Below are 144,179 nucleotides of genomic sequence, written 5' to 3'. Positions count from 1 at the left end.
TTGGATGCAGCTGCCATCAGACCCAACAATCTCTGAAATTGTTTGACAGTGAGTGGCTGGCCTTCTTTGACTCTCTTGACTGACATGAAAATTGACTCTATACGAGCAGGGGACAAACGTGCCTGCATCGTGGTTGAATCCCACACTACGCCTAGAAAGGTGGTTCTCTGGACTGGAGAAAGTACACTATTCTTGGCATTCAGTCTCAAACCCAGCTCCCCCATATGTGCGAGAATGAAATCTCGATGTCGAACCGCCACGTGCTCTGATTGAGCTAAAATCGACCAATCATCGATGCGGAAGCCCTGTGTGCGCAGAGGAACCAGAGCTGCATCTACACATTTCGTGAACGTGGGAGGGAAGTACTCGATATTGGTAAGCTTCGCCCCCGAAAGCGAACCTCAGAAACTTCCTGTGTTGTGGAAGGATGGATATGTGGAAGTATGCATCTTTGAGATCTATTGTGACAAACCAGTCCTCAAATCTGATTTGAGCTACAACATGCATGATCGTGCATTTTGAACTTTAAGACCCGCAGATCTATGATCGGTTGCAACCCCCCATCCTTCTTTGGAACTATGAAATACCGGCTGTAGAACCCGGACTCCCTGTCTTGAGGAGGAACCACATCGATGGCCTCCTCCCTAAATAGGGTTTTCACTTCTTGTTCCATATCCAGAGCCTGCTCGGGGCTGACTAACATCGGAGTAACCCCGTTGAATCTCGGTGGTGGAGAGCCGAACTGAATACGGTAGACTTTTTCTACTTTGCGCAGGACCCATTGAGATACATTTGGCAGGGAATCAGTCTCTCGAGACTGACCTCTGGTGTAAAAGGCCCCCGAAGGGGCGGCGAGCATGCATCTCAGCTCCGCTACGCATGCAGGCAGAAAATACTGAGGACATTACTTGCTGGAGGCTGCTGCGCCCTGGAACTCTGGCGGGGTTGGCAGACCAGCCCCCAGAGGGCGCTGAGGCGAGACGGGCACCGTGTAATGCAGTGTACGCCGCTCTGCCCCAGTAGGGGCCACCCTCTGCAGTCGTGACCAAAATGAGTCAAGACTTATTAGCCGAAGACCTCCCAGCCTGAAGTACGGCCCTCAGATCCGCCTTAGGCTGGGAAAACTCTGGTTCAGAGTGCTGCTTCAGCCTCCGGTCCCGACGCGGGGGAGCGCGGCCGGCAACGCTCTGACGATAGACTGAGAGGGCTGCTCCCGCCCAGCAGCCCCTCCAGTATATATAATTTCTCAGAGTGAGATAAATGTCATTATATTCCTCAGAATTTAATGCAATCAAACAATCAGCCTTGTAGATATATTTCATATCTAACTTCTCATAGTCATAGTCAGATATATACTGAATTTAATTACTCAGAATTAATGCAGTTAACCAATAAGATGAGTAAAGACGGTCTGGTTTGGTAAGATAAACATCAAAACTGAAAATGATGTAATACACGTGTTGCCTCTGCAGCGCGTGAGCTGCTTAGTCACACAAACAGTATTAAAAAGATAAGTAGCTGTAGCTGCGAGTTCACAGATGGGGAAGGAACTGCTTTGCGTGCTTCCGAACCTCGAGAACGAACTCTAGATCTAGGGAACACGGGTGGAGAAAGGCAGAGCCGTCTTCAACCCGTCCCCAGATATGTGAGAAGCACAGTCATCCCCCTTATTTTTTCCGAGAGCTGAATGCGCGAGCTGCACCCCTCATTAATGCTGCAGTTTATAAAGTTAGGCATAATATGCTTGTGAAACCGATGCTTGTGCAACTGATGTTTGTGCAACTGCGAGCTCATCGATGTCCTCCGTTTCAATCTCATCGGAGAAAGAAAGGCGGTGCGTCACGGCTATCACTCGGGGGGAAGGACCGCAACACTCTGGCTTCCGAACCCGGAGATCGGGCAGATCTGGCGGGTGAGGTAGGAGATAGGGACGCGCCCGTCTCCATACCCTCCAGCAGATCTATCTGCGAACCCAGCGAATCCAGGCGCCGCTCCGCCTCAGCAAAACGGGCTAAGACTCCCACTCAAGAAGAGTCCTCCGGGATCGAAGCGTCCACACTGGCTTGTACCAGTGCAGACAGTCGGCTCCTTCAAGAGCAGAAACAGCGTGCCTCGATCCCAGGCAGACCGCGCACAGACTGTGTGTATCTCCACTCGTGATGTAGCAAGGAACACACAATCTGAAATGCGATCTGGATTCGCCTTTCAGATGTCTCGTCTTAGCTTTACTCTTTGACTATCACTTACTCTTTGAGGAGCTAATACTGACAAACAACAATAAATAAGACTGACAAGACAGAATGACATGCACACACAGAGTGCTTGCTGAAAGACGCGAAGCTGACGCCAGCTGTGCGACGCATGCTTTTATAGCTTCCTGGTCGCTTACGTCACCCCGCCCGTGACGTCGCGCTCTTCCATTGGACTCATTACACACGATATTCAGAGTCGCTCACTCTAGACACGTTCCCCGTAGCGCTTTGACGCAGCTCGAGTTCCTGAAGAAGAACCAGTAATATTGTGAAACATTATTGCAATTTCTAATAATGGTTTCCTATTTGAATATACTTTAAAATAGAATTGAATTTTAAGGCATCATTACTCCAGTCTTCAGTTTCATTATGATCCTTCAGAAAGTTGTGCTGCTTAATATTGATTTATTTTTTGAATCTGTGATACTTTTTTCTTTGATTCTTTGGTTAATAAAAAGTAAAAAAAAAAAAAAAAAAAAAAAAAAAAACAGTCACAGGTTAAACTAAATACAAATAGCACATTAAAGTTAAAAGTTACAACATTTTTGTGTGCACGCTCTACAGGTCTGGTATAAAGAATGTTTCTGCTCAGGTGGCCAAAATGTCCATCCAATAGAGAAAAGTTTTGCTCAGCAAGAAAACAAAAATATTAGAGAGAACATTGGTCATAGAATCAATGGAACATGCAGTTACACTACTTGCAGCCATTGCATTGTTGACTGTATGCAGGACACTTATCTATTTTGGCTGGGTGCTCACTACCACAATTGTTACAGTTTTTTATGGTTAGCAGTTCTTTACTGTCTGGTTTGTGAATTGATTTTGAATGTGTATGCTTTCCTGCCAATGCCTGGTGCACAGCATTGACTGTACCAGGTGTTGTTTGGAGTGTTGTCTTTAGAGTGCTGCACAGTTTTTCATAGATCTGGCATGTTGATATGGCTTTAGTTAAAGTGAGTTCTGGATGACGCAGCAGTGATTTTCTCAGAATGTCACTGTGTACTCCACAAACTAGTCAATTACAAATAAGCTTGTCGTGTAATGAACCAAATATGCAGGTTTTTGCTTTTAGTTTTAAATATAAGATTCAAAAGTATCAAAGGCTTCTGTAATCTCATGTTGAACTTGTCGTTTCATTGTGATGTTAACATGGGGAGCACAAATCTTGCAAAACTTTCTCTTTATTCAGCAAGGGTCTTAGGAAATATAGCTGCTTGCAGCAATTATGGGGTCAAGGCCAATATTTACTTAACACAAGGCAAAGAGTGAAGGGTCAAACAATTAATTATAAACCAATCTCGAATCTCCCTTTTCTGTCCAAGATACTAGAAAAGGTGGTATCCTCACAATTATATTCCTTCTTAGAGAAAAATGGTATATGTGAAGATTTCCAGTCAGGATTTAGACCGTATCATAGTACTGAGACTGCTCTCCTTAGAGTTACAAATGACCTGCTCTTATCATCTGATCATGGTTGTATCTCTCTATTAGTTCTATTGGATCTTAGTGCTGTGTTTGACACAATTGACCACAACATTCTTTTGCATAGACTTGAACACTTTGTTGGCATTAATGGAAGTGCATTAGCATGGATTAAATCATAATTATATGACCGCCATCAATTCGTAGCAGTGAATGAAGAGGTATCATATCGATCACAAGTGCAGTATGGAGTACCTCAAGGCTCAGTACTAGGGCCGCTACACTTCACGCTCTATATGTTACCCTTGGGAGATATAATCAGGAAACATGGTGTTAGCTTTCACTGTTATGCTGATGATATTCAGCTCTATATTTCTTTGCGGCCCGGTGAAACACACCAATTTGAAAAACTAATGGAATGCATAGTCTATATAAAAAACTAGATGACGAGTAATTTCTTACTGCTAAATTCTGAAAAGACAGAGGTGTTAATTATAGGACCTAAAAACTCTGCATGTAATAACCTAGAACACTGTCTAAGACTTGGTGGCTGCTCTGTCAATTCTTCGTCATTAGTAAGGAACCTAGGTGTGCTATTTGATCGCAATCTTTCCTTAGAAAGCCATGTTTCTAGCATTTGTAAAACTGCATTTTTCTCAAGAATATATCTAAATTACGGCCTATGCTATCAATGTCAAATGCAGAAATGTTAATCCATGCATTTATGACCTCAAGGTTAGATTATTGTAATGCTTTATTGGGTGGTTGTTCTGCACGCTTAGTAAACAAACTACAGCTAGTCCAAAATGCAGCAGCATTTAGTTCTTACTAAATTTAGTTCTTACTAAAACCAGGAAGTATGACCATATTAGCCCGGTCCTGTCAACACTGCACTGGCTCCCTATCAAACATCGTGTAGATTTTAAAATATTGTTTATTACCTATAAAGCCCTGAATGGTTTAGCACCTCAGTATTTAAGTGAGCTCCTTTTACATTGTAATCCTCTACGTCCGCTATGTTCTCAAAACTCAGGCAATTTGATATTACCTAGAATATCAAAATCAACTGCGGGCGGCAGATCCTTTTCCTATTTGGCACCTAAATTCTGGAATAACCTACCTAAAAATTGTTCGGGAGGCAGACACACTCTTGCAGTTTAAATCTAGATTACAGACCCATCTCTTTAACCTGGCTTACACATAACATGCTAATATGCTTTTAATATCCAAATCCTTTAAAGGATTTTTAGGCTGCATTAATTAGGTAAACCGGAACCGGGAACACTTCCCATAACACCCGATGTACTCACTACATCATTAGAAGAATGGCATCTACGCTAATATTAGTCTGTTTCTCTCTTATTCCGAGGTCACCGTAGCCACCAGATCCAGTCTGTATCCAGATCAGAGGGTCACTGCAGTCAACCGGATCCAGTACGTATCCAGACCAGATGATGGATCGGCACCTAGAAAGGACCTCTACAGCCCTGAAAGACAGCGGAGACCAGGACAACTAGAGCCCCAGACACAGATCCCCTGTAAAGACCTTGTTTCAGATGACCACCAGGACAAGACCACAGGAAACAGATGATTCTTCTGCACAATCTGACTTTGCTGCAGCCTGGAATTGAACTGCTGGTTTCGTCTGGTCAGAGGAGAACTGGCCCCCCAACTGAGCCTGGTTTCTCCCAAGGTTTTTTCTCCATTCTGTCACTGATGGAGTTTCGGTTCCTTGCCGCTGTTGCCTCTGGCTTGCTTAGTAGGGGTCACTTCATCTACAGAGATATCGTTGAATTGATTGCAAATAAATGAACAGAGAATATTTAAATTGAACAGAGATGACATCAATGAATTCAATGATGAACTGCCTTTACTGTCATTTTGCATTATTGACACACTGTTTTCCTAATGAATGTTGTTCAGTTGCTTTGATGCAATGTATTTTGTTTAAAGCGCTATATAAATAAAGGTGACTTGACTTGACTTGTGGATAAGCATTTAAAACTGCTCCCCTAGCTAAAATTGACAAATAACTTATTAAAAATATGTTAACATTTGTTTGTGTATATAAAGGGATGATAAAACTCACCTGATACTAGGGCTTGCATAGACTAGTCGAGTCGTCGATTGATCGACTACTTCAACCACTAGTCAGCCCGGAAACAATTGACTACTCCAACATGCATTAACCATAATGCATGCACAGAGTTTGCAAGTACGACGGAATTTTAGGGTTACAATATTGAATGTAGCTGTTACTTTCTATGACCTTATCTATGTTGCATGTAAAATTTAAATATGTAATGTAATAATTAGGGGTGTGTCCGAAGCATACATTATTCAGAATGGCATGGATAATGGCTTCAAAAACGAATAATGGAACAGGAATAATTCTGCCTGAATATTCAGCTGAGGCTTGCACAGTCTGGTGTTTGCTAGATAATAGCTGAGCAATTGGATCAGAGCAATATTATACACAGACCTCTAAAATCAAGCAATAGAGTGTGAAGTGAATGAATGTAATCTTTATGAGTGAACAGAGCACAAATAAAATGCCACATTGCTGTTGGCTCTCCGTGCATCTTTCAGAAATCAGAGCTTGGCAAGAGTAATATCACCAATAATAATACATCACACGTGTTCTATTATTTGTATATATTTAAAAGGCAATGATTTAAACCTTATATAGGCTATGATATGATACGAATGAATGGAATAAACACAGCATGCTCACCAATCAAACTGCTGCGTTCCGCGTCTCAGTTTCTCAAAAACCAAACCAGTTCTCTCTCAAGAGTAGGCAAATAATCAACTTAGATACAGATACATTTTCTATTTGGCCTACATGTTTGCATCTTTATCTTTTACTGGTTTGTGTGGCACATGCACATTTGTTTAGTTAAGTTCACAAAAAGACTCGCTTATTTGTGCATTCATTTGATTCTGTGTCCAAATGATCACTAAACGTTTGTCATGACATCTTTCTTCTTGCATGATAAATATTATTTTAGAAATTAATAATTATTTTAGTTTAACATGGAATACTTGTTCAGTGATAACTATGAAAAAAGGTTAGTCATAACGGTCTTAGCATGTAATTGTACGATGTTGTGATTGTTACAGATACAAATACAGATACAAATACTGGCTGTTACATAAAAATATAAATATTTAATGTCATAATTATAAAGTTTTGACAATTTACATATGTAATTGTTGAATACGGCTATGAATTAATACGCGTTTATTAATAAGAACTATTTCATGTCTTTTCATTTACAGTAGCATGAACCACAAGTAGTTGAGTAACTCAAGTATTTTTTTAATAAGAAATCGACTAGTAGAAATCAGTAGTCATGCAACCCCTACCTGATACTGTCAGTGTAACTGCATCACATTTGTTTGATGTTCGTGATCCTCTTCTCTCTGCTCCATAACAGGAGTATTTACCTGCGTCAGACTCAGTAACAGAACTGAATGTGTGTTCCTGTACTTCACTGAAAACACTGTCTGAACCGTCTTTATACCAGCTGTACTTCCAGCTAGAGACTCCTTCACTATCAATGTCACATCTGAGAGTGACTGTCTCTCCTCTTAAAACATGTTGATCAGGTGTAATGCTCACTTTGGCTTTTGGTCTTTCTGTACAATGACAACAATTTTCACTGAAAATAATTTGTTAAATAATAAAATAAAATAATAAAAATTTAAATAATAAAGTGTCCCATTTTTACAAGTATTTATCTTATTTTATTTTATTTATTTCTATGATAAATACTGTACGTGTGACCTTCTAACCTTTAAAACTGTGTATTTGTGCAAACTGTTTGAACTTTAAATGCTAAAGTTGTATTGCTTCATCTACAGCGATATCGTTGACTTGATTGCAAATAAAACTATTTAAAGGAACACTCCGACTTTTTGGGACTTTAGCTTATTCACAGTATCCCCCAGAGTTAGATAAGTCCATACATACCTTTTTCATTTCGGTGCGTTCTGTAAGTGTTATTTGACGCACCCACCGCTAGCCTAGCTTAGCACAAAGACTGTATGTTAATGGATACTGGTAGCATAGTAATCCCAATAAGTGACAAAATAATGCAAACATTTTCCTATTTACATGTTGTGATCTGTATAGTCACAGCGTGTACAAATAACAAGGCTATATGAGACAGAGACCATTTTTAATCGTATAAATACTGGGAACTATATTCTCACTAGGCGTAGGAGCACAGCTAACGTTACTTGGGCGGAGTGGCTACTTGGGCGGAGTGATTAGCGCAGCACACGAGACTGTAAACAAAACAAACGTGACTAACTAGCTAGACGTGACTCGTGATCATGGCTGACTTTGAGGAATTGTCAGACTCAGAGGAATTTTACTGTGTATCAAACCAAGATCTAGAACCATATAGTTTTGAGCCAGAATACACAGACGAGGAGTTACAAACTTTGGAAGCTGTAAGACGAAGGGAGAATCAGAACGAACACGGACTGGTGGTGTAAATGTGGAACATGCCAACCTATGCCGACAGAAACCGAATGGATGGGACCGGGTATTGCCATCAATGTCAAGGCTTGATGACAATCAAAATATATGCGTCACTACTACGGAAGATTTCTCTGCCCTAATAACGTACACCCGGCAGTTGTCTTTTTTTCCCCATTGTGACAAGATCAACTGGAAGAAACGCCCCATGCCGAGTGAACCTAATGGTCAGCTGTCCACCAAGTAAGTGATTTTGTTATAAGGATCATTCAAAGTTCAATGAAATTGTAGTATAGCCATTGCATACAGTGTGTCACAATAAAGGGGATACACTGATACACGGACCCCCTATTTACGTAATAGTGTCACTACTAAGGTTATATTACATTAGCATGGCAATGTTACAGTATGGCTAATGTTAGTCATCTCAAAACATAACTAAACACTTACCACAGCAACAGGTGATCCAATTTGTCCTGTCTTTATTATCGATGGGATGGCTGTATCCTTTAGCACACGTTTCATGGTCCGAACGAAATACTTCGTGATGGCGTTTACAGGTGTGTTTGGATACTGTTTGGATCTATTTCCAGAGCAAGTAGCCATCGATTCATCAGGTCAGCGTTTGTGGTTGGAATTCTATGAAACATCATAGTAATACCTGGTCTCCCCTGTTTATTGTCGCAGTTCTTTACAATACAGCGAACACCCATGATTGTACACTATAAATTTACTATCTAGTAATTGCTGACTCTATTACTCCAACTCTGAGCGAACTCTCTTCTCCTCACCACAGCGCGTCTCGTGTGTTGCGCTAATCACTCCGCCCAAGTAGCCACTCCGCCGAAGTAACGTTAGCTGTGCTCCTACGCCTAGTGAGAATATAGTTCCGAGTATTTATACGATTAAAAATGGTCTCTGTCTCATATAGCCTTGTTATTTGTACACGCTGTGACTATACAGATCACAACATGTAAATAGGAAAATTTTGCATTATTTTGTCACTTATTGGGATTACTATGCTACCAGTATCCATTAACATCCAGTCTTTGTGCTAAGCTAGGTGGGTGCGTCAAATAACACTTACAGAACGCACCGAAATAAAAAAGGTATGTATGGACTTATCTAACTCTGGGGGATACTGTGAATAAGCTAAAGTCCCAAAAAGTCGGAGTGTTCCTTTAACTGAACAGAGATGACATCACTGAATTAAATGATGAACTGCCTTTAACTATTATTTTGCATTATTGACACACTGTTTTCCTAATGAATGCTGTTCAGTTGCTTTGACGCAATGTATTTTGTTTCAAGCGCTATATAAATAAAGGCTTGAAATGACTTGACTTGACAACAATTCATATTTTAAAAGTTGATAATTTAATAAATGTAAGCTCAAAAAGGGTACACTGCCTTTTAATATAAATAACTGCTTTCCTATGCAGTCTTATTTTAAACTACAAAAAAAAAAAAACATTTTATGCAGGCTAATTTTAGACTACAAAAATGATTTTATGCAGGCTTATATTAGACTACAAAAATCATTTTAATCATATATTTGTACAAATTATAATAAAGTAATATTCCAATGCAATAATACTATTCAGAACAAACCATTTGCAAACATTACTCAATAAAACATTTTTAAAAAGTAAATACATTTGAGATGTTGAAGTATTTGAAGTACTGTTTTGGTTTTAGGACAACTTTGATGAAAGGTTTTGGTCCACTTCAAATGTTGACTACTGTAAACAAAACAAAAAATAAATAAATAATTGGCTGTATGCTTGCAGCTTAATGTACATATATATCACTTAAAATGTATTATTTTTTTGTTTCTATCACACACAACTGACCATATGCACAGAGCGTTCTTTTGAACTTCCACATGAAAGTGAAGTGACATGACATTCAGCCAAGTATGGTGACCCATACTCAGAATTCATGCTTTGCATTTAACCAATCTAAGGTGTACACACACACCAGTGAACACACACACACAGAGTAGTGGGCAGCCATTTATGCTGCAGCACCCGGGGAGCAGTTGGGGGTTCAGTGCCTTCGGTCAAAGGCAGCCCAGTCCAGGTATTAAGGGTGGAGAGAGCACTGTACATTTACTACCCCCATCTACAATTCCTGCCAGCCCAAAACTCAAACTCACAACCTTTGGATTACAAGTCCAAATCTCTAAACATTAGGCCATGACTTCCCTGCAAAAACCTGTGACCTTTAAGAATAGAGAACAATTTAAATCTGAACTCGCCTGCATGCTAAGACCGAAGTTTCTCCGCTGATTGTTATTTTGATTGGTTAATACTCTCAGACGTTATAAAAAATATGGAAGTCATATATATGATGTAATTTTTTTTTAAATGTGTTAAAATTCCCTGTTCAATCGTGTGTAATGGTAAAAACTAATGTGCATACCATTGTTTCTATGATGGCCAAATTGATCATGCCTATGCTGCACCCTATCTGGAATGAAAGGATACATTTTCAGATATTACTCATTACTATTATTCTATTATTACATATTCGTTAATATTTATCGTATTGAAAATCTAAATTAGAATATTAAAGATTACAGTAAAATTACAATAAGTTTATAAATGTATTCTGAAAACATAAATATCCTAAGACAACAAGCTACAACTGAATTCCCTAACTTTCTAATTTAATGAACTTCCATGGCTATTTTTCCCCAATGGTTTTTGATTTCTGAATAAGGATTTTTTTTAATCAATAGACTGCACATGTAAAGAGCTATTTGTAGCCAATTAAACATTTAACAGCTGACAATAGAATATATATATATATATATATATATATATATATATATATATATATATATATATATATTATATACTATAATATATAAATGCCTCTGGGCATTTATTAACCTGAGCATACGTCACATCACTAGATCCAGCACCTGAGAATATAGAAATGAATTTAAAATTATGCTTGTAGATGCAGTTTTCAGTGGCTCCATGAGAATTGTGACTGATGTTTTTACTTTAACACTCACCTTGATGGGTCACCAGGTTCAGTTTAGAGTAAACAGTGTCAGAAGGTTTTCCCTAAAAGATGAAACAGTTACATTAATATCACTAGTGCTTACTGTGTGTTCAACAGTGACATGAAATACATCAATATGTTTATAAAACCTCTACAGCTTCTACAGAGAAAATAAAATAATTAATTGTTTACCAATTTACCTTGAAATCAACATATTGCAATGACTTTTGTGGATCAAGTGGATTTCACAGTGAACAGACACAAACAGGTGTTTAGAAATACTGTGGTGTTTCTTGTTGGTTTACTGATGTGAGAGAAATTAAAATCAAAGGGGCTTTTTACCCCAGAGGTCTTTAGCTACACTACTGTCATGATCATTAAACCATTGTTTCAGTTTACCTTTGTTTTCTTTATTTTTCTTCTGTTTCTCTGTAGATTTGAGTTCAATCTCAGCGTAGGTGACGTCAGTAGGTTCACTTACACTATCTACAGTGAACCACAAAGAAAGGAATAAGACATTTGTTTTTAATAAATCTGCTCTGCAAATATCACAGTGAAATGAAAAACAAAGATAGATCTAAGTATTAAGAAAAAAACTACTGCCTTAGTAATTATGATAAACATGACATAATTATCTTCTGTAACATTGTTACCTGTGCTGAAGTCTTTATTAATTGTTGCATCAACAGAGTCATAAATATGAGCAGTTCCTGTAATAAATTGGTTCATGGATTAATTACCAATAATAAACATAAATGTCAGTAAAATAAAAGTTATTTCTAAGTGTCTATAATCACAGCTTGTGAAGGTTTGTGGGGGTTTATTTATTGGTAAACAGGTAAAGACTGACCAGACAGCAGTGTGTTGTTTCCCGCTTGACTCTGGTTCTGTTCTGATGTCTGACTGCTGTTTTGCTGTTGACTAACACTAGAGGAAGACTGAGATCTTACACCTGAACACAGAAGGATTATGTAAATGTTCTGAGGAAATTAGATTTACTTTATGCATACATGTTTGAGAGTGACAGAGTGTTTAGTGGCATGTTTTTATCACATTATGGATTTGTTAAAAACAGTAATTTGCTTCACTGTCTGCTGTCTTCATAGGCTGCATTCTACTGTAACTCAAATGGAATCAAATAATTGTCTAATTTTGAGCACTTTACATACACAGTAAATATGTGCATCATACACCTAAGTCCCCAGCCTGTCCAGAGGAAAACTGCCCAGAAAGCTTTTAAACCAGACAACATACCACCTTTACCAGGTTTTGTGACCAGACAACCAGCTTAATGATGTTGTAGGATGGCAGCTTAACAAGGTTTAGAAACAAAATTTGTGTCTGCAAATGTGTAATTGAATTTTAATATATGTCAGATGATGAACCTTTGTTGTTTCTGTATTGCCACAACAGGACCAAGAATATGATGATCAGAAATGTCCCAGTCAGTCCTGCGGTCACTCCAATTATCATGGGATTGGGACCATCAGATTCTGATGTTGTGGAGGAAGCTGAGATACATAGATTTTACATTTAGATGAGAGCTTTAAATAATACAGAAATATTTCAGTAGTGTTTATTGATGTACAGTCTCACCTGTGACTGAGATCCAGCTCTTGGGTGACTCTCCTCTCTCTGGGTGTTTGCAGTAGTAGAAACCCTCATGTGACTTTGAGACAGTAGAGATGATCATCTCTGTAGTTTGACTCTGGATGAGTGATCCATCTTTATAGAAATCAGCTCTGAGGATTGGTGGAGTTGAATGTTTATATAAACAGCGCAGAGTCAGAGAATGTCCTTCAGTCACAGGATGAACAGGACTCTCCAGAATCACACCAACTACACAAACAAAGGAAATGTGTGCTGGTTGTAAATAGTATATGTCAACTACATAATAAAAATATTTAACTAAATTAAATGTTAATTAAACATTTTCTCAAATTTCAAATTTTCTACAAAACCACATTTTTGGTATCTCTTACCCATTGAGTGTTTTTTGTTTGTTTGTAGTGCAGACTGATGCTCTCTGTTTTATTTATTTATTATATTAATTATATATATTATTATAAAAAATGTTTATCAACTGCTTTGTGTACTGCATTGTAAATGAAAATAATAAAAAAAATCATAATATATATATATATATATATATATATATATATATATATATATATATATATATATATATATACAGAACCTCAGACTCACGTTGTACAGTGATATTAACAGGATGACTGATCTCAGATTCAGACTGACACCAGTACACTCCAGTGTGTGATATGCTGGTGGAGCTGATTCTACATGTAGATCCTGTTTGTGATCCCCACAGTGATGATGAACAATCTTCCAGTCCCCAAATGTCAGAGTATCTTCTCACTCTCCATCTTTCAGAGTTACTCTGGTCCTCACAGCTCAGAGAGAGAGAGACAGATGTGAAGTGTTGAGTTCTGCTGGGACTGATGATCAGAGAGACTGGAGGAGAAACACCTGAGAAGACAATTACAGTCTGGAAATCAAGTCTAAACTTTTTTATTGATTTAATACTTTACACAATGTACAGTTTCAAAACAAAATAACATTTGTAACTGTTGTAATTATGCCATCAGCAAGCAAGCCAAAAACAACTGAGACAACTTCACGAAGTGTTAGTTCTGGAGGAAAAAAACTTTGGAGAAACCATTATTATTTAATTATTTGATTTAATCCACCATTATCTCAATTCTAATTAAGTAAAAAATAAATGTTATTCAGTTGTGTTGGGTAATAAAACAGTCCAGTACATTATTGTCAACTCATTTTTATACTGAAATTATAAAAATATCTGTGCCACCCCCAGTTGCTGCTGACCCCTGACTCCACCATTGTTTTAAAACCCCTTACAGTCACCCCCTTTTTTTGGAGACAGAATGGAGATAGAAATGACATACCCAAAATAAAAAGGTTTTTGCTCATTATTTTTTTCTGACTAGATACATAATCAACATTTGTTCACAAAGCTGACACTTCAAAGTTTACTGTTCAGGAATCAGAATTACTCAGACGGTTATGATAATAGAGATATACAAGCTCAAACATAAAAACAAAAATAAAAATATTAAAAACATATTTTTTACATGTATAAAATATGGTTGATGTAGGATATTAGTTTAAAAACACAGTGTAGCTAAAGCCACAAGTCTACCAAAGCTTCATTTGAAATTTGTAATCTGTAAAACTGTGAGTTTTATGAAATATTTACATGTGTGTTTTTAGAGAAGACTAATCTGAATGATTTATGGCACTTGTCATCTCTGTAAAATCACACATATAAACACTCCTGTGTGCTCTGTCTGTGTTTTTGTCAATGAATACTCCCCCATTCATGATTCTATTGTTCTCACCAATTGAGTCTTTCACACCTTTGTTGTGGTATTTCAAGCTTTACAATCCACCAAGCTGCAATCTCACTTCAGTCTCAGTATGCATTTACCCCTTATTTATCAAAAGTCTTTTTTAAAAGACTATAAAAATACAACAAAACATTTTCTTATGACCTTACGTGAATTATTGTGACAGAAATGCATTATGAAGAAGAAATGCACCTACTATTAGTAGCATTACAGCTCGGGCTGTCACTTTTGAGAAAAATCAAATTCGAACAGATATCAAACATCTACATGCCTGCCACATTTTAAAAACCGGATATTTTATTTATAGTTCGAGTACGGATATTTTACGTCATGTTTGAATGCATATTCGAATATCGAATAAAAAGTGACAGCCCTAATTAGAGCTAACGTTAGCATCAAGCTACATCAGACAATTTATGAAATTAGTAGTACACTTTTACCCAAAACTCACTTTAAACTCCAATCGAGTGTTCGTAATAACATCCTTTTGCGATCAAGGGTGGAAATTGGTCGTTTACTGTTGTAAAAATATGCTATTTATAGCCTTTTACATCTCCGCACAAGTTAGCATTTCAGATGTACATTTTTTTTATTTTTTATAAAAATGCCCCAGATCTCAAGAAAATCTCATACCAAGCTTAACTATCGTAATCGCGGGTTTATTATTCAGATATTTCGTGTGTTAAGTGGTGTATCAGTGTTGTTATGGGCAGATAACAACCAGGAAGTGTACAGGAAGCATTTGACATGATGTGAGGCTGTCTGGTTATGAGATTGTAAGATTGACAAGGCGAAGGACCAATCAGAATCTGTCTGACACACAGCGTGAGGACACAGAAGTGCACACACACACACACAGATTGCTGGGAGAGGCTATTTATCAACAGATCACATAAATCAGTGGAAAAGACTGGAGGAGAAACACCTGAGAAGACAATTACAGTTTAGAAATCAAGTCAAAAGAGTTTTATTGATTTAACACTTTACACAATGTACACTTCTTTTGTTTCAAAACAAAATAATGTTTCCAACATATTTGTAATATGCCATCAGCAAGCAAGCCAAAGACAACTGAGACAACACTGCCTCCAGCATTGTTTTAATATCTGCTAGAAAATAAAAAAGCATCATTCTCCATTGACACAATTCAGCAGTAGCCTTGTATTATGAAGGAATCAAATTTCATAACAACTCAAGCACGTAAAAGATCAAGTAAAATTTCAGGAGAGTCACATTTCATTCAGGGATTCAGTCTGAACTCACCAGTGACCCATAGTGGTTGTTTGTTGCTGTACCATGTGCTATAGGCTGGTTTTCCTCTCTCTGCTCTGCACACATAAACTCCTGTGTGATTAGGAGCAGCAGAACTGACCGTGTAGTTTCCTCCAGCTCCTCTGCTGCTGTCTGAGAGCAGCTTATGACGATTCCTGTAGTCTGTAAAAAGTGAAAGTGTAGAGTTACCTCAAGAAATGATGAGTTATATTTACATGAGACTTTTAAAATACCTTTCTTGGTATAATCAGTATTCAGACTAGTTTATTTATATATAAATAAATGTATATATATATATATATATATATATATATATATATATATATATATATATATATATATATATATATATATAAAAAAAAATTGTTTATTTTTATATATATATGAAATTAAAATTAAATATAAAATGTATGCCTTTAGCAGACGCTTTTATCCAAATCGACTTACAGTGCATTCAGGCTATCAATTTTTACCTATCATATGTTTGATTCCCGGGGAATCAAACCCCGAACCTTGCGATTGATAGCACAATGCTCTACCAATTGAGCTACAGCACCACATATATATATAGCGATTACAAAACAAACAAATAAACTAGTTTGACTACTGATTATACCAAAAAAGGTCATTTAGAAGTCTCATGTAAATATAACTTTTATAACTTATATTTAACTTATATATATATATATGTATATATATATATATATATTTTTTTTTTTTTTGTCTTTTTGTTTTTTGGATGAAACTAGTTCTTTCAGATATTATCACATGAATCACACTATGTCTTACCTGATGAAGCAGTAACATTAAACCAGCTGAATGTCCAGCCTGTAGAGGAGCCGTTAACCTCACAGATCAGAGTCACTGGATCTCCTTCAGTCAACCACTTCTGTGGAGCAACACTTAAAACTAGTCTGGGTTTATCTGAAATACAGAAATCACTCATTAATAACATGTAAAACTTGTGTGTGTTTATGAAGAGATGATCAAACTCACCTGATACTGTAAGTGTAACTTCATCACTGATGTGTGATGTTCGTGATCCTCCTCTCTCGGCTCCATAACAGGAGTATTTACCTGCGTCAGACTCAGTAACAGAACTGAATGTGTGTTCCTGTAGTTCACTGAAAACACTGTCTGAACCGTCTTTATACCAGCTGTACTTCCAGCAAGAGACTCCTTCACCATCAATGTCACATCTGAGAGTGACTGTCTCTCCTCTGAATACATGTTGATCAGGTTTAATGCTCACTTTGACTTTTGGTCTTTCTGTACAATGACAACAATTCACAATGAAAATAATGTGCTATTTAATATATGATCAGTAACTTGATTTTAAAACACACCTGCTTAATCAGGTTAGACTGAAATTTTGTTCTCTAAAGCTGTTATAATAATTGATTCAGTGTCTTTTGAATTATTTTCATTGTGTTCTCTGAGCAGATCATTATTTGATGAAAATACTTGCCGTTTATTGTCACTGTTACTGGTTCACTGTAATTTGTGTAAAGTCCTCCTCTTTGTGCTCTGCACCTGTACTCTCCTCCATCAGAGACTGTCACTGAATTGATTGTTTTATTTGCAGCTTCAGTAGATTCAGTGTTTGAGTCTCTACTCCAGATAAACTCCCACCCATCCCATGACTGATCCACCTCACATCTCAGAGTAACTGAGTCTCCAGTGAACAGTGAACTCTGTGGCTCAACAATCAGAGTTGGTTTGAGGAAATCTGGAAATATGAAATCATGTGAGATGTGAAACCTTTACTATAGAATTCAATTCAAGTTTATTTATATAGCGCTTTTCACAATACAAATTGTTGCAAAACAGCTTTACTGAAAATTAAGTTTCTACAATATATTTTGAAGTAGTTTCTCAGTGGTGACTGTCAAATTGATGTACTGTACGTATGGAAGAAATGTATGGTAAAATTCAGTTAATGACATAATCAAACAGATGATGAACACTATTAACAGCAATAATTATTTTGCAACTTGTAGCAAAATGTGGAAGATGTTGTCTTCTTACTGATAGTGCTTCTTGATTTCACAGAAATACAGCTGTAATCTAAAAAATATTTGTTTACATTTTATGTTTTATAATCTGCACGATTTAAAGAACAACAAAGAGGTTTTTGTTTAATGAATAATTAGCCTCAGGAAACAAACTATAATTTTAAGTTGTTTTCCCTTTTCTGGGGCATGAAATGGAGGAATTTAGGTCAATGCTGCTAATTAAACTATATTTTGATGAATGATTTTTTGTTCAGGCACCTTGGCTGGTTTAGGACTGTCATGGATAACTAAAAATGACAATAAAACCATGGCAGCAAATTCCTGTTTCAATAATTGATTTATTGAATCACTCAAATCAAACGATTCGTTCAAAACGGCTGATTCAATTAGAAACTAAACAAGTGAATGGACCATTGAATCACTGGCTTACATGATTCGTTCAAAAACAGATTAATTCAAGGAATCAAACTCTGCGTTGCTCTATAGTGTTGAATAAAATTATTATTAACATATTTATGTGATTATATTCAGAAAAGTACACTGCTTGTGCATGTTAAATGGCATATGACAAAACCCTAGACTGTCTGCTGTTTATTTGCTGCATACTATCTGTTATTTACCTTATTTAAAGTGTCCTTGGGTGTTTGAAAGAAGCTATATCACTAAAACACATTTGATTATTATTATTAGCTATTGGTTAATAATACATATTATATAGTAGAAATGTTTAAGCTATTATTGAGACATTTGACTTGGTGCACACTTTGTAATGTTGTTGAGATCACTTCTGAAATTTCACAAATGTGAGAGCTCTCATATCTTTAGTTTAACAGAAATGTCTGAGCACAGAGTGTGATGATAATGATATCTTATTAAAACTTTTAGGGGGCAAAAGTCTCTGTTTTATGATAAACTCATATCTATATAGTAGAAATATTTGAGATGTTTTAAAGGCCTTATTTTTTATTTCCTCTACTTTTCTTTCCTCTGTGAAGTGCTGCATTCTGTTCATTGAAGATAAATTTAAACTAGTAAACCTTGATATTCTGATGTGCAAAGCTATCATTTAAAGGTGCAAAACCCCCAATGTAACTAAAGAAAGAAATAGCAACCCTTGAGCAATAAAACATTTTTCAAATAGTGTCTTGAAAGAGATTACAGGAAGACAATAAAGAAATCTCCTGTTTCTCAGAGCCCACTCTCATTTTCTCCTTTGTCTCAGGCCCTGTTTACACTAGTGTGTTTACATTTTATAAAGGCATTTTAAAATGAAAATGATGCTTGTCTAAACTGGTGTTTTCACTGCATTTCAGTCTACACAAGCGAAAATGCATGTCACATGACCATTCACACAGGTACAACCACATTATATTTACTATTATTTAAATTGCATGGAGTGATCAAATGGGGAATCTACCTATACATCTCTATGGGTACAACAATGAGCTTGATGTTTTTGTTTACACGGATGTTAAGGAAATGCAGAGAGAATGTGAACAGCCATGCCATCGTTTTCAAAAGTCTCTGTTTTGGTCCATTTACACTGAAATGCAAGCCCAGAGTGTTTAAACTAAAACGCAGCATTTTCAAAAGTCTCTGTTTTCAACCTTGAAAACACCGGAGTAGTGTAAATGACCGGTGTAACCGTAGCAAAAGTTATGTATTTTAAAACGAAAACGCACTAGTGTAAACGGGACCTTAGAATTTCCTCATGTCTCAATTCTTATAGGGAGTCTTAGGAGAAACATCTGAGACACTGTTGGTGCTAAAATGAGAAATATATGAGAACCACAACTAAGTCTCCTGAGCTTAGAAAGAGCAAATTCTTGGCAATAAAATATTCCTATAACGGAGTCTTGAAAGAGATTGCAGCAAGACAGTAAAGACATACTGTATATTTTATGTTTTTTCATCACATTCTCAGTTTTGACTTTTTTTTCTCAGACATTTCTCATGTCTCATCTGTGTCTTCTTTTATTTATTAAGGAGAAACACAAAAAATGCTGTTGATATAAAATGATAGATAAATAAGGATCACAAATAAGTCTCCTGAGCTTAGGAAGAGCAAACTCTTGGCAATACATTTTTCCTTTAAGGTGCCCCCTCTTAAGTGCTGTGCTGGTACCGGTGTTCTGTCGATTTCTCCCATAGAATATACACTGTCAGATTTTCTTCCCATTAAAACAGTGTGTTGTACAATTCGACAACCAAAAATGCAAATGAATATCAAATATGTTTTATATTTGTGTTTGTACCTAGAAGGGATACATCTACAGCTGAAACAGTGAGTAGTACAATTTGACAACAAAAAAATGCTACCTGTAAAGTTATGGTTTATTAACGTCTACACCTACCACAACACTAAACTTACAGTAATGCAGATATAGTAATTATGTGTTATATTCGCGGTTGTAGCTAGAAGGGATACAGCTACAGGAAACCAACAAAAATATTTATATAATCATTTAAATAAATATAATATAAATATAATTATTTTTTCTATTGTAGTTTATTAAAGTCTACACCTATCCCAACCCTAAACCTACCCTAACAGCAATGCAGATAATATTGTTAAATAAATTGTTGCTAAATATTGTTGTTCAGCATGAGAAAAGAACGCAATATTGATGTGCGCATGTGCAGTAAACCAAGGTAGGAAAATCTGACGGGTAGGATAAAATGTCAGGACACTGGCTCTGTTATAACATGTTAAACCTGTGTATTTTCATGAAGAAATTATAAAAACTCACTTGATACTGTCAGTGTAACTTCATCACTGATGTTTGATGTTCGTGATCCTCCTCTCTCGGCTCCATAACAGGAGTATTTACCTGCGTCAGACTCAGTAACAGAATTGAATGTGTGTTCCTGTAGTTCTCTGAAAACACTGACTGAACCGTCTTTATACCAGCTGTACTTCCAGCTAGAGACTCCTTCACCATCAATGTCACATCTGAGAGTGACTGTCTCTCCTCTGAATACATGTTGATCAGGTTTAATGCTCACTTTGGCTTTTGGTCTTTCTGTACAACAACAATTCACAATGAATATAATGTGCTGTTTTTACAGTATTAACACAGTTACTTGATTTTAAAACACATGCCAAATTATGTTAGACTGAAGTTATTTTCTCTAGTTGTTATAATTAATGATTCAGTGTCTTGATGACTGATCAATCACTTTCATTGTGTTCTCAGAGCAGTCCATTATTCTTAATTACTTGCCGTTTATTGTCACTGTTACTGGTTCACTGTAATTTGTGTAAAGTCCTCCTCTTTGTGCTCTGCACCTGTACTCTCCTCCATTAGAGACTTTCAGTGAATTGATTGTTTTATTTGCAGCTTCAGTAGATTCAGTGTTTGAGCCTTTTCTCCAGATAAACTCCCATCCATCCCAAGACTGATCCACCTCACATCTCAGAGTAACTGAGTCTCCAGTGAACAGTGAACTCTGTGGCTCAACAATCAGAGTTGGTTTGGGAATATCTGTCAGTATAAAGAGAATTTAGAAATATCACACTTGAGTGTTGAATGATTTTCAGCAGAAAATCCTGTCCTCTTATTGTTTAATAATTACTGTATTTTGATTTTATTTTGACTTGTTGTCACACCTCAGTCTTAAAATGATGCATTTATAATCATAATAAAATGTATCACTCATTTCTCAACTTCCAGTTGGTTTGTGAGTTACTGCAGAATCAGTATTTCGTAATCAGAGTTGAACTTGTAACCCAAAGGTCGTGGGTTTGAGTCTCAGGTTGGTGGGGGGAGTGAATAACTTTCTCCACCTTCAATACCAAATGATCCACGGGCGCCACAGTATTGGATGCCCACTGCTCCCTGCTCACTTAATTGAAATACATTAATCAAATTCACTCACCTTCAGTTTGTCGAGAGTGGATGTTTGAAATCAGCACTAAAACCTAAAAATTTATTACATAACATGGACAATAACTGCAAGACAAACAAACCATTACAAAGCACAAAACTGAATGACTGAACAAACAAACTGATCTACAACACAACAGAGTGCATTCTCTCTCACAAACAGCACTAACTGCACACTTCCTCTCTCAAAATCATCCTTCACTCATATATCATGAACTAGACCTGGATTTTAAACTCTTAAGAGCAGCAATAAATATATAAAAAATATCCATCAAAACTATATAATATTTTTTATATATATATATACTGTATATACATATATATATATATATATATATATATATATATATATATATATATATATATATATATATATATATATATATATATATATATATATAGGAACACTGACAAATATAATTATTTAAATAATATAATAGCAATAAACACCTACTAAAATACACAGAGAAAATAGTACTCACAGAGCACAAGAGGAAGTTGACTGAGCTCCATGCTGACTGAATGATGACAGTTAAAGAAACAGAGTGTGTTAAAGCCTCAAGACTTCCTCAAACCTGCGGTCAGATCTTTAAAAAAAAACAAAAAACATCAGGACAGATTAAAGACATACATACAAGTATATCTCATGTCTTAAAAACTAATCGGTTGATAATCTATCTATCACGCTCTGACACTGATGGTGTTAAGTTTGACTGATATATTTGTACCTGTGAACACAGTTTAATATTCATACACAAAGACAAGGGATGGGCATTAAAACAAATATAATGATTTTGATTTCAGTTAATGAATCCATGTGCCTTTCTAGGTTAAGTATTTCATGCCTGTTGAAGAAAATAATAAAATTTCCATGTGTTTACAAACATTTCACATTTCAATAAAATGTGTATCTTAAACTATGGCTTGTCTTGAACAACAGCTCAGTGTCTGTAGTATCATGAACCTTTAATACAAGATAACAGTAACAACAGAACAACAGAAAGTAAAAATTCAGTCCAGTATGTTTCCAATATTTCATTAGTCACTTGTGTTTGTCTCATTAAAAACAACCTTCTCATAAGAGTCATTTGTTCAGTAATTGTATTACAGTATTGTCACATTGTATAATTATATATATATATATATATATATATATATATATATATATATATATATATATATATATATATATATATATATATATATAATCTTTATTATAAAGAACCGACTCAAGTTGTTGGAGAATCAGACTAAACTGGTCACTGTATGTTTCACACTTTTGACTGAGTAGTGACAGTCAGTAAAAACTGTTATTCAGTTTTTTTTCTTATAAACATTTTTAGAAAGATGTGCCTATATCGGACATTCATCAATACTTAACTGTGAGACTAAGGTGAAAGAGGAAGTGTATTTAGAAAGAAAACTAAGAAATTTGCTTAACTAAGAAATTAAGTAAGTTGATCATGCCATGATGCAATATAAACCACATGCAGTGTGCAGAGAAGCTCACAGAGTGGCTTTCAGATGTTGTTTTATTAGTGCTTCATTCAGAATGATAAATGTTAGTAAAACTACACACATAAGAATTTTTATTGGTGCTTTTTTAAATGGTGCTTGAGAAACATCAACATTACTGTTGCTCATATACATTCTGTTAAAGTCTCACTCCAGCCAGAATCACAGGATGCTTAAAAATGCATGTAAATTTATTGGCTTTAGATACAAAACATGCAAATTCAAGAATGGCTGCATACTAACCTTAATAATCTATATAGATTACAATAGCATTACAAGTCAACAATCTGATCTCATAGTGATCTCACCATGTCACATATTTCTCTAATATTCGTCATATTATTTTGAAAGTAAATCAAAAGTTCAGTTTCCTTGTTTATTTTGTACCTCGTCATGTACCAGCAACTGATACAGCACAACTTCACCATCCAGCTATAATCATCAATTATAATTTCAATCAGATCAGCCAGTAGTCTTTGATGACCATCTGACATTCATGCAAAGACACATTGTCATACAGGTTTGCACTAAACAACATCAGGAAGATCAGAGTCTTCCTAACTGAACATTTAGCACAACTCCTAATTAGCCGCTTTTCCACTGTGGGGCCAGTGCAAGCCAGGGCTTAAAACGGGCCGGGCGGGGCTAATAGCCTCGGGGCCAGTAGCACGAGGACAAAATAGCACTGCGTTTCCACAGTCAAGCCCGAAGCTCCCCTGTGCTTCACTAAAACCCGCCCTTTACACACCTCTCAGGAACAACGTCATGCAACCCCATAATTTCACCAACAAAGAGAAGTTATCAGAAAACTAATAAGAAATAATAAACTCCAGTTCCCTAGTTTAGCCCAGTGATGGCTCCTGTCCCCATGTTTAGCATAAGGGGGGCTCCAGTCCTTGAATCCCCTCCAGTGCGCCCCCAAGAATTCCTAATTTCTCCTAATCATTTTTTTTTGTGGGGGGGTGTTGGCATATGCCCGTGGCCATGGTGGTCAAGCTAGTTATGGTCACAGATGAGTCCCCTGATCCGCCATGGCTACCTGAACTGAAAATGTTATGTTATGTATTTGAGTGAGATTTCTATAAAAATTTCTATAACACACATAATATCCCACATAGCAAACAGACCCAAATGTGGCCTCAAGCTGACACTGCTGGCCTCCTGTCGGCAATGGCATGTACCCTTTCAGCCAGAGCTGGGCCATGTGTGGCAATTACGGCACGGCGGAGATCCGGCAAACAATATGAGGGCCAATTGTTGGTGGGAGGAATGTGGCCCAGATCAGGCCAGTGATATGTGGCCCAAATCAGGCTAAGATCTGGCAGCATATTATGTGACCCATGATAAACAAGATAAATACAATATTGCATGATAATGGATAAATGATCAAATACATTTTAATGAAGTGTAGTATTGTTAAAATTTAGTCTTTGAAATGGCAAGTCAAAACAGAATGAAACATTATCATTTCAAAATTAAGCAAATCAGTCAAGTGTATTAAACTGCACTTAATTATAATTTTATTACATTTTATATTATTATTCTTGGTACAAATAATCTTAGAATCCTTACATGAAAAGAGAGAGAGAGAGAGAGAGAGAGAGAGATCATTTAACCATTATCATGTAATATTTATTTGGCTTACCATGGGGCACATAATTTTTATTAGTATGCAGTCATGCACAAGCATTAAATAAAATTATCATGAAAGTGTCTTATTTTTATTGTTCTTTGTAAAAATAAATAGAAAAACCAATGCAATACATTTATTTATTTATTTATTTATTTATCTTTTTTATTGCACAGCTACATGATGTGTGGGTTTTAAGTCTGATTTTCTATTCAGTTTAATGTATTTTATTGGCATAGTTTATGTGTACATTCCCAGACAGCAATATAGTGTTGGCCCAGATCCGACCCACATCTGGCCTGCATGAAATCCATGCAGAGAAACTGACTGTTACGTTCATGGATTTCTGTTCCCTTATTTGGTCACCTTCCTTTTCTTGTTTTGGTTAATTGATTATTCCCCACCTGTTTCCAGTTCCCTCATTACCTCCTGTGTGTTTAAATACCCGGTCTGTTCAGTTCTTCCTCGTCCGTGATTGTATATGTCTATGTTAATGCTATATTGGTATATGTATATTTGTGAGTGTTAACCTAAGATTGTATTGTAAATGTAGTATATTGTCTGTAATCCCCTTCGTCATCCAGTAAACTTCTCATTTGTTCCAGATCCTCCTCTAGCACTTTTTCCTTATGTTAGCACACACACCAGTTGTAACACTGTCTGGGTTGGGTCTGGGCTATATAAGGCTCAAGTGTGGCTCAGATTTGGGGATTCTGGTTTACTTAAGGCTGAGAATTGGTACCAATAATAAAACCTGTGTTGGCCCGGTTTAGGGCCAGCTAAGGGTGATTAACTGGCTGAGATTTGGGCCAGTTATGGCCCATGTGTCGCCTAATCTTTAATCCAGTTCTGGGCCACTTCAGGGCCACCATTCTTTGCTGAACCTGGGCCGAGGGAAAAGTGATTGTGTGGCCCGGATCTGGGCCAGAAGACATTTGATATGTGGGATATTATTATATTTATGATTAACAATCAAATGATTAATTAGTTAGAAACTAGTTGCTATGAATACAGGTGCCATCAGTTGTCTTCTTATGATTTACTAGTTTGTCAATGAGTTGTCACAGTATAGTTGCCAAATACCATGAAACTAAATTAGAATACAGTTATGAGTCATTCACAAATTAAAATGTTAAACATTAAACTTTTGGTTACTTTAAAGGTCCCGTTCTTCGTGATCCCATGTTTTAAACTTTAGTTAGTGTGTAATGTTGTTGTTAGAGTATAAATAATATATGTAAAATTCTAAAGCTCAAAGTTTAATGTCAAGCGAGATATTTTATTTAACAGAATTCGCTTACAAAAAACGAACCGTTTGGACTACATCCCTCTAGTTCCTGCAGTAATGACATCACTAAAACAGTTTTTTGACTAACCTCCGCCCACATGAATACACAAAAAAGGGGGCGTGGCATTGTTGCACTCCGACAGAGAAGAGGAATAGCTGCGTTTGTGTTTGTCGCCATGTCGTCGAAACGCTGTTATTTTCATCTCGGAGTCCAATCACCTTTTTTAGGCCTTCCCAGGGATGCTGTACTTGGAGATTAATGGTTACAATTTATGTTTAACTCGGTTCCCGAAAATTATAATCCACATGTAAAACTATGTGCAGCACATTTTGCTGAGGACAGCGAATCTCAATAGGTTTAATGCCGGATTCGCACAAAGATTATTCTTGAAAGATGGAGCAGTTCCCTCTTTGTCTGGAGAAGGCGTTGTTTATGGACCACAACTGGTAAGTGTATTTTATTATTTAAGTTGGTGCGTTTAACAGTTTCTGTATCTTATTACACAAAGGGCAACGCTGTTTAGCTTTGTTAACTACATGTTAACTCGCATCTCGTCAGTAAAAACGCTCCTGTGATTATAAGTACATCTCCAGCATGTGTGTTCTTTTACTGTCTATGGTTCAGATCAGGATTGCCAGGTTTTTAAAACAAATCCTGCCCACTTGCTTTTCAAAACTACTCCAAAACGAGCCCAGTTGCATTTCCAGGAGGGCCGCTTTCGCTAAGCTGCTGTCGAGTCACAACACAGGAACCGCTGGCACAATCAGACAGAGGTGGAAAGAGTACAAAAATATTCTACTCAAGTAAAAGTACCATTACATTAATGAAATTTTACTTACAGGCCAAGGGTGTCAAACTCAGTTCCTGGAGGGCCACAGTCCTGCACAGTTTAGATATAACCCTAATTAAACACACCTGATCCAGCTAATCTAATCATTTAGGTTTATTTAAAAACTACATGATATGTGTGCTGGAGCAGGGTTAGAACTAAACTCTGCAGGGCTACGGCCCTCCAGGAACTGAGTTTGACACCCCTGGTATAGGTCTATTAATCTCAAACTAGTTGTTTTTAATTAAAGGAATCAGTTATTTAGAATAATAAAACATTTGGGCTGTTACCAGGCAAATCAGTATCAACAAACTCATCTTTTAATGCAGAGGAAATGCAGAAGATTCATTGGAAGTGGCATTTAGATGTATTACACTAGTGCAGGACAAGAATGCATTTAACCTGCAGTTACAAATGCATGAATAATGTTTTGATATACAAAACATAAAATGTTGAATACTCATTTGAAATTATAAGAAATTAATTATTTAAAAAAATCAAAAGATACTTTAAATGTGATATTAAAATGGCCAGTATGTGTCAGCAAGTCACTGTTAATAAGTGAGTCATTGCGATTGAACCGAATCATTTAAACGGTTGATTCATTCAGGAACGAAACACTGTCACGTTGCTCAGAGACGCAAAACTGTGCTTTGGTGGCTGTGTTTGGAATTATTTTCTGTTTTAGAAATAGAGCTAAAAAAGGCAATATGGTGTCTAAAACGCAAGTCTCTTAATTAACTTGTTTACTGAACTGTTATATATATATATGTATGTATGTATATATTCATGATGATTTTTGGAGGAAAAGACGGCATTCTTTGTGTGATTTTGATTTAATGTATGAAATTATATAAATATGTGAATTTTCTGCCCCTATATCTTCAATTTTGTGATCATTCTAAACATAGGCGCCGATTTATGTTTTTCTCCGTGGGTACTCAAGGGCGCAAGCCATTTAAAAAATAAAAAAATAGACTAGGCTATTAAAAAAATATTGCATTTCAGAACCTTAGGCTAATGGACAGCGGCCGATACAAACACACACAACAGCGTCACTTCTCAAAAATACAAACAGGATTGGAGATGAAAAGTTTAACTGACAAGTAACCGCTAATGCGTTCAGCTTCTTGGGAAATTAATGTTTTGTAAATATTGATTAAAAAACTATTGCGAAAGGACAGCGTTTCCATTAACCGATTGTTGCGACTAAAATAATGAGTTTCTGGGAATGTCTACCTCATTTATGTTTCGAGGTTTCTTTTGATAGTGGCATGGCTTTTCTTTGAGGTTTCGAATCCATTATTCATATAGGCTAAAAAAATATTTTTTTATTTTATGTATTTAACAAAGAACTTGTATTCTGTCCAAAAGTAGGCTACTTTTGTGTCCATTAGTTTTTCCTCTTTTAAACCGTATATAGGCCTATACTTGAGCAGAAAAATGTTCCCATTTAAACCCTGTTACGAACTTTAAGGAGTCTAGGGAATGTACCGTAACATTTACATATTAACGTACTGCTGGGTATGAAATGAGGTGGAAGAACATGACAGACAAAACTTTGAAAGAGAAAAAATACTGGACGTTTATTCACAAAAAGCCAAAGCCACTAGATCCAGTAAAATAATGTCGATATATCAATATTAATAGGTTTGGCTTTTTTTTATAACAAATCTGTCCATTTTAGTCTGATTAATGATTAGTGATTACGGAAAGCATTAAATGATTACATACTCGCACGGCACTGTATAGTGGGGGATGGGACGTTTTCAGAAACGCTGTGATTGGTGGATAGGATATGGAACATGCATGCGACTGGTTATGTCACTGTCACTGACAACAACATAACCAATCACAGTGTGGCAGACGCTTCATAGCGCCAACTGCAATGTTTAATTTTAAATAAATGTAGCCTACTGGCAGTCTGGCACTGGCACACGTGGGTGCTCATTTTCCGTGGGTGCTCGGTATTTTCCGTGGGTGCTCCACGGTATCGGCGCCTATGATTCTAAATGCATTTTAGGAGACTGAATCACACAGTGAAAGAACGCACTATAAGCGCGCACATCATTAAAACAAAAAATATGATATTATCGCAGATGATATATATAGCACACTCCTCACCACTGTCTTTTTGGCTAATTTGTGCAAAACCTCTTGCTAAAATGTCAAAGCTTCATTTTAACCACCAATGCAACGATGCAATTATTTAGCTTACCTCTACATTCTTGCGAAGGGTTGATGTCTTGTCGAGATTTTATAAGCTGCTAGTTTGGTCTTCCTAAGCAAGTACAGCTTACACTGCATAATAGAGCATACATATGGCCAGGGGTTCACTTCATTTCCTTCGAGTTCAACTTCAGAATATGAGCTGAAATTTCGTTTTCAGCGGTGTCTGCACCACTAACGCCTGTTTTGACCGTCTGCATCTTTCTTGTGATTTTAGCCCGAGTTTGCCCTCCTGCCCATTATTTACTGACGTAGTTTCCAGGGAGCGATTTTTTTTTTTTTTTTTTTTTTTTACTCAGTAATTAATGTGTTTTAAAATGTAGCGAAGTACAATACTTTAAACAATATATTCCTAATTAAAAGTAAAATTACAGATTAAAAAAAATACTTTAAAAAGTATTAGTACACAAAAAAGCTACTCAATTACAGTAACGCGAGTAAATGTAATTCGTTACTTTCCACCTCTGCAATCAGAACTCGTTACATATTTCTGAAGGAGAGACTTTATAGAACAAGGAAGTCATCAGCCCGTTTTTATGACAGTGAAAACAGCGGTATACAGATAGGTGAATTGTGTGAAAAATACTGTGTTTTTTTACACGCGAAACATGAAGTTAGTTATCTGTTAACTGGTTCCATATGTCAGATTTATTGCATGGCTCTGGCAGAAAAAAGCTGTTGCTATCAAACATTGTTAACTTAATCAACTGAGTCAGTGTAATGGTGAAGGGATATATTAAATAGGCCAAATGATGGAAGGTTTGTGAAGGAATTTTTAATGCTCCCTTATAAAAGTATTTATTTATGTTTAAAATACAAAAATACTGTAGTTTATTTTGAAACGGTGTGGCTGATGTATTTTGTAGTTTATTTTGATACAAATAAAATTAAGGTATTTAGTATTTCATTTTAAAATACATTTGATGTATCTTTGTCCATTCCTGGCTACATTAATAATTGTAAATGTATCATAATATTGGGTAATACTTTATAATAACTTTCATTAATAAATCATTAACAAACATTGTGTATTGCTTAATGGAAGATATCTATAAATGTGAAATAATGTGCTTATTAATGTTTACTGATAAATGTATTAAACATTATCTAATGATTAACATTTAATGTAAATGTAAATGCTTACAGATATCATTAATTCATATTATCATATGTCACAGGTCGGGTGGGTCAAGCTAGTCTGCGCCCACTCCTGAACCAGGACCACCTCGAGGAGCGTATCAGAGGGAAGAGTCGGAGACAGAGAATAAGTTTAACAAGTTTTATTTTAAAGTAAAAGCAAATTGGAAATCCTAATCTAAAATCTTCTTCTTTGTTGCCCTCAGGGATCGAAGGTGAACGGTACAGCGACCGGGGACTCTCCCGCCCTCTTCCTCAGTGCGGACCCCGCAATAGATGGATGGAGAACAGGTGGGTGGTCAAGTAGGTCTTTCACAGGTGGGGATGCGGTTGGCAAGTAAGCGGTCTGGTAAGTCTCCTCTGGTAAGTAGGTACTTCCAACCTTCCTTCCTTCTTTCACAGGTGCAGAATATGGGACGGATGGATATCAGTCAGGTACGTATACGGCAGGTGCACAGCCTTAAGGTGGAGATGTGTTTGGCAAGTGAGCGGTCCGGTAAGTCTCCTCTGGTAAGTAGGTAATTCCAACCTTCCTTCCCGCTTTCACAGGTGCGGAATTTGAGGCGAATGGATATCAGTCAGGTACGTATCAGCAGGTGCACGGTCTTAAGGTAGAGTGGCTAGGGGAATCTTCCTTGGGAGAGGTGTGGTCAGGCTCTTCTACTTTCTTTGTAACACCAGAGCAGGGCCTTAGGCAGGTACACGGCAAGCCGGTGAGTAATTAGGTAGGGGACACATTGAATGGCGACTCCAACACGGCACACAGTTCCCACGCTCGCCTGCAGCGGGGGCGGGCACTTCTCCAATACCAGGGGGTTACAAGTGGTAACAGACTCAAAGCCGACAAGGTGAACGGGGCTTCTCCTGACACCGACAGAGTGGATATTCCAGACGGAGCGTGCCAGCCTCAGGTTCGTGACATAGGGACAGTCACTTCTTTCAGCACAGGTGGGCTACAAGGATGCAGCAGACTCGAAGTCGACAGGCTGCACAGGGCTTCTACTGAGACAGGCAGAATGGATGCTTCAGGCAGAGTATACAGTTCACATGCGTTGGAAGGAACGAACACTTCTCACCATACAAATGAGTTGCAAGGATACAGCAGACTCGAAGTCGACAGGCAGCACTGGGCTTTTACTGAGACAGATAGTGAACATTTCAATAGGGCATCTCTTCTCCTATTAGCGCAACAGAAGGGTTAATTCAAATCCCAGATGATAATTCCTCAACATCCAAACAGTTGGAACAGATCAACGTCACAGAACTCTCACTATTGACAGTCAACCAGCATTACACATGGAGAGTGCATGGCAAAAAGGAATGCATCTTCCACACACACGACAATTCCACTTCAAGCATATAATGTGGGGGAAAACATCAATTTTAGGCACTGCAAACTCACTTCACGAAGTGCAATTTAAGGCCAGCACTCACATTCGGGTCTCTGTCCAAGGAAGAGGGGAGGCCGCGATCATCGATGCTGTGGAGGATGTTCTGGGATGTTTTTCTTCACAGACACAGGCAGAGTTCACATCACCATTTAAAATGGAGGGAGAGATAAGAGATCGCTAATGAATCAATATATCACTCAGTGATATTTATGATCGTGATCCAAACACTCCAAACCACATCCAATTCAGTGTCAAACGCATGCAATTACGAGATTCAGTTCTCGGTTACTTAGCTCCTCTCCAATGCAAACGGGGTATTTCACTCTCCTTCTGTTGTCCTCGAGTCCTTCATCAAGGCAACACTCTCCTCTTCATTCACCAGTTCTCCAATAACTGCTACCACCCAATAAAACGACTTTCTACGAGGGAGAAAAAACCACCCCAACCGCCTCTCTCTCTTGCTTTTTATCCTCTCCAATGTTGACGAGGCCTCACCCAAACTCTCAGAGTAAATTCCCCACACCTGTTGCCAATCTGTCATTTGGGGTAGTCATGGCAACAGATGCACACACAGGCCTGGGGACGGGGTTACACTCAAAAAGTGTTCCACCGGGAACACTGCTTCAGCGGGAATAAGTTCCATATGCTATTTGTCACACCGTGACACATGCATATCCTGAAAATCAACAAATGAATTCAACAGATGCTATACAATGATTAAAGGCGTTTGTTAATGCACAAAACATTTGCTGCTGTGTGATACTGGTAAGCTACGGACAGATTTGGTGTATGGGTTGGTTTAAAGGTTGGGTAAGGGGTCCCAAGAGCAGATTAGCGGTTTGCTAAATTTATTGACCAAGAGCCAAGGCAACAGTCCAAAACAAATGAAGAAAATCAGAAACCAGGTAAGGGATCCAAAACAGAACTGTGTACAGGAACTGGGTAAATCAAAGAAGAAAAAACAAGATTAAGAAAACAAACAGGGCATGTAAACTAGGCACGACTAGAGCAAGAAAGTCTTAAGGTGTTAAGATCCCCTTTCCCAGTCTAGGGTTGGGTGTGGGAGTAACAGATTAACTAAAATTTATAAAGGAATAAATTAAAGAAAAACGTGGAGGAATTACCTCAGTCCTCTGCTCCAGAAAATACAAACACCACTCAGTAAGTAAATAAGGAATTTATTTATAAAGGTAAGCAATAAATGTCTTCAGGAGAGGGCCTGGCCAAAACAACAAATGACACATGACAAGACTTACAGAATCTGGACACGGCTGACTTAAGAGCAGGCCAGAAAAAGTACCTGGTAATTCGCTGGTAGGTTTTTGTTATACCCATATGACCAGACAATGTATTTTCGTGGGCAAGTTTCAAAACTTGTCGCCGATAACCAGCAGGTAAAACAATCTGCCGCACTTCCTGCCAACCTAATGTCACACACCTGGACTCATTTTGTGTGTTTTTGCCCCTGTGACCCAGTTTCTGTCTTCCGTGTCTGGTTTGATTAGTTTCCAGGTGTGTCTATTCTATTTCCCCATGTGTTCCATGTCCCGGTTAATTTAGTCATGCCATCCACCTGTGTTTCCCCAATTATCCCTTCTACTTAAGCCTTGTCCTTTCAGTTCTGTTTTGTCGGGTCAACTCGTCTACTCGTTACGTGTCAACTTGTCTACTTGTCCGCTTGTTACCTGCCACTTGCCACTTGCCACTTGCCACCTGTTATTTACTACTTACCTTGCCCATGTTTGATTTAATAAATCCTTGTTTCGTTTATCCCTCGGCTCCGTGTTCCTTCCAGCAGCGTAAGCCGTGACAGAAGACCCGACCAAAAAAGTTTAAAAAACTGCGTGTTTTCCCTCCGTTTTGTTTTCCGTTTTTTTCACAGTCTTTTTCTTTCCGTAGTGTGTCATGGATCCCCTCTATCGCCCCGAATACCTCCTCCTCCTGCTGGAGCAGGAGGGACTGTCTCTCGAGGACCATACCAGGCGGTTTCTCTGGATAGCTAATGCCACCAGCTACCCGGACCACGCGTTGTCGCCCGAAGATGGTCCTCGGGAGGATTTCTCCGCCTTCATAGAGTGGAATCTGGTGAGAAATGGGTCACCTCTCACGGTCGGCCCAATGGAGGATCTCGCCAGGTCCACTCTGGACCCAGAGCCCAGCCTGCAATCTCCCCACGGTACGAGGCATAAGCCCGAGCCCACCGATGACGGAGAGCCAGAGAGCAACCCGTCAGACCAGGTGCGAGAGCCGGCGACACTGCCCACCATGAGGGAGCATAATGTGGAGCGCCAAATGGGTCAAAATGAGGGGGTTTCCAATGCACCTATGCCAGATCCTCTGTTAAGCCCAGGAAGGGCTCCTGATCTTCCGTTAAGCCCAGGACGGGCTCCTGATCCTCCTGTAAGCCCAGGATGGGCTCCTGATCCTCCTTTAAGCCCAGGACGGGCTCCTGATTCCCCGTTAAGCCCAGGACGGGCTCCTGATTCCCCGTTAAGCCCAGGACGGGCTCCTGATTCCCCGTTAAGCCCAGGACGGGCTCCTGATTCCCCGTTAAGCCCAGGACGGGCTCCTGTTCCCCCGTTAAGCCCAGGACGGGCTCCTGATCTTCCGTTAAGCCCAGGACGGGCTCCTGATCCTCCTGTAAGCCCAGGACGGGCTCCTGATCCTCTGTTAAGCCCAGGAAGGGCTCCTGATTCCCTGTTAAGCCCAGGACGGGCTCCTGTTCCCCCGTTAAGCCCAGGACGGGCTCCTGATCCTCCTGTAAGCCCAGGACGGGCTCCTGATCCTCTGTTAAGCCCAGGAAGGGCTCCTGATTCCCCGTTAAGCCCAGGACGGGCTCCTGTTCCCCCGTTAAGCCCAGGACGAGCTCCTGATCCTCCTCCAAGTCCAGGACGGGCTCCTGATCCTCCGTTAAGCCCAGGAAGGGCTCCTGATCCCCCGTTAAGCCCAGGACGGGTTCCTGATCCCCCGTTAAGCCCAGGAAGGGCTCCTGATCTTCCGTTAAGCCCAGGACGGGCTCCTGATCCTCCGTTAAGCCCAGGACGGGCTCCTGATCCTCCGTTAAGCCCAGGACGGGCTCCTGATTCCCCGTTAAGCCCAGGACGGGCTCCTGTTCCCCCGTTAAGCCCAGGACGGGCTCCTGATCCTCCTGTAAGCCCAGGACGGGCTCCTGATCCTCTGTTAAGCCCAGGAAGGGCTCCTGATTCCCCGTTAAGCCCAGGACGGGCTCCTGTTCCCCCGTTAAGCCCAGGACGGGCTCCTGATCCTCCTTTAAGCCCAGGACGGGCTCCTGATCCTCCGTTAAGCCCAGGAAGGGCTCCAGCCCCAGAGCTTACTCCAATGCCTGCTCCTCCAAAATTCCCACCCTCCCACCCACTCCTGCCTCCTCCTCCGCTGTCGTCTGGCTGCCCCTCTGCTCGCCCTCAGCCTACCATCATTGTGGTGCGAGCTCAGCGGGACCGCCATCCTCCAGCGACGCCTTGGTCGGCGTCTCCCTCACCTCCGCCTCCAGCCTCTGAGGCCTGGACTCCGCCTCGGCCCGTTGACCCGTCGGCTCCACCATGGCTCCTAGCTCCTTCCTCTCCGCCGTGGCCCGGCAGTCCGCAGGCTCTGCCTGGCTCCCTCGTCCCTCCGGCTCCGCCTTGGTCTGGCGTCGTCCATCCTATGCCTCGGGACTCCACTCCTCCGGCTTCGCATCATCCCTCCGTCCCTCCGGCTCCGTCAGGCTCCTTTATCCCCTCGGCTACACCTCAGTCCTCGGTCACTCTGGCCTCACCGCGGCCTTCCGGATCCACATCGCCGCGTCAGTCACCAGAGCCATCAGTTCCGCCTAGGACCTCCGGCTCCTCCCCGTCACCCTGGCTCTTCGGCTCTCCGTCTCCACCTCGGGCTCCTCCTCCACTTGCTCCGTTGCCGTGGGTCGAGTCCCTGGAGTCGGTGACCATTCCTCCTCCATGGCTCCTTCCTCCGTCGGCCCCACCTTGGGCCGTTATGGCTGTGGCCTGGGTCCTGCTGGGTGCCTCCTGCTTCAGATCCTTCCTGTCTCCTCCCTGGCTCCTCCCTCCGTCATCTCCTCCCTGGCTCCTCCCTCCGTCATCTCCTCCCTGGCTCCTTCCTCTGTGGTCCCTGTCTGCTGGCCTCCCTTTGTTGTTTCTACGGTGCGAGGACGCACCTACCGGGAGGGGGGAGTACTGTCACACACCTGGACTCATTTTGTGTGTTTTTGCCCCTGTGACCCAGTTTCTGTCTTCCGTGTCTGGTTTGATTAGTTTCCAGGTGTGTCTATTCTATTTCCCCATGTGTTCCATGTCCCGGTTAATTTAGTCATGCCATCCACCTGTGTTTCCCCAATTATCCCTTCTACTTAAGCCTTGTCCTTTCAGTTCTGTTTTGTCGGGTTAACTCGTCTACTCGTTACGTGTCAACTTGTCTACTTGTCCGCTTGTTACCTGCCACTTGCCACTTGCCATCTGTTATTTACTACTTACCTTGCCCATGTTTGATTTAATAAATCCTTGTTTCGTTTATCCCTCGGCTCCGTATTCCTTCCAGCAGCGTAAGCCGTGACACCTAAATCCTCTTGCTGGGGCTTCCACCTACGCATCAACAATCCACCTTCCCAGAAGTAAACCACCCCTGAATCAAATGTATGGGTAGCGCTGCTAGCGATTGATATACACTTGGCTAGGGAAGGGTCTGCTTTCTGTGCTGCAGATAAGTGTTCTCTATCTACCTTCAGTGGGGTCACAAACTCATCTGCCAACACTGCAGCACTAGCTAGCATCGACACTTTTTGTTCATTTAAGTGAACAACAATCTTTGTAGGAATACAATTTTTGAAGTCCTCTAACAAGATCAGTTCCTGCAAGTCCTCCAAGGAATTAACCTTGCTAGCCAGGCACCACTTTTCAAAAAGAACCCTTTTCTCTCTCACAAATTCAACATAAGTTTGGTTGACTGTTTTCGAATGAGTGTGGAATTTCTGTCTATAGGCCTCAGGGACAAGTTCATATGCTCTTAAAACTGCAGACTTAACAATGTCATAGTCAAGAGAGCTTTCGATGGGAAGGGCAGAGCAAACTTCCTGTGCTATCCCTGTTAGGCTACACTGGAGTAACAGAGCCCAAATATCTTTTGGCCATCTCAACTTACCAGCGACACGTTCAAATGCAACAAAGTAGGAATCAACCTCCGTCTCTCTAAACGGAGGCACAAGTCTTATGTACCTACTAACATCAAAAGTATCACTGGAGGGCGAATGAGAAAACTCCTGCGTATCTGTACTGCCAGAAGATTTTAAAGGTGATGAGAGGGATGGAGGCCTAGTACGCGGGGGTGGAACTGGCTTTTGAGCTAATTGCTTTGCTTCAAGATCCAGTTTACGTATTTGGATGTCTCGGTCAGCCTGAGTCTCTACTACACGACGCCTAATCATCTCTGCCTCACATTCCTGTTTTTTAATCAAAAGCTCCATTTCCTTTAACTTTAAGGCAATCCTAGGATCATGAGACACCACAGAGCTGAGATTCACATTTTCAGCTGCAGTTTCCACTACCTCTTCAGTCTGAACTGCAACACCACCCTCAGACTCCTCTGGCAAAATACCAGCATCTACCAATTTCCCAAACAGGTCATCCTTAAGCACTTGTTTTGTAACATCTTTTCGAATATCAATATGGAAGAACTCCGCCACCAAAATAAGATCTTTTTTAGTACAACGATTAAAGGCCTCTGTTGTAGGACAAAGAGTAAACTCAGTAAAGTCAAACTCCATTATGCCTATGCCTGCAACACTTTCCTCCCCACCTACAGTCGAAAACAGTCAAACAATTTGAGAGAAAGAGTACTTACCACTAGACAATTAAAAGACGAGCGGACAAGCCCCCACTTGTTACGATCCCGTTTCCCAGTCTAGGGTTGGGTGTGGGAGTAACAGATTAACTAAAATTTATAAAGGAATAAATTAAAGAAAAACGTGGAGGAATCACCTCAGTCCTCTGCTCCAGAAAATACAAACACCACTTAGTAAGTAAATAAGGAATTTATTTATAAAGGTAAGCAATAAATGTCTTCAGGAGAGGGCCTGGCCAAAACAACAAACAAAACAGCAGCTGACTAGCAGGAGGAGTACTAAATAATCTATCCAAGTAAAATAAAAGAAATCAACAACAAAAGCTTTCCTCAACTCCCTCACTAACCAAAAACAGGGATAAACATGAGTACAAAATAAAATGGCACCCTCTCCCTACAGCTTCCAATACTAATGATAAATCAAATAAAGTGAGTTACAATACCTCTTAATACCTTAACAGAAATAAGAATAGAAAATAGATGTTCTACACTCTGTGGCTTCAACACACCACTTGTGCACAGGAATACAATTCAGTTTCGGTTCAAATCACTTAACAACGATTTTAACATTACACCATCAACGGAGGAACACAATGCAGGTCTGGAGCAGGGGAGAAGTGAGCCTCTCTCAAGCAGTGTTCCCTCTGCTCTTTTGAAGCAGCCCCGATTGCAGCACACACTCAGTTGATTAACAACTGTGGGCAATTTGAACTGCCTATCAATCAGAGAGAAAACACAGGATACATAACCACACCCCAAAGGGTGGGAAATACATACCTTAACAATTAAATTAAAAAAAACATACATCCTAGGGATGTAACATAAGGGCAGTAGTGAAATGGACGGAAACCAAGACACACTGACAGAGAAGCCAAGTAAGAGAGAAGCATGAGTAGTGGAGAAAATCAATGCAAAAATAAGATACAGGTGTGTGTGTGAAGAGAGCTGGAGCACTAATTAGAATAAGGTGCAGCTGTGATGGCAGAGTTAGTGGAAATGACAACCTAAGTCATAAACACAACAGAAAGGCTGATAATCAAACCAGAGTCCTGACAGGCTTCCTAGGGTGAGGGGCAGATCGATGGTAATCCTCAATAAGAGAGCGGTCCAGAATGTCCAGAGTGGGGACCCAACATCTTTCCTCCGGACCATACCCCTCCCAATCAACCAGATACTGGTATCCCCTGCCCCACCGCCTGGAAACAAGAATCATCCTAATGGTAAAAGCGGGAGCACCCTCAACCATCAGGGGGGAGGGGGAGGGGGAGGGGATTAGAGGTAACAGGGGAAGAAGATGAAGAGAGAGAATGAATAATAGGCTTGACACAAGACACATGAAACACTGGGTGCACTCGACGAAGAGGATGCTGAAGCCAAAGCCAAACTGCCACTGGACTGATTCCTTAAAAATGGGATATGGCCCAATGAACCGCAGTGCCAACTTTTTGGAGGGCATCAAATGTATTTGGATGCCTCAGCCCGGCAATCTCTTTGTGCATTCCCTAGTTCTCAGAAGTGCTTCCCTGGCCCTCCTCCAGGTCCACCGTCATCGATTGATAAATGCCTGAACTGAGGGAACCGCAGCTTCGGAACCCTGTGAAGGAAACAGAGGGGGTTGATATCCCAGACAGCAAAAAAGGAGATAATCCAGTAGACGACACTAGCAATGTATTGTGCACATACTCAAACCATGAAAGCTGCAGGAACCAAGATGTGGGATTGTGAGAAGCCAAACAACGAAGGGTCTTTCCGAGGTCTTGGTTCACACGCTCGGTCTGTCTCTCGGTCTATGGGTGGAATCCTGAAGACAGGCTAGCAGTAGCACCAATCTGTCGACAGAACTCCCTGCAGAAGTGGGAGATGAACTGGGGTCCCCTGTCAGAAACCATGTCCTCCAGAAGATCATGGATCTGACAAACGTGGTCCACGACCACCTGAGCAGTCTCCCTGGCTGGGGGAAGTTTAGGGAGAGGGATAAAGTGAACCGCCTCGGAATAGCGATCCACTACAGTGAGGACAACTGTATTGCCACTGGACTCTGTTTTGGTTACAGACTGAGCAGACGACCACAAAACCACGAACCCCGTTCAGGACCGGACAAGGAGAACAATTGTCCCTTTGGTGGAGAAGTGCCAGGGAGAAGATTGATGGCACAATCATAGGGATGGTGTGGGGGGAGATGCGACCCGGGAGTGACTGAAAACCATGCGCAAATCACGGTAGACCTCAGGAACCCTGGAGAGATCAATCGGCTCCTCCTGCAACACAGGAAAAGAAGAGACAGAAGACAAGGCAGACACAAGGCAATGAGCATGACAATAAGGACTCCATGATAAGATGGTGCTTTCAGACCAATTAATGTGTGGATTGTGAGTGGTTAACCAGGAATAACTTAAGACCGTCGGAGTGAGAGGTGAGTGAGTGACAAAGAATACTATTTCTTCTCCATGATTACTAGACATAATTAACCTTTTGAGCAGTGCGGTCCCATATATGGGATTCTTATTTCCATGCCCGTGGGAGTATGGTCCCACATATGGGATTTAGAACGTTCAGTGACGTCACATAACTGCCAAATTCAAACTGCATTTTTGCGCGTTGTCTGGCGCTGAGCCAGAGAGAGACGTGCACTGCTCTTGTCATATTATCACAACTATGCAGTGTTATTAACCACATAATGCATATTATAGGTTTCAGACATTTAAATGCACATAAAAACTAGTAAAACAATATATTTAGAGTTTGAAAAATACACGCATATGTCTATGGAAGCAACAATAACAATCCATTCAAATTTAATTTGCAGATGTGCTTTATTCATATCAGATACACATAGTGTAAGTAACTGTAAAGTTCACTCTGTTCTTCACCCAGTTCATCCGCCACTTATTACTTTTATTTCGGGAGAGATTGCTGAATTCACGTGCTGTAAATCCGACTGACAGGACTCTCTGAACTGTGGCGCGAACAAACATGGCGGCGCCCATCTCACATTACAGATTACGATCAACATCATTTAGGAAGGTTTTTAAAAAACAAAACACACTCATTTACACATATTTATGAATCGAAATATCAGATTGTTCGTGAAATGGTATGCAAGTTTGTGAATATTTTAAATAAAAAAGGAAAAATGAAATAAAAGCAATCCATCTGTCATTCAGTGTTGTAGACGCGTTGTGTCACGTGACAAGCCTGACGCGTCGCCATGGAAACAGAAAGGGGAATGTTCTAAAATAACAATCGTCTTAAAAACTCACTCTGGGGGGACCGCTGGAATATTTTAAACTCACCACTGAAAAGGTTAATTGAAATGGAACTGTGGCCTGAGAAATGGTGGTAAGTTTGCGGCCATCTAAAGCGTGAGCAGTAAGGACAGGAGAGAGAGATTGAGAAGAAATGCCTTTCTTCAAAGCCCAAGAAAAATCTATAAAATTCCCTTCTTCTCCATAATCAATGAGAGCAGAGAGTTGATGAACAGCACCTTCATAAGTGACTGAGACTGGAATCATAGAGCGAGAACCAGTAGACATGGTGGTGGAAGTAGCGCTCACCAATACCCCCTTGCTTACTAGCGAGCGTTGGCTTTTGCCGGACAGCAAGAAACAAAATGTCCAGGTCGACCACAGTAGAGGCATAATCCTTTGGACAGATGTTTCTGTTTCTCCTCTGCAGATAACCGATACCTTCCCAACTGCATAGGTTCCGAAGCAGATGAGGGAACGGGTGTATCGGAACCCAAGAAGGCAGACACAGGATCGACAAAAGACAAGAGTGTAGAAGCCCGAGCTCTCCGACAAAGATCCCATCGATTATCCAAAACGAATAGCCAGATCAACAAGTTCATCTAGAGGTTCAGGAAGAACGTGAGCATACATCTCATCCCTTATCTCATCCTCCAGGATTGTTGATGTGGGGTTCAGGGGTGACTGAAGAACGTCCGGTGGCCGGTGACACTAGGTTACGTTCAATCTCCATCCGGCGAACAGCTTCAGTAAGCTCAGAGACATGGCTGGCTAATGTATCCATGGCATGATGAGCAGCTGCCAGCTTCCCCTGATGCTGTCCGAGCAGCACACCCTACGCTTCCAAAGCCGAGTGTAACTGCGATTGATCTGCTGGATCCATCCTGGTCAGTGTGTACTGTTAGGGTTGCTGGGATGAAAAAGGGACCCAAGAGCAGATTAGTAGTTTGCTAAATTTATTGACCAAGAGCAAAGGCAATAGTCCAAAACAAAAGCAGAAAATCAGAAACCAGGTAAGGGATAAAAAACAGAACTGCGTACAGGAAATGGGTAAATCAAAGAAAAAAAAACTAGATTAAATAAACAAACAGGGCATGTAAACTAGGCACGACTAGAGCAAAAAAGTCTTAAGAGCAGTAGTTAAATGGACGGAAACCAAGACACACTGACAGAGAAGCCAAGAAAAGAGTACTGACATAAATGATATGTAAAGATGTAAAAATAGGGTAAATTCCGGTCATTTGGGACACTTTTTGCCATCAATATGACTGCTCATAAAGGTACTGTACTAATTATTAGTAAATGTTTATAAACGTGTACAATTGATGAATAGTTTCCACTTTAGATTGAGTACTGAAAAAAACATTAACAAATAATTCATAATTGATTTAAATGTTCAAATGCTAGAAGTACACAACAAACGAACAAATATATGACCTTTAACGACTGTGATTATGGGTTAGTGATTATATTAACATGAATAGTTTGTGAACTGCTTAAAATGAACAATTAAGCTATATTTTCACAACATCTGTAAATTTAAAAATGAGCATTAGCCAATATGTGAACTGAAGTTTAATTCCACTCATAAGCATTCAACAGTACATTAAAAAATAAACTTGTAATCTTTGTGTAATTTATGTCATAATCATTTGCATATTTTTAAAACACATTGAAAGTTTAATGACATTTGTAAACATTAACTGATGATCAGTTACGCATTATATAATGATTGTTAAAAGGGTGGTTTACTTATAGGCTTAATTGTGTTTATAGGGTGCAGTCTAACATGTTGTCACAATACTGTGCCGGAAAGAACACGGAGTTGAGAATAATTGAGAGAGTCTTTATTAATCCAATACAGGGGTAAATCCAACATGGAACACAGGAGGAAGAAACTAGACATGCCTGGAATCAAAATTAACAAACCAGGGGAGACAGAAACTGGGTCACAGGAGAAAAAACACACAAAATGAGTTCAGGGGTGTGACATCACTCCCCCATCCGAAGGAGATAAAACCTCACACAGTAGAAACAACAGAGTGAGGTGTGGGTAGGAAATTGGGAGAAAGTTCTGGTGGAGAGCAGATCCCTGGGAGGGCGACAGTAGACAGAGGAAGGAGCCAGGAAGAAGATGATGGAGGGATGAGCCAGGAGGGACCTGGAGCAGGAGGAGCCTAGCAGGACCCAGGCCACAGCCATAATGGCCCAAGGTGGAGCCGATGGTGGGTGGAGCCATGGAGGAGGAATGGCCGCCCACTCCAGGGGGTCGACCAATGATGGAAGATCCAGAGGTCCTAGGCAGAACCGATGGAGCCGGCGACTGACGCAGATATGTGGATCCGGGAGGAGCGAGCTCTGGGACTGGAGCCAACACTGGAGCGAGTTTTGGGGCTGGAGCCAACACTGGAGCAGGCTCTGGGGCTGGAGCCAAGACTGGACTTAACTGGGGATCAGGAGCCCATCCTGGGCTTAACTGGGGATCAAGAGCCCATCCTGGGCATAACTGGGATCAGGAGCCCTTCCGGGTCTTTACTTGAGAACAGGCACTGGAGAATTGGAAGCCCCCTCAGGTCTAGACGAGGAAACCAAAGATGAAGAAGGGCTGGACGGGACGAGCAGAGACGACAGAGAAAGGACAGGGAGCAGTTCAACCTCCAGTTCAGATTCCCAGTCTAGAAGATACTCATTTTGGCACTCCATAGTCCGCTCACCCTCAGCTGCGATGCAGGGGGTGGAGTTCCTCTCCACACTCACCCTGTCTGTGTCCTTCTCCTCCGTGGCAGGTGTTGTTGCCGGCTCATGCACCTGGTCTGACGTAACAGGCTCTCTGTCAGTGGCAGGCTCGGGCATGCACTCCACACATCGGGGAGATGGTGGGCTGGGTTCTGGGCCCGGAATGGACCTGCGAGATCCTCCAGGGGGGAAAGGGCAAGTGGTGACCTGTTTCTCGCCAGAGTCCACTCCACGAAAGTGGCAAATTCCTCCCTAAGGGACCATCTTTGGACAACAACAGCACTCTGAGTTCAGGCTGGCGTTATAGATCGCACAGAGTGCATCGTCCGGGTAGAGGGTGAGGTTAGCTAGCAGTAAAAAACAGTCTTATATGGTCCTAGAGAGAAAGTCCTTCTTGCTCCAGCAGGAGGAGGAAGAATTCTGAGCGATCCATAAATCACAATAGAAAGAAAAAAGGTCTGAGGAAAACCGGAAAACAAATGGAGGGGAGACACACAATTTAAACTGTTGTAGGTCAGGTCTTCTGTCAAAATACTGTGCTGGAAGGAACACGGAGTCGAGAATAATCGAGAGAGTCTTTATTAATCCAACACTTGGGTAAATCCAACATGGAACACAGGAGGATGATACACATACTGACTTGTAGACCCAACAAATACAGACTGAACTGACTAGGAACTTTATACACAAGATAATTGGGGAAACAAAGTTGAGATGAATGACTAAATTAACGGGGACATGTAACACATGGGGAAGAATCTAGACACACCTGGAATAAAAATTAACAAACCACGGGACACAGAAACTGGGTCATAGGGGCAAAAACACACAAAATGAGTTCAGTGGTGTGACACATGTGATCATGCTTCGTTTTTTTAATAAACACAATATTTTTGACATAATTGACCTTTATTCCACACCAATGTGTCTCTGACAAACACCTTGATTTATTTCCTGGTATATGAAGCCCCTCCCTCAGTAATACGAGCCACTTCAACACAATTCTCTTAGCACACCAGAGATTGTGCAGAAATTGGATGCTTGTAACACACTGACAACAGAAATATGTGACCTTGTGAGTAAACGGCTTGATGTAAGTCTAGTTCAAGAGACCTTTAAAAAGGAAGGTGAAAAAGAAAGAGTGAAAATGATTTTAAGTCGTGAAAAATATGAATCTGTCTTTGGTGGGACAAGCACTGAAAGTGTTATTTCAGAAGAATCCATAAAATTAGATAACCCCATCAATTACAAGCTCTAAAGCTTCCAGCAAGCGAGCAGATGCTGAAGCAGATCTCGCAGCCAAATTAGAACAGGCAAAGTCTATTAAAGAGATACAAGTTCAGCAGGCCAAACTTATTAAGCTGGAAAGTGAATGGAAACTCCATGAGTCACAAATAAGAGTAGAAATGAAGCAGAAACAAGCAGAAGTGTAGTTAAAGTTAGAAGAAGAGAAAACAAAGCTAAAAATGTGGCAAGCGAGTGTGGATGTGAAAGTGGCTGCAGTCCGAGTTAAAACATACAATAAACTGGAAGGTGATGTGGAGAACATGGTGGGAGAACCTAATACAGCTTCTGTTGTCAGAACCACTCCTGCTATATATTCAAACAGACAAGTAGATACTGGAGTCTCACTGTTCCAATCGCAACCATCATCTCAGAGTGTAACAGCCAACCTAGCTGAAGTAATTTCAAGCTCATTAAGTCTAAATCGTCTGCCTGTTCCTGAACCAACCATGTGTACTGATGATCCTTTGAAATTAGTTGACTTTCAGATGTCGTTCACAACTCTAATTGACAGGAAACCTATTTCTGCTGGTGAAAAACATACTCTACCTGAAAAGCTACCTCTCAGGAGAAGCACAGAAGGCTGTGGAAGGATTCTTTTACCGGAGTTCTGAGGATGCATATGAAGGTGCTTGGGCAGTTTTAAAGGACAGGTACGGAAATCCATTAATTGTGCAGAAAGCGTTTCGAGATAAGCTGAAGAAATGGCCTAAAATTAGTCCTAATGATTCTCTGGCAGACTTTTTAAAAAGGATTGTCAAAGGATTGTCTATTCTAAATGACTGTGAAGAAAATCATAAGCTTTTGAAAAAATTACCAGACTGGATTGTCTGCAAATGGAGCCAAATTGTAGTGGAGCAGCTTGATGCATCTGGAGAATATCCAATCTTTGAACACTTTACTAAATTTGTGCTAAAGGAAGCCCGTATAGCCTGTAATCTCATCACTTCTTCCTTCTTGAGCTCCAGCTCAGTAGATGAAAAGTTCCCCAAGAGGGCAAAGGCCCTCAGTACAAGTGCCCAAACAAGATATCATGCATTTAAGTCCGAAAGTTTGTTTCCCTTCAAGCCAAAGCTGCCATGTCCTGTCTGTAATGATGAGCTGCACGGCATTGCTAAATGCCCGGTCTTTGCTGCCAAGTCTATGGGAGATGAAAAGGTGTTCATACATCAAAATTATTTATGTTTGGGATGTTTGAATAAGGGACATATAACTAAAGATTGTAAAACACAACATGTCTATGGAGTGTGCAGCTGGCGCCATCCAACCTGTTTACATGAAGAGAGAGAGAAGAGATCCTGTGAAACAAAGAGAAGTTCCACTTCTGATTTCAGAGAAGGACAAAAAAGTCTGCAAAGTTTTGTCCCATGTAGTAACTCAGAATACTTCTGCTACCTCAAGTATTGTTCCGGTTTTCTTGTCGTCTATGAAAGAACCTTAGAAGGAAATTCTTACCTATGCTCTTCTTGACACACAGAGTGATTCATCTTTTTTCTTGGAAGACCATGTCAGAGAGCTGGATGTGGTTTCTCAACCATTACAGTTGAAGCTTAGCACAATGACTGCTGTAGACACTGTTATAGCCAGTCAAAGTGTGTGTGGTTTGCTAGTTCGAAGCTTTCATTCTGAAAATCACATACAGTTACGGCAAGCATACACACGTGACTTTATTCCTGTTGATAAGTCTTGTATAACAATCAGAACCACAGCGTTGCAGTGGCCTCACCTCAAACATCTTGCAAATAACTTGCCATCTCATCAATACTGTGCAGTGGGACTGTTGATTGGCTATTATTGTCCTTCAGCTTTCGCCTCCCTTGAAGTCATCCTTGGTGGTGAGAATGAACCATTTGTACAGAAGACCGAGCTGGGATGGAGTATCATAGGAACAGCTAATCCCCACTAATCCCCACTTGGATAGACAGGGATGTCAAAGATTCGTACATAGGGTTGCAGTGAGAGAGATTCCAGTTCCATCAGCAGCAGACATCTTGAAGGTTCTGGAGTCTGACTTCAACGAGAGGAATTCTGAGGGTAAATGTGTCTCTCAAGACAATGTGCGCTTTATACAAATACTTAGCGAAAACATTCAGCAGAAAGAGGATGGTCATTTGGAGATGCCTCTCCCGTTTAAAGGCCAAAATCCCCCATCATTACCTAACAATAAGAAGCTGGCTATAATTCGCTTGCAGCACTTAAAGAAGAAGTTCAAAGCCAATCAACAGTTTTATGGTGATTACAAGGCGTTCATGGAGGATGTGATCATCAAAGGTGATGCAGAGTCAGCCCCAGAGGCATCTGTCGGAGATGTTGTTTGGTACATACCCCACCACGGTGTGTACCACCCGAAGAAGCCTGGCAAATTGAGAGTTGTCTTTGATTGTTCATCTAAATTTCGTAGCGTATCATTGAACGATACTTTGCTGACAGGCCCCGATATGATTAATTCCTTGGTGGTAGTTCTCTGTCATTTCAGAAAGGACAAAGTGGCCATTATCTGCAATATTGAAAGGATGTTCCATCAGTTTTTCGTTTCACCTGACAATCGCAGTCACCTGAGGTTTTTATGGTGGGAGCATGGAGACCTTGATCGTGAGCCTAAAGAATATCAGATGGCAGTCCATCTCTTTGACGCTGTTTCCTCTCCCGGGTGCACTAACTTTGGCCTGAAATATCTTGCACAGCAATACAAAGCACACTATCCCTCTGCAGCGGCATTTGTTGAAAATAGTTTCTACGTTGATGATGGGCTTGTGAGTGTTCCCACAGTTAAGGAGGCCTGTGAACTGATAGTTGAAGCACAAGAGTTGTGTAAAAGAGGAGGCCTACGACTCCATAAATTCAGTTCGAATGAAAATGAGGCCCTTTATTGCATTGAGGCATCCGAAAGGGGCAATCGTTTCGACCTTAATCCTGATTCAGCCTCAATAGAATATGCACTGGGGATTCAGTGGTTAATTGAAAGTGACAGTTTCAGTTTTGACATAAATATGAAAGACAGGCCAGACACACGCAGTAGCATTCTATCAGTCATAGCTTCCTTGTATGATCCGCTGGGCTTTGTGGCTCCATTTGTCCTAAGTGGAAAGTGCATTCTGCAGGAACTATGTCATCGGAGCATTGGATGGGATGATCTGCTTCCTGAAGACTACAGAGGGTTCCGCTCTGTGGATGGCACGATGGCTGCCTCCGTGACGTGCTCTGCAGTTGTTTTTGTGTTTTTGTTAGTTTGTCCTGTCTTTAGTTATATTCCTGCAATCAGTTTCACCAGGGACGAATTGCTGGATATTCGGCAACACACATCTCCCGATATTTCACCGGTTTTCGACTATTCTGATGTTTTGCTGGACATTCTTGTCGGCGGAGCGGCTGCGCTGATCACACGCTTCAAGAGGACGCGCAGACGGGGAAAAAGAGCTGGCGCGCTCGTGAGACTCAGAAAACGCAGATTTCGAACGCCGTTGCCTAGCATCCATCTGGCAAATCTCCGCTCTCTACCCAACAAAACGGACGAACTGCTTCTGCTCTCTCGGACAAATAAAGATTTCTCCCACTCTGCTGCTCTGTGTTTCACAGAAACTTGGCTGAATGACACCATACCGGACAGAGCGCTCCATCTGCCGGACTTTCAGCTGTTTAGAGCGGATCGCGACGCAGAATCAACGGGGAAATCGCGCGGCGGCGGGACATGCTTTTACATCAATGAACGGTGGTGTACAGATGTAACTGTGTTAAAGAAGACGTGCTGCTCAAATCTCGAAACGCTCTTCATTAACTGCAAGCCGTTCTATTCGCCGCGGGAGATTCATTCGTTCATTCTGGTTAGTGTTTACATCCCTCCTCAAGCGCACGTGAGCTCAGCTTTACAGAAACTCGCTGAGCAGATCACAGAGACAGAACAACAACACCCAGACTCTGTTTTAATCATTCTTGGGGACTTTAATAAAGCCAATCTCTCCCGTGAACTGCCAAAATACAGACAGCATGTTACTTGTCCCACAAGAGACAGTAATATATTGGATCACTGTTACACAACAATAAAGGATGCATTTCACTCTGTTCCACGAGCAGCTTTGGGACTTTCTGATCACCTTCTGGTTCATCTTATACCGACCTACAGGCAGAAACTAAAATCAGCTAAACCTGTATTAAGGACTGTAAAAAGATGGACTAATGAAGCAGAGCAGGATTTACAATCTTGTTTTGACCTCACTGATTGGAGTGTTTTTGAAGCTGCTGCCACCGATCTGGATGAACTCACAGAGACCGTAACATCATATATCAGTTTCTGTGAGGATATGTGTATTCCTACCAAGACTCAACTAAATTACAACAATGACAAACCGTGGTTCACTGCAAAACTCAGACAGCTCTGTCAGGCCAAAGAAGATGCTTACAGGAAGGGGGACAATGTCTTGTATAAACAGGCTAAATACACACTGGAAAAGGAGATCAAAGTGGCAAAGAGGAATTATTCTGAAAAAATAAGGACTCAGTTCACTTTGAACGACTCCGCATCAGTGTGGAAAAGCCTAAAGAAGATCACCAATTACAAGACACCACCCCCCAGCACTGTGGAGAATCAACGACTGGCAGACGATCTGAACGAGTTTTACTGCAGGTTTGAAAGAACACCCATCACCTGCCCTGAACACCTCCCCACACAACCATTCACACCATTCACAACTCCTGCAACCAACCCTGCATGCCTCTCCAAACAACCGTTCACACCATTCACAGCTCCTGCAACCCATCCTGATCACCTCTCCAATCAACCGCTCTCACCATTCACAACTCCTGCAACCAACCCTGAATGCCTCTCCAAACAACTGTTCACACCACTCACAACTCCTGCAACCCACCCTGAACACCTCTCCAATCAAGCGCTCTCACCATTAACACCTCATGCATCCCCCCTCTCCCCCACACCTGCAATACAGATCAGCGAGGATGCGGTGCGCCAGGTCTTCGGGAAGCAGAAAAGGAAAAAAGCACCAGGCCCAGATTGCGTTACACCAGCCTGTCTGAAATCCTGTGCTGACCAGCTGGCCCCCATCTTCACACAGATCTTCAACAGATCGCTGGAACTGTGCGAAGTCCCTTCATGCTTCAAACGCTCCACCATCATCCCTATCCCAAAGAAATCCAAAATTACAGGACTAAATGACTACAGGCCTGTGGCTCTAACGTCTGTAGTCATGAAGTCATTTGAAAAACTGGTGCTGGCCCACCTGAAAGACATCACTGGACCCTTGCTAGATCCTCTTCAGTTTGCCTACAGAGCAAACAGGTCTGTGGATGATGCAGTAAACATCGGACTGCATTATGTTCTGCAACACCTAGACAGACCGGGGACCTATGTGAGGATCCTGTTGTGGACTTCAGCTCTGCCTTCAACACGATCATCCCAAACCTCCTCTTGCCCAAACTAACTCAGCTCTCCGTGCCCACCTCCGTCTGTCAGTGGATCAACAGCTTCCTGACAGACAGGCAGCAGCTAGTGAGACTAGGAAAATACACATCCAGCACCCGTACAATCAGCACCGGAGCTCCCCAGGGCTGTGTTCTCTCCCCACTGCTCTTCTCCCTGTACACTAACGATTGCACATCTAAGGACCCCTCTGTCAAACTCCTGAAGTTTGCAGATGACACCACACTCATCGGCCTCATTCAGGACGGTGACGAGTCTGCTTACAGACAGGAGGTTAAAGAGCTGGCTGTCTGGTGCACTCTCAACAACCTGGAGCTTAACACGCTCAAAACAGTGGAGATGATCGTGGACTTCAGGAGAAACCCCCCTGCACTCCCCCCACTCACCATCATGAACAGCACTGTGACTGCAGTGGAGTCATTCAGGTTCCTGGGCACCACTATCTCTCAGGACCTGAAGTGGGACATTCACATTGACTCCATTGTGAAAAAGGCCCAGCAGAGGTTGTACTTCCTTCGCCAGCTGAGGAAATTTATCCTGCCACAGGATCTGCTGAAACAGTTCTACTCCACCATCATCGAATCCATCTTCTGCACTTCAGTAACTGTCTGGTTCAGCTCAGCTTCTAAATCTGACCTCAGAAGACTACAGAGGGTAGTCCGGACTGCTGAGCGAATTATCGGTACAACCCTCCCATCTATTCAAGAACTGTACTTATCCAGAGTGAGCAAAAGGGCTGTTAAAATCCTTCTGGACCCCTCAAATCCAGCACACTCCCTCTTTGAACTGTTGCCATCTGGTCGACGCTACAGAGCACTGAGCACCAGAACGACCAGACACAGGAACAGTTTCTTCCCTCAGGCAATCCATCTTATGAACAGCTGATAATAACTGTGGGACACACTACACTATTTATATTTATATACACTACACTTTTTATCCAACACACATACTTAGCGTACACTTAAATCTTTTGCACATAATATACATGTACATACATGGAACACAATACACTACCCATATTTATATTTATATACACATACACTTATTTATCCAACACACATACTTAGCGTACAGTTAAAACTTTTCCACATAATATACATGTACATACATAAATGCTCATTTTAATATACCTGCCATACATTGTCAATTTGTATATTGTCAATCCTTACCCACCTATTTGTATTTTTTTGTATTTTTTATTCCTTATTGTGTTTTTTGTTCTGTCGCTGTTATGTTGCACTGCGGAGCTCTGTCACGAAAACAAATTCCTCGTATGTGTGAACATACCTGGCAATAAATTTCATTCTGATTCTGATTCTGATTCTGAAGATTTGCTCTTACAGTGGGAGGAATGGAAGGTTGGTCTTCGAGGCCTTAAAGTAGTCTGGATCCCAAGATGTTATCACCCACAAGACTTCGGCAAGATTGTGAGTGTAGAATTGCAGACGCTAGCAGTATAGGCTATGGTGCATGTTCTTACCTTAGATATAAGGATGTCAAGAACAAAGTTCCCTGCAGTTTCGTCATGGCGAAGGCTAGAGTTGCACCATCAAAGATCACAAGCATTCCTCGTTTAGAACTTTTAGCTGCTGTGGTCGTAGCCAGATTGAGCGTTTTGCTGAAATCAGAGCTAAATATGGAGATTGATGAGGAATTCTTCAGGACAGATTCTCAAGTCACTCTAGCATGTATCAACAATGAAGCACGGAGTTCAGCTTATTCGAGAGTACACCAATCCGAGCAAGTGGCATTATGTTGATACAACAGAAAACCCAGCGGAACACGCCTCTAGGGGGTTATCTAGGGGGTTACCTGGCTATCAGGTCCTGAATTTTTGTGGAAGGAAGAGGTCCATCTGGAACCTACTTCATCATCCGACCTGTTGGTTGGTTACCCAGAGGTTAAAATCATTCAGGCATTTGCAATAAGAGTGACCGATTGCATGAATATGCTTGATCGCCTGTCTCGTTTATCCTCTTGGACAACGCTCCTTAAAGGTGCCTTGTGCAAAAATTGAGGTAAAAGTATCCAAAAAATTATCTACACGCATCAAAAGAATGAGAAGAAATAAGGGCGATGATGTCATTAAAAAAATGTCAAGTTATAGTGCTGCAGAGATATCGACCTTAATTAGCATTAGCATTACTAGCCCCGGCCCGACAGGTGTCGTAATACCAGTTTCGGCCATGGGAGGCGGTATGCGGGCAACATAACCACCAGCCAACCTGCAATACACGAATAACTCGCACGGCTTGTGGGCGTTATCTAACCTGATGTCAATCGTGTGGAAAGTACAGCCCACTACTTCATTTCAGTTCAGGGAAGAGAGCGGAAGGATGACTGAAGCCCTTGGCAAGAGACCACCACCCGCTACAGGGAAACAACCGCGCTCAGAATCACAAATCAAATCTGATAAGAAAAGGAGCCGAACCAGAGTAAACATCGGCACTGCTTTCAATCGCTGGAGACAACTGATGGACCTGAAAGAAATGAGGTTCGACACCGAACTTGCAACATTTCTTTTGGATTGGTAAGTTAGATGCTGTAAGTATTTCGCTAGAAGTTTGTTTTATATGTTTGTGTATTTTTTTTCGGGAAGTTATAACATAGAAATGTATCGAAGGCTGTTCGATAAACGTGTTAATGTCAGCGATGGCTAACCGTAGCTGTGTTTGATAATTAGCTAGCTATAACTTACCCATTTTTTTATATCATAACTAACCTGCTCTGTCTAGTCTGTTGGTCTCCGTGTCCTCTTTGCTTCGTGGTTTTTCTGTACGTGAGAAAATTGATGTGTGGCGTGAAAGCGTGTGAAAAGAGTCAATTGTGTGTGTCTCACGGTGAATGCTTGAGAGTTGGCAGCTCTGGTTACGTTGGTTGGCGCTAGCTTGGTCAACATCAGCTGTCTGATGTTGACCAATGATGTTGACAGAATGCTGTCTGTCAAATTAATTTAATTCAAATAATGTGTATATACAACTCAAAATGTAATATGAACAAAACAAATAGGAATATATTCACTGGTAAAGGTGAAGGGGAGTAGCTTGAAGATGTCATGTTTCAAAATCACTTGACATCACCCAACATTCCTCTGGAGGCAAAACGTCCTCTTATAGCAGCGGTTCTCAATTCCAGTCCTCGCGCCCCACTGCTCTGCATATTTTGCACGTTTCTCTTTGTTAACACACCTGATTCAGATAATCAGCTCGTTAGAAATGAACTCCGTGCATGAACTGTGTTCCAATTGTTCATTGCTCCCTAGTCCCTGAGCAGGGGAAATCTGTTGAAGTTTACCTCACATCGAAACATTCATTCACTGATTTGTGCTGTGCAGCGTCTTTAAACATGGACAACTGTGACATCATATACCTCTGTAAATCGATACAATTTAAATTCACTTCTTGCACACTTCAATGCACTTTGATTGGAACATATAGCTACGTTCGCTTCGAACTGGAATCATGGCTGAATATCCTGTGATGTCCACTTTGCAGGGCACTTATGTTCGAATAGAACAAATGTCTGAAACGCTAAGAGAAACGTTCAAAATGTGCAGAGCAGTGGGGCGCGAGGACTGCAATTGAGAACCGCTGTCTTATAGGCTTCGGCTATGCTCTAGGGTTGTTGTGAAGGTAGGGAATGAGCATAGAGACTATGCCGTTTCTCGTTTGTTACTCTAGAGTAGACCAATTCACTTTATTGAGGCATACTGCCCCCATCTGGTATGGAATGTGGAGTATGACTTGATTTTTTTGCCAGACATGACAGATGGCACCTTTAAGTAAGGTGGCTCCTTGAAGTGTATTCATGTGAGGTCAAATAAATCATTCATATCCCCACCCTCCTAAACCCAATAGTAGAAGCCCTTTATTGTCACTAGTCACAAGTACCAGCGAAATTATCCATCAACCTGTCCATACATACATACATACATGTATGTAAGAGTTTGTGTATTTGTAGGCCTGGAGAGTTGCGATTCAATCCAGATGCCTCTGTCCGCAGATTGTGAAAGCATCACAGCAAGTTGCCATGGAGACAGCCTTGGTCAGGTCCTAAAACAAAGTCAACAATCAACAGGTCTCTGTGGGGGGGCGGTGCAAGAGCATCTCGCTGCAGTGCTCTGCCGGATATAGGTAGCCGAAAGAAGATAAGATTCCAATTGTTTGGTCTTGGGGCGAGTAGCCGCATTCCAATTTCACAGTCACTCTCTTGTCCATTCTGGTCTACAAATCATGAAGGGGAGCCTTGTGAGGCTTTGGACAGCTGTTCCAGTTTTCTGAATTTTCTGATAACCCAGGACAAAGCCTAGTCCAATCAGCTTAAGACCTGTTATCATGGTTCCGAATAGGTAGATGTCTTCAATGTCCTCCACGGAAAGAGCCACCAGACTCACGACCCGCCATCTCTCCCACGCGTCCATCATGTAGCCAGCAGCGAATGTTCCGGCAGGGCAGTCAGGTTCCCCCGAACTCAAGATTCTTGACGAGAAGATGGTGTAAATTGCATTGAGAGACCAGTCAATCAAATTAAATCCATGTTTTCCAGTTTTGGAGAGCAGTGCAGAGAGAGTCTCTCAGAATGGATGAGACAAGAGAGCAAGCAGGGAAGGCAAAGGGGAGGAGAGGGAGAGAAATGTGTCCGCCTCCGTTGAGAGCCAAAGAAGAAGTGGGTGTGCTTTAGACTGCCAGCTGTTACTCGAGTACTTGCCAAAGTTCTCTGCAATACTTCCAGAAAACCATAGTTGAAGGATGCATTGAAGAGAAACTAGAAAATGCTGCAGCTTTCACAACACAAACTCATTAGTGAGGTTGTTTTCCCCTGGAACATCAAATACAAGATGCTCTCCAGGTTTCTTGAGCAGCAGCATGCTATCTGCACTATCCTCTTATATATTATGTTTTACGTATAAAGTCAAAATTGACCCACAGTATGTGATGTTGGCAAAACAAATATCACAAAATATGCAAACTGTTTATCAAATAACAATTCTCTTGATATAAAGAATATAACAATAAAATAGAAAGATATTACAAAATATTTGCTGATAAAGTATTAAAAATCAGATTTCCTTCTAGATCAGGGGTTTTCAAACTGTGGGTCGCGACCCACTCGTGGGTCACGGAATGGAACAAGGTGGGTCGCACAAAGTCACTTGGCTGCAGCTAATTTTGCGTTTCAATGACACACAGACACTAACACAGTTCAGTCTAGGGCTGCACGAATGTGACGAGTGGGGCGGGGCCTAGTGCCATGGGAACAGAGCTAGGCCGGTGGAGTGATTGGGAAATGAGCAACACTCACCGGTCTCAAGAACCACGGAGGAGATCGGAAAGATACAAAAGAGGAGCGATGACAGTGAAGGACGAGAGAGGACCAGGCCTGGGTTTTATTTTGTGTTTGTTTTTTATTTGTGCACGGCAGTCATCCGAGAGGGGCTGTCGCGCTGTTTTGTGTTTATTTGGTTATTAAAACTTTGTTTGATTGTCCGCCGGTTCCCACCTCTTTCCACGAAGGAGTCATCGAGGCGGTGGGCTGGAGTGAGTTCGCCCCCCCCCCCCCCGGCAACTCACTCCAGCCCACCACATCGAGCACCCTCGGCGGCAGACTCCTTCGCCCTGCTCGATGGCACTGCGGATTCACCCCAGCGGCGAAGGATCTTCGGCAGCGCGCCCCTCCTTCCTCCCTGGCTTCGGCACCAGTGTAAAACATTAAAATCTTCACAATCACAGGAAGAAGGAGGCGGGAACTGGGAACCCACTCATCACAACGATATAGCCCACCAACATTAATAATGAACTGCAATATCCTTAGTGTGATTTTCAAATTGCAATTAAGTCCGTGTGCGTTGCGTGTTTTGAAGGTCTCAGAGCAATGTCATTAAAAGGTTCAATCGGTCTTTTTTTACCTATTTCACAATTATTTTAATCTCCAAACTGTTTTAGATAGTTCTGCTTTGCTTCTTATGCTTTTCTAAAAAAGTGTTGGATTGTGCTCCGTTCTCGCCGACACACACGGAAGGATCATGAATGCAACAAAACACAGCAGCGCAGATCACACTTCACTGGAGTGAGCCTGCTTCACGTTTTTATGGACACTACATATTTTAACGCCAGTAAACAAAAATTAAAACTTGTAAATTTGTAGTGAAATTTTCAGTTGTACTCTAAAATAAAATGGTTATTTTTCTTAAATACTTAATTTCTGTCATAAAAATTTTAAGTAAGATTAGGTTTAAAGTAATTTCACTCGTTGTTTTTTTTTTTTTTTTAATATTTTGGTGGGTCGTGAAATATATTACACTTGTCTAGGTGGGTCGTGGAATGGAAAAGTTTGGGAACCACTGTTCTAGATAACATATTTTATTTAATGAAGAAGTTTTGAATGAAGCCTTAATATAAAGTTACAATTTCTAAATAAAGCTTAGGCGTGTTTAATTTCAATAAATTGACTTGTGTATAAAAATGTAAATTGGTCATTAAATTGGAAGTGCTTTAATGCAAGAATAGCAGTATGACACCCAGATAAAAATAACAAACAAAATAAAATCACAGATTCATATATACACTGTTCATAAAATCTTCATAATCTTCATAAAAAAATTTGTTAAATGAAATATACTCTGACATTCATAAAATCTAAATTTGTGGTTTTAATGAAAGTTGCATTCAGTCCTGTTTTGTCATTAAAGGCAAGGAAGAATATTGAAGTGAGAACTGCTGATAATGATGAAGGAAATATTGAGCAGAGAGCTGCTGAATTGCCTAACACTAGTAAGAAGGGGAACCATGTTCACATACCCAGGAAGAGGAAATCCATTCTTGTTGATCTTCCTGAGTTTAGTTCCAACCCTGCTCCAACACACATACTGTATCATGTAGTTTTCAAATATGCAATATGACTTGATAAGCTGGATCAGTTTTGTTTAATTAGAGTGAAAAATCTAAACTCTGAGGGGTTTGGACCTCTGGGAACTGAGTTTTGACACCACTGGTTAGATGTTGTGGCACAATGCAGCATGACACAACAACTGCTATTTTAATGCTATGAATAAGCCCATTGGAATCCTTGAAGGATTTTTTAATTTTTTGTATTGTCATGCACTTTTATGACAGTCCCTTAATTTGCCCAGCGACTCAGTGTAGCCAATTTAACAATTTAGTTGCTCGCAATTTAGCAATTTGCTAAATTAAGCAACATTTTATTTGCTATTTTTAATATCTTTTGATAAGTGACTCAAACCATAAAAAGGCACACAATTTCCATCTAAATTACACAAAATGAGGAAACCAAAGCTGCCTAGCACACACCTTTTTTTACAGCGATATCGTTGACTTGATTGCAAATAAATGCACAGACACTATTTAACTGAACGGAGATGACATAACTGAATCCAATGATGAACTGCCTTTAACTACGGTGCCCGTAAAGTGACTTGTTCGGTTTACTTAGTTTTGTCGTGGCCACGACATAATAACTCGTGGGAATGTGATAATATGTCGTGGCCACGAGAAAATAATTTGTGGGAACGTCATATTAACTCGTGGGAACGTCATATCATGTCGTGGCCACAAGATCATTTTGTCGAGGTAACGACATCCTTATGTCGTGGCCTCGAGATGCTATGTTGAGGGAACAACATCCATTTCTTGTGGCCACGACTTCTTATGTTGAAGGAACGACTCGTGGCCACGAGTTTAATGCGTAAACAAACCTGCGTTCCCATAGCAACCCGGGATTATCAGAGATGGATTCATTCATATTTTATTTTGAATTACTTAATTATTTTATTATTTATACATATAAAATTTAAGCATTTACATTATGACATTTTATGTTAATGTCGAGCATTTACAGTAAGCTATTATTTACAAAAGTGTTCAGAATGTTAAGTAAAGAGATCGAAGTTGAAGCAAAAAAAAACAATAATAATAGGCTAATAATAATAATAATGTACACATATTACGGGGGAAAGACTATAAGTTAATGGACTTACAAGACTGTAGGATGGATAAAAAAAGTTTTTATATTTTAGTATGCACTTCATGTAATATTTATTTATGATAAACTTAATTTGAATGCTGACAATCGCATGTAATACAGCCTGGTAGCCAAAGCATACGGTTAATATAATAATTACTTAATTCAAGATAAAATATGAATGAATCCATCTCTGATGGGATAATCCCGGGTTGCTATGGGCACGCAGGTTTGTTTACGCATTAAACTCGTGGCCACGAGAAAAACATGTCGTTCCTTCAACATAAGAAGTCGTGGCCACGAGAAATGGATGTTGTTCCCTCAACATAGCATCTCGAGGCGACAAAATGATCTCGTGGCCACGACATAATATGACGTTCCCACGAGTTAATATGACGTTCCCACATATTAATATCTTGTGGCCTCAACATATTATCACGTTCCCACGAGTTATTATTTCGTGACCACGACAAAACTAAGTAAACCGAACAAGTCACCTTACAGGCACCGTATTTAACTATCATTTTTGCATTATTGACACTGTTTTCCTAATGAATGTTTTTCAGTTGCTTTGACGCAATGTATTTTGTTTAAAGCGCTATATAAATAAAGGTGACTTTGACTTTGACTTTGACACCTCATGTGAATTAAGTTAGCTGCTATTTACAATTGTTCAATTTAATAATTAATTGAATAACTGTTAATTTACGATACACCAGCTTGTACCTGCTATGGGCTAGTTGCATATCTCCGCCATCTTGGATTTCCGGTCATGCGAGTGTGTGCGTAGATATTTCCGGTTGTGCTAAACGTCAGTGCAGAGAAACGGAGAAGTCCAAATATTACTTTCTATGTGTTTACAGGATTTATAATATCACTTCAAATGCAAATAAGATATACACTGCTATTATTACTATACTATAAATGTTAACTGAGCCAGTGGATTTGAAACTTGTGCATGTTTGGGTCTGGTGAATGAATTAAATACACTAATGTTCACTACTGTTCACGAGATGAAAGTTGAACTCATGGTGTGTATACACAGCTACAAAATGTATTTTTATCTTACCAAATATGTAAATGTACAAATTACTTATTTCTCGAAAATGTCTGCATTATTTTTTTTTTTATGAAATATTTACCTCGTGAGACGTGGGCTGCAATGTATCTTCAGAAGTATCCATTTCTCAGTTGTACATACATCAGTCTGTTTCATCGTTATTTTCACAACATATTTTATTTACACAGTAAAAAATACATGACTAATTGTGTTGTGTTTAATCTGATAATTAATGCAAAAGAATAACAATATTCATGGCTGCTCATAGACAGATAATGATTTATGCTGCAGATCTTTCACAAAACAAATAAATGTAGATAAAAATACACATGAATGCAAACAGCGATCTTTTATTTAATGCAAACCTACCATAATTATATTACGTTTAATTGTACAGTTAGTTATAAATTGTTAACAAATAAAGTTAATAAAACATGCTTTATCAGAAATCTCTGTGCGTCTTGTTTGACAGTCAGAAACATTGATCTTACATAACAGTCAGAACAAAACCAGCTCTTCGAAAATGAAAAGTATTGCATATTTGATTGGTTTGTGTTTGAAAGAAGAAATCCCCATGGACCTGACCTGACGCTGATCGCATAATCAACAGAAGAATAACGCAATCTCCGCGTTGTATCTTGATGAATTTCCACACAGAGGTACGCAAAATGTAGGGCGGATGTTTCCCCATGTTTTTGATATACCACTATCCGCTGTTAAATTTGAAAAACATTAATTATATACATCTAGCCAAGTTTCGTATGTAAGTTTCCCTTACAGTCAATGCGAGCATCGCAAGACCGGAAGTAAGTATGCACACACTCGCGTCGCTGAAGCTCACCGGCACCATCTTGTGCCCATTGTTAATCAGTTAGTACACTGTAAGAAAAATACTGAGAAAAATGGAAAAGGTTCTTTTTTCAGGACATTATCTGTTTTCTATTATCCATCTTCCTCTTCAGGAACTCGAACTGCGTTGAAAACGCTATGGGGAACTAGGTGCCGACGCTGCCAGACTACCAAATCCCTGTGTAGTGTGTATCCGAAGAGCACAGCTTAGGATGAGAGAACAGAAGCGTCTGGAGTAACTGGCATATCTAGGCCACAAAACCTAGCAAATGTGTAGGGCGTGGACCAACCGCAGCATTGCAGATGTCCAGCATGGACGCACCTGCAAAGAAGGCCTTGGAGGCCGCCATACCTCGTGTGGAGTGGGCCTTGGCTCCCAACAGCGGGGGAAGACCAGAGGTCTCATAGGTGGTGTTGATAGCCTTGACTATCCAATGGCTAAGAATCTGCTGTAACAAATTAGCTCAAAGTGAGATGTACATAATTAATCATAACGGGTTATTATTAACTACATTCATCTTCAGGAATTACTTGTAGCATTATATCATTAATAGTACAATAAAATGATTTGTTCGTCCACAGGGTGGACACTGTTAATCATTTATTGACTCTAAGTCAGATTATTTCTCTGGCCACAAATTGAGTGAAGTGAAGTGACATTCGGCCAAGTATGGTGACCCATACTCAGAATTTGTGCTCTGCATTTAACCCATCCGAAGTGCACACACACAGAGCAGTGAACACACATACACACTGTGAACACACACCCGGAGCAGTGGGCAGCCATTTATGCTGCGGCGCCCGGGGAGCAGTTGGGGGTTCGGTGCCTTGCTCAAGGGCACCTCAGTCGTGGTATTGAGGGTGGTGAGAGAACTGTACATGCACTCCCCCCACCCACAATTCCTGCCGGCCCGGGACTCGAACCCACAACCCTTCGATTGGGAGTCCGATTCTCTAACCACCAGGGCACAACTTCCATATAATTAACATTAACATCAATATAATTCAAAGGGGATTGAATTACAGTAAAAAGTAAAATCAAACAAGGCTTTATTGAACTACTCTAATACACACAAAATAAACTAACGAAAAAAGTTAGTTAGTTAACTAGCGTTAGACATTATTTCTTGACTGCAACCTGAGAGAATCATCTACTAGCACTATAATCTTAGTTTGTTTTCTTAATAAGATTTGCACCTGTTTCAGCCAGAATTAGGAGATATTGTGTACTTGCGTTTGGATTGCTCCTTGTGGCTTTGGATGCGTTCCCTTCTGTAACAAAGTTGCTGGAGAGGGATTCTCTGGCACTGAATGGCTGGCAGTCGGTCGATGATGCATTCTGAGGGACAGCAATCGATGGTTAGTGGTTGGTTGGCTTTGCCGGGTGGCGCTTCGTTCGCAAGACTTCCTGGATTGCGGGTTGCTATGCAACAGAGTTTTCTCTGAGTCTGGAGTGACTCTTTCTTTGACGAAGTTCAGCGAAGGATCTTACGGAAGAGTTGATGAGTTTTGAGTGAGCTCTTGGTGGTTTGAAGAGTACACGCTGGACGATGTAAATGTCAGCACAAAACATAAGCAAGAGCAAAGTCACTGCAAAAGCAGGGCAAAAAGCTTGGCAAAAAGCAAAGGCAAAAAGCCTGTCGTTGGGTTATAAGCGTGTCCATCTGACCCGTCCTTCTTAGTGCGACAGCAAATCAGATATTGACTTGGGCTTGACCTACGCCCTGTTCTCCAGTTCTTGCATGTAATTAGCGTAATGTCCACGTGATCGCGTGTGTCCAAACTCCTGAGAGTTTAGTTTAAACGCTTTAATAAGCAAACGTAATAGTTTAAATATGGTGCATCCTACACACATCTACTTTATATCAAAATTCTAGAAATCATTTACCCATCAAGTAGGTACCAAAATACATACACTTCCCATAATTGAGGTGGAAGTAAATAAGGATTTAGCCATGATAAGTGTTTAACACACAAAATTAACTTGAGAAATATAAAGCATGCATAATACAGAGGATACACATGTATGAGGCAACTTCTGGTGATTAGTTCCTATAACTGAGGTAGAAAGGCCTTCGAATAGGCTGTAATGAAAGTTAAACACACAGAAATAATTCCACAGGTTATATAAAACATACATGATACTTAAGATACATGTGAAGTAAATACTTATTTACTTATTGGAAGCAATTTTGAGACCGTTGTTTGTATTAAACCACAAGTGGGTTGAATTTCAAGTCTATTGGTTTTGGAGACAAAGTTCCCTGGTTTAAGGTTTTTGGTGATCCTGGGCCAAAGGAATGCCTTAGCATCCTTCCTTTCATGATAAGGCTGGGGATTTATGCATTGGGGTCACCACAGGGTTTCTTGGCCATTTGGTCTTAAGTTTGGGGAACAAAGAGAAATCTTTTCCTGCTGTCCTGGCATCGCTGGTATGAGATTAGACAGGCACAAAAAGAGAAGAGGGGGGTGACATCTCCTTTAGCCATCTTGGCACCATGACTGTGTTTTATGATACACTAATGGTTCGATGGGGAATCGTTCTGAACTGTGGAATGCGGTGTTGGTTTCTTTACTGAAATGGACTGTTCAAGGATAATCCTACATTAAACATAGATGCCAACGCAAGGAATGCAAAGATAGAGAGAGAGAGAGAGACAGTGGAGAGTCATGGCAGTATTTACTCATAAACCAAGTCACAACCTGTTAAGAACCATCAAAGAATCTCATCACCTTAATTAAAAGGGGTCAAAGCCTAGAAGCACATCTTAATAGTTAACTGCTTTGAAGTGAATCAACAAAGTTGCTGAAAACTGCCAGAAGATCGGAATTCCCCTTGAATGAAGGGGAGTCTCGAGGTGTCCAAGGTGATGGGTGTCTCCAGGGAACCGCAAGTTAAGACAAAAGGGCCCTTTCTGGATGTGAAAGAGGTTTTATCTGGTTTCCTGTAAATTTGTCTAAATAAATAAAATGTGTGTGTGTGTGTGTGTGTGTGTGTGTGTGTGTGTGTGTGTGTGTGTGTGTGTGTGTGTGTGTGTGTGTGTGAGATGGCTAGTCAGGCAGGCCCATTTGGTGTCTGACATCAAAGGGCTATCTAGTTATCTCGGAATGTGTTTGAAGTTGGATGGGGAGACCCGAGAGTTGGTCTGCTTAGTATGTGCCAGATAATGGGGGTAAACTTTGCCATTAAGCACTCATATAAATGTATACCATGGGGCCAGGTACTGTAATTTATATGCAAATGTCAAAAGGCTAAAGGAATCCCTACAACATAAAGCCCAAACGATTGTACATGATCCTAAGCAGATGCTACACTGCTTAAATGCAGGAAAGCCCCTTTTGAGGGGACCGTAGTACACTAGCAATCAGGACAGGGTGAGAGTGCAAGGCCGAACGGAAGTACTCGATATCGGTACACTTCGCCCCCGAAAGCGAACCTCAGAAACTTCCTGTGTTATGGAAGGATGAAGACATAGAAGTATGCATTTATGAGATCTGTCATGACTAACCAGTCCTTGGACCTGATTTGTAATAAAACATGCTTTATAATGAGCATTTTTAAACTTCAGCCTCATAACTGAGCGATTTAACTGATGTAGATCTATATTCGGATTCAACCCCCCCCCCCCCCATCCTTCTTTGGAACTTGTGACATACCGGCTGTTAAGACCTGGATCCCTGTCTTGAGGAGGGACCACCTCAATGGCCTCCTCCCTAATACAGTATTCACTTCTTGTTCCAGAGCCTGCTTGGGTCCGATCAACGTCGGAATAACCCCATTGAATTTCGGCAGTAAGAGCGGAACTGAATGCGATAGCCTTATTGCCATATGCAGGAGCCATTAAGATACATTTGGCAGTCGCCCATGGCTGCATTAACAATAGGGCTAGGCAGGGCTAAAGCCCCGGGGCACGAGCAAGGAGTTGTTGTTGTGAGATGTTCTCACTCACGCAGTGAAAAATACATAGCTGGGCAAAGACTATGACGAGTGATTACGCGCCGACATACAAGAGAGAGCTCAGAGCAGCTTACTGGGTTGCCAACCGTTCTGTATAATACGGAATCGTCCCGTATTTGACACTTAAAAGTCTTCTTCCATATTGAACTGATATGGAACGCACTTTTTTCCATATTTCTGAGAATCAATTCAGTGCAAATCCATAACAGACAAACACATAGCTTCTGTCAGACTATGAATGAAGACATTTGTAGGCTATGATAAGAAGAAAAAAAAACAGATGGTGCGGTAGATAGGCCTACTAATTTCTCCCCCTGTTTGTCTATGATCAGCGTAGCTTTTTAATATCTTGGAACATCATCAGAGAATGCCCTTTTAATTGGTCGTTTCAGTCATTATGAGTCACGTATCTTAGCAACAATGACGACAAGTGACAACAGCGGGAAATGTAAAAATGACTAACTCCGCACAGCAAGCGAAAAAGAAAAGAGTACAAAAATATAGTATTGAATGGGAAAATTACTACCCGTGGATGGAATGCGTGAGGGACAATGAATACAAGGCCAATTGTACCATATGCCGTCCCGTTTTTTCTGTTTGTCACGGCGGAGTGTGTGATATTAAGCAGCACGCATCAGGCGATAATCACAAGAGGAGCAAGAGGCTGCGGGCACAGGAAGGAGCAATGTCAAGGTTCCTTGTCCGTCAGACGACTCCGGAGGCTGATATGGTAGGCTATGTAATCATGTGGATTTTTAAAACTCAAATATAGTTGATAAGAAAGTGATTATATTAAAAGAGATAGTACAGGTTTAGCCTAACATTCCATATGCATCTCCCCAGTGTTTCCCCTTGTTGTGTTCCTGTCTCCCGCTCCCTCATAATGTGTCAGTCATTTCTGATGGGTTTCTTATTGGGGCTTGGGCATCGTGACGTCATTACTTGGCTAGCAACAGGACAACAGTAATGTTACAGAGATTGACAGGCCTGATGGAAGGGCTAACGAGATATTTTACAGGAAAATACTAAAACGGAAGACAGTGGGAAAAGAGCTCAAATATGCAAGAACCCCGGAAAAAAATGGGAGGGTTGACAGCTACTAACTACACTTTTAAAACACATAGTTAAAAGTACATGTGTGAATGGTTGTTAGCACTAACAGTTCCTAAACTAGCAGCTAGGTGGAGCACAGCTTACCGTTGTCCGTATTACTGTATACTGTTTGTCACTTTAAGATCTGCAGTTCCTAAACCCATCCATTTTTGAACCACACATGAGAATCCAATGACTTTTAGCTTCGGAACTGTTCTGAAGTGTAGGCGCTCACAAAACAAACAAGGTAGCCGAAGATATCTATAATGCAAAAGTGCGGCAGCAAGTCGTCGTCGGTGCTCCACTCTTTGTTGGAAATTTTATATGGATCCAAACCCTTAATAGTGACGACACCGGTCCCTGGCATCCCTATTTACCGTATCACTGTAAATCCCACAACCTTTTCACGATTTTAACATCTTTTTTATTTCTCCCAATTCTGCTTCTTCTCGTTCGACTTGCTGTATGTTTACATTCGCGAGGCTATCAACATGGCCCAGGGCAGAGCCGACAGGGCAGGAATCCAGGTTGGAACAGGTGGAACTGGAGCCCACCAGGATGGTGCAGATGGAACTGGAGCCCACCACAACTGAGCAGATGGGACTGACGCCCACCAGGTCGGTGCAGAGAACCACCACCGCCTTGTGGTCGAGACAGAGGCCCACCAAGGCAGCGCGGAGGGCCACCACAGCCGAGCAGACAAGACAGATGCCCACCAGGGCAGCGCAGAGGACCACCTCCTCCATGTGGTCGAGACAGAAGCCCACCAGGGTGGTGCAGAGGACCACCACAGCCAAGCAGACGAGACAGAAGCCCACCAGGGAGGCACAGAAGACTACCACTGTGGGATCGATGGCATAGGAGAGCAAGTCTGGTTAGGTACGTGAAGAGGCTCTGGTAGTTCAGCAGAGACGTGAAGAGGCTCTGGTAGTTCAGCAGAGACGTGAAGAGGTTCTGGTAGATCCGTGGTGATTTGACTGGGTTCAGAAAAATCAACTGTCTCAACGGTCTCCATGGCCATGACAGGATAGGGCGAGCATTCAGGAAGTTCGGCTGAGACATGACGAGGCTCTGGAAGTTCTGCATTGACGTGACGAGGCTCTGGTAGTTCAGCAGAGACGTGAAGAGGCTCTGGTAGTTCAGCAGAGACGTGAAGAGGCTCTGGTAGTTCAGCAGAGACTTGAAGAGGCTCTGGTAGTTCAGCAGAGACGTGAAGAGGTTCTGGTAGATCCGTGGTGATTTGACTGGGTTCAGAAAAATCAACTGTGGCTTGACTTCGTTCAGGAAGATAAACGGTGACTTGACTTGACTCAGGTAGATCAACGGTGACTTGACTTTGCTCATGAAGATCATTGGTGACTTGCCTTTGGTCATGAAGATCATTGGTGACCAGTGTTGGGGCTAGTTACTCAAAAAAGTAATATATTACATATTACATATTACTCTCAAAAATAGTAATGCCTTACTTTACTTTATTACTCCCTGGAGAAAGTAACTAGTTATATTACTAGTTACATTTTTTTCTAAATTACTCTATAATTGCCCGAGATGCATCAGATGGAGGGAGAACATACAAAGGAGGAGTGTTCTTTAGGGTCTTTATTACGCCAACAACAGACTGGCACTGTCTAGCACAAATAACTACAAACAACTGTACTTGTGCAATAAAGTACAAACAAGTATTAACTTCCTCAATGTTTAACAAACACTGCCTAGAGCAAACAATCAATTTGATTGTCAATTTATAACAAGTACAAGAACATATTAACTTCCTCAATGTTTAACAAAAACCATCTAGTGCAAAAAATCAATTTGATTGTCGATCAACAAGTACAAACAAAAAAAAATATTAACTTCCTCAAAAAAATATATCCATAAATAAAAAAAGACTGGCCTTACCAGCACTGTGTAGAGGAGAGGTAAATTGTTAAAAAGCAAAACACAGTGCAGAGGAGAGGTAGGTTGTTGAAATGAGTTAAAGCAAATACAGAAGACTCAAAGTAAATAAAAGGAAAAATACAGTTGGCATTTACTGTAATGCATTTTTCTGGTGCAAAATATGAGCTTCTGAATGTGTCAGCTTATTTGTCAAAGTAGTGGTTATACCTCATAAGGAGGAGTCTCTCAAAGCGCTTGTCTCCTAACCTGTTCCTCCTTGGAGTGAGAACAAGGCTTCCCAGGCTGAATAGCCTCTCCACTGGAGCACTGGATGCTGGTGCTGTATTGTATTTTAAAGATAAGTTCTTAATTCTGGGGAAGTTGTCTAGGACCCCCATCTCTGACCCAGACTTCAGGTATTCCATCACCTCCCTGTCTGGGCCAAAAGATCCTGAATCCTGCTCTTCCTCAAACACAAAAAAGTCATCCTCACTACTGCTGGATGCTGGACTAATCTGTGGAGGCCTGACCTCATGTTCCTCATTGTGGGGGGCAGCCAGGGGGGGAAGCACGACACTCTGTTATCAGCAGATTCTTTAGGGCCTCTCTCCTGGTCTCTTCCCTCAACCACCTCATCTTGAACTTCGGCAGAGTGACAGCAGCCAGGAGACCCTCCCTACTGTCCAAAACAGAAGCAAAGCGGGTTTTGATGGCCTGTGAGAAAGAGATTTCTAAAATTAGATTTCTCTTAAAGAGGAAAAACATACCTTCCTGTGGAAGGAGTTGACATGTAAATGATGCAACAGGCATATTGACTATACCAGGTCTTCAGAAACACAGTACCAGTATACAATTCTTACATTCTCTAAGAGCCTATTTCAGTGTGAAATTTAGAAGACTGTGATAATGGAAGCATCTGTGATAGTGGAGGGATGTGCAATTGTGCATATGACAGGCTTCTCTCATATAACACAAAGTTACAGTCAGTAAGTCTTAAATACACACTCACAGCCTACCTGCACTATGACATCAGGCAGATTTGCCATCATCTCGGAGAGGCCGGGACGCAATGCCAAGGTCTTTGACATCAGAGACTCCAGTGTCGGTAATAGATTGCCATAATAACAATCATTTTCCCCTGGAATGAATGAATATGAATCAATGAATGAATGAATTGTTTGATTCAAATGTTTAACATTCAAAAAAAGGAAAGGCAAGAAGTCACAGGTTTACATTAACCTATACTTTATCTCACCTTGTAAACGGTCCAAAGCTTTTGTAAGCGGTTTTGTGACTGTGCAATACTCTACAAGGAATTTGTACTCTCGCTCGGAAAAAGCTCGTACACCTAACTGACTGCAGAGAGTTGTCAACTGTGGTCTGGATATCTCAGTTATTCGTGCAACTGCATTGTGGAAAGAGTTCCATCTCGTCACTGAAGGCACCATGAGCTTTTTTCCACAAAGGCTTTCCACTAGCTCTGCAGCTACTGTAGACCGGCTGGCCTTAGTCCAGAGGGCAGAGCACTTTGCAGTGGCACTTCTGTAAATTGTTTTGTTTGTCACTGTCAACCATTTTTCAATATCAACAGTTGATATCAAATTAAGTGTGTGCGAGGCACATCTTAAGTGAGGGGGGAGAGTAAAGTGTCCTGGGTCTTCTTGTTCCGTGGAGAGCACTTCTTGTACATCGGTAAATGACACTTCTTCATCCTCCCCTGATCCCTCGTCCTCTGAATCGGATTCTGCTGCTGCTGCTGCTGCTGCTGCTGCTGCTGGCTTGGGCTCATACTCCCTGAATGTGAGAAGTGCAAGAAGAAGAAAAAACTAGAATGTGTGGCCTATTTAATTCAAATTTTATTTTTGTTATAATTGTGATTTTATAATATTTAGATATGAATCCAACTGAATCCAACTTGTGATAAGATATCTTTCAGGTAGTCATATAGCATATAGCATATAGCATATAGTGGAGCTCTATAGCCTTCTAGTGGTTAAAGTGATTTTTTTTATTTTAAAACTGCATTTTCCAAAAAATGGGCATAAATGTTACATTAAACCATTTAAAATGATCCATGTTATCCCCATGAATTAAAGTTAGAAATCTGGGTCTTTTATAAAGTGAATTTTACATCAAATGCTGTTTTTTTGTAAAAAGCTAATTTAAATAAATATTTATTTATTTATTTATAAAAATTTAAAAGATATCATAAATTCTCCAAAAACTGCACAAATGTTAGGTAAAAACATTAACAAACAGAATAAAATTACTTTTGTAAAAAAAAAAACTATTATCTTGTTACAAAATTAAATGTTATTGTCTGGGGTCTCTGGAGACCCCAAAAAACACGAGTGTACAAATAAATAAAGACCATCAGAGGGGTAATGCAATCAAATTAAACAATGCATTAACTTATACATTTGCAAATAAGTACAAGTAAGTAAACTATTATTCAACTGACCTGAAAGCCTTAACAAAATTCGATCCATTGTCTGTGACTGTTGCTGTGACCTTCTCTGACAGTCCATAAGATGAATGAACCTGCTCAATTTCAGTGGCCACAATGTCATATGTGTGTCGTCCTTTGATTCTTTTGCAGGCAAGGGCTGCTTTTTCACGATGGAAGTTGCTTGGATCAATCCAATGGGCAGTCATGCCTATGTAGCTTTTGTTGTGACAAGTCCAGATGTCAGCGGTCGTTGACACATACTCAGTGCTCTCAAACGTTTTCTTCAGCTCACTTTCCATCATGGCGTAACATTTATCTAGGTACATTGCGAAGGTTTTCCTGTCGGAAAACGGCTGGTCTGTCCCTGCTATCGGTATTTTGCTGAGTATGTTTCTAAAAGACAGCGATTCGAGGGTAGAAAGAGGTAACATTTCTTCTACTACGTACGAGGCAACAAGCTTATTTATCTCGGATTTTGATGTTGGTAGTACTTTATGATCAAATGAAAGTTTTTGCTGCTTGTGGGGCTGCTCGTTCATGTCACTCTGTCGTTTCGCAATGAGCTTGATGTGTCCGTGCTGTCGCTGCAGGTGCTTCTTCAAGTTGGAGGTAGAGTTACAAGCGGTGGAGAGCAGCTTTCTCCCCGGGCAGAGTGTGCACTTCACCGTTAAGTTATTTTCCTTCCGTTGAACATATTCAAAATAATTACTGAATTTCCACCCGTCGAAACTAGCTTTCTGTTGCTGGGAACCTTCCTCTGAAAAAGAGCTTGCCGTTGTTGACGCTTCCATTTTTCCCCATCTGTCTTTGAGGGTGCCGCTCTGCTGCTGGCTGCCGGGTGTCGACCAATCGGTGATGGTAAATGATACCTCGTGCCAAACCCAGACCAATCACTGTTCAATTCACGCCCTCCTCCCCTTCCCTTCTGTTCTCTGTGTTGTGTGCCTTGTGTGTGATGAAGGTGCTACTGGCAAATGTAACGCAAGTAACTAGTTACTTTGTAACGCGTTACACCCAACACTGTTGGTGACTTGACTTTGCCCATGAAGAACACTGGTGACTTGACTTTGTCCATGAAGATCATTGGTGACTTGACTTGACTCCTGAGGTCTAACTGTGGTAGTGCTTGACTCAAGAGTGTTAATGGTGACTTGACTCGACTCAGGACGGTCAACAGGGACCTGACTCGACTCTGGAGGGTCAATGGGGACCTGACCAACGGGGACCTGACTCGACTCTGGAGGGACCACGGGGACCTGGTCAGTAGGGACCTGACTTAACTCTGGAAGGTCACCTGTGGCTGTCATCTTGTGCAGTGGCACAGGACCGGCGGCCATCTTGTGCAGTGGCCCTGGGACGGCAGCCCTCTTGTGCTGTGGCGCTGGGTCGGCGACTACCTTGTGCTGTGGTGCTGGGCTGGCGGCCACCTTGTGCAGTGGCGCTGGGCTGGCAATCATCTTGCGCAGTGGTGCTGGGCTGGCGGCCATCTTGTGCAGTAGCGATGGGTCGGTGGCCATTTTGGGCAGTGGCTCTGGCCTGGAGGTCACCTGGTGTTGTGGCGCTGGGCTGGCGGCCATCTTGTGCAGTGGCGCTGGGCTGGCGGCCATCTTGTGCAGTGGTGCTGGGCTGGCAACCACCTTGTCCTGTGGCGCTGGGCTGGCGGCCATCTTGTGCAGTGGTGCTGGGCTGGCGACCACCTTGTGCAGTGGCGCTGGGCTGGCGGTCCTCCTGTCTGGAGACACAGGTCTAGAGTCGGCCATCACACCTGGAGAGACAGGTGTGGCTGGGGTATCCCACTGAGACCAATGTTGTAGGTACATGGTGAACCCCCAAAAATCCAGGATCTCCAGCTCCTTCATCTCCCACTCAGGCACAGGGTTATCCAGACAAGCGTTAAAAAAGTGCCTCATCATTGTATCCCATTCCTACCGCCAGGGTCCAGAATATTTGTGCCAAACCACCCACCTGTTACGGAAGCAGACGGACAACAAGGTAAGTAATGATGTTAGTGTTTATTGAAACAGCAGAGTATCAGGATGAATCAACGTGCAGGAATGGGTATGAGTATCAGAGTTCAGATATGGAGAATTCTTGAGTGCAATCTGTGAATGATTAATAGTTCTTTCCCTTGCAGGAACGACGGGAGGAGATTTCCAGAATGGATACAAACTTCATTTGAAAAAGATGACAGGCTGATGGCACACATCCACGCACCACTGATAGGACTGAATGGCTTATGGCTCGCACACCACTGGAGAGGAGATCTTGACAGACTGGAATCGGCACCGAATACTGGTAAGTAAACACAGGTAAGTATAGTTAGTGACACTGACAGAGAGAAGCACTAAGAGTCCGCTACGTATGAACAAGCCCAGACAATGAGAGGTGCATGGTGTGCGCTTATGAAGCAGAGTGGCTGATGGGGTGCAGGTGTGTATCGTTAAAACTCAGGTGACTGTGATCGCTGGGTGATTGTGGTGGAAGAACCTGGCCAATCCGTGACATTACCCCCCTCCCCAGGGCCCGCTCCTGAGGGCCGAGATCTCCGGCGCCGTGGTGGTCTCCCTCGTCCACGAGGTCCAGGGTACTGAGGATGGCTGGAATGGAACTCTTTCATGAGCGTGGGATCTAGGATGTCGACTCTTTGGATCCATGATCTTTCCTCTGGTCCGTATACTTCCCAATCAACAAGATATTCCAATTGACCACCACGACGTCGGGACTGCAGGATTTCTCGAACAGAGTAGATGGACCCTTCCTCCAGCATCAAGGGTGGAGGGGGTTCCTCTTCGTGGCCAGGTTCTGTGGAGGGAATAAGAGGTTCGTGAAAGGGTTTGAGCAAGGAAATGTGAAATGTGGGGTGAATTCTGTATTGCGGTGGTAGTTGGAGTTTGTAGGTGACGGGATTGACCTGTTCCAGGATGGTAAAGGGGCCAACAAACCTGGCAATACGTTTTTTGGAGGGTAGTCGCAGACGAATATTGCGAGTGGAGAGCCAAACTTTATCTCCCGGAAAATAGACTGGGCCCAAAATCCTCCTCCGGTCAGCGACTGTCTTGGATCTGCGAACTACCCTCTGCAGATGGTGGTGAGCTTCATCCCAGACTCTCTCGCTCTCCCGAAACCAGTAATCCACTGCGGGGACCTCAGAGGGTTCACCATTCCAGGGAAATAGAGGGGGTTGGAATCCAAGAATACACTGGAATGGTGTGAGGCCTGTCGTGGGTTGCCGCAGTGAATTTTGGGCATACTCCGCCCAGCCCAGAAACTGGTTCCAGGAGTTCTGGTGACCATTACAGAAGGTCCTGAGAAATCGCCCCACTTCCTGGATCTTCCTCTCCGTCTGGCCGTTGGTCTGAGGGTGGTAGCCAGAGGAGAGGCTGACTGTCACACCTAGGAGTTTGAAAAATGACTTCCATACCCGGGATATGAATTGGGGTCCCTTGTCCGATACAATGTCTTCTGGGATCCCATAATAGCGAAAGACATGATTGAAGAGAAGTTCGGCGGTCTCCAGGGCAGTGGGAAGACCTTTTAGTGGTAATAGCCTGCAGAACTTAGAGAATCGATCTACTATGACGAAGATGCAGGTGTTTCCATCCGATGAAGGTAAATCAGTCATGAAGTCAACTCCTATGTGTGACCAGGGGCGGTTAGGAATTGGCAAGGGATGGAGCTTTCCTGCAGGTAGATGTCTGGGACTTTTGGACATTGCACACTCCTTACAACCTTGTACATACCTCCTCACATCCCTTGCCATGTCCGGCCACCAGAAGCGTTCGGATAGCAGCAAGAGAGTGTTGTTGGCCCCCGGAGGTCGGGGATCAGGAGTGGCGATGGCTGGAGGAGCAGACCATTCGATGGGACTTATGATGATATCTTCGGGTATAATGTTGGTGGTTGTCTTAGGTGTTTCTGGAGAATCATGTAATCATTCTTAGGACCAGGACTGTAAGTAATGGAGAAGTGGAATCTTGAGAAAAATAATGACAGAGTCGTTTTGCATCACGGAGGTACTGGAGGTTTTTATGGTCAGTGATCACTTGAAATGGATGGATAGCACCTTCCAGCCAATGTCGCCACTCCTCCAGGGCGAGCTTGATGGCCAGGAGTTCTCGGTTGCCGATGTCGTAATTCCTCTCCGCCGGGCTGAGCTTCCGAGAGAAGTAGGCACATGGATGGAGGAATTTTGGTGCCCCATGAAGTTGAGAAAGGACGGCTCCAACTCCGGAAGTCGAGGTGTCCACCTCCACGACGAAAGGGAGTTCAGGATCTGGATGCGTCAGGAGTGGTGCTTGTGTGAAGGCAGATGGAATGGAAGGCTGCGGCAGCTTCAGAAGTCCAGGGAAGATTTTTCGGTTTACCTTTGAGCAAGTTGATGAGTGGAGTGGTGATGATGCTGTAACCTCGTATGAAACGTCTGTAAAAGTTGGCGAATCCAAGAAATCTCTGAAGTTCCTTGATCGTGGTGGGTTCTGGCCAGGTAGTTACCGCAGTAACCTTCCTCTCATCCATGCGGACCTGTCAGTCAATGAGGTAACCCCAAGAACTGGACTGATGGGAGATGAAAAGAACACTTCTCGGCCTTCAGGAAGAGGTGACGTGCTCTGAGTGTGTGGAGGACCTCCGCAACGTGGTGGCGATGTTCGACCTCACTCCGGGAGTAGATGTGGATGTCATCTATATAGACGACCACGAAGCAATGCAGAAACTCCCAGAGGACTTGATGTATGAAGTTCTGAAATATGGAAGGGGCGTTGACCAAACCATAGGGCATAACAAGATATTCATAGTGGCCAGTAGGGGTCACAAAAGCGGTCTTCCATTCATCCCCTTCACGTATTCTCACCAGGTTGTAAGCGCTGCGAAGGTCCAACTTCGTGAAGAAAGTAGCAGAACGAAGTTGTTCGAGGGCCGCAGGGATGAGAGGAAGGGGATATTTGAATTTGACGGTGCCTTGGTTTAGGGTCCGGTAATCCATGCATGGCCGTAGCCCTCCATCATTTTTGGCAGCAAAAAAGAAAATGGATGCTGCGGGAGATGTAGAATGCCAAATATACCCTTGATTGAGAGCTTCCTGAATATACTCCTCCATGGCCTTGGTCTCTGGAATTGATAACGGGTAGATCTTTCCTCTGGGCAAACGAGCATTAGGAATCAGGTCAATGGCGCAGTCCCATGGCCGATGAGGTGGTAGCTGGGAAGCTCTCTTGGGGCAGAAGATGTTTTGGAAAGAAGAGTAGATGTCAGGAATCTTCGTGGACTGTTTCTCAAGTGGACTTTCAACTGATGTAACATAGACTGGAACAGGTTTCGGAATAGGACGTGGAAGAACCGGAAAACATCTTGGTAAGCTTCCTAGCCCCACTTTATCACTTCCCCTGAGCCCCAAGAGATGATGGGATCGTGCTTCACCAGCCACGGACGCCCAAGTATGATATCCACATTGGCTCCCTCCAGAACCAGTAGCTGAATATCCTCCTTGTGTAGGGCTCCGATTTGAAGTTATTTGGTTTCACATTTCCGGTGAATACGTGGACGTGCAGTGATGAACTTGGTTATGGGTTGGATCTGGTAAACATTTGACGAGGCTTCGGTACGGAGCTGGAGCTGGCGACAGAGGGTCCCCGAGATGAAATTTCCTGCTGATCCGGAGTCGATGAGAGCATGAACTGAAACAGAGGATGTATAGGTGGTTAACTGGACAAAAGTAGTGAGAGGATGCATCTTTTCATCATCAGTACGGTAAACACTCACCGATGTTCGTATGGGACGAAGTGGACAGTTCAACCGAACATGCCCACTGGCTCCACAATACATGCACAGACCCCGGGTCAGCCTCCTCTGTCGCTCAGCAGTGGTAAGTTTTCCAGATTCGATGATCATAGGTTCTGGTTCTGGAGGGCTGGCGGCTTCAGATGGGTGGAGGAGTGCAGTAGCATTAGAATGGGACCGATAAGATTGTATACGGTCTGAACATCTGATAGATTGTTGTATGAACTTTTCGAGCCCCATATTATCATCCAATGCAGCCAGCTGCAGACGGAGTTGGGGTGTAAGATGGAGTTGGGGTCAGTAAGGACCGCTCGTTCCATCCACTGGCTGGAGCTAGAGTGCGGAAGCGAAGGGCATATTCATGAGTAGACATCTTTCCTTGAGACAAATGATAGAGTTGCTCACCGACTGATATCTCTCCATCCGTTCGGCCGAATACTTCCTTGAAGTGGGAAACGAATGCTTGTATAGAACTAATGGCTGGGCCGGCTTGCTTCCAGATTGTTTCGGCCCATTGGAGAGCTGGACCGGAGAGAAGAGATGTGATGAATGCTATTTTAGACTGGTCGGTAAGATATAGAGTGGGTTGTATGGTGAATATTAAAGAGCATTGAAGCAAAAATCCGTTGCACTCCACCGCCCCACCGCAGAGTAGGGCGCCGGTCAGGATCATGGGACTGGAAGATGCGGTGGTCGAAGAAGTGCTCGGTGGTGGTGGTGCCGGTGGTGCGGGAGGCGTGATGGTAGGAGAGGACAATAATACCCTCTTCAGTGAATCCACCAGCTCTTGGAAGGGATCTGGAACACTCATGCTGTTTACTGTCTTTAGGTCCGGGCTCACTGTTACGGAAGCAGACGGACAACAAGGTAAGTAATGATGTTAGTGTTTATTGAAACAGCAGAGTATCAGGATAAATCAACACACTGCTGGATCTGGGCATTGATGGAGTCCTTCTGTTACGAATGCACACAGGAAACGAGAGATCCAATCGCAGTATTTTAATGGGGTAATCCAAAATCTAAATCCAAAAAACAGGCAAGAGGTCATAACCACAAAATCAGTCCAAAACATAAAACAAGAAACAAGAAAAACACAAGGGAACACGAGAAAGCCGGGTGACGGAAAACAAGGACTCCATGAAACAGAATGAGACAGGCTGGTTTATATGGACAGGTGAAAACGATTAAAGTGGAGACAGCTGAGTGCAATAACAGGTGTGCAATTAACAGTGATGAATGGGACAAAGGCGTGTGGGAAATGTAGTGGATGCAGTGGGGTGACTATGGGGAAGTGAGACCACTAGTGGACACCCAGGGAAACACAGAGCAGACACTGTGACACAATCGCAGCAGGTTACAACTTTTAAAAGTGTTGTTCGTCTTGTCAAAATAAAACGGATCAAAATAAATTAACTGAACTAAAATAGTGTAGATACCCGCATGGTTGTTAGCTTTCAGCACTATATTTTTAAACTGCACCACTTTTAGAGACCAAATTAATCAATGCCTAAAACAGAAATTTTTAGTTTTTTGTCTTTTATTTATTATTTACGTTCAGGAGCTGTCTTCCACTGTATGGACATAAACACCGAGGCATTTCTTTCAAATGTCTGTGTTCCACTTAAGAAAGAAATTTATCCAGGTTTTGAACAACATGAGGGTGAGTAAGTTATGAGATAGTTTTCATTTGGGGGTGAATTATGCTTTTAAGGGACCTACTTTTATGCAAGTATGACATAATTGTTAACGGTACAAGCTTAAATAGCTGAAAAAGTGCACCTAAAGGTTGAGGATTTACAGAAAAAAAACACAATAACAATGAATAGAAGCAGATAATTTGCTGTGAATATGGGTGAAGTTAAAACTAGTATAAAATAATACATTTGTTGAAAACAAGAGGCATTATTTTTTCTGACAGGCAGTTTGAAATACAAGATAACTATAAAGGAGAGCTCATGTGAGACTAATATCAGTGCTTCATGTCAGATCTTTCCCAAGCAGAAATCTATTTTTACAATACCGTAATACTGTAACCAATATAAATGATAAACAAAACACATTTTTATCAGTCAAAAATGAGATTCATATTCCATATTAAACAATGCAGTCAAAATCAAAGTCATGTGCTTATGTGCTCTGGCAGATGCAAGAATAAATTATATAAATAAATCCCTCTTGTCTCCAGGGCATATTCCATCCAATATTAGAGCTTGTCCATTATCAGCAGGGATGAGGGTTGAGATGAGAAAACTAATGTAACTATTATGTTAATACTGAGAAAGATGTTTTTCAGATAAAAGGCTACCAAAAAACAAAAACAAAATTATAGTAGGCTATTTCAACACACCCCTGGACACACAGTAACTTTTATGTCAGTATATATACTTCAGAGGTAATTTAACTTATATTACATCATGTGATTTACAGTATATGGGGTCCAAAAGTCTCAGACCACAAGACAACATTTTTAATTTTTCTATTTTTTTTAAATGACACATTATAACAATTTAATGAAAAGTTTGATTGCTGAATTGTATTGAATTGTACATGTATTGTAGTATGGGTTGTTCTATATTTTTGCTAATCTTTTTTTTTTCTGATGATGATGTTATCAGGCACCTTTCAGTTTTAAATAAAAATGTAACTTGGATTTATAGCTGCCATGTTCCAGTGTTTTTCAAGTGTGACAGTAGCATATATATAAGGCAGTATTTTGAATTTATATTTTGAACCACATTAGGGCTGTGCACAGACATTTTGAGGGGCAGTGGTCCAAATCAAGAAAAAGGGCACCAAACCCCCACCCCCCGCTGACCTACTGCAAAGTCATCACATTATCCCACACACTGCATACTAGTCCTCTAAAATTCTTCATTGATGGTGTCAAACAAGTGATTGGGTGACCATCTTGAAAGATCCCTGTTAGAAATAGGTTATAATAAAACAACATGCAGTCTTTTTACACTATACATTTTTTTATTATATAACTGTGTTATGCTAGACAAATATCACACATTTTGAAGACTGGCCTACTGTGCTCACTTTGAATGAAATTTGTTATGTAATTGAAACGTGAAAGTCTTAACAATGTCTGTATGTGTATTTGCAGAATTATGTTTCTGATGTCACTTTTAATCAAATACAATTTCTTAAACCTATATTTAAGAGGTAGAAACAAATTAAGCTATTTTACTTTACGTACAGGGAGTGACGCTACACTTTAAAGGCAGCAGGCGGCAGTCACGACTCATGAGAAATACAAGTAGCCTACTTTCACTTTCACGTTCGGCTATAGGCCTACGTCTTTTCTCCAGACAGATTTTGTCGCACTTATAACCTGTACTATGTGAACCTGTAAAAACCTGTAAAACCACATGAAATAGGTATGTAAACATATATTATGTATTTAAGCATTGTTGTGTGTTGAATATGCTAAATAAATTAGGCTATTTGATAAAAAGAAAGCGTTCGTCATGCAAATTCGAAAGTGCACTCGGTGACTTGACAAGACATATTTTGGATCAGTAAATAGGCCTTAATGTTATGGATATTGTTTGCGAATGAATTAAAAGCACATGATGCACTTTTTAGTGCGCGTCGTGACAGATAGATTGTGTCTTTTTTTTAATGAAGCTTTTGAAAGCGTTTTTAACTCGAAAATACATATTAAAACTAATGCAGTCGAGAAAGACAAGCTGTCCAACCAATCATGCTAGAAAACAATCACGTGACGTCAGAATGAGGGTGGAACCCCTGCGTAGTGACTCTTTCTGTTGATGAAGTGTGTTGTTTGTTAACAATTAAAAACCTGCAAACGTACTTTTTGGAGAGACACGTAGGTGTCCTAAAAAAACTACAACCTTACGCTCTTTTCAGGTTCTAGCAAATATATTGTAATGCGCTCTTATTAATTCTCGTTTTATAGACCAAACTGTGCACACACAGTCTCATATGATTGAAAGTGTTTTATTTGTATGATATTTCATTTCTGATTTATTACACAGTTTGTGTAAAGTAGGTAGTACAACAATACCGTGAATAAATAAAATTGAATCTGTGTGCTTACTATTTCCTGCATTATTCTTAGTGGGATGCTACTGGATTGGTGTGAAAAGATCCTGACCTTCAGAGGTAAGTTTCATTTTGATTTGTTTGAAATAAAAGTACTATGCTTAGTTAATTTTAATGGTCTACATGCTTTGGAATGGTTTTTATAATGCTACTTTTATGTCCTTTATTGTTGTAATGATACAGTAAGAATAAAACTTAAAATTTTCTCACGCCCATGTCGTTCCAAACATGTATAACTTATGCAAACCTAAACAAAGATACTATTTTGTTAATGAATATTTTTAATCACTTCCTATTTTTATTTTTTTATTTTCTGTATTAGTAATTTTGTTACTTTTTTGTCATTCTTAATTGTTTTTTAAAGTCTGTGTAATTTTTTTATAATTTTATTTCAGTTTTAGTTGTTTTACTGCATCAGTTTAAACTAAATGAAAATTTGAAATGCTGACAACTAGCTGAAATAAAATAAATTAACTTTTTTAATATTTTATTTTATTTCAGTGAGTTAATTTATTTCAAGTAACAAAACATGTTTTATTGTAAAATATTTATGTTGTTATTTCTGAACGTTTCTTTTTCTTTAATAGGATAGCATATCCTGAATTCTTCAACCCATGTGACTGTTATATTTAAGATGGCATCAGTCAAAGTGAAACCACGGAGAAGACTGAGCTTAGACAGTCCACCTAATAGTGAGTTGACACAATTCAGAACATTTAAGAAATTACGATTTACTTGATTAACAATGAAATATGTTCTAACTTCATCTCACAGTGAGCAGAGAAACACCACTGAGGATACTGGTCTTTGGCGACTCAAGTCAGAATCAGATCTCCCTGACACGGTCTGTGCTGGGACAAGACGTCTTTACCAGAGATGAAGTCAATATTTCAGCTACCATGAAAAGTTCAGGTGTTGTTCAGGAGAGAAACATAACACTAGTCAATGCACCAAATCTTCAAGATAATGACTTGCCGGACAGTATACTTCATAAGGAGCTCAGGAAGGCAGTTTGTTTCTCATGTCCAGGTCCTCATGCTGTGCTGTTCGTTGTAGACCCATTTAAATTGACCTCTAACACCATGGACATACTGAAGCCTATGGTTCACTTCTTTGGGGAACGTGTCTTGAGGCACACATTGATTGTTTTATACCATGAGAAAGGCATGAAAGTTCTGTCCATAGAAGATGAGGTAAAAAAGAATAAGAGCTTTAGAGAGCTTGCTGAGAAATGTAGCCAGAACTACCTCTTTTTCAATGGAGAAGTAAACTGGACTGAGGGTAGCCAGACTCAAGCATTGCTCACCAAGGTGGATGAGATGGTCTCGGAGCATGGAATGTTTTCAAACATGGAATTTAAGGATGCTGAAAAAAGAATTCAGAAAGAGGAGCGTTTCATCAAAAAATCTAAGGAGAAAGAGATCAGGGAGACATTGAAGGCTCTGGAGAACCAGCATTCAGGAGAAGCGCTTGCCAGTGAGATCCTGAAGTATGAAGAAAAGATACAGTTGGAGTGCCGAGAGAAAGCAGAGCTGGTTGTTGCAGACAAGCTTGGATTCGCGGTTAGATTTGTTGATTATGCTGTTGCAGTCGGAAAAGGTGCATTTGTTGGCGCACTTCTGGGATTTGCAGTAGGTTATGAAGGAATGGCAGCGGGAGCTGCTGTTGGTGCTGGTCTTGGTGCTGTGTTTGGAGGTGCAGCTAATGCAGCATGGAGCTACATTTACAAATCCTTCACAGATGCCCACTAATGGGCAAGGTGTGACAATAAATCAGCGATTTTCTGTCTGCTTTAGAAAAAGTACTCTGCTCGGTTCCAGTTCTGTACACACACACACCACTTGAATCTAAAATAATCATTCATAAACTTCTTAAAGACTGAAGCAAATTACAAGAGTGGTCACAGTGGACTGTGTTTACATTAATCTTGCATCATACATAAAAGCTGAGGTGCAAGTACATTTAATCACTTACATTACTCATTCCTCACTTCTTTCATGAGGATTTGAGTGTGCGATAGCCCTGGAGCACCACCTGCTGTTGAAAACTAAGCTCAGAATCGATTCCCGAGAATCGCGATGCATTTGGAAAATCACAATAAATGATATCGCAATATTTTTTTGTGATTTGTCGATAACTATAAATAAGCAATATTTTGATAAGTGTGTTTTTGTGCTGGTACCATGGCTGGTTTAGACCTGTTATGAATAAATAAACATGACACTAAAACTGCCAGTAGGTGGTGGTAAATCCCTTAATAAGGGATTCATGGAATCATTCATTCAAATAATTCATTCAAAATGGCTGGTTTATTTAGAAATGAGCTGCCTGTCTTTATGATTCGTTCAAAAACATATTAATTCAGGAACTAAACCTTGCAGTGTTGCTCTGAGAGACACAAACATTCTGCTCCGGCTTTGTTTGGAAATGATTATAATAATTGAAAATATTTTGTCTACAGTTTCACTGAGTATTAACTTCTTGTTTTTGTGAACTGTTGTATAAAGTTAATAAGAATTTTTGTGATAACACTCGAGCGCTAATATTCATGAAAATGTCACTCTTGCTCATGTGATTTTTTTATCATATCATATAAATATAAATAACATAATATTAAATATAATTAACATATGGGGATATTTTGAATGCTTTTGATTACAGTGTTCCTCTAACTCAAATGGTAGAGCATTGCGTTAACAAGCGCAAGGTTGGGGGTTCGATTCCCTGGGAGCACATGATAGGTAAAAATTGATTGCCTGAATGCACTTTAAGTCGCTTTGGATAAAAGCGTCTGCTAAATGCATAAATTTAGTTTAATTTTAATTTTGGACTTTCAAACTTTCTTTAAACATTGTAAGTAAAGAAAGTAAGCCTTTTTTTATTATCCACAATGATACAATGAGGGTTTCTGGGGATGTAATAGGCTAGTCACTACATTTTCCAATGTTTGTCTTTGTGGGCAGCTACTGAGTTCCAGTCCCAACTTAAGAAAAACATATAAAAACAAACTATAAAAACATATTTGAACTTAATTTGAATTCAAAACATATAAAGATTGTAAAGCTATTTTTAAATCATGATGTGTAAGCGCCAATCATTCTTTAATGCTATAAAAGGGTTCTGACTCAATAATCTACAGCTGCCACATCTGACTGTGACATCTATACTATATATAGCTATTATTTTGTAATCAAACTGAAAATCACTATTGCTGGTCTTGGACAATAATTGCAAGTCATTTTTAATGCCTTTACGTCAAAAAAATGATAAGGATTTTTGCTGATATTGCTTTTTAGGGCATATCTAAACTTTTGGAAGGCGCTGTGTGTGAATTTATTTTTAATATTTTTAGTTTTAAACTGTAAATATGTTTGTACAAAAGATTTTATATGAGATGTTGTTTATATGTAAATAAATAAAATACGTAAACTATTTCGTTGTATGAAATTTGTTGTATAATGCTGTACATTTCATCTTTGTCTAAATTAGTAATGAAATCTACTTCACTTTAAAGCTATTTGAGTCTATTTATGATCTGGTAAGGTGTGTGACTCAGTGTAAAGTTCAAGGCAGGCATTGTCTGGCTCCTCCCCCTGCTGGAAACACACCTATGTACTTTATGCTCTAGTTCACTTTACGAGACTCACCGTAGGAGACGTGAATGACTCTCTTCATCTGCTGAAGTACAGGTAAGATCCAATGAGATTTCCATTAACTATTGTCCTGTAACTTTACCTGTTAGCTCACAATGTAAAGGATAACGAGCACAATACAGCTTTTTAAAAAGATGATACAAAAAAAGTGGTCAGTTTGAATGATGTAATTGTATAATACAATTGTATTTAAATAAATTTACAATTATATTTAGAAACACACAGTACATTTTTAAGTTAGACCTGTGACTTAATGTTTACAGCTGCCTTTTCCCAAACATGTCTGAAAATTATTCCCGAAACCTCTTAGATAAATATTTAGATTTGTCCTGATGACGACATGAGGTTTCTGGTTGAACCCGTTCTTCTCCATACCACTCGCTCAACAGAGGCCTCTGAAGAGCCCCATTGCAGTTAGTGGAATGCTACACAAACTCATTATATAAAGCATTTGCAAATATTTACATAAACACAATAGCTCAAGCTTTCCTTAGAAAGTCGAGTTATAGCTTATAAAGAGCACAGCATAAGGATTTTAATTTTATTTTTTAACTCTGGAATGTTGTGTTAAATAAGTCTGACAAGAATTTTCCATTCTCTTATCTTAGTTAATGTGTTTCTGTCCATCATTAGTCACTTATTCATGGTTACTGGGACAAAACAGGCTAAACACAGCCATATTATGTGCACCACATTTATTCAATTACTTGAAGTTATGAACTTAACTCACACACTGAACTTATACAAGGTGTTTGTAAGCCTCAAAAAGTCTTAGTTTGTAAATGAAGGCTTTAAAAGGTAATGAATTCTTGAGAGTAGTGCTAAAAAAATAATATCTTCTGCAGTATTTTTGTCTTGTTTTCTATTACAAATATCTAAACATTCTTAAAATTAAAATGCGTTTATATTTCAAATGCAAATATACTGTATCTCGTCGTGTTTTCTCAGCATTTTAACACGATTATTTGAGTTTATGCGTTAAACAAGAACAAACATCTGTCAGTTGAGGATAAAACGTCTTTCCCTCTGAATTATGCTGATCTTTCTAACCCCATCGGCAGATATATCTTCCCATTTTAATCATAAACTCACTTCATTTGCTTCTCAAGTAAATTATTCTTGATTTACTATTAAAATATTTAGACATTTATGCTGGAAAATGAGACAAGAATTACATTTCTATCTAGTATTTGGAAGGAGTAGTATTCAAGCTGTAAGCGTGATTTGTTGTTGTGTTTTTAATGTTGGCAATGCAACTCATTGATATTTACATTTAGAGGTCATATTGATATATTGTGGTCCCTTCAATTCATTCAATTCTCTTTGCTTGGTATTAAAAGGTTCTTTAAAGAGGTTTAAATTTACCTTCACACAGTAAATCTTGCAGAAAAAGTGTTGTAAAAGAGGAGGATTTTGAAATTAACTTTCCTCTTGTCAGTGCATTTTATTTGCTACATTCATTTGATAGATGGTTGATTTATGTGGACGTTTTGTGATGCTGTGTTCTCTCAGGAATGGAATCTACCATGAGTCTCCTGTCCGAGAAGCACTTCCTGTGCTCTCTGTGTGAGGAGATCTTCAGTAACCCAGTGACAACGCCCTGCGGACACAGCTTTTGTAAAGCATGTCTCCGTGTTTACTGGAGCCGCAGCGGGTCAGACGAGTGTCCGCTCTGTAGGAGGGCCTTTGGCTCCAGACCACATATCAGCGTGAACCGCATACTGGCGGACGTCACTGAAAACTACAGGAAGACACGCTTGGCTGCTAAATCCAAGTTCTTCAGTATGGATGAACTTCAGGATGAACCTGTGAGTACTTTAATTTAAAAAAAAAACTAAATGTATACTCCCATTTATTATACTAAATATTTTTATGTTTTTGAAGGAACTTATGCTAACCAAGGCTGTATTTATTCAATCAAATATAGAGAAATTCAGTCAAATGATACAATTTAAAATAATTTTTTTCTATTCGAATATATATAACATTTGTAATTCATTCCTGTGATGCAAAGCTGAATTTCCAGCAACATTACTCCAGTCTTCAGTGTCACATGATCCTTCAGAAATAAGTCTAAAATACTGATTTGCTGCTCAGTAAACATTTATTGTTATTATCTGTTGAAATCAGCAGTGATGCCTAATGTTTTTGTGATAATAATAATAATAATGGATTCACTACACAATGTAAATTAAGTAGATTTAATGATTAACACAACATTTCTAAAAAGAAAATGTAAAAAACAACTTAAGAGTTCTGTTGTTTTGTTCTTCTCTCTTCAGAAGAATGCAGGAGAGGTGCAGAAAATGATTCAGGAAAGATTTCAGAAGATTGAGAAACTTCAGAATTCCTTAAAGCTCCTAAAGGTTTGTGACCGATTGCAACTCTGTGAATAAAACCACGACCACAATTAATATTTAAATAAATAAGGATACTTTTTTATTAGTAGTAGTATTTTGGGTTGAAGTTTTCCCTTAAAAATATCTGGTTAATCTTTTTCTTTCTTTTTTATTTTTATTAATTGGGCTATTTCTAAAAGAAAACCTGTTCTTCCTCCAAACAGAGCACATGTCTTCGGGAGGTTCAGGAAAGCCAAAGGGTGTTTTCTTTTCTGTTGAGCACCTTAGAGAAGAACCATAAACTGGTAGTGGCTGCTGTTGAGCAGAAACAAAAAGAGGCAGAGAAAAGAGTTGAAAGGCTTGTAAAAGACCTGGAGAAAGAAATGCTTGAACTGGAAAATGGACGCACCAACCCTGAGCACTTGGATGACAAGGAGCGTCTTAAAAAGGTAACCTTGTTTAATTTCTCTTTTGATAAGACATTATATTTTAATGTTTCTTTATGACGTTTTACATGCTAGATACAAAAATCACATGACTTTTTGTCAATCATTAACAGTGCTCATGAAAATAAAAAAATAATCATCTTTAAACGGCTCACACAACTACTGATTTGTGTTCCAAAAAGACTTTAAGAGCAAAGAGCACATTAAAAATAGTCAATATGACTTGTGTGTAATATTCGAAGTCTTCTGAAATCATGTAATAAGTGAAGAAAAGATCGAAATAACAGCATAGTCATACAGATGTGGAGTGATATGAGGACAATGACATAATTTTACATTTTATGAAGTTTTCCTTTTAGTGAGTATAGCGTAGGATTGAATAACTGACATATTTTCATCTCCAGAGCTTCAGTGATATACCGCGAGCGATGAGAGACTGGTCTAGAGTCACACTGGAGACTGATCCTTGTGTTGGCTTCACCAGACAGGCTGTGGTGGACTTCATGGATACAGTCACGATGGAAGCTAAAAGACTGTCTAAAGCTGGTACGACTGCATGATTCAAATAATGCTACAGTATATGCTCCAGAATTCATACTGTCCTTATTGCTTGTCCTCATGCTTTTGCCTGTTAGTACTAAACATAATTCTCACAGCTTCTTCTGTTAATCATGTTTATGCTTTTTGGCATTTAAAACATGAATGTTTCCATGTTCTGGGGTCAAAAGCTGTACAAGTTTAGTGTATGACCACATTTTGCTTCTTAAAAGAGACAATAACATAACTAGTGACAATACATCAGTTACTTTTAAATATTATACACACAATGGCAGTAAATTATTCATAATTTATGGATTCCTCAATTTTTTTCTTTTTTGTCTTTGAAAATCTTTCTAATTAGCCTAACAGTTATATTCCATGAGACTAATAATTATGTTAATTTAAAGTTACTAAACAGTACCGATGCATAGCTGTGAAATAGTGTGTCTTATCCAGTGACCTCCACTAAATATTAATATTGAAAGCCTGGACAAAATTATTTCAAGCCTGAAAGAATTTGACCATGTAATGTTAGTTAATGTTAGTGTTCATGTTTATTAATCTTTGTTCAATGTAATGTAAGGATCCCCAAGGTTTTGGCCGTTTTATGGTTTTATTAATTATTAACTCTGTACACGATGATCAAATTCAAGATAAACAAGTTAGGTCAAAAGTAATGTAATCGAAAAGTAATCAAAAAGGAGATTACATAACTTAATATGTGCAATTCAGATTATGTCACTGGCTACAATTTTTGTCATATAAATTTGTAATCAGCAATTGGACTATAGTAATCTACCCAGAACTGTAGATATAGATAGAGAGAGAGTGGGAGGATATATATATATATATATATATATATTTATGTTCAGTTATTTCACTTTAATAGCCTGGAAAAGGACCTGCACATTGCAATTAAAGTAAAATGAATCAACCTAAGCATAGGAGCTCGAAAAAAAATCCTAATTGCAGATGAAAATTGCAGATGGCACTTAGAGGCTTTTGCATCTGAACTCTTCATATATATATATATATATATATATATATATATATATATATATACACACACACACACACACACACACACACTTTTGAATGCGTGCCAATGGAGAAAAGTGTGGCATAGTTAGCAGATGATAATGTTGAAGAGTGTAATTTTTCTGTGATTTATATTTCATCTGCAATTTGTTCTTTTTCAGAACTGAAGAGGCTGCAGAAGTACTCAGGTGTGTTTTCATGAACATTTAGAAATTTGTTCATAAAATTAGTTTTGTGTCATTGTCTTCTCTGGAAAGCCAATCGTCCGTCTTTCTTTTCAGTTGAAGTAAATCTGAATCCTAGGACAGCTCACGCTTACCTCTACATCTCTGAGGACAGGAAGGAGGTCAGACATGCGAATAAGCGACAAGAGGTCCCAGAAAACCCCAAAAGGTTTGACCGGGTGGCTAACGTAATGTCCAAGGAAGCCTTCAGCCATGGAAAGCACCTTTGGGAAGTGGAGGTTGGAGACAAGACTGACTGGGATCTGGGAGTAGCCAAACAATCTGTCAACAGAAAGGGGAAATTTACTATTTGTCCAGCCAACGGCTTCTGGATGCTAAGCTTAAAGAATGGCACCCAGTACATCGCTAACACATCCCCTCCAACTTTCTTCAGCCTCAGTCACAAACCTAAAAGACTGTCTATTTACCTGGACTTTGAGGAGGGACGTGTGTCTTTCTATTGTTTGGATACCGGGATTCATCTCTACACTTTCAAAGATACTTTCACAGATAAGCTCCACCCCATCTTCAGCCCGGGACGACCCCACGGGGAAAAGAACACTGCTCCCCTTATCATCAGCAGCAGCTGCTGCAGCATCTGAAGCAATATGCTAGCTCTTACTGCCCCTTCTCTTTCTTTACCATTGCCATCATAGGATGCACTTAATTATTTATTAAATTAAAATGTGCACTTATAAATATGTTTAAATGCAATAGAAATGACATTAAAGTATATTTTTTGTTTACTATAATGTATAGTCACTATGCTCGCAAGTACATTTTAACCATATTTAAAAATATTTTAAAGATCATTATTAAAGTATATACAGTATAAAGATGTGTCAGCTAAATGAATTTAATATAAATTTAAACTATAATAAATGTTCATGTAATTGTATTAGTAACAATAATTTAATCGTTTAAATCTTTTTTTAAAGTATGCTAACATGTACTTCTTTTTAACAAGGGACCACATAGCAGCATGCTCAGAAACACTCATTTTAGCAACCCACAACATTGCAGCATCATGATTAAAGTTACTATAGGTTGTAATCATCTTATGCAGTTTGTAATTTAAATTAACAAAATGATCTTTAAAAAAAATTGAAGTTTCTAATCCAAAATGTACATTAGCTATAATTGTACTTTTTTGTACTTATTTATTCCTTAAATGTTATTTATAACTTTACACATATGCCATTGTCATGGGACATGAAAGTAAGACGTAACTTGTTTTCGCTCTGTGAACTTCTATGTAAGCGAATGAAAGGTTGTAAGAAACGACAGAATTCACTTCAAGGAACAAGAAGGCAAAGGATGAAAAAGAGGACTAGATGGATTGGAGATGGTGGAACGCGAGGGCGAGAGAACAGCGAGTCATTGTGCTAGTACACCAGGCACTGGGAGACACACTCAGGACACATTAACGCATTCACACACTGATACAAACGCGCACATAAGCGCGTGCTTCTGCCCACCGCTGCACAGACCTGAGCTGACATCCCAGAGGGCAGCACTTCACTCCTGTCCTTGCCACTGGAACTTACAACCAAAGTTACATTCACTCAAGCTGAGCCTCTTCAGAGGTCTGAATCTATAGGTCTAACATCCATCACAGGTTTATGGCATTTCGGGTCAAGCTCTGCATCCAGATCAAAGGTACCCAACCCGAGAAAGTGGAGGACTAGCAGATGATTGACTGTGGAAGGAGTTAAACTTCAGAGACCCTGTTGACTTCCGTCAGGTAACAACCATTTCTGTCATTTATAATGGAAATCAGAAGATCAGTTCAGTAAATAACTTAATAAAAGAACTAACAATTTTGTCAGGCTATTTTTAAATGTGTGTTTTTTAAGTGTATGCTTAAAGCTGAATACTTATGAAGCGCTGTCACAGCAGCATTCAGAATCGACATAAACAGGCTCAAGCCTGCTTGGCCCACTCTGAATGTGTCAAAGAAAGCTTCTTGTGTCCAGAGGCTCCTCATGTTTTTTCTGAGATAATCCACTCACCCCACAGGCGTAGCTCTACACCCACCACAGTGTGAAAAGAGCCCATTCTCTCAGATATATGGTAAATCCAGTAATGCTCACTGTACATAACAGTGCCCAAATATTTATGTATAAAACCACATGAATATTGAATGGAATGTTCTGGGTTACAAATTGAACTGCATAAACAACATTATGTGGCATAATGTCGATTACCACAGAAATTCATTAAAAAAAAATAATGTAGGATACAATAGAACCACATACACTCTTAAAACTAAAGGTGCTTTAAAAGGTTCTTCAAGCTATGCCATAGAATAACCATTTTTGGTTCCACAAAGAACTATTCAGTCAAAGGTTCTTTAAAGAACCGTCTCTATACCTTCTTTCACCACAAAGAACATTTTGTGAAACAGAGATTCTTTATGGAACCATTTAGACAAAAATGTTCTCCTGCACCGTGAAGCACCTTTTTTTAAGTGTCTAGGACCAGATAGTAAAAATTAAATAAACAGTTTTAGTAATATTGCCACAAGGCATACGGTGGGTTTAGAATCTTGATTTTCACAAGTTCGAAGTGGAAAGCAAATAGGTGCTTGTTCACATGAGAATCTGACAAATTTACATTGCAGATCCCCGAGAGATACTGCCTCTAGGTGAAATGTGAATTCACTGAGAAAGACCTCAGCAATGACAGACAGTTATGTAGCGTGAAAACAACATCAGTCCAATGACTTTGGATGTGTACTATAGTGTGTGGGCAGCATTATACATTACACTTGTTACATGTGACTAGTGTGATAAATCTCTTACTGACCTCATCTTATAATCTTTCTGTAATCTAATCTTTCATCTTCTACGTCATAACCACATAACACCACTAAACCGGACAAACGACATACTGCATACTGCAATTCCAGAAAGTGGCTTTTTACCTGGACCAAAAATATATTCAAATGACAGGAATGATCTCCAAAACAAATAACCAGGCGTTCATCCACCTAAAAAAAAAGTAGTTCCATCACAACGTCAATTTTGGCAACTGTCAGTACACATAATAAACACGTTTACTATGTAACACATAAGTACATTAACTAAAACATGAAATGCTTCACTTTTTTTAAACACTGGTTGTTGTAACCACAAGTTTTAAAACAAATTGATATTATAATAAATGGTAAATGATAAATGGTACCTTTAGGGCTACAGTAGCTTGTCACCGGGATAGTCCCCTGAAAGGGACATCTTTGTACCTTATCTTCCCCTAAACAGTTCATATAGGCTACCTTTTGGGTACTCTAAGGGACTTAAATGCACCTTTTATGAGTAGATAAGAAACAAAGTTGTCCCTTTAAGGGTCCTACACCCGTAACATGCAAATTTAGCACATTTTCTTGCAGCGTATGCCACAAAAGCTTTCAATAGAGCTTAACCCAGGGGTGTCCTATAAGAGCTCCTGTAGGGCAACCTTCAAACAAACCTTACTTCTAACCCCAGTTAAACACACCTGTACCAACTACTCAAGGTCTTATTTATTAATAGCAACATATGGGCTGGTGTGATTTAGCAAGTTGGAATTAAATTCTACAGGACATCAGCCCTCCTGGTGCAGGACTGGAAATACTGGGCTTAACTTGAGCCCAAAACTTCTCTTTAAGACAGGTTTGTCCAGTCCTGCTCCTGAGGGCCACGTTCCTACAGAGTTCATCTCCAACACACCTGCTTGGACGTTTACAGTGACACTGAAGACCTTGATTAGCAGGTTCAGGTGTGTTTGATTCTGGACAAGATTGATGGAGCAAGATTCTACATGACTGCTTTAAGGTCATTAATAATTTAGGAGCAAGTCAAGAATGCAAGACCTGTCAGGATGTGTTTTAGGAGTGTGTATACTGTAACAACATGCAGTACCTTTATCTAACTATCACACATTCATTTGTTCCAATCTTTAGGTCCACTTGTCAGTCTATGCTCTTCCTTTATCGGATCTCACATTCGAAGTTTCGAATTTATCACAGACGTTGAAGTGTATCGAAGGTTTCTGTCTCTGCCATCCATCAGACGCTTCCAAGTGATCATTCTTGGAAAAGATTAATCATGGCAACAACCGGCATGCAGCTTCTCGGCCTGGTCCTGTCAATCATAGGCTGGGTGGGCGGGTTCCTGGTGTGCACCCTGCCCATGTGGAGGGTCACGGCCTTCATCGGAAACAACATTGTAACGGCGCAGATCACATGGGAGGGCCTGTGGATGAATTGCATCTGGCAGAGCACAGGGGAGATTCAGTGCAAGGTGTATGACAGCCTGCTGGCTCTTCCTAGTGACATGAAGGCCGCCCGGGGTTTGACGGTTCTCGCTTTGCTCATCTGCACCCTGGCGCTCACGCTGGGTGTTCTGGGTATCAAGTGCACCGAGTGCGTGGGCCTCCCAAGCCTCAAGGCGCGCTTGGCACGAGTGTCCGGCGTGCTATTTGTCATAGCGGGGTTCCTCATTCTCATACCCGTCTGCTGGACGGCTCATTCCATCATCAGGGATTTCTATGACCCCTATGTGGCAGCTCCTCACAAACGTGAGCTCGGCCCCGCGCTCTACCTGGGCTGGGGGGGTTCGGCTTTGCTGTTGATCGGTGGATCGCTCCTCTACACAGGGTCCAGTCCCCCTGGGATTCCCTCTTCTCCTACATTTAGCAGCGACGAGAGCGGCCCACGTCGAGCGGGTGGAGCAGCCCAGGTCAAGGGTTATGTTTAATGATCAGCCGCGACACGCCAGTCCCCGAAAGCCTTCTCTGCTAGAGTTTCCCATTGTGATAGATTCAAGTTAATTTTAATATATTTTTTATCATTCAGAATATTTCTGTAGTCTGATGGAGGTAGTGAATAGAAATGTGAAATCAAGTGTCATTGCCACCTCTAATGTCCACTTATAAGTCTGTCTTTCTCTGTATTTGACTGTATGTTATTCAATAATAAAACCTTAAATCCTTTATAGTGTCATTTCTGATTTTTTTAGGACTGTCTGTTTATGCAGATGACCGATGATGTCACTCATGTTACTTAAAGGAATAGTTCACCAAAAATGAATATTCTGTCATTATTTTTCTCACCCTCATGTTCATCTAAACCTTCTTTTTGTCTTTGAAGATTTTTTTCAATGAAACCTTAGACATTTATTTCTATCCCTCTACTGAAGGGCATTACACAAAAAATTCTAAACGTTTCTAAGACATTAAAGAAATCTTAGTTTTTGCAAAAACGTTCATGTGATTATGAGACACAAGAACAGTTGAAAAGAAAAGAATGGTTTAGCACATTTGGTGTGCTCTATGTATGTGTTTTGATCAAAGTTTATATGTATGAATAAAAGGCTAAATTAAATGTATTCATCAAGTGATCTTTTTTTCAAGAAAATTGGATTTATTCATTCATATGAATTACTTTTAAAAAGTCTTCATGAAATTTTGAATTGTCAAAGTTTTGGTGGGATGGACGTTTTAATGGAAGGACAGACATCTCTCAGGTTTCATTTAAAATATCTTCTTCACTTGTGTTTATAAAAGAAATATGGTCTTATGGTATTGTAACGATGTGATGCTGAAAAATGTATGACAAATTCTTTTAGGTGAACTTTCCCTTTAAGATGCTAACATACTGAACATAAAATGTATAAACTATTTGAACTGTACAACTTAAAAATAGTAGTCCCTAAAAGGATTATTCACCCCAAAATCCAAACTGCCAATTACATTTCCTCACCCTCATGCCACTGTATGACTTAGTTTCTTCACAAAACTGATATTTTTAGGACCAGGGTAACCACTGCCAAATACTTATGAAAAATCAATACATAAAATAAATCAATCCTATTATTTTAAAGGTCATTAAGGTAAAGGTCATTCACAAAGTTAGGATGTACAGAATATCTGATACACATCTAATTTCAGAGAAACTCTACCCTGTATCTCGTGTAAACAGTTCAGGACAAATTAAGCTATTCTTGCGTGTGTTGTCTTGACTCTCTGAGCATCGCTGGCTGTTGTTAAGGGGTCTGCTTCTATAGACAGAAGTACAATACCACTGTATGCTGTACCACAGCACAGCTTTTACAATAGCTGCATTGTCTACTGCGCCAGGTAGTGACTCATATATGACCTAATGCTACGAGTGAAAATCCGGGGTTGTAAAATCTATAGAAAAGTGGTTATTGTTGTCTTGACTGCTGCAGAATAAGGGATAAAGGAACCTAAGGGGAGTGTGGTTGGCACCAAGGCTTATTTTTTATATGTGAGACAAGTGTTACATTCAGGTAGCTTTTTCACAGTACTTACTAATTTAAAGAAAGTATAAATAATGCAATAGTACACTCAAAGTCTCTGCTTTCGATAACACTAAAATGGCCAACACTGCAGGAAATAACAAAATTACCTGCACTACTTACATTGTATACCTGAAAACAAATGAAAACATGTCTAAAGATCAGTAATGTTAATGTCACTCGGACTTTTATCTGACATTTGCGTCATGTGGTGCGCGCATGCGCGCGTCACCCGGCAGTGAAAGACGCTTTTTCACACAGAGGTGAACAACAGCTAAACAGACACCGAGCGTCCCGATAACAGAGATCAGAAATGGGCAAAGGCGGCGGAACTTTTGACAGACTGTTAGGTATGTACTATATTTCATGATTTTAGGGTGTATTTCGACTGACAGACCGATGTGTCGCTAACAAATAGATTAAGTGTGCTAATGCTAACGCTAGCACAGTTTGAACATTCACGGTAACGCTAGCAATTAAACTCTATTGTCTATATTTTCCCCACCGGAGCTTCAACACATCGGTGACATGATCTTAAACCTGATATTGCGAACATATTTTTCAGTTAAACCGTATGGTGTTGTATGTGTAGTTGACAAATCGATCATTTAACATAAGCTAGCTAGTTAGAAGCACATCTTAGCTAAAGCTATTTTTGGGCCTCTTTTCACAAGCTACAAAAGGCATAATTAGCATTATTTCGTGTAATGTTTCTTTGTTTTGTGTGTCTGTTAGTCGTTAGCAAGCACGTCGTGTTTGTCTTTGTTAAGCAGGCAATTATACCGCACTTTTAATGAGACAGGGGCATTATAAACGTTGTCGGGGCACTTCACGTGAATATTTATGTTTAACGTTACAGTTGCTCACACCTTTAAGAAAAATGTCATTTGAAGATTGTGAAAGTATTCCCATAAGTCACGGGTTTGCTCTTGTAAGCGAGTGCAGCTGTATACATAGAGAAGATGGTTTGGCCCATTTTTATTAAGGTTTACCACATAACAGTAACTTCCACACCAGCTCCATTTCCAAGACTTCACCAAGTGTGTGTGTGTATATATATATATATATATAAAACCTGAGTGATTCAAATGCCTCTGATTGGCCACGCATTCAAGAAAAAAACAAATATATATGTACAGGTGTGTATGAATATGTACGGCATATATATATTTTTATTCAATGCACTGGTTGCACAAAAGTTAGATGCACATAAATTATTGACCACATCGTATTTAACACTCCATTTTTACATTAAGTTCACTTTTTCATTTTTTTTAATCACTGTCCATATAGGCAATATTGACTTGTAGCCTAAATGATTAACTAACAATCTGGCCAACATAAAGTTCTTTATTTGAAGCACAATTCTACAAGAAGGGTAACTTACTGAAAAGTGTTGGTGCTTCACTGAGCTGAAAATTAAACTTAAAACATCTCAAGATAAATGAATGGGCTTCAAACTGGACATCTCATGACTCAATGTCTTATGGACCATCCTCCATTGCAGTCACATGCCCCTCAGATGGTCAACACCTGTAGTTTTCCTTCTTGATCTTTGGCCTTGGCTAAACCAGCTGGCCAAACTCTCTCTAGCAGCACAATCTTCCAGACTTGGCCCTTCTACACTGATTCTGATCAGATCTTCACTGTGTCTGAATGAAGGGATGCTCTAGTGTCTGATTTGAACAGCTAAACAGCTTATATACTACCATTTCAGCTATTAAAATATTTCAATAGCAAAGTGATTATATTAAGTTTTTTTTATTGAGTTAACTTAGAAAAACTTTTGGAGCATTTTTATGTTTAAATAATTTTTATTTTTTTATTTTTTTATTTTTATTTTGTTACGACCAAGCTGCCAGCAACAGACAGTGAGCCTATGTTTGATCAATTTACCCTACTCAAATCAACACGACTTGATATAAAATAGTTCAAGCATATAACGGTTTAAACGTTAGACCCAGATAAATGTGCGCTATATCCAATAGTTTGTGCTGAGACGTTTCTGGACATGGAGACGCCAGCGTTATCACTTGTGTTTTTTTTTCTCGGTAGATACACCGTCATTTTTGCTCATAAAGGTAAGAGAAATACATCATTCATAACTGCAAAGGGTCTACTTTTATTTGTGTGCACTCATAATATCAACAAAACGTTGTGCTTTCTGTTGTGTCTTTAACAGAAGTACAAAAATGAACTGACACTGAAAACATTGCTCACAGACATGATAAATATATCTGTAGAAAGCTTTAAATGACTACTTAACGAAATAAAACTGATCGAAAAAACAAAAGCTCTTTCATTATAAACATAATCCGTAAAGATGTATTAATCTCTAAAGGCGCATCTAATGAGATGGCGAGATTCATCCTTGCAACACAGACTCAGAAAACACTAGTTTATTAGTAAATAATTCAAATTTCTCCTTACTATTTCCCCCTGTCACATTTATGATAATTACATTTCCTGGTGCTTTGCAAACTTAAGCCTATTGCGTGTACTTGAACAGAGAAACACTGTCGAGTCACTCTTGACAGTCGCAGTAGCACGGTCTTGTGTTGTTTCCACCAGCCCGGTAATTTTGTTTCATCACTAATTAATGGATGTCAAAAATATAAAAGTAAGGAGAAGTCTAAAACAGGCAGGAGGCCAGGCCTGCGTCTGAACTATGACGTGAAAATTTGCCCGAAGCCCGCCCCAGACTAGGGCTGAAATACAGGGCTCTAGTGTCTGTTGTTTAACTGTAGACTCCAAAGACTTTTGGAGTCGCAAAGACTTTTGTCCCCCCCTCAGAAGGCTGTTTTTTTTTTTTAGTCGCACCATTGAGAAATTAGGTTTCAATACTCTAGAGCCCTGGTATTGTAATATAGGTTGGTGCATGTTGCTAATTTATTGCTTTGTATTATAATGGTCCCTGTAAATGACCATTATATAAATTAAATATGATTTTTCCTTTTGTTCATTTAGTGGAAATTAATTTGATTGACTGATTGATTGATTTGATTTTTTTTTTACACCATGTTTCTTATTTAAAGTAAAACATAATTAAGATATTGTCAAATGCACTATGTATTTTGTTTTATTTCCTTAATTTTAATCTAATTTACCCATTCCTAAATTAAACAATACTAAATTTAAATGCTTAAATTATATGGCAGAGAGACACTATATATCAGGGCCCCAGACTGCAAACAAATGGTCAGATTTTGCTCATTTTTTTCTGCCGGTGTGACTAATTTTTGTGAGCAGTCACACTGGCGACCACTGAGTTGCCCAACTCATAAGCTCTGCCATTTCTGTTGCATTTGAGAAACATCAAGCTGCGAGATCCAGTGAAAAGTGTTTGAATTCGAAGCACAAAGATAAGGTTATTTTCTTTTTAATTATAAAATCAAGAAAATAGATTTTTGTCAGAATTTTCACTTTTTTTTTTTTTTTTTTTTTTTACTTTTTTTGTGTTTTTGCTCTTAAATGTTAGATAGATAGATTGATTGATTTTTGGTATCATGTTGGAAGTCAAAAGATTTTACTATACTACTGTCAAACCTGAACATGTTTTTTTTTCCACTTTTTCAGGAAACAGACCTTTAGCAAACTTATTCTGATAACACTTGATGATTAAAAAGTGTGCTCTTCCAAACCTTCACAGATAAGGCTACCAGTCAGCTGCTGCTGGAGACCGACTGGGAGTCCATTCTGCAGATATGTGACCTCATTCGGCAAGGCGATACACCGTAAGATAAAACATTTTCTAATGTGCCTGCATGTCAGTCAAGTGTTGTGATAAAAATGGCCTTGACTTCCTTATATGCTGTTTTGTTATTTCCCGCCAACAGGGCAAAATATGCAGTTGGTGCCATCAAGAAAAAACTCAATGATAAAAATCCCCATGTCGCGCTCTATGCTCTTGAGGTAAGTGTAGTTAATCTACATACATAGAGGACTGTAGACCAGGGGTTTTCAAGCAACAACAAAATGTCCAAATAAAATAAGATTAAGAATAATAATGACATAATAACAATTATTAAAAATAATAAATAAAATTAATACAAAATATATTTAAATAAATAATAAAATAATAATGATTAAATAATTAAATGCATTTGTTGTCTGTGATGTTTAAAGTCATGGGGATTCTGATTGGCTATCATCGTTTGTATCATTTATCAGCTGGAATAGTTTGTTCTTAAAGTGATTCCAGGGGTATCGTTCCTCTGTGTTGTTATTGTTATAGTTGTGGTGTGGACTTCCCTTTTCTTATATAATCATAATCGTTTTCGTCTTTGGTATGAACAGGCCTTAACTCGTATATCTGATTACTTAATGTTGAGTTTATACCAAATTTTTGTATAGTATACAGGATTTGAACTTTGGCACCAGGATTGCGCATAATTCTACTGATTCCCGCAGTTTCCACGCTTGAAACGTGGGAAATTCCCGCAAATATTTCAACGCAACAGATGACGGAATGTATCATTTCCACATGCTTTTGAGTCTCACAACCTTTAACATTCAAGTGCTCAATTTAATGCTTGCGCTCTGTGACCGTGAAACCCTTTCTGTGAGCCATCTCGCACCCAAAGCGTGCGCACATAGAGATGCATCCGAGAGTATCAAATACATACCATAAAGTGCCTGTCTTGATGAGTATTCAGGTAAACAGTGGATTTATACTAATACAGGTTAAGTTAATGTAAACAGTTGTGAAACAAAACTTGTGTATAACAGTTTTTATCTGTGCATGAGGTCTTAAAAAGACAGCAACCTAAATAAACCAGCAGCTCTCATTAATGTTTATTTATACATTGAAGACTAACCAGTGTTATTTTAACGTTAAATTTATTATTCTGTTTCTGTGGTATTTCTGTACCTGAATATTACTGTTAAACCTACCTGAAAATACTTAAAGCACAGTTAATTTTCGTTGTATTTTGTTATTGTATTTGTTTGTGCCATTGCTTGTCATTATTCTTAATTGCTGACTTTTTACCTGTAATTTTTTTTTTTTTGGCTAAATTCAGTTCAGAATTTGAAAGTTTTTTTTAATATATATAGTTTTTTTATTTTATTTATAAGTATCTTCCTCACAACATAAATATGAATCAACAACATTATAAATTATAAAAAACAAATACACTGGGTGACGAAAAGAGGTGTATTCTGGCACATTGCTATTTTAAGGAGCTGAAAACAGACTGCACCATAGACCAACTCAAACCTAGTCTAAAGTCAACGGGCAATATTTTTTTATTTATTTAAAGAGTGTGTTGGTAGAAAATGCGCCTCTGGGGGGGGGTCCACAGTGCGCGTTGACTTTGCTTATACACACAGGGATGCGCATCACACAAACATGCCAAATATTGAAAAAAAATGAAGCAGTGTAAAAGATTATTATTGTGTAGGCTACATAAATATAAAAATGTTATGATGGATACTCATTACGTGTATTCGAATTAGGCTACCTATTTGCAATTCAGCCTATTACTAGGTTGCTTATAATGATGAATGTAATTGGCAAATTAATTGAACAATCGTGCCAATACACACACATATATATTAACTGACTCATCACGCTGAGCTTTGGTGGATTCCTGCTTGTCCTGTAGATGATCTAAAAAGCTGAACGCTTCTCAAGCGAAGAAACCGATCGGCTCGTGCGCGAAGTTAAAGCGCGCAAGCAGATCAGTTTCTTCGCTTGAGAAGCCTTCAGCCTTTCCGCCAACAAACTCCGCCATGTAAATAGCGATCCGCCATGGCGCGAGCGCATCTCACTCTTAAAGGGAATGGGAGATGACAGTGTGATTGGTGTATTGAATGTTGCGCCCATTACTTATTAAGAGAATTGGGACAACCCATTCCAAAAATGCACCCCGGCGCACGGACCGTTTTTCCATCGTTAAAATAGCAAAAGTGGATTTGGACGCGCCCTGAGTGCACCTGCACCATGCGCTTTACATTTTGAGTTTAGATCGTTAAAATAGGGCCCCTAGTTTAGATGATAGTGGTTAAAAAATGTCTAAAAAAAATAACCTAGGGGGATCCCCCCCTCCCCAGTTACAATGTATAATGTTTTTGTATTATGCCTCTATCAGTCAAGGTCATGTGTGCAAGTTAGCATTTTCTTGTCACCAGGTCCTGGAGTCCATTGTGAAGAACTGTGGCCAGACGGTTCATGATGAAGTGGCCAGTAAACAGACAATGGAAGAGCTAAAGGAGCTGTTCAAGGTGACTCCTGCTAAACTCAACCCATAATCTGTGACTGTTGCTTTAAAGGTTGTCTTTGGCCCTGCCTTTATGATCTTTCCAAGCGGGTCAGACCCAGTGACTCAGCTGCACTCTACTTCCTGATTTTGTCATCGTCACATGTTTATTTGGCTGAGGGAAGTTCAGAAACAACACACTGTTCTTTGAGTTCCTTTGCTTTCTAACATAAAAAAAAAAGGTTTTGAGTTTGTTAAAAAGAGACTACACATTTTTAATTTTTTTTTATTTTTTTTTTACTAACCAGTACTCCTGAGTTCTGACTTCAAAGCTTAGATATTGTGTTTTAAGTCATCGCTGAAAGAATGTGATTCTTTTGTGTTTAGAAACAACCCGAACCGAACGTGAAGAATAAGATCCTTTATCTGATCCAGGCCTGGGCCCACGCCTTCCGCAACGAGCCCAAGTACAAAGTCATCCAGGACACCTATCAGATCATGAAGGTGGAAGGTAAGGCTTTACGCAGATTCATGAACACGAAATACATTTCTAAAGGGTGTTTACACATACAGTGATTTGCAAAAGCAGAATGGTATGATACATTGCACACTGCTGCAAGTTACATACAAATACTTTCCAATGTACAATTTAATAGCCAGATATTCTGTGAAACGTTTAAAAGAAAATCAACCTCTTTTACTCGCTCAGGTCATGTCTTCCCAGAATTCAAGGAGAGTGATGCCATGTTTGCAGCAGAAAGGGTGAGAATAACGCTTGAGTAAATCAATTAGGTTTTTGCACACTCTGAAATGTTTAGTTTGTCATGGGTTTGTCCTGTTTCTCTTCCAGGCTCCTGATTGGGTGGATGCAGAGGAGTGTCACAGATGTAGGGTTCAGTTTGGTGTTGTGACCCGAAAGGTACATACAGCTCTTTCATAATCTATCTATACAATGTTTATAAAATACCATATATAAGGCGGTTTTTCTGATGCATAACTGCTGGTGGCTCTTCATTCAGCACCACTGCAGGGCATGTGGGCAGATTTTCTGTGGGAAGTGCTCTTCTAAGTACTCTACCATTCCCAAATTTGGCATTGAGAAGGAGGTGCGTGTGTGTGAGCCCTGCTTCGAGCTTCTCAACAAGTGAGTATATGTGAAAAAGAAAAATACCTACCACTGTGCTGCTTTTTTTTTTGTACTTTTAGAGGGGTATTCAGGAATAGGTCACACATCTTGCTCATTTATTCTCCCGAACCCATCTGACTTTCTTCTGTGTACCACAAAAGGAGATTCAGTTTTTTTTTTTTAAGAATCTCCGTACAGCTGGAACAGAAATAAATTACATTTTAAAATGCATTAAAACAAAATAATTATTTAAAATTATAATAGTTCACATTTTACAATATCACTGTTTTGCTATATTTTTCAGATCAACTTACACATCATCTTGAAGTCAAAAAATTAAGAATGCTGTCTGGTGTTTTTTCACTGCAAAACAACAAAAAGATCAAACAATTGTGCAAATTTGGAGAAAAGCCTTCATAAATTCTGACATTTTATGAAGCAAAAAAAATTATACAAAATCCTGGTGGGTCAAGAGACTTCTTTCAAAAACATTTGTTTTTCTTATGACTACATAGATGCTGTTGACCCAAATCAGTTTTCCCCCCATCTTTTGTCAAATTCTTTATATCTGTAATATCTTCTTGGAGTTGTCCTGTTCATGAGCCTTCTGACCCCCAGAGATTTACCAGGCTATGTGTGTCTCCTAACCCCTCTTCCTCACCAGCCTCCCCTCCCTCTCTCCCCCTCCTAGGAAAGCCGAAGGGAAGGCCACCAGCACTGGGCAGTCCGAGCTTCCCCCTGAGTACCTGACCAGCCCTCTGTCCCAGCAGTCTCAGGTAGTGCCCAGCGAATCAGTAAGTAGTTGTATTTCATAGAGGGCTCTCTCTCATGGGCGTCACAATTATGAAGCATACCACCAAATTTATTGAAACGGACGATAAAGCAATAGTTTAATCATTCACGCACAAGTTTATCTGAACCCTGAATGCAAAGCAATTTTGAGGCTCATGAGTGAGAGCACATATTACTGTCTAGTTTGTGTGCTCCCCATCAATCCCACTCCAATCAGTTATAAACGCTGTATTTAAAGGTGAAGTGTATCATTTCTGTGCCACTAGAATGACCAGATAGAATTACTGACAAAACAGCTGGCTGAGTCGTTAATTTAATTATAATATGATAAGAGTTTGGAGACTCTCTGTTCATCAAGGCTGGATTTATCTGATAAAAAAAAAAAACTAAACATAAATTATTTACAATTTGGAACAACTGTTTTCTATTCTAGTTTATTATAAAATGTAATTTATTCCTGTGATGTGAAGCTGTATTTTCAGCATCATTACTCCATTCTTCAATGTCACATGATCTTTCAGAAATCATGATAATATGCTGGTTTGATGCAAATAAAGTATTTCTTACTATTAGAAATGTTAGTATTAAAATAAAGTGCCTTTACTGCCATATTTGATCAAATTATTGCATCCTTGCTAAAAAAAAAAAAAAATTCTTATAATAAATAAATGTGGTCACTTAAGAAATCTTCCCAACTCCTAACTTTGAACATGTATATTCATAACATTGAATCCGATCCACAATAATGTTAGAGAACATGTTGTGTCAGGCAAACAGACAAATTGCAGTTTCGTTTGGTGTTGTTAATAGTGTAGAAATTACACTCTTCACCTTTAATAAAGATGCACAAAATATCAGTGATCATACCAGTATCTGTGTTGATGTGTTTTAATTTATCAGTGGTAGCCAATGATTTGACCCCTTACTAATTACTCTTTAATTATTATTCTATAAAATCCAATATTAGCCAGTATTGTTTTTTTTTTACATAATACAAAAACTGTGTCTGCTAAAATGTCTGTTTGTGCACTGGTAATATATAAATCAGAAGTGTGCAGCTCCCTCTCCTCATCTATCTGTTGTTTTCTTCTTGACCTCCTCTCGCTGCTCTGCTCCTCAGATGCCTCCTAAGAGAGATGAGGCTGCGCTGCAGGAGGAAGAGGAGCTGCAGCTGGCCATCGCACTGTCTCAGAGTGAGGCCGAGGAGAAGGAGAGGAAGGTACGCTGTCTAACATCTGTAAGCCAGCTGTTCTGTCAGCAGAAACAAGGGGTCACGTGATGGTTGTGTTGTTTGTTTACAGAGACATAAGAACATTTACTCTGCGTACCCCAAAGCCGATCCCACCCCTGTGACTTCCTCTGCCCCCCCTGCCAGCACTCTCTACTCCTCTCCCGTGGTAAGACACGATCATTTCAGTTATTAATTGAAACGCTTTGAATGAATTTCTTTAGTGGGTAAATTGTTTCTCTTTTTACCTTTCAGAACTCATCAGCTCCATCGGCTGAAGACGTGGATCCAGAGGTGAAAAACCAATCATTTCAAAGGAGTTCCTTCAAAAATAGTTCATTTCATTTAGTGCATTAGTACAGTATATATGGCAATAATCTAATGTAATTATGTACACTGCTGTAAAAAAAATATATATATATATAAATATAATTATCAGTATTAATATATATTTTTTAATGCTTTTGAAAATCTTATGCTCAACAAGGCCGCACTTATTTGATTGAAAATACTGTAAAAAACAGTAATAATGTGAAATTATCACAATTTAAAATTAGTGTTTCTGTTTGAATGTTTACAATTTATTCCTGCGATTCAAATTTTCAGCATCATTACTATAACATCATTAGTAGGTGTTCCTGTAGCTCAATTGGTAGAGCATTGCATTAACAAGCGCAAGGTTGGGGGTTTGAATCCCAGGGAACACATGATAGGAGAAAATTGCCTCAATTCACTGTAAGACGCTTTGGATAAAAGTGTCTGCTAAATGCATAAATTTACAATTTAATTACTCCAGTCTTTAGTTTAAAACGATCCTTCAGAAATCATAATAATATGCTTAAAGAATTTTTATTATTATTATTATTATCAATGTTGTTACCCAGTTATATATTGTGTATTATAAATTTTGTCGCTCATTATTTTTGCTGAAACTGATTCTTTCATAATTAACAAAAGATCAAAAGCAGCATTTATTTGAAATAGAAATCTTTTGTAACATTGTCTCTACTTTTTCACTTGATTTAAGTATTTTTAATTTGGGGGAAAAAAAATATCAGGACAAAAATTTCAGTATTATTTAAAAAGTATATAAATGGACACAGAAATAATTTTTTGTCTAAGTTAGAGAAATTAAGAAATTATATATTATATTATATTGTTGCTTGCTTAATCTGTATCTGCCTTGTAATAGCATAGATTTAAGATTGTAGTATATGAAAAAAAACAATCAATGTATTCAAAAACTATTTTCTATATTTTCAGCTGGCCCGTTACCTAAACAGAACTTACTGGGAGAAGAAACAGGAAGAGGTTCGCAAGAGTCCCACCCCCTCTGCTCCTGCCCCTGCCCCTGCTCCTGCTCCAGTTTCACTGGCTGAGCCCGTACCAATCAGCCAACCAGTGGAAAGCCACGCTCCGGTCCAACCCATCAACATAGTGGAGGTACCTGCAGCACTGAGAATGGATAATCAAGAAAATAGTTGAATCCTGTTCTGCACTGAACGTCTTGCCTCTGTCTCTTCAGCAGCAGTATCAGAATGGAGAATCTGAGGAGAACCACGAGCAGTTCCTGAAGCCCTTGCAGAACGCCGTCACCACCTTCCTTAACCGCATGAAGAGCAACCACTTGCGCGGCCGCAGCATCACCAACGACAGCTCTGTGCTCTCTCTCTTCCAGACCATCAACAACATGCACCCGCAGCTGCTGGAAATACTCAACCAGCTGGATGAAAAGAGATGTGAGTCATTTGTCCAAATTAAACTATGATTCTTGATTTTAATTTAAAACCGCTGCCTTTGAGTTGTTAGCTTGATCTTTTTGTTAGTAACTTCCAGTCTAGATAACTACTTTTTCTAAATGACATAAAATGTATGAATATATTGAAGCTGTTTGGGTTGCAGTTTTAAAAAGTATCGTTCCTAACACCTTTGAATTGCAAGGTGCCTTGTAACAGTGAATGCTGTCTCCTCTCTCGCTCAGTGTACTATGAGGGTCTTCAGGACAAACTGGCGCAGGTGCGTGACGCGCGGGCGGCACTGAACGCTCTAAGAGAGGAGCACAGGGAGAAACTGAGACGGACTGCTGAGGAGGCAGAGAGACAGAGACAAATCCAGCTCGCCCAGAAACTGGAGATCATGAGGCAGAAGAAACAGGCGAGTTGTTTTTTTTCTTGAGTCTGTGAATCATGTGATGAAAGAACGCTGACTGTGATTGGTGACTGCAGGAGTACCTGGAGATGCAAAGACACCTCGCAATCCAGCGTCTGCAGGAGCAGGAGAAGGAGAGACAGATGCGTCTGGAGCATCAGAAACACACCGTTCAGATGAGAGCACAGATGCCTGCGTTCTCTCTGCCTTACGCACAGGTGTGCACTGCTACATACACACATTTGACACATTCAGAGAATAAATATTACACACATTATGTATTTGTTTATTATATTATCTTTATAAATACTTAAGTTTGCTTTTACTGAGATTTGTAAGTTAATTGTAGGGCTGGATAAGTTTTTTTTGTTTGGTGCTTGTAGATGCAGTCACTGCCTCCTAATGTGGCAGTGGGGGTGGTGTATCCCCCCGCTGGCCCTCCCAGCTATCCTGGCACGTTCAGTCCTGCTGGCTCAGTGGAAGGGTCGCCCATGCATGGAGTCTACATGAACCAGCATGGACAGACAGCTGCGGGTGGCCCGTACCAGGCCATGCCTGTGTCAGCTACAGGTCAACCAACTTTATCACTCTTATAATAAATAAACAACGTCAGCTTCAGATGTGGCATGTTTTATTTAATAGAGTCTTTGCTCACTCTGTTTTAGATCCCAACATGGTGAACGCTTACATGTATCAGACTGCAGGTACCAGTGGGCAGCCAGCCGCCCCTCCCACAACCACCCCTGCCTACACTAACTACCAGCCCACACCTACACAGGGCTACCAGGTCAGGAGATGTTCTACTACAACAATTTACGCATTCACGGTTACCTAAATGTTCATATACTGTTATTTATGGAAGCCCGTTTCCACCACTAAATAAAATAATTGCGACTTATCACGCTGTAAAAAAAATTTTTGCAGTTGCAAATTACATCTCAGATATCTGACTTTTTTCTCAGAATTGTGTGATTTATCTTTTTATCTTTTTTTTTTTTTTTCAGAAGTGTGGTAAACTTGCAGTTGCGAGTTATGAAGTCCATTTCTGAGGGGGGGGCTATTTTCATGCAATTGCATGTCTATATCTCCCAATTCAAACTGTATAACTCACAATTGTGTTATAAAATCAGAATTGTGAGATGTATATGCATCACAGTTACGAGTCAGAATTGCAAGTTTCTGTTATCGCAATTCTAAGAACAAAAGTCAAAATTGTTAGTTAAAAAGTCGTAATTACCTTTTTAATTTTTTTTATACATCAGCAAAATCAGCCTTCCACAGTTATTTCCTTCAGGAATAGCAAGTCTACTTAACTCTTCCCCCACCGTTGATGAGTTTTTATGGCTTTTCGTGTTTTCACTGTTATACACTCAGAGGCGCTATTAAACATCTTCTGAATGAGTACAAAACCTCCCGAACAAAAACACACGTGAACAGGACGGAGAAATGAGATATCTCTTATGTACACAATGCATATGAGAAATAATGTGATCATCAGCAATAGGCAGCATATAAATGAAAAATGCATAATGTTACAGAGTAAAAATGATGAGCCAGGAAGTGGTGTATATCTGTGCAAGCTTTAGTGGTGTTGACTGGATTTATGCTTTGATCATCATACAGAATATTAGCCAGATGTAGGTTTTGATAAAAATTAGGTTTTTTTTTTTTACCTTTTTGCTCAAAATTATGCATTTTTATGAAACCTACCTATATTCAAGTGTTGATTTAAAAAAGAAAAAAAAAAAAGAAAAAAAAGAATGCTTTAAGCTAGAATTAAAACATGATTTTTCTTTAGAGTAGAGGCTCTGAATTTTATTTTGCTGTATTGCATATTCAACTATTCATACCGCAAAATATACTGGAGGCCATTACATTTTAGTAAAAATCATCACTGGCAGTGGCTGGCAACTTAATAAAAAAACAAAATGCTTGCGGGGAAAGAGTTAATGTTCTATAGTAAATTTGAAAGTTTGTCATGAATGTTTGCATGTTCTTTTTGTAGAACATGGTCTCTCAAGCTCAGAGTTTGCCAACTATGTCCCAGGCTGCCCCCACCAATGGTATTGCCTACATGGGCTACCAGCCATACAGCATGCAGGTATGTTTACTGTAATTACAATATTGATGTTTTACTGTATCAGATCACAGTTTGTGTCTTAAGGCTTGTTCCCACTGGGACGAATATTGCATGTGATTATAGCCAACGCCTCGTGACTAAACAAAGGGAGCCAATGTGAGTGTGCACACTGATGCGTAAAAGCGTAATTTTTTTTTTAAAAAGCCTCGGGCTTGTTTTTTTGTGTTTGACGTTCAGCGTTTAAAAACTGGTCGACCAATGAGATACCGTATTTTCCGGACTATAAGTCGCACTTTTTTTCACAGTTTGGCTGGTCCTGCGACTTATAGTCAGGTGCGACTTATTTATCAAAATTAATTTGTCATGAACCGAGAGAAATGAACCAAGAAAAAACATTACCGTCTACAGCCGCAAGAGGGCGCTCTATGCTGCTCAGTGCTCCTGTAGTCTACACTGAAAGTATAGAGCGCCCTCTCGCGGCTGTAGACGGTAATGTTTTCTCTTGGTGCTTGGTTCTAAATAAATGCGACTTATAGTCCGGTGCGACTTATGTTTTTTTCCTCATCATGACGTATTTTTGGAAGTTACAGTCGTGGCCAAAAGTTTTGAGAATTACATAAATATTGGAAATTGGAAAAGTTGCTGGTTAAGTTTTTATAATAGCAATTTGCATATACTCCAGAATGTTATGAAGAGTGAGATGAATTGCATAGTCCTTCTTTGCCATGAAAATTAACTTAATCCCAAAAAAACCTTTCCACTGCATTTCATTGCTGTCATTAAAGGACCTGCTGAGATCATTTCAGTAATCGTCTTGTTAACTCAGGTGAGAATGTTGACAAGGACAAGGCTGGAGATAATTATGTCAGGCTGATTGGGTTAGAATGGCAGACTTGACATGTTAAAAGGAGGGTGATGCTTGAAATCATTGTTCTTCCATTGTTAACCATGGTGACCTGCAAAGAAACGTGTGCAGCCATCATTGCGTTGCATAAAAATGGCTTCACAGGCAAGGATATTGTGGCTACTAAGATTGCACCTAAATCAACAATTTATAGGATCATCAAGAACTTCAAGGAAAGAGGTTCAATTATTGTAAAGAAGGCTTCAGGGCGTCCAAGAAAGTCCAGCAAGCGCCAGGATCGTCTCCTAAAGAGGATTCAGCTGCGGGATCGGAGTGCCACCAGTGCAGAGCTTGCTCAGGAACGGCAGCAGGCAGGTGTGAGCGCATCTGCACGCACAGTGAGGCCAAGACTTTTGGAAGATGGCCTGGTGTCAAGAAGGGCAGCAAAGAAGCCACTTCTCTCCAAAAAAAACATCAGGGACAGATTGATCTTCTGCAGAAAGTATAGTGAATGGACTGCTGAGGACTGGGGCAAAGTCATATTCTCCGATGAAGCCCCTTTCCGATTGTTTGGGGCATCTGGAAAAAGGCTTGTCCGGAGAAGAAAAGGTGAGTGCTACCATCAGTCCTGTGTCATGCCAACAGTAAAGCATCGTGACACCATTCATGTGTGGGGTTGCTTCTCATCCAAGGGAGTGGGCTCACTAGCAATTCTGCCCCAAAACACAGCCATGAATAAAGAATGGTACCAAAACACCCTCCAACAGCAACTTCTTCCAACAATCCAACAACAGTTTGGTGAAGAACAATGCATTTTCCAGCACGATGGAGCTCCGTGCCATAAGGCAAAAGTGAGAACTAAGTGGCTCGGGAACAAGAATGTTGAAATTTTGGGTCCATAGCCTGGAAACTCCCCAGATCTTAATCCCATTGAGAACTTGTGGTCAATCCTCAAGAGGCGGGTGGAAAAACAAAAACCCACTAATTCTGACAAACTCCAAGAAGTGATTATGAAAGAATGGGTTGCTATCAGTCAGGATTTGGCCCAGAAGTTGATTGAGAGCATGCCCAGTCGAATTGCAGAGGTCCTGAAAAAGAAGGGCCAACACTGCAAATACTGACTCTTTGCATAAATGTCATGTAATTGTCGATAAAAGCCTTTGAAACGTATGAAGTGCTTGTAATTATATTTCAGTACATCACAGAAATAACTGAAACAAAGATCTAAAAGCAGTTTAGCAGCAAACTTTTTGAAAACTAATATTAATGTAATTCTCAAAACTTTTGGCCACGACTGTACAGTTAAGCACGACTTGGTGGCCCTCAAGCACAAAACGGTCTTGCCGAGCACACTTGATACCTAATGACAAAGAGGAAGTAAGTACACCAAGAATAAGCATCGAGGCAAGATGAATGTAGAGCTGCTGGTCTCATTGGTGTCTGAACAAAAATAGCTTTATGACAAACGCATCAGTGACTACACAAATCTCAATGAGAGGGAGTTGTTATGGAGAGGAATTGCAGATCAAATGGGATTCAATGTGTACCGGGGAATTTCTGTTTTTCATTAAGCGCCATCTAATGTCATGGAGTGAATTTGCACGTTCACTCTGCACATCGCCAGTGAAAATCGCTTGGGTATGAACACTAAAGATGCGTCAAAAAACGTTGGTGACAATTGTGTTCGACAATCGTCCCAGTGTGTACGAGGCTTTACATTACAACCTGTATGTCTCGGATGTGAAGTTCTTCCCTGCTTCCAAAAACCATATGGAATGGAAAGTTTAGAGACTGTCACTGATTGCTGTTAACTTCTTTTGCAGAATATGATGACCGCTCTTCCAGGACAAGACCCCAACATGCCTCCCCAGCAGCCCTACATGCCTGGGCAGCAGCCCATGTACCAGCAGGTCATTATTTTGACATAGTTTGTACTGGATTATGAAAGGGAAACTATTTTCAGATTCAATGCCTCTGACAAAGTGCTGGCACTGTAGCACTTTATTAATCTGAATTATGTTGTCTCCTGGTGTTCCTAAGCAGATGGGTCCCCCCGGCGGTCATCAGCAGCAGTCTCAACAGCAGCCGGCGCAGGCTCCTCCGGGCAGTGCAGAGGCTCAGCTCATTTCATTTGACTGATCCTAGCTCATCATATGCCTGCACCCACCAGGTCCAGCACACTACATTCACCCCTGCTGTTTCTGGGTTTATCCCTTGCACCTGCTCTCGCTTCACGATGCTCTACAGATACTGAAGGTGTACAAATATTGTAAAAGCATTTGACTGTCTGAGCTACCCCCCCCCCCTGCTCTGTCTCTTTCAATGAAGGAGGAGAGGCTACAGATGGAGCTGGTGGGAAACCTTGTCTCTTAACTGGATGAATCTCACAAAACTCAATGTCTAGATCATATTTTACCCCAAAATAAAAAGAAACCATTTTTTTTTTGCCACTAAAAAAATAAATCTATTTTAGACCATTACATTTTTTGTATCTTGGCATCAGTTATGACAGTTAAATGTTTCCTGTGTCCATTCTCATTATTGTAAAGCGGAATATGGTATTTAATTTAAACTGTAAAGTAGTTACATGGTAATACTTGTTGTGTTCCCTTTATCCTGATATCGTGATTTAAAAATGACTGTTTATTAATAAACAGATACACCATTGACAGTTATGGGAATTACACCCCAAAAAGTTGCATTGACACATGGATATATGATTTCTGAAGATGCAAAAAATTTTAATGGTCCTAGAATGAAGTGTGTGTGTGTGTGTGTGTATGTATAAATGTATAAAGCCCATTTCAGTAACAAAAGATAGTAATTCTTTGGTAAATCTTAATTATGACATAGGATGAAATCTAATGTCAAAATGATGCAATACTAAGGCATAACTGACACAGTATGTCTGTTGTCTTACAATTAATGTCATAAGTTCATCTAAATTCAAATTCAAAGTTGACATGGTAAGTCATTATAAGATAAAAAGATTTATCATGGAGTATTTTTATCTCAGAATTATGACTTTAGTATATCATACAAAGTCAAAAATGAGATACTAAGTCATCATGTCAAAGTTCTACTGTCATAATTGTGTTTTGTCAATCTCAATTATGACTTTGTATCTCATAATTTTTTTTTATTTTTTTTTATTACACTAATAGTTCTGACAGTCAAAATTATGAGACACTAAGTCATATTTGAGAGGAAAAAGTCAAAATTATGACAAACCCATCTACTTTCTTAATTTTGACTTAATATAATGTTAATGTTTTATTAAAGAGGTTTCACTGAAGCTTAGGTGGCAGAAACGAGATTCTATTAAACATATGACCTGGACATGTTGTGAGATTCACCCTACCTCTAACTCCCATCTCTAGATTTTCACAAATGTAGTTTTTCTTTCTAAAACGAAGCTGATGTGAAGTTAGCCAGTCGTACCATAGAGAAACAAACACAATACGATTCAAGAAGAAATAAGCATCCTTTGTCTCATATTTTTCTCTAATGTGTTAACATAAGTGAATATGTAACCGGATGAGAGACTTGCTGACTTTAGCAGAGGTCACTGCGGTATCATTAGCAGTTTTTCAGTTCTCAAATGCTGTGAGATCATGTAACTTCCAGTGCTGGTTTCCATGTATCCCATTCTAGAGATGTTTCAGAAGCTCTGCGTGTTGTGGAATCCTCGCTAATGATTTATGCAGTAGATGGCGCAAACATTGGCTTCTGTTGTATAATTAACAGCCAATGGGATGTCAGCTTTACTGCTATTTGCAAATCACCAGTCTATTCAAAATAACTAGGCTGGTGTTTCCAGATACTGCAAGAAAGTTTGCCAGACGTCACATTTATTTGTCTTCGCTCTTTGTGGATCTTCACAGAGTGGGTTCAGACCTGACGGCACAGAACTAGACCAATCAATCGATCTCAAAGCTGTGGCTTCATTACCAATTAATTAAATTGCAAAATTGAGTTCTGGATCAATGGCAGACAAAGGAAGTCTATTTTTAGACATTGGATTGTAAAAACTGTTTACAGCCTGTGGATGGTTTTGATGGACGACGTGAATGCTGCATGTTTGTAACACAAACGCACACAGAACCGGTGACGTCTGTAACCCCTTTAATATCATCTTTATTCCATACTGATCTGCCTCATGATAAAAACAAGTCATTTTAAGATCATATTTAGTAATATCTTTGTTCTATTATTGGTCATGCATTAGTGGAAATGTTCCTTGTCTCTGAAGGTATGTGCACAATAAAACAATGTCAGTCTGTTCATTTGTGTGTTTGAAGTGAAGGCAGAATGAGAAACTGAGTAAAAGAAACAGAAACCTTGTAAATACTTTATCCTGGAAGCTGGATCCATGTTCTCTGAATGGACAGATTTCCTACGGTTTTCTGAAGACAAGGCGTTTGTTACTCACATCTTGATCTGTTGAATAACACACCAGACAGAGGTTATCAATGCTGGTCATAAACATGAAACTTAAGAATGTCCTGTCACATTTTTTAGATTAGATTAGATTTTGCTTAAAAATAAATGAAGCTGTATTTTAGACCATTAAGATTGTGCTTTGTGATTGTTTTATGATAATTTAGCAGTTAAAACCTACCAAATCCTCATTACTGGTACACAAAAAATACTTGGACTGCAGTGTGAATTCAGTGAATTAATACAGTGTGAATTATAAGTTGTTTTCAATTTTCATGTTATGATTGCTCCAGCACTGTTTTTCCCTTAGTGGCCTGATCCTGCAGCATAGACGCCACATACAAACCCTGATAATAATGACATTTGTAATTACACAAGTAACAAAGAAAACAACCTGTGTACTGTACCTGTTCTGTGCTTCCTCCTTGATGTCTGTTGGCTGCCATGTGACAAAGGGCATTTCCTGAGCGAAGTGCACCACATGCTGCCCTGTGCCTGATCTCAACTCAAGACCAATCAGCTCATGGTGAGACTGATCCTCCGCTAGCTCCCAGAGCACCGACAGCAAACTGTCCTGACTGCACTCAGCTGCAGGAGAAATTAACATTTGGTGGACTTCTTTATTTCTGTAAGCCAGGACCATGCATGTTATAAATGTTGCCGATACTTGCTCCGTGATGGGTGAAGGAGCAGCAGATGCTGCAGGAGATTCCCTGAATAAGAGGCTCCTCACCTTCAAGTTCTGCACAAACAGTGAACTTGAACCAAAGAGAACATGCAAATGACCTTAGGATAATATTTTATTTATGCAGCACTCTGAAATCTCTGATTCTGATTAAACCGTAGTTTCATTTGGCCATAAAGCACATTTTGAGCTATATTAGCCACACAAGTGGAACTAAACTGTATAAGAAAAAATTCAAAATCAGGAAATGACATTATTCATGGAAAGCTTCTGAGGGTTAATTATCTCAAATGGTCCTACATTGGTTGCTTGACCTTATATTTATTTAATTACTTAATCACGTACTGTCTGGTTTGCTAAGTGTTTTTCTCTTTGTGTGTTATTATTGCATAACCAATGTAGTATTTTGTTTTAATTATTAATTTTATTTCATTTGGTTTAAGCACAGTGGCAATCGAAGCGTCTGTTTATGAAAGTATCTGAGAGACTGTCATATTTTTTGTTCCCAAATGGTAATTAAGTAAATTAATACATATAAATAAGATATTTTTCAAATAAAGCGGGATTCGATTTTCTGTCAGCGGCATTATTTTGCTTTTTTTTCCGCCTACTGATATTTTAGCTCGATATTTCTAGGATTTGCTTTAAAAACTTTTATGTAATGCGTCTCAGTCTTTCAGATACTTTTATTGTAAAACCCCATGCATGTGGGTTTTTATTTCTCAACGTTTTGTTGAATATTTTTTGCACATTGTTTTATGAGGCTGTTTATCTTTAACCCTCTGGGCTTCTTCGTAAATGGGTCACACTTAGCTTCCTCCCGCCCGAAAACGGGCGAAGCCTTAAAATTGTACTTTACTTTTTCCCAGGATAACCAATCAAATATATTTTTGTTCTATAATGTTTTCTGATTATTATTTAGAATTTTTAGATTTTTTTTATGATACTTTGCATTAATTATATAATTTTTATGAGCTATTTTTTCCATTAGAATTAATATATCATTTTTTATTTTATATTTATTTTAAAAAAAAAACTCAATAAATGCAGCATTTCACATCAAAATAGAGTGCTAGCCTAAAAAAAAAAATGTTCCAGGAGAAGAAGAACATCTAGTGGCTTTAAAAAAATAGCCACTTTTGTGTAATGTCCTGTACCAGCCTGTAGGCTGTCTATAGCTTCCTATATATCCTATGTAGAAAGGCTATTTGATTCCTTTTGTTGTTTTAGACATGATTTCTCTATCTTATTCGTTTTTTTTATTTAGATATACATTTAGATATTCTAAAAGATGATTACTTTATTTTCTTAACAAAAATGTTTAGATAAGTATCAGGTTTTGCATTATGATTACAATCAAACTATAGCATTTGGTTAGAAAGGGAACACAATGTGTGTGTGTGTGTGTGTGTGTGTGTGTGTGTATGTGTGTGTGTGTGTGTTGCATTTGAGCGAGAGTCTCTTTTTGTATTTTTTATTTATTTATTTTTGCATATTCTCAAAATTTGCTGTTGCAGTCTTACCAGTCTCTCTCTTTCTCTTTCTCTCTTTCTCTCTCTCTCTCTCTCTCTCTCTCTCTCTGTGTGTGTGTGTGTGTGTGTGTGTGTGTGTGTGTGTGTGTGTGTGTGTGTGTGTGTGTGTGTGTGTGTGTGTGTGTGTGCATTTGAGCAAGTTTTTTTTTTTCATATATTGATTTTATGTGGAATATTCTACAAATTTGCTGTTGCAGTCGCCAGTTTATCTGTGTATGTGTGTGTGTGTTTGTGTGCGTGGGTGTGTGTGTGTGGGGGGGGGGGGATCTTATTTGCACTCTTGATGTTCTAGAGTGTCACCCCTTCATTGCTGTACACTTTTTTTCAGCACAGTTGCTGATCTGTAGCTTGTACCACCAAAAGTTTCTCTGAGTTTTCCTATTTTTTCATATTTCCCATTCATTTCCTATGTCGCCCGTTTTCGGGCGGGAGGAAGCTAAGTGTGACTTTTTTTTTTTACGACCCTTTAACATATCAGAATCATCTCCTTGATTTTTTTGTGTGTTCATATAGGTAATACAACAAAAGTCACCAAGTTTCATCCCCATCCGATGAAGCAAAAAAATTAAACATTTAAAAACGTTCAAGTTTTCGCCCGTTTTCGGGCGAAGAAGCCCAGAGGGTAAAGGCGTTTTTAAGAGGAGGGGTTTTGTAAAAACAACTCTACGGGAGAATTATAAATAAAGTTTTGTTCCTCTGGTGCGATGCATTGTGGGTAGGTCAGGAAGAGCCAGTGGAGGACGCCATGTGCTTCTGCTAGAGGAGGTCCAACAGTCCGTCTCGAGCTGAGAGAGTCGTGTTTTGTGAACTGGCCTGTCGTTTTGTAGCGGTCACTGAACGGTAGTCGTGCTGTCGGGGTCATGATGTACTGCAGCAGATACTGCGTCCGGATCGCGCTGCGCACCGCGGCTAACACACACCGGTAAGAGCCTGAATAAACCCCTCAAGGACAGAGAATTGACCAAGAATATTTCACACAATAGAGTGTTAGCAGTGTCACTGTCAATGAAACACACACACACAGATGTTATTAAGATCTAAAGTGGAGCTCATATAAGACTCTGACATGAGATGTATCTTTATCCTGCAGCAGATCTGAATCTCACAGTATGCATGTAATCGCATAATTCATATACTGTTTTAATGTTTACTTGATATCGAATTGATCATGCATCTAAACGAGAATGTCCGCGTATGGGAGCTCACGTGGCTTCTGTGGTTTAATAATTTTAGTATAATTTCCTCTATATATTTCTAATAGTGGTCAGCCGATATTGAAAAAGAAGCTGTGTGCTGCCATGCAGACTGAGAGCACACTGATAACCTGGGATTTGTTCTGTCGTTTGCACCTGAAAACTATTATTTTTTAAAATTGTTGAAATTAAGAAGCTCTGATATAATGTTCCTTAGAATTTATTGTCGAGTCAATAATTAAACGTAAGCACATCTGTGACATTGACCATGTGAACTCCTTTTTACTAAAGGTCAGTTGTGGATAGGCTAACCCCCTCAAGTATGCTGATGGTATATTCTGCAACAAAAAAAGTGCAAAATGGATCCATTTTCACAAGAGGTCCCAGACTTTCATAGAAATAAATGCAACTGATAGGTTCAAGGCCCAGAAACGTGGTAAGAACATTGGTAAAACAGTGGTTCAACCGTAATTTAATGAGTTAAACAAGCAGCACTTTACATGTCCCATCAGAGACAGTGATTTAAAAGTCTGCGCTGGCCAACTGGTCCTCATCTTAACACAGACCTTAAAAAGATCACTGGAGCTGTGTGAAGTTCCCTGCTGCTTCAAATGGTCCATCATCACTCCAGTCCCCAAAATCACTGGACTTAACGATTACAGACCTGTCGATCTCACGTCTGTTGTCATGAAGTCATTTGAGTGACTGGTCCTGGCCTTCCTGAAGGACCCTTGCTTGATCCTCTTCAGTTTACCTACAGAGCAAACAGGTCTGTGGATGATTCAGTCAACATGGGACTGCATTACATCCTATAACACCTAGACAGACCTGGGAATTACATGAGGATCCTGTTTGAGGACTTCAGTTCGGCCTTCGATACCGTCATGTGTGACCCAGCTCTCTGTGCCCAGCTCCATCTGTAAGTGGATCACTAGCTTTCTGTCAGACAGGCAGCAGCTAGTGAGAATGAGCAAACTTACATCCAGGACTATCACCATCAGCACTGACGCCCCCCAGGGATCTGTTCTCTCCCCACTGCTCTTCTCCCTGTATAAGAATGACTGCACTTTAAAGGACCTCTCATCAAAGAAGGAGACGAGTCTGCTTACAGACAGGAAGTTAAAGTGCTGACTGTCAGGTGCAGTCATAACAACCTGGAGCTAAACATGCTCAAAAACAGTGGAGATGATCATGGACTTCAGGAGAAACCCCCCAGCACTCCCCCCACTCACCATCATGAACGTCACTGTCACTGAAGTAGAGTCATTTAAATTACTGGGCACAACCATCTCTCAGGACCTGAAGATGTACACTCACATTGACTCCATTGTGAAAAAGGCCCAGCAGAGTTTGTACTTCCTTCATCAGCTGAGGAAATTCAACCTGCCACAGGAGCTTCTGAAACAGTTTGCCATATAGGTGCCCCTCTCTCCAGCCTCCAAGATCTTTACATCTCCAGAGTGAGAAAGAGGGCTAAGAAAATAACCTTGGACCCCTCACACCCAGCCCACGATCTCTTCGAGCTGTTGCCTTCTGGCCGGGACTACAGAGCACTGACCACCAGAACAAGAGCACAAGAACAGTTTTTTCCTGCATGTTATATTCACCCTGAACAATTAAACTTTTTTCGTTATACATCATTCATCACAACTGACATATTTATACACCGAATCCAAAATTTGTAAACTGCAAATAACACAAATGCTCACACATCACACATAAATTATCTAAACAATAAAAAAAAAAAACCTATGTAGGTTTCTTTTTTTCTTTTTTTCCCTTATATTAGTGTTATATTCTATCCCTACTGTGTTATTCTTATGTATGTCTGCACTATGTCTCTCTGTACTTTCTTCTGCACTGGAAGCTCCTGTTGTCAAGTCAAATTCCTTGTGTGTGTAAACATACTTTGTAATAAAGCCCTTCTGATTCTTAAGTCATTCTAATAACCTGATTTTCTGCTCATTTGCTAACAGAGAATAGATGCACTAAATGATATTTGTTGCTTCTTTGTGCTCATTATTGTTGTCTGAATGCACTTATTTCACAGACAAAACCTACAGAGGGCAACACTGTGTGCCCTGCGAACACTCAAGACCAGCCCTGTCAGTCCGTCTGATGCCATTGCAGCACCTCCTCTTGATGGGATGCCTAAGCAGTACTCTCCCAAAATCCAACAGCTGGTCAATGACATCGCCAACCTCACGCTCATAGAAGTGTCTGACCTCAATGAATTACTAAAGGTGCAGCACAAAACACCAGCCAAAGAAGACCGTTTAACACAAGACACAAAATACAGCAGAAATCCAGTTCAAAATAATCAAGACTTGATGTTTTCTCCAAATGAACACAAAGAAGTTTAATCATTTTAATGCATACACACCAGTGTCACAGTTATGACATACACAACACAAAGTGTTTACCTGCATATTTTAACTGGGACTTCTGTAAAAAAAAAATTAATAATGACACAAGAAGTGCACTTGGATTGAATGTGCACTTGTAGTGCACTTCAAATCTTAAAAGTATATTTTTGAAAGAGAAAAAACTTGCAGTTTATCTAATATTAATGAAACAAATAGACATTTAAGTCTATAATATTTTGTAAACTTAATGGTCAGATATAGTTCTTCAATGTATATGATGTTGAATTTGAAATTGTGAATATTCACTATATTGCACAGCTCTGTTAGTGTGTGGTCATCTTTAAAACACTGATATAAATGTTTTTTGTCCCTGTCAGAAAACTCTGAACATTCAGGATGTTGGAATGATGCCCATGGGCTCAATGGCAGCGATAGCAGCTGCTCCTGCTGCTGAGGTAAAGCTTTATTAGTCATACAAGACTAGTAAGTGGCACTATACTTATGATCAATGCACTTTGTTGTTGTTTTTAGGAACTTAGAGTAGGGCTGTGAAAACGGCTGAAAAACAAAATTCTAATTTTGTACTTCAATATTATCAATATCCAAATGATATTCTAGTTTAAAAGGCATAATTTCAGTAAGGGGGGAAAAGCTTTTGGCTTCTCTCCTGAGGCCACAAGAGGGCGCATCGAGCAAAATATTACTAATGCACATTTATTCAAAGCAATAAAATAACAAGACTATCTTTAAAAAAAAAAGTTTAGAAAGCATAAATAAGTTGCGTAATTAGAAACAAAACAGCATTGTATACGTATGTACAATTTAATACAAAGGAATGAAAACCAATGGTAGAGTACTTTTTTCATATAAAAACATGAGGAAAAACTGCCATAAAGTCTTGAGACGTTTTTTTTTTTATTATTTGAGCTTACATTAATTTTACATGCAGCTATTTTGTGCTATATACGAGTACAACAGTGATAGATGTCCCTATAAAAAAAAATGCAATAAATAAGCATTTTGTGTGAAGAGCCTGGTTTCAGTTTTGACATAAACATCATCTCCGCATTGATGTTCTCTTTTTCTGCAATATTTTGACTGAACGACGGAGCAGCGCCGCATCGAGTGGCTTCAACTGTATAGGGATAAAAAACACATTAAAATGCAATGACATCCTCATCGCATCTCATGCGTCACTGATAAACCTAAAATTTGAATGCAGTGGTGGATTTTTATTTTAAATTTGATGAATATTCGAAATTCAAAAAACAGTGCTCCACCTAGTTAATGACAGCTACAGTTTCAAGCATTTTTGTGTAGTTTTTTAAAATTGTTACCTGAATGTAAATGATGTAATTGTAAAAAACTCAATTGTAAGCGCTTGAAATATTGTATATTTTTGTGCATTTGTAACAGTTGTGTTTGTGAAGTTTTTGCTGTAATGTTTAACTGAATTTGCAGGCAGCAGAGGAGGAGGCGGCACCTGCAAAGAAAGAGAAAACCCATTTTACAGTTAAACTGACAGAATTCAAAGCGGCCGACAAAGTGAAACTGATTAAAGAAGTGAAGAATTGCATGGAGGGTTTGAATCTTGTACAGGTAAGATGTTTTGAAGTATTACGTTCAATGCCACAGTGGCCTGAAGGCTAATCTAAATATATATTCACTCTACTATTTAGCACACATCAGTTAGTTGCTATCTGTCAGTAACCTATACTTGAAATTGGTGCTTTGCATTTAACCCATTCAAGTGCGTGCACACACACTGCAGTGAGTAGTGAACACACACACACACACCCGGAGCAGTGGACAGCTATAGATCCAGCGCCCGGGTAGCAACTAGGGTTGAGTGCCTTGCTCAAGGGCACTTCAGCCATGGGTATTAGAGGAAGAGAGCGCTTTTCATTCACTTCCCCCCACCTACAACACTGAGACTCGAACCGTCAACCTTGGGGTTACAAGTCCAACTCTCTAACCATTAACACCTGTGATTTGCTGATTTGCTCCTGTGAATACGATTTGCTGCTGATTTTCATTTCTAAAGGGCTGATTTTCATTTCTTATGATGTTTTCCCTCTCATTTACAGGCCAAGAAGCTTGTAGAGTCTCTGCCTCAGGAGATCCGGGTGAATGTGTTTAAAGACGAAGCAGAAAAACTGAAAGCAGCACTAGAAACAGCTGGAGGCACTGTGGTGCTGGAGTGAATATCTGCGCTGGCCCTTCACTTGTTACCTGTCAGTCACTGTTTTGTTCTTTTTTACAAAAAAAAAAAGAGAAAAGGAAATTTGAAGAAAACATAATGCCTTTTAAAATAACCACTTGGTCTACAGGAGGTGGTCTGGGTGTTGAACATACAGACTGAACTCTTAACAGACTCTGAGCCTGCAAACACACCACCCACTACCCATCACTGACTCCTCCATCTGTCCTTTAGCTACACATGTGCTGTCCTGGGCAGGGAGGACGGAGCTGGTCTGTCTCTTTAATACTGGGGTTTGTCCTGACAGAGGGATGTGATGCTATCTTGTGGTTAAATAAACATGTTAGACTGTACTGTGTTTTGCAATGCATCATCATGATTATAGAGCAATAATTAATACATTATAAAAGAGCGTTTTTCCCTGAGGTGAATCATTTATGATCACTGCATTTTGACTGAACTGACTGATCTCAGTTAACTTTAAAGAGATAATTCTATAATCTGAATTTCAATTCCATATTAACTCTGCTGCCTTAATCAGAGAATTAAATCACCATTTTTTTCTACCCTTTTGACTGAAATTCACACTGCATTTTGCAACAAAATAATCACATGGTATCACGATGAAAATGCATTCTGAAGTGTCACCCTCGTAAGGCTAAATGTATTTTGGAAAAATGCCTCTAAAATGATCATTTTGCTTGGACATGTTAAACATCTAATCAATTTGGGTAAGTTCATTCATTTCAATTTTGCAACTTATAAAGCGTTAAAATGTTTTTAATTAACATTAAAACTAATGTAGGAATTGGCAAATGTAAATTATATAATTTAACTTGCACATATGAATGGGAAAATTTACATTTAAATAAAGAAATGCATTGTCATTTTACAATTTGCATTTCAAAATGAATATTGCTACCATATGCTTCCATACAGAGTAAGTCACTGAGACAATAATATTCTTCCACCAAGACTCTTTTGCCTAATTGTTAAATTTAGATATTTACATTTCTTACTAATAAAAAAAAGTGAAAATATATGTAAGGCCTATCTCCAAGAAATGGCTAAAATACATCTCTTAAATCTACATTTGACCTTCTAACACTAGCACTCTGTATTCTATTTAGTATTTATTTCAAAACAGAAACATGGCCCTCTGACACTTGAACTTTCTATTTCTATTCAGCTGACATTTGTTGACAGTCTGCAGATACTGGGCTGTTAGACTTAACTGATTTTGCAGAAAATTTCATAATGTATGATGAACAAGAGACTTCAGACTACGACTTCATCCAATCGAATGGTTTTTGAGTCTATTTTAGAAGTCTTGTTTTAATTTGTCACGCATCTTAGCAACTCATCAGGAGACAAACCTGTTTTACACACGTCACGTTTAATTTCATCAGTTAAGGGGAATAGAAGCCGAAGTACTGTTGAGAGGTTGTGTTTGTCTCTCTCTCTTCATGCAGTAAAATGGCAGAAGCCAGAATTTCTGAGGATGAGTTCATGTGTACAGTATGCCTGGATCTCCTGAAGGAACCAGTGACCATTCACTGTGGACACAGTTACTGTAAGAGCTGTATTACTGACTGCTGGGTTCAGGAGCATGATGAAAATCCCAGATGTCCTCAGTGCAGACATACCTTCAGCCTAAGACCTGCTTTAGGTAAGAACACCATGCTGGCTGAAGTGGTGGAGAAACTGAGGAAGGATAAATGTTCTGCTGACTGTTACGCTGGAGCTGGGGATGTGCAGTGTGATGTCTGTACTGGAAGAAAATGCAAAGCTGTCAAGTCCTGTCTGGTGTGTCAGGAATCTTACTGTCAAACTCACTTTGACCGTCATGAGGAGTTTCACTCTCATAAGCCACACAAAGTGATTGATGCCACTGGACGACTGCAGGATATGATCTGCCACAAACATGATAAACAGCTGGAAATGTACTGTATCACTGACCAGCAATGCATCTGTGTGCTGTGTAAGGAGTATGAACATAAAAACCACAAAACTATATCAAGTGCAGCTCAGTGGACAAAAGACCAGGTATGAACTTAATATATTGAATATATTTTGATGAACTGACTACGTCACTCCTTTTTTTAAGTACGGGAAATAAGGCATACGTTACCATGAAGGGCTAATAGGTGTGGATATCAGTATACAAACAATTAATGTCACATAAATTAAATAAAACACTCATGATATAAGTGTATAGCTATAAACACGGCTCAATACACCAATACACAGAAAAATAACTTGGACAGGTAATTGGCTTACCTGCAGTAATGTAGGCTAGCTGCCAGGTTATTATTAGCCTGTAGGGGTGAAGTTAAGCTGGTTTTATGTTGTACATTTTACCTGTATTTCTTCAGTATTAATTTATATGTAATTGCATAATAGTAGTGGATCATTATGTATTGTTCAGAACACATTTTTAAACCATAATACCAAAATTAACAATATTAATAGCTTTTCAGCAGTGAAAAAAGTCCTCACAATGATCCCCATTTGAGCATTTCAAGTTAGGGCAGGGTTATCAAACTCAGTTTCTGGAGGACAGAAGCCCTGCAGAGTTTAGCTCCAACCCTGATCCAACACGCGTATCATCTAGTTTCAAATAAGCCTGAAGGACCTGATTAGCTGGATCAGGTGTGTTTAATTAGGGTTGGAGCGAAACTCTGGGCTGCGGCCCTCCAGGAACTGAGTTTAACACCCCTGAGTCTCAAAAGTGCAAAATCCAAATAAAAGTGTTGAGTGGTGTCTAAATTAATATTGGCCTAGAATGGTTAGAGTGACAGGTTTGAGTTCAGACTGAGGGACATAACTTTAAAGACTTATATATATACAAGAAAGGAACACACATAAATGCTTACATGCCAAAAATCACAGACACTATGCACATTTTGTTAATAATGTTCTAAGTACAAACTCAGAGTGAAGTGCCTGGGGGACATGCTTGGTTTAAGATATAAGACATTATTTTATGCCAAAATATTAAAATGCAATTATTTTCATTCGTTATAATGGGCATCCCAAAGTTTCGTGAAAAGCTTCTAACAATTAATTTTGGTGAACCACCACTTTAGAAACTCTGGGGGAGTGAAATATTACAGAGTCCAAGAAATGACCCATTTAATTGTACTAAATGTGCACTTGTGGTGTACTAAAAATTGATTAAAAAACTGTAGTTATTAATGAAATAAAAGACTATTTGAGTGCACTTTAAAGAGTACACTTTCATGACTATAAACTACATTTTTAAAAAGTGTACTTTGAGGTTCTGTCAAACTGAAGGTTTTAACTACACATTTTAAGAATATTGGATATTCTTATTTAATAATATTTTGCCATGCTTTAAAGACAAGACACAAGATTCAGTAGACTTTTGACATTAAAGTTAATGGTTTTGTGTTAGTAGTCTCATGTGACATTTATTGGTTTGTCCTTCAGAAACTGCTGAAGGAGACGGCGATGAAGTTCCAGCACAGAATCCAACAGAGACAGAAAGATCTCCAGCAGCTGAGAGAGGCTGCAGCGTCTCATAAGGTGAGTCTGGAGAAGAACAGAAGTCACACTGCTGGAGCTCTTTGGCTCACTGTGTGATTGTGCTGTGTGTGTCTAACAGCGCTCTTCACAAACAACAGTGGAGGACATTGAGAGGATCTTTATTGAGCTCATCCGCTACATTGAGAGAAGCAGCTCTGAGGTCACGCAGATGATCAGAGATCAGGAAAAGATTGCAGTGAGTCAAACTGAAGAACTCAATGAGCAGCTGGAGCAAGAGATTGATGGTCTGAAGAGGAGAGATGCTGAGCTGAAGCAGCTTGCACACATACACAACCACATCTATTCCCTGCTGGTAACAAAGATCTAGGAAAACAGGAATAAAGTCATGACAAGTATATAGCGCTTTATACAGATAGTTTATTGTTTCAAAGCAGCGTCACTGTAATAATGAGCAAAATATTATGCAAACTTCATTTGGCTCAGTCAAGGACCCAGTATTTCTCTGGCTAAATAAATGAACACTGTGTGATTTATGATTCAAGGCAGCACAAGAGCCGATAGTAGAGCAGATTTTTGTGTGACGTGTGGAGGTGATGAGTTTTAATTTCTGTTTTCTATAGAGTCTCCAGTCTCTCTCGGCAGCTCCTGGATCTACAGACATCCCCGTTGTGCCATTCAGCTCTCTCCACACTTTCGATGCCGTGAGAGAATCTGTCCATCAGCTGAGAGACAAACTGGAGGATTTCTGCAAAGACGAGATCAAGAAGATCTGTGACAGAGGTAAAGTCCTGCAGGTTCATCTGCTCTCAGAGTCCATCATCATCATCATCTGCTATCATGTACAACATCATATAAGAAATGTCTTGCTATTAATTACACTGTTATAATTACACTAAATATTGCTATAATTACACTGTTCATGTTTGTTGATTTCCAGTCACATGCACCAACATTGTTCCCGAGACCAGGAACGGCTTTCTACAATGTAAGTAAAAAACAAAACAAAAAAAGCATATCTCACAGAGTGTGTATGTGTATTTCCCATAGAAGGTCCAAAAAAAAAAAAGTTTTATAATTGATCTTGTGAATAGATCTAGTGATATCTTGCACAGGCTATCTGATAAAGAGATGTTCTGATGCATGAATCAAACAGATTAATTATTGTGTTTTCTCTCCATCAGATTCCCATCAGTTCACTCTGGATGCAAACACAGTGAATAAATGCCTCCAGCTCTCTAAGAGGAACAGAGTGATTAAATACAGTGACAAAATCCAGTCGTACGCTGACCATCCAGACAGATTTGATTATTGGTACCAGGTGTTGTGTAGAGAGAGCATTTGTGGACGCTTTTACTGGGAGATTGAGTGGAGTGGGCAATATGTGTATATCAGTGTCATATAAGAGCATCAGCAGGAAGGAAAATAGTTATGAATGTTTGTTTGGACATAATGATCAGTCCTGGAGTTTGTTCTGTTTTCCCTCCAGTTACTCGTTCTGGCACAATGACAAAGAGACTGATCTCCCCGTAGCGTCCATCAGCTCTAGAATAGGAGTGTATGTGGATCACAGTGCAGGAACTCTGTCCTTCTACAGCGTCTCTCACACAATGAGCCTCATCCACACGGTCCAGACCACATTCACTCAGCCGCTCTATCCTGGGTTTTATGTCTGGTCGGGCTCATCAGTGAAACTGTGTTGATGAATTTGAATAGATTTTAAAGAGATTCAACCTGTAATACTTTAAGCTACACAATGAATCATTAACAGCTAGATGTAATAGAGTAGTATGTGTGTAATAAATCCTTATATAGACAGTAAGATCAGTTTGTGTGAGAGTCAGATGTGTATCCATACTTTCCTTAAGATAAATGCGTTGATGGAAATCATGGTCATTCTGTTTTTATTATTATTAAAATCATAAGTACTTTTCAGTTGAACTCCTCAAACAAAGTTATCCTATGTCTGTGAATGCTTCAGATGGAGTGACAGACGCTTATATATATATATATATATGTATGTATGTATGTATGAGAGAGAGAGAGAGAGAGAGAGAGAGAGAGAGAGAGAGAGAGCTTCTTTGAAGGACTTTTTAAGATAGCCTAAAAGACAGATACATGAGAGAGGTTGTGTGTGTTTACATGTGCTAAAAAATGTCTGTATCAACAGGGTCTATGTGGTCGAATATTCTGTTCAAGGCTCACTCGTTTCATCTTATTTATACACATTCATTCGGTTGCATTCCTTCACTGGCGTCCTCTGCTGGTTTCACCCCCTGATTACCAAATTATAAATATTTAAAATTATAAACCAAAGCATGATTTTTCTGTAAAGCTGCAAAAAGCGCTATACAAACTGAAAAGTTTTTTTATTTTTTATTTTTTTTGTAAATTAATACGAGTCTAGAAGCAACCACAAGGTGGACTTTCTTGACGCAGCTCCTTTGACAAACCCTATGGAGGTCAAACATTTCTCGATTCTATTTATATGTGTCACGTACACACTTCTCACTGAAAGCAGCGGAAAGCACGCTTGAGGAGATCCCTGGGTGCCTTTCTCAGCGCAAAAGCGAAATGATATTTCATTGGTTTGACAGGCTAAATAACAGGGCTCAGTAATGCTTTGAGTCATTCAGAAGCTTACATTTTGAACAATTGAAATACAAATAAAACGGAATTTCAGAACGAACACAAACCGTGCTGTGTGAGTTATGTCAACTGCGTGTCCCCTTAAAGCAGCAATGTTGCCTTGGCACATGACATTTCTTCTGACAGATGCTCGGTCTTGTAAGGTCGCCTGAGTGTCTGAGTTGGCAGCATAACGACGAGCAGCCTGTCTATAAACTTTATTACTACTAGCATATCTGCGCGTTTGTAAATCCAGATGTAGCGGATGAAAGAAACGATTTGAAAGTGCAGTTCTTCTGGCAGCACCAAATCAATCTAAACCTGCATGCAGTGTAGATAGATCTAGGATTATCACTTGGACTTTTATAACAGAAGCGAAGCGGTTAATGTCTCGTGTGAGTCGCGTTATTCCACTGTATTCCTTCATCGTGTCTTCACGGAATAAACCGAGATTCAATCATGACAGAGACGCGCATTTCGCGCTGGTACTTTGGAGGAATTGCCTCGTGCGCTGCCGCCTGTTGCACTCATCCACTGGACTTAATAAAGGTACGAGCTAGATCACTAGATCAATCAATCTCAATTTATTAGCCTTTAAAATGTAACCGCTATAGGCCTACAGTAAATGTGTTTTAGTAAAATATATTAATGCACAGACTAGTAAAGTATTGCAGAGGTTCAAACATTTTGAGTCCAGCGTCCCCCACAATTTCCATAACATTTGTATTGTGTGAAATGTATTTTCATTGAAAATACCAATTTTTATATGACTTTTCTAGGTCTAGAAATAACACTTTTAAAACTAGGCTACATCAGTTATGAATGGGTGAATATGTTATGTTTTAATGATTTAAATATGTTTTAATTCATCTGCTTGCCCCCTTATTGAGAACTACTGTAGTAGCAAATAGTATAATATAGTATAGTATGGTGTATAGTAGGCTATACTGCAGATGTAAATACTGTAAATAAGTAGATACAGAAGTGTAGTATAGATAGTACAGTAGTCTAGTATAATCTATACTGGTTTTGCCTTAGCTCTTTCCTCCACCTTCAGGTTCATCTGCAAACCCAGCAGGAGGTGAAGATGAGGATGACTGGCATGGCCATGCAGGTGGTGCGCAGTGATGGGGTGCTAGCGCTCTATAATGGGCTCAGTGCTTCACTCTGCAGGCAGGTTAGTGCCTCTGCAGAGGATTGGGCTTATTAATGCTTTTTGCTTACTTTAAGGTCTTAAGCCAAGGCGACCTAAATGGTAAAGGTCCTTTTGACATTGTGGTGCTATGTTCACTCTTCCAGATGACTTACTCAATGACCCGCTTTGCCATTTATGAAACTGTGAGAGACAAGATATCCAGTCAAAACCAGGGGCCCATGCCCTTCTACCAGAAGATCTTGCTGTCTGCTTTTGGAGGTAAAAACATAATCCTGTAACTCTGTTAAGTTACCCAAAGCATATAATGAAGATGGATCTCTCTATTAAATCAGTGACTGTCAAACTTTTTGACTCCAGAATCCCACTGTCCACAATTTCATTATATAGTTTTAATAGCAGAATGTTCTTCAGTTATTTCACTCTATCATTTACATGATTTCTTCCAATTATTTATGATTTACAGAATAAGGATTTATTCTGTAACCACTGTTTTAAAAGGACAGTTCACCCCTAAATTAAACATCTAAATGTACAATTAAAACACATAATTTGTAGCCCAAGTTATCAACACAAAATGAGATGGCAAAATGACTGAGTGGCTCTGTTTTCTCACAAAAACAATAGAAAGAAAAATCTGTTCCTTTAATTTCTTAATCTGTAGGTCTTACTGGTGGGTTTATTGGGACACCAGCGGACATGGTTAATGTCAGGTGAGTGACACTGATTTACACAAGGGAGTCTCATAAAACTGCAGCAAGAGTTGTGAGTGTTTTCACAGTAAAGCAATTGTAGATCTGTTTGGGTAATTTTTTATGTAAATAAAAAATTGCTGTGTCATGTCTTGTTTCATGTTTCAGTTCAGTTTCATCCCCCACTCTCAGAAATAAAGGTAAAAAAGGTAGTCACTGGCGCATTTCCACAAGGTACACATTTTAACTTTTTTAATATGTTACCTTTAAGGTACTTATATGGACCCTTTAGGTATGACAGCATTTGTACCTGTTTTTCTGAGAGTGCCTGTGTTTAGTGTTGGTTTCATTATTTTTTTCATATGGTTATTGCTTTGTTAATTGATCAGCCCCACCTGTTCCTTGTTTTCTGACTTATTTAGCCTATATAAATTCCTGTTTGATTCAGCTCTTTGCACTGTTCTCATCAATATAATGTTGGCTTTTCTCCTCAGTTTATCTTGTGCTCCTAAGTTCCAGAGTGGTTATTGTTTTTTTTGTTAAATTTACTGCTTCACAAATAGATCTATGTTTCAAATGTCAATAACAGACCCTTAAAATGGATCTAATAGCGGTACGAATCCTCCTCCTCATCCAGTCCCTTGAGGATTTTACATATGAGTTTTAAGACCTGGCTCACCTTGTTCATTACCCTGACAAATGCCTCTATATATTTTTCCAAGACAAGATCTCATCTTCCTGGGGATGATCTCAATGGGCACCTTCTGTGGAGTGCTCCAGCACAATGGATTTCCCTTCACAGTGGGTGAGGTGGAGGAGATTCTCACCCTCTTTGAATCTGCACCTGCCCTGGATTTCCTATTTGAGCCCTCCCAGCCCCTCATCACAGCATTCACGGTCCTCGAGCCAATGCACATGCCCACTGTGGGTCCCTAGCCGGTGCTTTAGCTTGCAACATACCCCCAATCAAAGGAGCTGTCAGTCCCACCACCCTCTACAACCTTGAGCCAGTGCAAGCTGCCCAGTCCATCCTAGAGTCAGCTGTAATTGATCCGAGTGTCCTGGAAGTAATCCCCACTCTTAAGCCCACCCCCAAAACCCATCCTCCTTCACTCCTCCCATCCAGTGCCCTAGCCCTGCCTTTAGATATTCTGCCAGAATCCTTCTGCAGCTCATGGTCTCATGGCAACCCAGGTCCACCCAAACTGCAACGTTCAATCTGGTTTCACCATGGCCCTCTGAGGCCTTGATTCCACTTTGGGCCTGGGCTTCACAATGGTTTGTCATCCTTCTGATTCCACCAGGCTTCTTATCTCTCAGTCTCCAACTTGGTCTGTTGCCTTGCCTTTACTTCACGTCGATCCATCCCCCTGACTCCACCTTGGTCCTCAGAGCCTGTGAGACTGCGCCCTGGTCAACCATTCACTAGCTCCACTTAGGTTTTCACTTCCTCTGGCTCCTCCTCAGCCTTCTAATCCACTGGCTCCTCCATGGTCAGTTGTTCAGCTATCTCCTCCATGGATCTCCATCCCTATGGTACTACCATGGTCATCTCCTCCACCATGGTCTCTTCACCTGCTGCCTCCTCAATTGGGGGTCTCCAGCCCCGATGTGGTCTTTTCCTCTGCCTTGGTCATTTCCTCCGTTGACTCGGCCAGGGTTTGCATTGCTCCTCGGTTTATCCTGTGCTCCTGAGTTGCAAAGTGTTTTGATTTTGTTTTTCATTTAATAAATTTACCTCACAATTAGATCCATGCTTTAACCCTCTCCTTGTCCAACACAAGTAATGTTGTGCCTTTTCCTCTACCCTGTGCTTTATAACAGAATGCAGAATGATGTGAAGTTGCCGCCTGAGTTAAGAAGAAAGTGAGTCTCAAAAAATATGAAGTACACACCTAACTAAAACAAAATAATCTGTCATGACAACATATGGTGTTTTGCAGCTATGCACATGCTCTTGAGGGATTGTTGCGTGTCTGGAAAGAAGGTGAGAATAAAAAAAATCTGTTTATGAAAAAATGAGACACATTTTGGCTTAGGACCATAAGAAAACTGCCTGAAAAGATACTGTCAGAAAACAACATAGAATGAAGTGCAGCATTGTTTTGTTGCTGAAGAGGTGTGCATGCCAATGTCTGCACTTAAAGTCACTGATTAAAACCATCCCACAGCAATCTGGAAATGTGTAATGACAGAATGTGGGCTTGTGCTACTTACTCATCCATCAGGAAAGAGAGAACAGACAAGGGTTGGGGTTATTTGAATTATTCATAGAGCTCTGTTTGTAAACGCTGCCGTGTTAAGACCCGCTATGCTTTCTCACAGAGGGAATAAAGAAGCTGTTCTCTGGAGCCTCAATGGCAGCTAGTAGAGGGGCCATGGTCACTGTGGGGCAGGTAAGCAAAAAACTGTTGTTTTTTATAGCCACACATTTGCAGACAGTCATAGAATAGGCTGTGAGTGGTCTGTCGGTTTGCCATGACCAGGATAGTCTCAGTTCCTCATAGTCTTCTGTGGTTCTTCTAGCTGTCCTGTTATGACCAGGCCAAGCAGCTGGTTCTGGGAACTGGTTTGATGACTGATAACATTTTCACTCACTTTGTTGCTAGCTTTATTGCGGTGAGTTGCCCTCCTCCTCCTCAGGAATGCATTATAAACTAACCTTCTTTAAAGGTTACATTTTTATTTTATTTTTCTGTAAAGACAACTTATAATGTCGGTCCAGTAGTAATGTAGTAGTTTGATTTTAATTTGCATGACCATTTACACCTTCTCTCTCACTAAGCTGTTTTTGCTACTGTGACTTTTTAAGATAATTCCTTTTTTGGCATGTCTTTAAAAAAATATATATTAATAATAATTTGTTGATGATTCTACTTAGTAGTTCAGCTCTCTTAGTAACATTTTCATGTTTTCTTCACAGGGGGGTTGTGCTACTGTTCTCTGTCAGCCTATGGATGTGGTGAAAACCAGACTGATGAATTCAAAAGGAGAATACAGGGTATGATTCTGCTTGAATTTTAAATTCTTTCTTGCATTTACATTGCATCATCATTGATTTGATAAAAAAAATGACAGAGATATTTATCAAGTTACAAAATAGTAATATAATTTAGAAATTACTTTTCTGTTGAAATTTATGTTCATCAAAGTATCCTGAAAAATATGTTTTTACAAATATATTATTCTGTACAAATATATATAACTGTTGTCATTAAAAACAGTAAGAAATGTTTCTTGAGAACCAAATCAGTATATTAGAATGATTTCTGAAAAATCATGTGATGATGAAGACTGGAGTAATGTCAGCTTTTTAATTAAAATGGAAAACAGTCATTTTAAATTGTAATAATATTTTACAGTATAATTGTTTTTACAGTATAATTACTGCATTTTTGATCAAATAAATGCAGACTTGGTGAGCAGAAGAGACTTCTTTCACAAACATTAATAAAAATCTCAATCTTAAAAAAAGAGAGAGAAAAAAGAAAAAAGAAAAAAAAGCAAATATTTGAAGGGTGGTTTATATTCTTTTGTGACACTATCATTTCTGTGGTAGGGGGTGATTCATTGTCTGTCTGATACTGGAAAACTTGGACCTAAAGCTTTCTACAAGGTGAAAACCATTTTGTAAGCCAATAAAGAGTGTGTGGTTAACTGGTAGTAACTATCTGTTTTGTCTCTGCAGGGCCTTGTCCCAGCTGGAATCCGTCTGATTCCTCACACTGTACTTACTTTCATCTTTCTGGAGCAGCTTCGATTGTACTTTGGCATTAGAGCCGTCACCTCTACATGAACTCTGACACAGACGTTCCTGTTGTTAACAGCAGTTTCAGGTGATCCCTTCACAAGCAGACAGTAATACAATTCGATGTAAATGGGGTCCAAAACATTCTGTGATCGAATCACTGAAACCAAATTAGGTAGACAGAAACACAATTAAAACCACGAAGGACCACCTTCTCACCTATCAGTCATTCTTTGTGCTAAAGCAATGGTCTCAAACAACGTATCCAATTATTTATGCCTTTAAAAGAAAATAACCAAATCAAAATATTTGAAAAGTCCTGTAATTACATGCATACGACTTAATGGAAACGCAGTGACAGTTTTGAAGTTCAGTTCATAAATGAATATGCCTCAAAATGTCAAATTTGTGGTGAGATTAAAATTTGGAGCTCATTTGGAAGCAACAATGTTCTCAACCTTTTCTTGTGGGTGACCACTTGTGACTAAATTAACCAAGATGAATGTTAATACCAGGTAAACCTCTCCAAAATTCACCTGAATGCTACAGTGTAGAACAATGAACTGTAGTTTCAGGGAAGTGCTGGCCATGGAACCTGATTGAGAAGGAGAACAGTGCTGTGGCAACAGTAGGTCCTTTCTTTAGCTGTATCTTTTTTTACTATTAATCATTTTGCAGTGCCGTTATTATTAACATTCAAGTTGCCTCCATGTGATCATGTTTGCCATATATACTCAATTTGTCATTTATGTTCTGTTGATTGTGTGACGTAGACCTTGGCATGTTTTCCTGTGATAAAAAAAAGTGTCTTTTTTCATTTACCTGAAATGATCTCAAACTGGAATTGACCGAAAACATCATTTCACAGTCACAATATTTAAATGTACGACCTTCTGTGTGTTCTATTGATTGCGTGTTTATTTAATGAGAACACATCTTAAACCATAAAAACCTACTGGTGTCATTACTGTCTTTACACTGAATAATGTAATACATGAAATGTCCTACAGGTGGCAGTGCTGCATCGTCACCGACTCAATGGTGAGCGAGCAAACTCACGCTTTCATGCTTTGGGAAACTGTCAGCTTGTAAAATATCCATATCACATAATAACAGTAATCAGCATTTTTATCTGAATTCATTCTTTACTTTTGATATAAGCCTAAGTATATGTTCTTGTGAAGATGTCTGGAAGAGGGTGATTTGACCGTTCAAGGAGTCAAACTGTAGGCATACCATGAAAAAAAAATCTAATTTGGATGCAAGGAAATAATTTGCAATCTTTCATAAATATTGCATATAAAATCTATATTTCCTCTCTTTTTATCCACCAAGCCACCATCAAAATCCAATCCAGACTTTCATCATGGTGTTGATCTCCATTGTGTCAGGACATGGTTAGCATTCAGGACCTAGATTAGCATTTTGGCACTTTTGGTTTGATCATCCTGAAGCCAATGGTTTTTATGAATGGGTTTTTAGTTAAACACCTGAAGTGAGGTCTGTGGTTAACACAAGTTTAAGACATTTCATGTTTTATTTTAGAACATAAACTTGAGCATGAAAAATTACTCTGAAAAGACCAAGACGGCAGTGCTTTGCACAATAGTATCTCACTGAAAAGAACAATAGAAATATTTGTAGCTATTAGGGCCATAAAAATAAATTTTCGCCTGGCATCTTTGCAAACAGCATTCATAAACCCTGTAAAACGTGCTCATATGTGGTGACATGACCCCAAGAGCCCTGTTAATGTGTTTATTTGAATGGTCCATTCCCAGATCTTGGCCAAAGTATGGGAATTATATCGCTTACCTTTAGAGTGACATTGGTGGGATCTTTCTCTGTTTCGACATTTGTGACAATTTTGTGGAACGCCGAGATGTAGGCTACAATGAGAGAGATGCTGTGAGAGATATATGATACTGTGAAAAATGGGCTAATCTCTATTCCAATCTGTATGGCTTTTTTCCATCCATTTTTTCCCCTGCAAAAAAGCCTTACATAATTTGGCTGAAAAACAACATACATCTAATCTGTATGTCAGAGATGCCACTGTAATCTCAGTGTGTATGATCAGTTTCTTACTAGGAGCCCGAAGCATCTGAAGTCTACAAAGGTCCTGTCCCAAATGAAACTCTAAACCCTCACGGTCTTCCTCTGAGTCTGCACTTTCGTGATGTAATGCCACTTTGACTGTTGGGTAGAAGTCTGCTGTGGAGCTCGTGCAGGCCCGGCAGAAGTGTGGATCGAGGGTGCATAGCAGCCGCAAAGGGGACGCTTGTGAGCACACTTTTGAATGCTAAAATGAATGTGACACACTACGGTCTCGTGGACTTAACGGACACACGTACGCAGCGGCCATTGTAAGTCTGCAAGACAGAAAGTGCACATGAAGTGTTTTATTTGGGCAGGGGCGTCACACTTTTCCCGGTGAGAGGGTTCAACACCCGCACGTTTTCTGCAGTTTTTCCGCAGGTTTGCACAAACGCCTTACTACTGTACAGTCGCTCCTCCGTTTCTCTTGCCGCTCTGTGTCTGCGCTCGCTGCGGCTGCCTCCTCTCCCCCTCCCTCTCAAACATGACACCAACTTTGAGTGTGACCGGCTGATGATTGGCTGTTCTGCCTTAAGTCCCGCCTCTCTTGGGGTGTTATCGGTCAGCTTGTGCTGAGGAGGCGGGAACTTATGGTTATTTACATCTCCCTTTTCCAGGTACTTAAGAGTGTTTATGCTTTCGATGATATGTGTTTGGGAAGATGTTCTGTTATCGTTTTGTTGACATGTCGAGTGTTTTCGGTATTATATTTAGTTTTTTAGACTAATGCTAATTGATATTATTGGGATATTGTTCAGCAGCTAGCTAAATTCGGTTATGTAACGTTATGTGGCATGCAATGTATAACATAACTGTGATGAAGAAGGCAGGGAATTGACAAGGAGGGGGGACAAACTGCCATTGTTAAGCAGTGTATTTAGGGGTTCATTGCCAGTGCAACTGATTTTGATATTTTGAGCATTGTTTGTTGATTAGCTGAATACTTTTGTGGATACTTACCTGTTGTGTTTGATTGTAACGTTACCTGTTGAGGAGAAAAAGGGAGAAATGATGACATTGTTTGCATACCTGTTGAAGAACTATGAAAGAAAAGTGTATATTATTTTAATGTTTAAAAACAGTAAATTGTTACATTATTTATACCACCAGAGAAAAAGCTTTGTGTGGGCGGTTTTTTTTCTCCCCTTTTCTGATTTTTTTTTTTAAATGTAGGATTTTTTTTTTTCCCAGCCAAACGCTGCAAGCCGGAAATCCGGCACGGTGCCGGAGAACTTTAAGCCCTGCATTTTGTACCCCTCTGTCATTGTATTCATCGTTTTTATTGTTTATAAACAAACCACATCCATCCCCCATACTTTTGAAAAGCTTGCTACGCCCCTGTATTTGGGACAGGGCCTTTAAACATGATCTCTCACAAATGGGCCTCATTTCTGCTAAGCTAATTGTATTTGTTGTATTTTGCTTCCTACTAGGGGTGCACGATAAATATCTTCCGATAATTAATGCGCATCTCGTCAGTAAAGCCGGTTCTCTAATCAGCGGTAAATTCCATCTGGTGCGTGATTTCACATATAGCAGCTGTTACTACACAGAGCCATTGTTAACTGAGAAGCTGCGCAAATCCACGTTCATTATCAGCGTTGATTTGCGCAGCTTGTCAGTTAACAATGTCTCTGTGTAGTAACAGCTGCTCTATGTGAAATCACGCTGATTAGAGAACCGGCTTTACTGACGAGATGCGCATTAATTATCGGATGATATTTATCACGCACTCCTACTTCCTACTGTAGGTTACTGCTAAACCCAACCTCCCCGCTAAAGTGCAGTAAGATATAAAAGGGCTGCGGTCAGATTGTTTAGCCGTTAATGGACCCTTTTCACATTTCCTGGTTTCTCACATAGACTGTTTAAAAACATGGACGTAGTGTCCGTGACGTCCCCCGTAGTTTTCTGAAAAGGGATTTTGAAGCTCAAAGAGGGCGGAGCCGTCCGTTGCCATCTTGTCCTCCCATAGACGCTGCATTAGAAAAAGTGAAAGTGTCTTTTTTTAATTTTTTTTACACATCATCATAGTCGTGTGAAAAGGGTCCATCAGAACACTTTTGAAGCACTTTCTACCAGCCAGTAATTTGGCGCGTTCACAGTGAGTCCATATTTGGGTAACCGGAAGCTGGCAGTGTATATGAACTTGGAGCGGCTTTTACAAGTTTTGGCAGAGAATGTTGACAATTTCTCATCTGCCAACAACTGCTTATACAGCCAAGCGTCTTAAAGAATACAAAGACAAATGTAAGTAAAGACACCAGATGGTGAGGGAACCAAAGCAAGGCGAGAATGAACATCGGTAAAGGATTTCATCACTGGAACAAGCACTTGCATTTGCTCCACTTCTGACCGAAGGGTAAATATTCACTTTAGGTTTTCTAGGTCCACTTTATTTACACAATCACATAATTTACTAAAAATTTTTGTTGTTCAAATCTTGACAGTTTGAGAGTTTTTAAAGAATCTTTTTAACAATAATGGAATATATAGCCTAATCTTTTATTAGTGTTTTATGTTCACTATCTGCTTTTGTTTCTGTATTATTATTATTATTATTTATTAATATTTAATGATTATTTTAATATCTAGTTCTAATAATTTCATTAGTATATATTTGATAATCATAATTATACATCTTTTTACTTAATGTAATGTGATTAACCAATTAAATAACCTATAATTAGAGTGCTGTGAATATGTTCTTAAATGATTGAATTCTCAAAATAAAATCTCAGGGGACAGAATCATACTCATGAAAGAAATCTTTTGAGTCTAAGCTTTTTTATTAATCAGTTGAACATGTAACAGATCACTTACAAATGTTGAATGATTAATTCCTGAATCATGATTATAGCATTTTCGAGTTAAAGTCGGGAATATTTTTCCTAGCCTAGCCTTGACTTTATCCTTTTTCTTTTTAATTGCACTGAAAATTGTTTGACCCTCTAGCACTCTCTATTTTAATTATATTCTTAAAAAAAAAAAAAAAAAAAATCTTGCCACTTTTATATTTGCATTTTTATTCATTTACCAACTGCTTGTTTTCTTAAAAAAAGTAACACTAGCTTCTCTAATCTTTTTGTATTCAATCTATTTGCTTTCTTTTAATTTATGATACAATTAACAAAATCAAAAAAAGGCCTCTAACACTAGCTTGCTCTATTCTTTTTCTATTCTATCCGTTTTCTGTTTTATTTATTATATAATAATTATAATAATAATAAAAACTTGCTACAGTACATGTACTGCATTAAGCGAACTGAGACTTGTTATAGTACACATTATTGCTCTTTTGTTGATTTTGATTGCCTCCTTGGTCCTCATTTGTAAGTCGCTTTGGATAAAAGCGTCTTTTGGTCTGTCGGCTGCTCCCCTCACTGCTGAGGATTTCAGGTTTTATCCTAATTGAGTCATTTAGTTAACAGAAAGCAGGGGCGTAGCCATCTTTTCAGAAGTGAGGGGGACAGAAATCGCACACACACACACACACACATACACACACACATATATATATATATATCTGTGTGTGTGTAATTTCATTACAATATAACATTTCTATAATCTATATAACCTAATAGTCAGTTTTTAACAGTAAGATTTTTAATGTTTTGAAAGAAGTCTCTTCTGCTCACCAAGTCTGCCTTTATTTGATCCAAAGTAGGCTACAGCAAAAGCAGTAATATTGTGAAATATTACCCTTATACTACAACCCGAATTCCAGAAAAGTTGGGACGTTTTTTAAATTTTAATAAAATGAAAACTAAAAAACTTTCAAATCACATGAGCCAATATTTTATTCACAATAGAACATAGATAACATAGAAAATGTTTAAACTGAGAAAATTTACAGTTTTATGCACAAAATGAGCTCATTTCAATTTTGATTTCTGCTACAGGTCTCAAAATAGTTGGGACGGGGCATGTTTACCATGGTGTAGCATCTCCTTTTCTTTTCAAAACAGTTTGAAGACGTCTGGGCATTGAGGCTATGAGTTGCTGGAGTTTTGCTGTTGGAATTTGGTCCCATTCTTGCCTTATATAGATTTCCAGCTGCTGAAGAGTTCGTGGTCGTCTTTGACGTATTTTTCGTTTAATGATGCGCCAAATGTTCTCTATAGGTGAAAGATCTGGACTGCAGGCAGGCAAGGTTAGCACCCGGACTCTTCTACGACGAAGCCATGCTGTTGTTATAGCTGCAGTATGTGGTTTTGCATTGTCCTGCTGAAATAAACAAGGCCTTCCCTGAAATAGACATTGTTTGGAGGGAAGCATATGTTGCTCTAAAACCTTTATATACCTTTCAGCATTCACAGAGCCTTCCAAAACATGCAAGCTGCCCATACCGTATGCACTTATGCACCCCCATACCATCAGAGATGCTGGCTTTTGAACTGAACGCTGATAACATGCTGGAAGGTCTCCCTCCTCTTTAGCCCGGAGGACACGGCGTCCGTGATTTCCAACAAGAATGTCAAATTTGGACTCGTCTGACCATAAAACACTATTCCACTTTGAAATAGTCCATTTTAAATGAGCCTTGGCCCACAGGACACAACGGCGCTTCTGGACCATGTTCACATATGGCTTCCTTTTTGCATGATAGAGCTTTAGTTGGCATCTGCTGATGGCACGGCGGATTGTGTTTACCGACAGTGGTTTCTGAAAGTATTCCTGGGCCCATTTAGTAATGTCATTGACACAATCATGCCGATGAGTGATGCAGTGTCGTCTGAGAGCCCGAAGACCACGGGCATCCAATAAAGGTCTCCGGCCTTGTCCCTTACGCACAGAGATTTCTCCAGTTTCTCTGAATCTTTTGATGATGTTATGCAGTGTAGATGATGAGATTTGCAAAGCCTTTGCAATTTGACGTTGAGGAACATTGTTTTTAAAGTTTTCCACAATTTTTTTACGCAGTCTTTCACAGATCTGCCCATCTATACTTCTGAGAGACTCTGCTTCTCTAAGACAAAGCTTTTATAGCTAATCATGTTACAGACCTGATATCAATTAACTTAATTAATCACTAGATGTTCTCCCAGCTGAATCTTTTCAAAACTGCTTGCTTTTTTAGCCATTTGTTGCCCCCGTGCCAACTTTTTTGAGACCTGTAGCAGGCATTAAATTTTAAATGAGCTAATTAAGTGGATAAAAGTGTAAAATTTCTCAGTTTAAACATTTGCTACGTTATCTATGTTCTATTGTGAATAAAATATTGGCTCATGTGATTTGAAATTCCTTTAGGTTTCATTTTATTAAAATTTAAAAAACGTCCCAACTTTTCCGGAATTCGGGTTGTATTTAAAATAAATGTTTTCTATCTTAGTATATTTTAAATGTAATGTATTCCTGTGATCAAAGGTGAATTTTCAGCATCATTCCTCCAGTCTTCAGTGTCACATTAATCAGAAATCATTCTTAATATGCTGATTTGCTGATCAATATATCAATATTTAAAACAGATGAGTACATTATTTTTCACCATTCTTTGATGAATAGAAGGATCCACAAATCAGCATTTATGTGAAATAAAAAGCTTTCGCAACATTATACACCATATCATTCAAAAGCTTAGTCAGTATATATATATATATATATATATATTTTTTTTTTTTTTTTTTTGTTAAATAAATTATAAAAATTCATACTTTTATTTAGCAAGGATTCTTTAAATTGATCAAAATGATGATAAAGACATCATTTTACAAGAGATTTCAGATAAATGCTGCTCTTCTGAACTGTCTATTCATTTTTAGCAGCAAATCAGTATATCAGAATTATTTCTGAAGGATCGTGTGACTGGAGTAATGATGCAAAAAAATTCAGCTTTGAAATCTCAATAAATTACATTTTGAAATATATTCAAATAGGAAACAGCTATTTTAAATAGGCTAGTAAAAATATTTCAAAATTTCACTGATTTGCAGTACTTGGATGAAATAAATGCAGGCTTGGAGAACAGAAGAGAATTAAAAAACATTAACAAGCTTACTGTTCAAAAACTTTTGACTGGTAGTGGATACTAAAGGCAACTAATTCTTCTCTAATTTCTAGCTTTTCTTTTCTTTTTTTCTTTTTTTGGCTTAGAAATCTATAGGCTAACTGCTGGACAATAACAAATAATAATGATTTGTTTACACTACAAACAATTGTTATCACATAAGGCAGAATAGATTATATACTGTAATAAATGCTATGTCAATTAGCACTGCATTGTTCTTATACTTTATTTATCACCTGCTGGAGATTTTTTTTTCGTATAGCGATAGCTGGACGCTTTTGCCCATATTAGGAATTTCCTGTTATGACTTTCTGCGCGAGAGCGCCCTCTGGCTTCGAGTATGAATGAAGTTTAGCGCTCCGTGATGTTCATTTCGCCTTCTCGGTCCAAAAAAAACATAGGGTCATGCGCAGACTATCCTGTTTCTTTGAGTTTAAATCTATATTTATTCACACCAGCTCTTGAAAACCTCTATATGAACACACTTGCCCGAAAAAGTGCAAGGGACGAATTTCAGTGATACTAAAAGTGGGGGACACGTCCCCCGCGTAATCTACGCCCCTGACAGAAAGATAACACAGCCTGGCCCACACACACACACAACACAAACAAACATCCAGCTAGAACGGATCATTTTCTTTATAATTATGAAGAAACATAATTAACTCCCATATTTAGAAATATCTGTTTCTCTCAAGACTACATTCAGGAAACAGCATTTATCTTATCAGCCTATTTCTGTCTGGATGGAGCTTTAAGCAGAAAACTACAAAAACAGTCCTTGTCACAGTCATTACATAATACATTACAGATCTGGTCACCAGCATATGATGGGTTCTGGATGCTGGATTCTTAACAAGAGAAATGTTCTGCCAACCATCTAAACTAGATACATATTTCTGGTCTAGCAGGGTCAGTAGACTTAATTTAAGTATCAACTTTGGATTTTTCCTCCTAAAATTCCCTTGGACAAATAAAAATGAGATAATAGTTGACATGTAGTAGGTGTGTAGAGCTGTAAAGAGAATATGGCATCTCAGCTCTCAGTGTCTCTGGCTTCTGTGTCTGACTGTGTTCCAGAGGAACTCTGGCATCACTTCACAGCTCTGCTGAAAGATGACTCTACAGCAGACATGGAAAACTATTTGAGTCAGAGGATCGAATAGAGGCCTGGATGTTGCTCTGCACGCATTTCTTCTTTGTCCCTCTCTGTCTCTGACCCATTTCAGCTGGCCAAATGACCCTTAAACCCATCTGGTAAAGCTGCCAGAGGAAACATGAAAAGCCTGTTAGCTGTTAGCTCACTGGTGATAAGCACTTCTGTGAGTTATCTTTGATTGGCCAATTTAATCTGAGGGACAGTGTGCTGTGGGGTCCAAAAGTCAGAGACCACTTTGGAAAAAACAATGCTCTATTTGTTAAACCTAGAAAGAACTAGAACATTTCAGGAGAGTGAGAAATTTTGTGCTACTGACCACTTATTTTTATAGACATGGCATTCTATCATTTTAACAGATGTTATGCTTCCAATATACTTAAATATAAATCCACCCAGCAATATTACAAACACAGCAATCTCTCTCTCTCTCTCTCTCTCTATCTCTCTTTCTCTCTCTCTCACACACACACACAGTCTTCATTGTTCAAGTGATTAAATATACCTTAAATTTGGTCTGTTTTGATGCATTTCCATCTTCTTAGAAGTCCAAACAATGCATTTCTTACATGAAAAAATGCTTACCATCCTTTGAAAAATAGATATAAACTTTATGGATGATCAAGCAGCAAAACTCTGCACATCAGCTGAATTCCGTGACTTGTACGCCTCCAAAGATGTATGGCTTTGAATGCTGCTACCTCAGTCTTTGTAAGACTAATCCTCAAGTGTCAATAGAAATCAGTTAGGACAGAAATAGTGGTGCTATCAGCATGCGCTCAAGCGTGCATGAAGTCCAAGTGGCAGACACCCAGAACACGCTAGCATTGTTGTGGTGTGGTTTGCGTAAAAAAGCACCGCTTGCGTTTTGTGAAAATGTAAGAGTCTTGTTTTGTCTCCCCTTTGGCCGATGTATTTTTAAAATCGAGGAGTAAACATCGACTGAGGTGACTAAATCACTTTTGGCCGTGTAGAGCTGGAACAAGATGTGTTTTTATAATAGGTCCAAGATTATATAAGAGGAATAAAAGAAGACTGGCCAGAAGCAGTTACTGTCTACTCAAATAATTCTCTGACCTTTTACAAAGTTTCTCACATAAATTACCATAATCCCTTTGAAATATTTCAGATCATTTGTATGGTTAGCAATGCAGCTCTATCATATTCGTTTTGTCAAGGTCTGCTGATCCAGCTGAGAATCGCAGGTTTGTTTGTTTGTTTGTTCTGTAGACATGAATTTAGCATTAAATCAACTTTTCTACGTAATCAGAACCAGTTTTAGTATGGAAGACAGTAAAATGGAGGACAAAGTGTATCCACTATAACCTTCAAAAGCATGGCTGTAAGATCTTTTAACTGTTTATGACAATAGTCTTACCATATTTTCACCCAGGCGGCATTTATTTGACCAAAATACAGTAAAACTGTTATATTCCGAAGTACTGTTACAATTTACATTGACTGTCGCATTATTCTTCAGAAATCATTCTAATATGCTGATTTCAAGACATTTCTTATTATCAATTTTGAAAACAGTTTTGCATGAAATATTTTCTCAGGATTCCTCAGTAAAAAAGAAAGTTCCGCGTTTATTTAAAATGGAATCTTTTCGATTCTTTTTCTTTCACGTTAATTTTGTTCTAGTTAAAATCTAGTTATTTAAACTGCAGTCCTGTTTGATAAAAGAATCAATGGAAAATGAACCGTGTGCCAGTGAGTAAAATTATGAAGGTTCTATTCTATTTGAATGTTTAAATGCTATGACGAGTGCTAATCTCAAATGTGACATTTGAAATATTCAGTGTGAACTCTTGACCTGCCATCATCCAACGGCCAAATTGACATTTCTGTTAATTGGATTAATTCCACACCAATTTGATTCTGAAAGTGTGAGAAATAGATACACCGATCACCAACACTCTAAATCTTTTCATGCTGCATCTGACACAGGATTTTAGAGGGTAAAAGGGCAGAAATTGAGGAAATCCAGATTGTGTGTAATAACCTTTAGAGTCAAACTGCCTGCTAATCTGAGCCACAGATATTTACATGAGACCCCTAAGGAGAAAGCAGAATGACTGGGAAAATGATTATGTGCCAGGTTCTTAAAGATGTACAGCAATTTTTTAACAAATGTTTGTCTGATATGCTTTTCACTTCATGACTTGTACAGTATCTATATATAACTGGATCACATACATAGAATAGCTTAATTCTTTGCACAGACAGCTTTTAAAGACAGACAATGTTTGCAAGACGGCATTTGATCAAATATATATATAAAAAAATCCATATTTTGAAATATTACCATTTTAAAACAATGAAAAATGTAATTATTTCTGCAATGCAAAGCAAAATTTTCAGGTGTTTTTGCTCAAATGTCTTTTCTCTCATTC

At 39.6% G+C, this 144,179-nt stretch overlaps 7 protein-coding genes, 1 long non-coding RNA gene and 1 pseudogene across 11 annotated transcripts in view; 7 read left to right on the top strand and 2 right to left on the bottom strand.

Moving 5' to 3' along the window:
* LOC132152097 (leukocyte immunoglobulin-like receptor subfamily B member 1) overlaps nt 1-22,326 on the bottom strand; it is a 100,450-nt gene extending 78,124 nt beyond the window's left edge. Inside the window, exons 1-13 of the mRNA XM_059560788.1 lie at nt 22,224-22,326; nt 21,734-21,769; nt 21,079-21,339; nt 17,304-17,568; nt 16,836-17,104; nt 16,629-16,763; nt 15,831-16,001; nt 13,387-13,665; nt 12,775-13,017; nt 12,564-12,689; nt 12,029-12,130; nt 11,832-11,888; nt 11,578-11,664 (exon numbers count right to left, since the gene is read on the bottom strand). Of these exons, the coding sequence (XP_059416771.1) occupies nt 11,578-11,664; nt 11,832-11,888; nt 12,029-12,130; nt 12,564-12,689; nt 12,775-13,017; nt 13,387-13,665; nt 15,831-16,001; nt 16,629-16,763; nt 16,836-17,104; nt 17,304-17,568; nt 21,079-21,339; nt 21,734-21,769; nt 22,224-22,254 (2,062 nt within the window). The 5' untranslated portion in view covers nt 22,255-22,326. The remainder of the gene's footprint in view (nt 1-11,577; nt 11,665-11,831; nt 11,889-12,028; nt 12,131-12,563; nt 12,690-12,774; nt 13,018-13,386; nt 13,666-15,830; nt 16,002-16,628; nt 16,764-16,835; nt 17,105-17,303; nt 17,569-21,078; nt 21,340-21,733; nt 21,770-22,223) is intronic.
* A 57,673-nt stretch (nt 22,327-79,999) lies between these two features.
* Nucleotides 80,000-81,211, top strand: si:dkey-120c6.5 (GTPase IMAP family member 7). Its single transcript, XM_059535710.1, has 2 exons — nt 80,000-80,111; nt 80,194-81,211. The coding sequence occupies exons 1-2, from the start codon at nt 80,054-80,056 to the stop codon at nt 81,168-81,170; spliced, it is 1,035 nt and encodes a 344-aa protein (XP_059391693.1). The 5' UTR covers nt 80,000-80,053; the 3' UTR covers nt 81,171-81,211.
* Nucleotides 81,212-82,428: 1,217 nt separating this feature from the next.
* btr02 (bloodthirsty-related gene family, member 2) lies at nt 82,429-88,586 on the top strand. The gene is made up of 7 exons (XM_059560399.1): nt 82,429-83,108; nt 84,585-84,880; nt 85,355-85,438; nt 85,636-85,860; nt 86,262-86,403; nt 87,597-87,623; nt 87,717-88,586. Exons 2-7 carry the CDS (start codon nt 84,587-84,589, stop codon nt 88,259-88,261), a joined length of 1,317 nt encoding a protein of 438 aa, XP_059416382.1. The 5' UTR covers nt 82,429-83,108; nt 84,585-84,586; the 3' UTR covers nt 88,262-88,586.
* Nucleotides 88,587-91,744: 3,158 nt separating this feature from the next.
* Nucleotides 91,745-92,633, top strand: cldnk (claudin k). The gene has a single exon (XM_059560412.1). It carries the CDS (start codon nt 91,748-91,750, stop codon nt 92,396-92,398), a length of 651 nt encoding a protein of 216 aa, XP_059416395.1. The 5' UTR covers nt 91,745-91,747; the 3' UTR covers nt 92,399-92,633.
* A 1,520-nt stretch (nt 92,634-94,153) lies between these two features.
* On the top strand, nt 94,154-111,054 carry LOC132151871 (hepatocyte growth factor-regulated tyrosine kinase substrate-like). 4 transcript variants are annotated; one of them, XM_059560385.1, is made up of 21 exons: nt 94,154-94,311; nt 97,611-97,695; nt 97,798-97,873; nt 100,094-100,186; nt 100,549-100,672; nt 100,871-100,923; nt 101,012-101,080; nt 101,181-101,305; nt 101,979-102,063; nt 103,200-103,298; nt 103,381-103,476; nt 103,563-103,601; nt 104,571-104,750; nt 104,836-105,046; nt 105,289-105,461; nt 105,533-105,673; nt 105,839-106,025; nt 106,121-106,242; nt 107,461-107,556; nt 110,203-110,289; nt 110,423-111,054. In XM_059560385.1, the coding sequence occupies exons 1-21, from the start codon at nt 94,275-94,277 to the stop codon at nt 110,516-110,518; spliced, it is 2,274 nt and encodes a 757-aa protein (XP_059416368.1). In that variant the 5' UTR covers nt 94,154-94,274; the 3' UTR covers nt 110,519-111,054. The 4 variants fall into 4 exon arrangements, with proteins under 4 accessions (XP_059416368.1, XP_059416359.1, XP_059416350.1 ...); XM_059560376.1 differs by having other exon boundaries at nt 104,833-105,046; XM_059560367.1 differs by having other exon boundaries at nt 101,979-102,081.
* Nucleotides 111,055-115,728: 4,674 nt separating this feature from the next.
* Nucleotides 115,729-121,226, top strand: LOC132151864 (large ribosomal subunit protein bL12m-like). The gene is made up of 5 exons (XM_059560344.1): nt 115,729-115,958; nt 118,280-118,472; nt 118,973-119,050; nt 120,057-120,194; nt 120,683-121,226. The coding sequence occupies exons 1-5, from the start codon at nt 115,897-115,899 to the stop codon at nt 120,797-120,799; spliced, it is 588 nt and encodes a 195-aa protein (XP_059416327.1). The 5' UTR covers nt 115,729-115,896; the 3' UTR covers nt 120,800-121,226.
* Nucleotides 121,227-122,195: 969 nt separating this feature from the next.
* LOC132151858 (E3 ubiquitin/ISG15 ligase TRIM25-like) lies at nt 122,196-126,084 on the top strand (annotated as a pseudogene).
* On the bottom strand, nt 124,913-142,636 carry LOC132151861 (uncharacterized). Its single transcript, XR_009436448.1, has 3 exons — nt 142,369-142,636; nt 132,511-132,683; nt 124,913-125,050 (listed from the first exon to the last, which is right to left on the bottom strand). It is a non-coding gene; the product is annotated as an uncharacterized LOC132151861 (long non-coding RNA).
* Nucleotides 127,144-132,600, top strand: slc25a10a (solute carrier family 25 member 10a). Its single transcript, XM_059560308.1, has 11 exons — nt 127,144-127,479; nt 127,988-128,107; nt 128,230-128,344; nt 128,748-128,796; nt 130,600-130,641; nt 130,719-130,762; nt 131,101-131,171; nt 131,302-131,394; nt 131,699-131,776; nt 132,335-132,391; nt 132,464-132,600. The coding sequence occupies exons 1-11, from the start codon at nt 127,390-127,392 to the stop codon at nt 132,569-132,571; spliced, it is 867 nt and encodes a 288-aa protein (XP_059416291.1). The 5' UTR covers nt 127,144-127,389; the 3' UTR covers nt 132,572-132,600.
* Nucleotides 142,637-144,179: the final 1,543 nt, after the last annotated feature.

This window comes from Carassius carassius, chromosome 1, assembly GCF_963082965.1.
Source record: "Carassius carassius chromosome 1, fCarCar2.1, whole genome shotgun sequence".
NCBI lineage: Eukaryota > Metazoa > Chordata > Actinopteri > Cypriniformes > Cyprinidae > Carassius > Carassius carassius.
Note: the sequence above shows the minus strand (reverse complement) of the source record. Positions and strands in the feature narration are given on the sequence as shown.

Bases quoted from the DNA above. Each gene is read 5' to 3' on its own strand.
- si:dkey-120c6.5 (XM_059535710.1), top strand. From the start codon at position 80,054: ATGGCATCAGTCAAAGTGAAACCACGGAGAAGACTGAGCTTAGACAGT. The intron at 80,112-80,193 runs GTGAGTTGACAC...TTCATCTCACAG, and splicing joins CTTAGACAGTCCACCTAATA to TGAGCAGAGAAACACCACTG.
- btr02 (XM_059560399.1), top strand. From the start codon at position 84,587: ATGGAATCTACCATGAGTCTCCTGTCCGAGAAGCACTTCCTGTGCTCT. The intron at 86,404-87,596 runs GTACGACTGCAT...GTTCTTTTTCAG, and splicing joins TAAAAGACTGTCTAAAGCTG to AACTGAAGAGGCTGCAGAAG. The intron at 87,624-87,716 runs GTGTGTTTTCAT...CTTTCTTTTCAG, and splicing joins GAGGCTGCAGAAGTACTCAG to TTGAAGTAAATCTGAATCCT.
- cldnk (XM_059560412.1), top strand. From the start codon at position 91,748: ATGGCAACAACCGGCATGCAGCTTCTCGGCCTGGTCCTGTCAATCATA.
- LOC132151871 (XM_059560357.1), top strand. From the start codon at position 94,275: ATGGGCAAAGGCGGCGGAACTTTTGACAGACTGTTAG. The intron at 102,082-103,199 runs GTAAGTAGTTGT...TCTGCTCCTCAG, and splicing joins AGGTAGTGCCCAGCGAATCA to ATGCCTCCTAAGAGAGATGA. The intron at 105,462-105,532 runs GCGAGTTGTTTT...TGGTGACTGCAG, and splicing joins TCATGAGGCAGAAGAAACAG to GAGTACCTGGAGATGCAAAG.
- LOC132151864 (XM_059560344.1), top strand. From the start codon at position 115,897: ATGATGTACTGCAGCAGATACTGCGTCCGGATCGCGCTGCGCACCGCG. The intron at 115,959-118,279 runs GTAAGAGCCTGA...CTTATTTCACAG, and splicing joins ACCGCGGCTAACACACACCG to ACAAAACCTACAGAGGGCAA. The intron at 120,195-120,682 runs GTAAGATGTTTT...TCTCATTTACAG, and splicing joins AGGGTTTGAATCTTGTACAG to GCCAAGAAGCTTGTAGAGTC.
- slc25a10a (XM_059560308.1), top strand. From the start codon at position 127,390: ATGACAGAGACGCGCATTTCGCGCTGGTACTTTGGAGGAATTGCCTCG. The intron at 131,172-131,301 runs GTAAGCAAAAAA...TGGTTCTTCTAG, and splicing joins CCATGGTCACTGTGGGGCAG to CTGTCCTGTTATGACCAGGC. The intron at 132,392-132,463 runs GTGAAAACCATT...TTGTCTCTGCAG, and splicing joins GACCTAAAGCTTTCTACAAG to GGCCTTGTCCCAGCTGGAAT.